At 39.3% G+C, this 138,348-nt stretch overlaps 5 protein-coding genes across 12 annotated transcripts in view; 4 read left to right on the top strand and 1 right to left on the bottom strand.

The window, feature by feature from the left end:
• Positions 1-26,858, top strand: part of mgll (monoglyceride lipase) — a 46,197-nt gene extending 19,339 nt beyond the window's left edge. For all 3 annotated transcript variants that reach the window (XM_080469876.1, XM_080469875.1, XM_080469874.1), the window contains exons 3-8: positions 2,059-2,165; positions 8,744-8,880; positions 19,472-19,582; positions 20,079-20,168; positions 22,063-22,278; positions 24,346-26,858. In XM_080469876.1, the coding sequence (XP_080326002.1) occupies positions 2,059-2,165; positions 8,744-8,880; positions 19,472-19,582; positions 20,079-20,168; positions 22,063-22,278; positions 24,346-24,474 (790 nt within the window). In that variant the 3' untranslated portion in view covers positions 24,475-26,858. The remainder of the gene's footprint in view (positions 1-2,058; positions 2,166-8,743; positions 8,881-19,471; positions 19,583-20,078; positions 20,169-22,062; positions 22,279-24,345) is intronic.
• Positions 26,859-36,946: 10,088 nt separating this feature from the next.
• prkar2aa (protein kinase, cAMP-dependent, regulatory, type II, alpha A) lies at positions 36,947-82,867 on the top strand. Of its 2 annotated transcripts, none has more exons than XM_080468944.1 (11): positions 36,947-37,527; positions 38,335-38,615; positions 67,860-67,895; positions 73,282-73,418; positions 74,613-74,719; positions 79,171-79,312; positions 79,582-79,683; positions 79,940-80,014; positions 80,105-80,170; positions 80,420-80,558; positions 82,034-82,867. In XM_080468944.1, the coding sequence occupies exons 2-11, from the start codon at positions 38,372-38,374 to the stop codon at positions 82,156-82,158; spliced, it is 1,173 nt and encodes a 390-aa protein (XP_080325070.1). In that variant the 5' UTR covers positions 36,947-37,527; positions 38,335-38,371; the 3' UTR covers positions 82,159-82,867. The 2 variants fall into 2 exon arrangements, with proteins under 2 accessions (XP_080325070.1, XP_080325071.1); XM_080468945.1 differs by having other exon boundaries at positions 37,402-37,527; positions 38,339-38,615.
• Positions 82,868-84,826: 1,959 nt separating this feature from the next.
• hyal3 (hyaluronidase 3) lies at positions 84,827-92,998 on the top strand. 3 transcript variants are annotated; one of them, XM_080468855.1, is made up of 7 exons: positions 84,827-84,958; positions 90,297-90,581; positions 90,676-91,111; positions 91,202-91,349; positions 91,460-91,580; positions 92,345-92,434; positions 92,516-92,998. In XM_080468855.1, the coding sequence occupies exons 2-7, from the start codon at positions 90,324-90,326 to the stop codon at positions 92,798-92,800; spliced, it is 1,338 nt and encodes a 445-aa protein (XP_080324981.1). In that variant the 5' UTR covers positions 84,827-84,958; positions 90,297-90,323; the 3' UTR covers positions 92,801-92,998. The 3 variants fall into 3 exon arrangements, with proteins under 3 accessions (XP_080324981.1, XP_080324983.1, XP_080324982.1); XM_080468857.1 differs by having other exon boundaries at positions 92,522-92,874; XM_080468856.1 differs by lacking the exon at positions 84,827-84,958 and adding an exon at positions 86,217-86,295.
• Positions 88,028-89,017, top strand: naa80 (N-alpha-acetyltransferase 80, NatH catalytic subunit; the record flags this gene model as incomplete). Its single annotated transcript, XM_080470029.1, has 1 exon — positions 88,028-89,017. One exon carries the CDS (start codon positions 88,028-88,030, stop codon positions 89,015-89,017), a length of 990 nt encoding a protein of 329 aa, XP_080326155.1.
• Positions 92,999-93,678: 680 nt separating the features above from the next.
• On the bottom strand, positions 93,679-97,583 carry LOC308113013 (uncharacterized protein). Of its 3 annotated transcripts, XM_080468890.1 has the most exons (5): positions 97,234-97,583; positions 96,497-96,542; positions 95,787-95,928; positions 95,485-95,703; positions 93,679-94,656 (listed from the first exon to the last, which is right to left on the bottom strand). In XM_080468890.1, the coding sequence occupies exons 2-5, from the start codon at positions 96,497-96,499 to the stop codon at positions 94,520-94,522; spliced, it is 501 nt and encodes a 166-aa protein (XP_080325016.1). In that variant the 5' UTR covers positions 96,500-96,542; positions 97,234-97,583; the 3' UTR covers positions 93,679-94,519. The 3 variants fall into 3 exon arrangements, with proteins under 3 accessions (XP_080325016.1, XP_080325015.1, XP_080325017.1); XM_080468889.1 differs by lacking the exon at positions 96,497-96,542; XM_080468891.1 differs by lacking the exon at positions 96,497-96,542 and having other exon boundaries at positions 94,155-94,656; positions 95,640-95,703; positions 97,234-97,539.
• Between the last annotated feature and the right edge of the window lie 40,765 nt (positions 97,584-138,348).

The following is a 138,348-nucleotide window of genomic DNA, read 5'->3' as shown; positions in this document are numbered from 1 at the left end:
AGCCCGAAGCGAGGGCTCCTTAAAACGAGAGAAAGGGCCTTGCTATAATGAAGCCTGATGAACAGCTACTCTTCCATTCCTCCCCTCCCCATCCCCTTTCATTTAGTTCCCCCTCTTTTTTTTCCCCCTTTGTTGCTGAATACATTTGGGCTAATTGTCTGCTGGCGCTGATTGAAGCTCTCACAGGCTTCTTAGTGCTGCTGCTGCCGCTCAGAGAAGAAGAAAAAAAACAAAACACCCAAACATTTCAGAGCTGCTCTGCTTCTTAATATGCACTGATGGTTCAGAGCAGACAGCAACAAGACTGTTAATTAAAACGGATAAAAAAAAAATATCTATTTCACAGATTTTACCTCATACCACTGTTGTGGGAGAGATTTAATAGGTGAAATTAACAAGGGATTATCCTGATAGCTTTTACTTTATCAGTCTGTGTTGGGGAAAAATAAAACGTTGAATTCATAAAATTATTTTTTGCAACAAATCTCTGGTTATAAAGTGCAGTACTGTGGGAGTAATTTATTTATAAATGGCACCATAGCTTTTTAATTGGGCCATGCATCCATTCATCCATTCATCCATCCAACCATCCATCCAGCCATCCATCAACCCAACATTTTGTGGGGGGAAACCCAAATATAGGCCTTTCTGTGTCTGTGAGGTTAACTCTCACCTTCATTGCTCTTCACTCTACTGCTGTGTACACATGACATATTGAGGGATTTCTTCATTTCCTCTCAGTAGCAATAGTACTGTCAATCCTTATTACACTGATCAGTCATAACATAGCCATCTTCGCTTTTGCTTCCCCATACGAACCATACTTTGGTACACTGCTTTCTGGATCTTTTTCTTTCAGATTCAGGATTAACTTCCTGCCACAGCTTCATTGTTTCACTTTTCAGACCGGGAACAGCCCACAAACACTGCAGTCTTGAAGATGCCCTTACCTAGTGGTTTAGCCCATGCACAATTTGTCTCAAATTGTTTTTGGCGTGCCCATTATTCTGCCTCTGAGGCATCTAATCTGAGGACAAAATATTCAATATATGTCAATGTTCAAAATGTTTTGGCTGATTGGTTGTAAAAGGATATTTGCACGTGGAACACAAGGTATATCATCCTTGATAATGCAAACAGTCACAAAATATTAGTTATAGTTTATTCATGGAAGTGCAAAAAAAATTAAGAAAATAATCAAATTCCCTGCTGAATCCACAGCGAAGCCAACTCCATCCACAATTAAAAAAGCTTGCTCATTAAATTGTATCATACTAGTGCAGAATAATTTCTCAATATTCCCTGGAACCAGCAGGAAGACTTCAGGATGTTTTGTCAGTGTTTATATCAACGCAGCCTCCTCGAGTGAATACACCATAAATCACTTCTTTAAAGCACTCGCATGGAGTCACTGATCCTGCAGTTTAAAAAGGGATTTACATACAGCCCCCATTTTGGGATATTCTCAGAAATCCAAACAGAGGTTTCAGTCGAGGCAATGAATATTCCAACATTAAGCTTATTTTTAGTTGTTTTTATGGATGCTGTTGTATTTATCTGAATTCCTCAGTGTCAGCTTTGAGTCGGGCATGCAGGGGTGGGAAGAGGCAAGCAGACGGACAGATGGATGATAGCTGTTATCTCAGAACAGAAAACACAGTCTGCCTCGCTCTCAGCCTGTCTTTTCGCTGCCTTTCTTCATCCCCCCCCCCCGATCAGCCTGTCTCTCACTCTCTGTCGCTCAAGCAGGCACGCATTGAAATCAGCTTCGCACAGATGTATTTATGTATTTATACCAAATCACCGATACAGAAAAACTCACTCACAGATCTGCCGGCAAGGGATTTTCAGGTCATCCTTACGTCAGAGTGTTTACATTTTTGCCCATTGGTAAGCATTTCTGTAGAGGAAGGAAGTATGACCCACCCATGCTCAAACCCTGATAGAGAGCAACTGTTTTCTTTTTCATGAGAATTAACAAAAAGGGCAAAGTGAGGCCATGGGAAGATTTGTGTTGGTTAAAACCTTACTTAGAGCTTTCCTCTCTGCCTTCCTCAGGGCCCTGGTGCTAATCGTCCACGGAGCAGGGGAACACTGTGGGCCGTATGATGAGATCGCACAGAGACTGAAGGAACTGTCCCTGCTGGTGTTTGCACATGACCATGGTGAGTGATAAGCAGTGGGCAGTTGGATGGACAGACAAATCCCCCTTCTTTAATTTGAATCCCGTCACTCAATCCCTGTGCAGGGGCAGAGGAATGTCTCAGTTTGAGATGTTTAACCATGGACTTCCTAACTGGAGATGTCCATCAAGGACAGTTTGGTGTTTATACGTGCAATTTAACTAAGACGTCCATGAATTGACAGTGCCACCGGTATATACTGTATACTGCACAAGGTCAACTTTGCTATCCCTAATGAGCAATTAGTGTTATACCAATTTGCAAGTATAGAGCACAGAGAAGACAATTGGATGAAAAGCGTGGAAAAGAAAAACTTTTAAGAAGAAGAAACCAAAACCAGACTCAGAGCTTGAGACTTTCTGCTGTTTCGGTTGCTGTTAGGGCATAGAAGGAGAGAAAAAGACAGGAGAGAGACAAATACGAGTAAGTAATTGAAGCTACAGACTGCTAATGATCATCCTACTAACAGAGATTATTTGTTTACATTTCAAATAAACCGTGACTACAAAAGGCACCATTAGATAATCCTAAAAGTAGAATTCATGATTTGTTCATCGTACAGTCACACCACAGTTCAATTCTTGGTGCGTGCGTGTGTCTGCTGTCTGTCTCTTAGCCCAGTCCATCCGATGGCTAGAGCAGGGTTCTGCCACCATTCTAATCAAAAGAGCAATTTCTTGCCACTTGCGACAATAATATTCTTTCATGTAAAGATACCTGAGTCAGTAAGTCTGTCAACATAAAGTTCAATTTCTAAACTTGAGCAAAATTGAGAGTAAATATAAAATATGTCTATTTATCTGTAGTTTTCCAAAACTATGAGCTACAAGAAGGCACTAAAAAGACACTGAAGAGCTGCAGGTTGAAAAACTCCTAGTATAGAAGATGAATGACTGGGTGGGATCCCTTCAGGGGGAAAAACAACAACAATGAAAATTAACATCGCTAAAGATGGTTAAAAACAGTCAAATTCTAGTGGGTAAAACAGTTTAGATAAATAAAATAGCTTCAATCATTAAAACAATAGGAAAATGGGGGGTGGGGGGTGGGGCATGCAGAACAGCTGTTAGAAAGTGTTGAAAATTATGCAAAACTTCAATGCAATATAAAACACAGCAGATAGAGCAAAACTTATCAACTTTAACTGTTGGGTTAATTTTAAGTGTCAAACATGTTTTGCTGCTCCAGATGAATTTATCCATTAGAAAATAATTTCTAAAAAATGTTTTTTTTTTTTGGTCATAAAGGTTACAGACCTCTTTGTTAACCTATCAGCACTGGGAGAAGTGGTGATTGTCACACAGGAGGCAAACAGACCAGTTACACTATGTTTTCAGTTGCAGGCTTACCATCCAGTCATCTAGACTAATTTTGCTCGAGTCAAATCACAGTGAGCTCCAAAGGCTCAGACAGCAGGCCAAGTCTGTGATTTCTAAGCTTAGGAAGGAAAAACACTAAATTCCAGATTTATTGAAAAAAAAAAATGTCTTAAGCTCACTTGAGCTGAGTCAAGAGAGAGATCAACTGTCTGTGGAGGAATGCAGAATCAGCTTTGTGAAAAACTCAGACTACACTGTAGGAGTTACACAGAGTATAAACAGGTAATCGACAGTTGCAGCCGTTCATCGATTTCTTAGTTTTTCAGTGTTTTTGTAATTATAATTCAAGCAGTCTCAATCCAAGCTTTAAACATTTATGTTAAAAACTGTTGAGAAGTACAATACACAATATAAAAGTGACAGCAAATATAAACAGTGAATGAGTACGACTTCATTTTTGCTCCAAGCGTCTCCTGACGTTTAGCACCACACACACACACACACACACCACACACACGAAAAGAAAAGAAAGGAAAAGAAAAGAAAAGAAAAGAAAAGAAACAGACCTCTCTAATATCTTCAGGTTTGTTGTTTCAAAATATTGTGCCAACATGAATACGTCCATTGACCTACTGGGTATTTCTGACCTTTTGGACATTCACATGGTCAGTACCCTAAGAACACAAAGCACGAGTGCATGCATTAGAGTGAAAAAGGGCAGCAAAATAAGACAGATTTGGGAAATTGTGCTCATATTCATGTGTTCCTCTCTAGACTCTTTACAGAGAAAACTTTGTTTACAATGCTAGATGTGGTAAAAACATGAACGATGACCTCAGAAAACATAAATGACGGAATTACTTGTACTTTAGATATGTGTAAGATCTGACCCAGCAGTGAAAAGTACAGTTGGAACAACAACAGGAATCCTAATAAAGATTATTTAGGAACTCCAGGGTTGACTCTGAAAATATACTGAATTCAGAACAAAGCAACAAACACTGACTCCAGTCAGGATGTTGTCCAACACCTCTGCAAGAACTGTTTCTCATGAGTGATTGGTAGAAACAAAAATAGATTACAAAGGTTAAAATAGATCATTCAATGGCAAGAAATGTAATATTTTGACACTACTTCCTTAAAAGAGGTTTGAAGGGGCCTAAAAGGAGGTTGCAACCTGAACAAGGCAAGCACAGAAATACAGACAAAACCCTTTTTGACTCCGACACACAACCAGTCGCCACTTAACCAAGGAAGCACATCTTCTCAGTATGGAAGGGGTTATGAACCATGAGAGAAAAGCCTGTGAGAACATGCAAACTTCACACAGAATATATAAGAATCAAACTGGTATCTTCCCACTGGAAGGTCAGAGAGCGAACTGCCACTCTTCACACATGTTTTATGCTTGAGGATGACACAGGTCCTCGATGAAAGAACTTTAGGTGATTTCCTGACCCTCCGACAAGTGCAAGGCGATTGTATTCAACAAACAGCAACTGTGAGACAGGCTCAAAATGAGAGAATGGAAGCAAACAGAAGGAGATAAATAGGCGTGAAACTAATTTCATCCCTGGTGGTTTTGTGCACCCCTTCTGTTCCCCCACAGCTTCGTTCAGACAATATACTGTGTGGTTGTGCAGGGCAAGTCATAAATACAGCAAGAATGTGTGAACCCATGTGACCGTGAAACACAGCCGCTCTCTGTTATAATCAGCAGCATGTGCGTCCAGTAAACTCCTCTACAGGTGAAACGCAGAGCGGAGTGAGTGAGAACGACACCACAAACAAATGAAATGTGTGTGGAGTGTGGAAATATTTACATCGGTGAACATCTCAATTAAGAGATGACAGATGATAATAAAAATACAGAGTGAGTGATTTAAAACGGAGGTTGCTCACACAGGAGCAATGAAATGTCATGCTGGTGAATGGAAAGTACTGAACTGGGACAAGTCTCTAGACACACACACGCACACGCACGCACACACACACACACACACACACACGCACACACACACACACACACACACACACACACACACACACACACACACACACACACACACACACACACACACACACACAATGCCTTGGGCCACCCTCGATAGTGTTCGGCAGTTGAGATCTTTCCCTTTTCCTCTTTTGGTGCCTTTTTTTCCTTCTCTCTTGTGTACTGTTCTCTAATTATCAGACTTTAGGGTCTTTTTCATTCCCACCCAGCACAACCTGGTTTGTTCTTCCTGTGTGATGTACACTGCATCTACTTCTCAAGTGTGTTTTGTTTGAGACTGAAAAATGTCATGATTTTGCTTGTTGATTGCACAAATGTTGATTATATTTTATACATTTCTATCTTTAAAACAAACAATGTTAATCTGTTTTTTAGATGGAAATTATCTGACCAGTAACATTGTAAAAACAAAAAGGTTCAACTTTTTGGTAATAACACAAAGAGGGAGTCATTAGGTTTGTAGTTAATGTCCTCTATGCTAAAGATCACTTTAATCTATCCTCAGGCATCAGAGAACATGGTGGAAGTACCAGTGCGATTCTGCTTAATGAGGCTCAAAATGCATTTTTCTTGTCTATTAATGGAAAACAATACATTGTTTATTAGCTCATTGAACATGTACATTAATGCAAAAGAACGTTTCTTCTAAGGACTATATTACTATGGTTTTTCCCAAGATGCTATTATGAAGACAAATCTAATGTTTGGGTTATGCATATTTCCAATCCCAGTTCTTTGTGAGGGTTTAGCCAAGCTTTTCTTCATTCATCTATTTTCCACACAGTTTCATAATTCATTTAGTGCTCAAGCTTATAAACAGGGCCATTTTTGTTAAGGAGGTTACGGGAATATGCCCCCTCCCTGATTGGCGTATCTCTCCTTCTAAAATAAACACGGTGGCGAAAGTGGTTCATATCTCAGTGACAAAAGCTATTTCACCAGCAGACTGGACAAAGTCAGACAGTTTCATCTAAGATCACATGTGACACTTATAAAATTTCATGTTGGTCTCTGTGAGAAAATTTACAATGGAAATACAATATCCACATTGGTAAAGACTGAATAAAATACTGTGTGTGTGTGTGTGTGTGTGTGTGTGTGTGTGTGTGTGTGTGTGTGTGTGTGTGTGTGTGTGTGTGTGTGTGTGTGTGTGTGTGTGTGTGTGTGTGTGTGTGTGTGTGTGTGTGTGTGTGTGTGTGTGATTAACACTGTAAAATTCATTGGAGGCTGGTCAAGCCCAATATAAGTAACATCCATTTACCATTATTCATACCTCTTGGTACAGCTCATTTATATTTATATTATATTCAGTCATAAAACTCTTTGCAGTTGCTCAGAAAAAAAAAAAAAAGTTTAGAAAATGAGACACTGATGTTTAAAACTTGTGCATCCTCTTATCTGATTTTTTTTCTTGATGCAGAAATGAATGGTTCTATCACTGACTGGATTATATCAACAAAAATCTAGCACATGAAATGAGTCAATAAGGTCCTCTTCACTTTCTGCTTCTGTTAAAAAAAAAATAGATAAAGCTCGTTTTTACTAGTAGTAGTAGATTTAGGTCATGCAGCATTTACTACATCTGAGTATACTGAATGTCCTGATGTATTTGCCTGAGCATTTCCGATAGAGTGGTATAAATGATGTGGATTGGGGATTGATCCACAGTTGAGTTGGGGAATCGATTTGAGTTTTCAGTGCTCTATTTCCCTTTGTCGCTCTGATTGGACATTGATTCCCACACTCATTGTATTGACGGGCTGGAAAGACCTGCGCGGTGGAGACACTCGCTCAGTGTGCATCTGGGACATACATACGTTGAGAAGAGCAGGAACATGTAAAATCACAGGACGAGGGTGAGAAGGTGTGAGCTGCACATGTTGTGAATGTTTAGGAGCTGGTGTTATTGGTTCACTGGTTGCCATGGCAGCCCACCTCACCTCCCAGCTTCTTCTGCAGAGAGGCTCCACTGACATCCACCATACAGTTATGTACATACTTATCCAGATTTTTCTCCTCCTCTCCATCTGTGCTCTTTCTTTTCCTCTCAGCTTTGCATTTATTTCTTTTCTCTAGTCTTTCTAGGACAAGAATGTCCTTGTTTTGGGACTCTTCTGAGTGGAGTTTGCATGGTCTCCATGCATCTGATATTAATGATGACTTGAAATTTGGCTGGAATATACTCCAGCTGCCATTGTGACCCTAAGTTGGATGGAATAGTATTGAAAATATGTTTCGAGTCGTTCATCTCAATGTGTCAGAGGTCACAATTCCGCTTTACTTTGATTTTAAACCACATTTATTTGACATCAGTTTGGTGTGGGCTGCTGGTGAAGTAGCTTCGATCACTCTGCAGGATATATTAATTTAATCCCACTCAGAAGGTTATATAATTGAACTGAAAAAGGAGATATGCAAACCAGTGGAAGGGAGTATACCCACCTCATCCTGCTGTGCAAATTACACCGTGCGTGTTAGTATTGCAGTCGAGACCACCTAACTTGAGACCGAGTCAAAACCAAGACCGGAGAATCCCAAGACCAACTTTTTAAGGGCAGAGATCAGTTCAGCCCAAGATCAGAGCATCACAAGACCAAGACCTTGAAAATGTGGCCTCAAGACCAAGTCTTGACTACTACAACACTGATGTGCATAATTAAACATATCTTGTGTTTGACTTAGTCAAGGTGGTGATTACTATGACCTGACAACAGCCAGTCTCTGGTTGTAATGATCACTAAATGCTCGTAGTTGTGAATCAAAGGAAGGTATCGCCATCTTGAGAAATTGTTCTTCATAACTTCCTCTGAATATTTTCCCGTTCAATATTGATATAGAATTTCTTGGTACCACACTGAATATTTGACCATATCAGATTGGATACATGTGAACAGTTGGCCTGACACCTTCTCTCAAAAAGAATCCTGTAAGGAAGGGAGCCACGTCTCGAAGCCCTGAAAGAAAAGCATGTGTTAGAGAATGAGTCATGACCCTGTGTAATACAGCCAAATACTGGAAGAATTCAAAACAAATTGAGTCCTGCCTGCAAGCTGTCTGTCTTTATTACACCCCATGTTGGGTTTGGCCTGCTTTAAAAAGTCTGAAAACTATAAATGAACCAACAACATGTCTAAACTGTTCAAGTAACTATGTGTCTTATTTATTTCTCTCATCTGTAATCGTTTCCAGAGTTCAGGTTTAACTGCCTTGCTTCTTTCCTTTCACAGTGGGCCACGGTCAGAGCGAAGGAGACAGGATGAACATCAAAGACTTCCAGGTTTACATCAGAGACGCTCTGCAGCACGTCGACCTGATGAAATCCCAACATCCGGACCTGCCTATCTTCATCGTGGGCCACTCCATGGTAGGAGACTATCACCATCTTTCATCAAACTCAGAATCACCTTCATCGCCACACAAAAGTGGTACATTTGTGCTTTTGTTTCATCTTAATCACACAGTTCTTTGACAAATAATAGCTCCAGGAATAGTGAAACACTTGGTATTCAGGCTGGATGCCTGTTTTGTTTGGTGTGAAATTGCATAATATGTTTGAGCTCCTGGTTCAGTGTACTTGACACCCGGAGAGAGAGACAGCTGTATAAAACTGAAGGGTACGCCCTGATTGAGCATGGAAATTAAAGGCATATAAATCCACAAGTTATTTTTGCCACATTGTTCGGCCAAAATGAGAAAATAACACACGTTGAAAGCAGAACACATAATGTTCTGCTGCTCTGTGCTGAATGAGATCAGGATTTGCTTTCGGTGGATCTCTGCTTCAGCCCTGAAACAAGTCAATGGAACATATTGTTCTACATTAATGACATCTTATGGAGCTTGGATCGACCAGAGCACCGTGTGAGTTGTCTTTCACAAGCTTGACAAAGACGTATAACCTGCAGGAGAGTGGTGCAGGGAAGGTTAGCTGCCCCTATCAGTAAACTCCTGCTTACCTTTCACACACTGACACACATTCCTGGCAGCTGCTGCTGGTTACTGAAAACCTCCAGCGGGGCAGTACACAGGTTCAGTGACCTCCTCGAGGGCAACATGGCTGAATTGTTTTGTTTTTTTTACATGTTGGACTGACTTCTCCCAAAGTGCACGGAATGCAATAATCTCTGATCCTCTATCTGCAATTATGTGTCATTATTCACCATTATGTAAGACTCTACCAGCCTCATTTACTGGATAATTTCAGGCCTCCACAAGCTGAATGGAATAAAACAAGTGTTTTTCAGAGTGAGAATAACATGTAATGGGTTGTTATGAGGGCCGTGAACGAGGACTGTGAGTAGGTTGGTTATTTTCCAATGAATTGATTGTTTTTCAAGTCCTACGGGAACAATAGTACATTAGATATATGAAGCTGAGTCATTTGAAGTATATTGTATGTACCTGGAAAGCTATTGCAGCAGCTTGGCAGGTACTAATCAGTCTAATTTAGTCTGTAAAGAAATTATTGCTTATTGAACAAATTAAAAAGGCCACTAATGAAGGAATACTAATATATAGAGTTTGTGAGTTACCAGTGGAAAAGAAATGTCATGAGTGTGTTTAGAAAACATAAATTAATACATGTGAATAGGACTAATTTAAAGGTTATATATGTTATATATAGGGTACAATGTAAAACCATGAGTGTGACTTATGGTATTAAAGATTTAAGGACCGAGGAGATCTAGAAAAGCTTTTTGCTTGGTCCTGTTTCTTCTTGAAGAGACATTGGATACTATAAATACTTTAAATGTTAATACTGCTATCAGTATTTTCCCCTATACCTTCCCCCTGCATTTCCATGTGTATATATGCACATACATATCTATCTATTTCTATATACATAGTCTACTCTCTTGTGTGCAACTATCCTGACTGTCTTTAAGTACTGGCGCAATGTTGAGCTGGTGTGATGACTGAATTTCCCCATGTGGGATAAAAAAAGTCGGATCTTAGCTTATATCTTATCTTATTGTGGGAGTTTAATGTCATAAGGTTTATTTTTTTTATTTTAATTATGTGATAAGCCTGTGATTTATGAAGGCTAGTTTGATTATCTTCAACACAAATAAAATAAAGGAATAACGGAATAAATAAATAGATAGATAGATAGATAGATAGATAGATAGATAGATAGATAGATAGATAGATAGATAGATAGATAGATAGATAGATAGATAGATAGATAGATAGATAGATAGATAGATAAAAAGACAGACAGATAATAAATCTAGATAAAGTCTTTCACGTTCACACCTTTTTAGTCATCAGTCAGTTTGCTTTGGGCCTTTTAATGTTTTCAATATTAGAACAGAAAGTTAACCAAGGGGCCAAAAACTGCTCCTTCGTGAGATAAATTGAATTCGTATTGTGACAACATGAGTATACAGCCAAACATATGAGATTTTTCTTCTGTATGCAGTCTTCTTTCAATGTTTGAGTCAAACTAAGCCAGGTAAAGTTTTTAAATTTTCTCTAAATATCTAATACAAATAATGATAATAATACCTTTGAATATTACAGGGAGGTTGTATGAGAAACACGGAATGTTTGGTTTGATTTTTATTCTCTTGTGGCAAGTCTTTACGATAAGCTAAACTAAGATAAGAGTTGCCTCTTGATCTTTCTTAATCGCACCATTTGTAAGAAATCATTTACTGCAACCCACTGCCATGAAGAGATTTCTTGTGTGATTTTTTTTTTTATCCAGTGAGGAGCTTTAAACATAATGCGAGTAAAACCATGAACATGAATTTCATCACATTATCAGTAAAGCTCATTAGTGAAAAGAAATTGGTTTGAATTTTAGTCGAGATGGGGAAAAACACTAAACCCATGTCTCTCTGACATCTGGAGACGGAAGGAAAAATAATTATTGAGAATTACATAACTCTTGAATACAAAAGGCATCAAGGTTACCATGAACCTATTTTTAACTGACGCGTTTGTTCACTTTCTCATTGAGCTGCGTCCAGTCTAACCACAGCCTGTCACTGATGAGCTTGGTGACCACAGACCACACAGCACAAGAAGAATTACGTCATAAATATTGACTGCCAGTGTTTGTAGACTGACTCAATATGCACTCATTGTGAACTTTCTGTGTGATAAACAAGCTGTTCAGATTTTATGTGCACACTGAAAACCCATGTTTTTGTGCATTCAACTTTACGCTATCAAGACCACAGGGAAGCTTCCATCTCGGTCTCAATACATGAAACACGTCCTTTTAAGCATTCTTCAGTCAGAAACATTTCAAGCTGAGCCCAAGCATGACGTCTTTTTGGCTTTTTGTCCACACCTAGAAGACGTGTATCAAGCAGGAAGCACAGATGAGGAATGCAGTTTATTTTTATTTATTTTTTTGCAGAACTATGAGTCGTGTGGAGCTTTGTTAGTGCACTGCACAGCTGTTGTTTGGCCTTTATAGTAGGTTAGTGGAAAAAAACATAGTTGATGTGGTGTTCAGATTCTGTACTTTATAGGTTTGAGACATAGTGTTTATCCTAAACCTCTCCGTGTTTGCCCTGTGATGGACTAGGTGACCTATCCAGGATGTAGTCTGTCTCCATGCATGATAAGCTGGGATTGACTCCACCCCACAAAGGTAAACCATTGCTGTTAATAAGTCATTATTAACAGCAAAAGTTTACCTTTGAATGAATTGACCAGACTGCAGTTTTGCTTTAAACTGAACACAAGTGGTTTCATTACTTTTGAACATGCAGTATCCGCAATTCAGTGTCAATGAATGAATTAATCCCTTTGTTTTATGATTCCTGTGAATGTGTTGCATGTTTGCCCCTGTCTGGGCTCTTGATTTCTTTTGTGAATTTAGTCATTACCCAGCTATACTCGGCATTCTTTGCAGCTTTTAAACCGTGTTTTATATCAAACTTTCCTCATTCCAAGACGGCAGCTTCTACTGCTCTCTGCGGTGGTATTTATTGCTGTCAGATGGGCTTTTCAATGCTTTAAACAAGGCTCAATTTAACGAATGACACTGCTTTGGCAAACCTTGTGGTTGGCTCGTGTGTTATCATGCAGCACTGCTTGCTATTTATATAAGTCTGTGGCTGAGTTCATAACAGTACGGGGCTTTGGGAGCACAGATGCAAACTGTTTAGTGTAAGTTGCACAGTGGGATCTCGAATTGCAGCCAAGTGCCTGTTAAGACGTCACAGTCTGTAAATATTAGGACACAGCAAAGTCACATCAGATCCTCCTGTCTTTCCCATGTATTTACCCAGATTTCCCCTGCGTGTTTCCTATTTTGCAGTTCCTCCCTTCGTCTTTGCCGTCTCATCGCGTGTTTTTCTTGTCTCGTACATGAGTCCGCCTATCTCTCCATCATCTGCTCTCTTTTTTCCTTGGCATCTTTCTGTTTTCTTTCTTGCATCTTTGTGATTTTGATGTATTTACACTTAAACTGTCTGTCTCGTCACTGCTCACTTCTAGCTAAGTTCACCTGTTTCCACTCACTCCCTGTCTCTTTAGAGCTAACACAAACTAACTGAACAGCGTTGTATGCAGGCAAATTCGAATGTTGTGTCGCAGTGTTTTTTCAGGCCTCATTTCCCAGCTTCCCTGCGCTGTGACAGCATCCTGTTTGTATTACTCTGTTCCTCAGCTCCCCAGCTCCTTTCCTTGAATGAATCTCTGTTTAACAGAGTCAGGATGCCAGCAGAAACACAATGAAAGCCACCTGTGGATTAGACTGCTCTCATTGAGATGCTGCTCCAAGGATAACATCCCGAGGCAGCTTCTAGCTTCAGTGTCGATAAAGATAGACGTCCCACTCTGTGAACATCACCTGTCCCGTCGATAAACACAAACAGGAATATGATGTCACGCGCAGTCTGGGAATACTTAAATAAGTGCTTCTAACTTTAGCCATGTTTGCCATATTCATCTGCTGGATGATCCACTACCTTGAATCAGACTGAAATAGCTCAACAGCTTTCGGATAGGCTGCTCTTATAGTTTGTATAGACAACACGTGTCGAGAGTGGATAGATCCTCTTACTTTTAGTCATTTTGAACCTTTTTTTCTTGCCACAGCAGGTCAATATAATATAGGTCTTAGACCATAGGTGTCAAACATAAGGCTCATTGGCCTAAACTGGCCTGCAAGAGGCAAGAGATACTGGTTATCCTGTCATGAAAGCTGTCTACTTTGCTGCTATCAAACTACCATCAAAGTCATATTTTCAGGGTAAGTTTGTAAAAATGTGTATACTGTTATAGAAAGTTTTTTTTGCACATTATACCAGATTTTGCACCATAATGTTTAATTAAAATTGCCTTTATGTTGAGATTGTAGTAATTATCTGTAGTCATTGTTTGATTTCACAAACGTATATCACATACACTCTGCACCACACCAAAGAAAAACTTTAAAGTTCAAATATAAAGGTTATTTTGCCACTATCTTACCAGTTCAGATCACTCAAAATAAAATTGGTCTGCATGCTGCATTAAACACCAGTATGTGTTTAACACCCCTTGCTCAGACAATAATGCTTGTGATCTCCTCCTTTAGCCCTCCCTCGGGTTAAAATAAATGTTGATAATTGTTTAGTTCAGAGATGAAATTCAATTACTTTCTTAAAGGACTCCTTTTTAATACTGAATTTACAAAACAATAAGCGTAAGAAGAGCTACAGACTATAAAAAAAAGACCTATTATATTGTAATTAAAAACCTCTAGCTGTATATAGTCTCTTATTTGCCTTTACATACCAACAACCATCAAGAATTGAGAGAACTCGGGGTGCACAATGTGATTTTAGCTCTGTAAGAGGGGCTCATCCATCCACACTTTTCGAACCCCTGACCAAACTGTACAGATTTAATAATGCTTACATCTGTCACTTGTCATAACTGCGCGTCCCCTTTTTACTTCTCTGTCATTGCCTAACTGTCGGTCCTGTGCTCAAAAATGCTTTTGAAGTCTACACTGTTTTATTGAGATGCGCAACTCTAGTTTATAGGAGAGCTTATAGACCTATAAAAGCTATTTAGCTCGTAATTTCCATCCATCCATCTTTATATCACATTTTGTAACTTTGGGTCACAAGGCGCTGGAGTGGATCTCAGGTTATTATGGGCGAAACCAGGATACAACCTGTACAAGTCAGGAGTCCATCACAAGGCAAACACAGAGACAAACAAGTCACCAATTAACCTCACATGCATGTTTTCAGACTGTTGGAGAATATCAGAGTACCTGCAGAAAACCCATGCATGCAAACTCAAAACAGAAACCAATCCCAAATCCCAAGCATCGACTCCAAAGAAATATTTTCACTCTGGAGCCACCCATACTAAGCAACTACACCAGAGAATGACTAATAAGAATACTAATACTAATATTTCCGAATAGTAGGCATAGATTACTGAAATGTACATTCATTTATACAAGAAAACTAATTACAGTTGTAAATTTTTGAACACAATTTTCCTTATTAGACTTGCATCATATTTGATGAATTCAAGACTTTGAGCAGTCATCAGCAATTCATGAGCTCATGGGAATGCTGACAAATGCCTTCAGCTTTGGCTTCTTCCTGCATTCTGCATTTCATTTGCTCTCCTTCAGTACTTCTGGCCAAGGCTCATTTGTCCTTCTTCCTCATTGCCCGTGTCTTCATGTAATGACTCACCGCAGTCTATGTGCAAAGATTCTTTAACCACCCATCTCTGTCTGTTACTCATTCATCATAAACTCAAACACAGTTTTCCATTTTTTAGAATTTAGTAGTTATAGATGCATCTGACCCGAATATTGTTTCTTATCAAGGGTTGAGATGGCGAGTTACAATGAATAGTGTTCATAAAAAAAAAAAAATGCTAACTTCCTATAATGTTCCTGCATTTGTCGTGGAGTTCAGAAAATGTCAGTGTGTTAGATCCTCAGGCAGTTTTTGACAGTCCAAGTCCACCCACTGTCAGTGTCAGCCGGCCGATACACAATCCCAGCATTCATTCTGCCAACCAAAGCTCAGAGATAGAAAATGTAAGGAGGCCTCTAATCAGCCACTGAAAGGACCTCTCTGTCCCAAAACCTCCTTCTGTGGCTCAGATTCTGTCTCTTCACTGCTTTCTGTTCACGATTATCTCACTCTGGACACAATTACATTCACTTCGTTGAATATTTGTTGAGGATGATTCATTTTGAATCAGTCAGGCCGCTTCACCAGCTGTAAACATGACTAAGTCAAGTGAGTGTACGAATGTGTTGTGTTTACACTTGGATGTTTCGGCGTAAGCTTGGCTTGAAGTGTGTGTGTGTGTGTGTGTGTGTGTGTGTGTGTGTGTGTGTGTGTGTGTGTGTGTGTGTGTGTGTGTGTGTGTGTGTGTGTGTGATGGTAAAAAAAAATAAAGAGAGAGAGACTGAGCCTCTCTTTGCATGCAACTAGTGGTGTAAGAGTGCACGTTTGCGTCTTTAGACAGGGACGTTTTCTGGTGGGAAATGTTTTGTCTTTCTGCAGCGCCTCTTTTCACTGAGTGTGATCCTGTCGTTGGCCCCAGGCTTATGAATATTCACACAAGTGACAAAGAAGGCTCTCAAAAACAAAGTTGAAGCCAATTAGTCTCCAGAAAGAGAGGGAGGGATTCACCCACGCAGAATCACTGCGCCTGTGTTTGTGTGGCCTGCCATTGAGAAGCCATGCCAGAGTCAACCGTGAAGAATTGATTCGAGACTCGGTCGCCACAGAACTGCTAATTACCGTGGCCCTACATCACAGGATTGAAATCACAATCAGAGAAAGTCCACATTGGTGCGGAGGTGTGGCCTCGCCCCGATGTTCAGCTCTCGCTGAGGCCTCGAAGGTGCCGGCTCCACAGTCACATTTCTCTCGCAGTCTTTCTAGATCAACAAAGGAGAAGGGTGGAAATTCATGCCGTTCGAAACAAAAGATTGCTTGTGTTGTGTTTTCCTTCTCTCTTGGGTGGTTCTCTAGCCGCTCCTTGCATCAGAACCTCTCACCTACATTGCTGAGCCCTTCCTACTTTAGGCACAGGAGAGCAGACACTCCCTGTCCACTGTTGCAAGCTTTAGACACGTCATTTCACCCTCCTCTCACCGAAGCTGACCCCTCCTTATGTTGGTCTGCAACATTTTAAATTTGTTTTTGATATGAGTTAACAGGGGTGGATAATATGTGTACTTTATAACTGTATTTTAGTGGATTCCTTTTGGGCGGGGCTGGACGGGAGGTTCATTATTCATGCACTCTGGTGATTTTATTCATTTTCTTGTGGAGTACACTCAATAAGGATTTTAAGTACAAAAATAGAATTGCTACACTTGCTTTTAGCTTTCATCAATTTGTTTCTTAATATATATCACTGGAAACACTGTAACTACCACTTTAATTCTTTTAAGACTGAGACTGTTTTTATTGAAATTCCTGCTCTGTTTCAATGTGGACACCTGTGGCTTACACTCAAGTGCTGCAGTAAGTAACATTTAACCAGATTCCTCCATCCATCCATCCATCCATCCATTTTCTCCTGCTTATCCGTTTCCGGGTCGCGGGGGTGGCAGTCTGAGCACTGAAAGTAACCAGAATCCCGTCTTCTCTCTATGCAGCTTCATCAATTTTCCCCAAGTATATGACAAGACAATTAATTGGTATATCATAAAACAATATGTTATTAAAAGTTTCAACTTTTTGTACTGTAAGTTTTGTACTGTGATGCACTGGTGACCCCTCCAGAATGCCTCCAACCTAGAATATTAGGTTGATGTTAGGGTAAAGCACAAAAGTAACTATATCATAGGTACATTAATCCAGAAAGCATGTTTGAAATGACTTGTCTTCTTAAAATTACTTGAAGAACTAAGCCAGCTGGATGACAGTCGAACAAGCAGACCAAACAGGAAACCAGACGTAGACAGGAAGTGTGCATACACACTATTGTTTCTACAACAACCAGCTACATGAATTGATGTGCATCTGCTTTGTTTGTGGGTTATGGCTGTGAGTTCAGGAGGTCTTCAGCTACATACTGCAGTGTGTCTTTGCACTGAAAGAGGTGAACCAGTTCAATTCTATGAATGCAGTAACCTTAATTTATTTTTTTTATTTTTTTATTTTTTATGGCAAATTGCCTGTTTACTAAAAATACCTATATTGTCTGCACTGGACAGAACTCGTCTATGAAACTTGTAGTCAGGATTATCATATGTCCTTGCTCACTTTATTTTCTTCTGGCTCTGTTGTCCTGCTACACCTCCCTCTAAGGTTCTCTGGCGCCCCGCTGGGGTGGCTCACGCCACACTATAAATACCCCTGTCGCATGTTGTTAAAGGAATTGCTCTGATTTGCCTGCTGCAGTAAATGGGACTGTTTGCAGCTCTGTTTTACTAACAAGGAGTCAGAAGAGTGACAGCGTGCTCACCAGGATGAGCTGACTGCTTAAAACACAGCGAACAGCTTTGACATGAGCCCACCGAGAAGGAATGACTTGTAGATTTGTGGATTAATCCTCTACTTACACATCTGAACTGTAGAACTAAAAAATGATTATTGGATACCGGTAAGTCTGGGAAATCTTTTATCAATGTCTCTCCTAACCAAACACTCTCAAAACCACACATAGAACCACCTACTCGCGCAACTCCCTTTGGTTATTTATTTATCTTCCTCTTGAATAATGAACTTACCTTTTTTTCCCCTCAGTAAAATTCGCCTTCTGAATTGCTGATTTAACGTGTAGCTAAAGCCATGATAACTGGGGCAGTGGTGTTCTGGACTTCAGAGCTGCAATCTTGTGACTGAAAGGTCAGGGTTCAAATCCCACTTAGGGTTGTGTCAGGAAGAGCATCCGGCGTAAAGTATGTGCCAAGTCAACTGTGTAGATGACTTGATTCATTGGGTCGACTCCAGAAGAGAGCAAACAACCAATGATCAATAATGACTTCAAAACAGGCATCAAATAATGTAAAGCATCAAGTCAATCTGTTCAAATCCAAGTTCTAAACAAAAGCAGAAATGACTGGTCTATCTGTCCTGTTAAATGTAAATTCGAGGTGATTGTAGCACATAAGGACATACTTTTACCATTTTTCTATCCGAACCCATCATAGATTGTAATAACTTTCCTGTTCAAAACACTCCTCTTCAGAACTGTTCCTGACCAGTGATTTCCAGAGGTTTAATTCGATTTTTCTGGTGTTTTGGGAAGGGTGTAGACATATTCCCTGCAGGCACTCTTTAAATATTGAGAAGAAATTGAGATAAAAACAGAATCAGTGGAATTTAAACAAAATACTTAAATAAAACATATGTTTGCGTTCAAACACAGGTGGGTTTCATTATCAATGGGTGAGAGTTGACAGGAACTGTTTTACTTCAGATTTGTCTATTTTTTTCATTATATTTCGCTTAACTTGTTATGAAAAAAGGATGATTTTCAACACTTATCTGGCCAAAAACTGCTTAGCATAGTAGGCGATTGAAAGACTAGAAGAGGGAAATATCTATCTCATTATATGGTACAAGTGTGTGGGACTTTAATATCGCTTTTATTTGGGCTGCATGGTGTTAGTAGTTGGCATCCGTTATTATTTTTTAATTATTATTATTAATTTGTTCCAGACATGTCAAAACCAACGCAAAATACAGACATACAAAATAGAAAAAAAAATCTACTTACACTAATATGAATTTATACACACACACACACACACACACACACACACTTTTCTAGACAGCCATACATATATACATACACATAGAAATACGCATATAACAAATGTATCTAGTTTGACATCTCTGAAAAGGGGGATGAAGATCCTCGCCTCACAGTGAGAATATCCACAATTTGAGTCTGGGCTTGGTGCTTTTACTGTGCAGAGTGTGCATGTTTTAGATCAAAATGACTTATTATTAGTAGCTGAGATTAATTCACATTCTCTTTCCTCTTTGCTGTTTGTCCAACAGGGTGGAGCAATCTCGATCCTAACAGCCTGCGAAAGGCCTGCTGACTTTGCTGGAGTGGTTCTGATTGCACCGCTGGTCCAGATGAACCCAGACTCAGCCACTCCGTTCAAGGTATCATAGCATTGGGGTTTTTTTTGTTGTTTTTTCCATCTTCTGCACTGCCCTCGGCTCTTCAAACCCACAAGTCGGCTGTTTTCCTCCACTCAGGCCTGCTGTGGATAATGACTGTAATACTGACACCTTTTATTTTGTCGGTGTTCAGGGCAAGAAGCAGTTTAAGAACCACTTAAGCATTATCAGCTGTCTATTACTGCCTCGCTGATACCAGTGTGTCCCATGCTGAAGGCCAACCACTAACAAAACTGGCATCGCATACCTCTGAAGGAGAACAAAATACTCATTTCTGTTTCTTCTTTGCATGCTTTAACAAAAGAAAATGTGTTTTTAAGTGTAGCAGCCACACAAAATAGTACCAACACTCACACAAACAGGGCTGTAACACTTGTCAGATGGAGAATAAAAGAGAGGCTTTCTCTGTGCTGGTGCTGGTGTGTGAAAATGAACTGAAACGTTCAGCGTGTCATGCTTTTTTTTTATGTGTTCACAGGTTTTTCTGGCGAAGATCCTGAACCATGTGCTGCCCAGCCTCAGTTTGGGCACCATCCAGTCCAAGTGGGTCTCACGGGACCAGAAGCAGGTGAGAGACAATTGTTACTGCGTGCGTGCGAGTCTGGGTGGGTGAGCTGTAGTGTCGTCTGGTCCTGAAACATCACGTCTGGGGGGGGGGTCGCAGAAAATAGAAGTTTTGCTATGCATATTTTGAATCCTTTCCAAACACTAAGTGTCTGTCCATGTTTGTATACTTGGAAGGTTTGTTTGTTAGAATGTTATTGCAGTTTGTTTTGTTTGTGTGCGTTTCATACACACCCACCGATTGTATAACCTCTAGAAAACACACAAAAGCAGAAAGGCCTGTTTGCACGTACATGTGGGACGTGTTTGTAGTTTTCATGTTAAATAGTCCCACATCCTGCAATTTATTCATCCCACCTCTAATTAAGGGAGACAAAGCAGATCAGTAGATATCAAAATGAAGTTTCCTGGCAGGATCAGGCAGAGTTGCCAAAAGTTCTCACATTCTTTGTTTAAGTGGAATTCCAGCTAACAGTTTGCAAAAACAAAAATGTGTGTGTATATATAAACACACACATACATGGATGGAGGGGCATATGGTTTCTAACACCATCAAAAATACAGTTTTAGATACCTTCAATATAGTTCAGATTTTTGTTTTCACTTTTGTGAACCTTTACAGAACCTAGACATTCTGCTTACCATTTACTCAAGGGAAGAAGTTGATGTAATACTTATAGTTCCATATAATGTAGCATATTCCCACCACCAAACACTGTAAAGTACTGTAGGTGCTTATCTTATTATTTCTAAAAGTATTGGATTGTCTATTTTCAGTTGATGACTTTGAAGATCATCTGAGAGCAGATACCCAAACAAAGAAGTTAAAAAAATGCATATGGTTTTTTCAATCCTACAAATTAGTCCATGCCAAAAACAAAACAATTCCCTTTATTGTGATAACCAGATGTTTGTTGCAGCATTACATAGATTTTAGGATTTTTCCTTTGACGTTTACAGTTTAACTCCTGGAAAATGTAGAGACACAAATGAACCAAAACATATATTTTTGAACTGTGGAAGGATAAGAGTATATGTGGAGAAAACATGTAAGGTAAGTGTACTAACCACAATACAACATTCATACAAGAAGTATTTTACAGCGTAATGAGATGTGTCATCTTTATGTATGAAAATATTCTCTTTGATGCTTCTCTGTTATTTCAACTTCACCTCTTTCTTCTTGAATACGACATGAAAAACATGTGACAAAAGAGAAAATAATTAATCAAGACTTTGTAGTTATGGAATTATCTCTCACGAGTCCTCACAAAGGTCTGCTGAACAGGTCACGGTCACAGCTCAGCTTGCACTCATTCATTATTCAAGACGTCCGTGACACCTGAGAGAAGCTGGTTCTAATCAGCTGTGCTTACATGAGGAAGCTTATGACGCATGTGAGGTATACTCATTTAAAACCTCTTTTTAACTTTGTTCCAGCCTGCACCCATGTGATCCGTCTCAGCCATTTAATATACAACTCTCTTCCCCATGTTTATGGTTTTCCCAGGAGTCTATTTAATAGTTGTAATTCTTCTTTGAGACTGCTTCTGCGCTTGACTTCTTTCCATATTTGGCCAAGGCCATGAATTTTATTTGCTTGCTATATATAGATTTTGAACTGAAAAGTTTCAGTTCCAGCTGTGCTTCATCACTTTGTAAATGTTATCCTTAAATATACATTATTTTCTTTGTTGCTGTATCCAAGTTAGGGCTGCACAAAGTTGCTCTGGCAGAATGCTGCCAGTCCATCACAATGCCAACAGAAAGCGTGCTCACTTTAGATTGTGGGAGGAAGCCAATGTACCTGGAGACAACTTAGGCAGCACAGGAGGACCCTGCAGTCTTCATACAAGCCAGTTCTTCTCTCTGAAATATCTCTCTGTCTTTCCTGTAAGGTGGAGGCCTATGAGGCCGATGAGCTGAACTTCCACGGTGGGGTACGGGTGTCGTTTGGCGTGCAGATGATGTCGGCAGCCACTCGTATCGAGAAGGAGATCCCGTCCATCAGCTGGCCCTTCCTGCTCCTGCATGGCGATGCTGACCGGCTCTGCGACATCAGCGGCTCCAGGCTGATGTTTGAGAACGCTTCCAGCACGGACAAAAAGCTCAAGGTGGGAATCATTTGTTGAATCACATTACTAGATTTATAAGGAGCATAGACTGAAAGAAAGAAAGTCATTTGTAGTCTCAGCAAGACGATGAATGAAACCCGCATCCATTTTCTGCACTACGTTACCCAGTTTAGAGTCCCAGGAGGCTGGATCTGATCCCAGCTGATTGTGGATGAATGCAGGGTACACCCTGGACAAAAACAGAGAGACTTGCAGGCACACACACTCGTATTTAACCCTATAAGCAGTTTTCAAGTCAGTAATTAATAATAATAAAAAAAGACCGACTTTTAGACTGTGGTAGAATATTGGACAGAACTCACACACATACCGAGATAACATGCAAACTCTTTACAGAATGACGAAGGCCCAATTAACATAGTGTTTCCAAGTGAAAACATTAAAACTTTTGAAGCGTTCTGGGTGTCTTTTTACACAAAAATGGGGCACAGAGCCACTGAAAATGCTACTTTTTGAAAACTGCTCCCAAGGTGGAACTTTTCTAAAATGGTACGACTCCGTCTCCATGAAATCGTGGCAAAACTGTGTGACTCAATGGAAAACGGGGGGAAAAAATGAACTTTTCTGAAACGCTGCCTCTGTGCATGCACACCACAGCCTTTATGTAGCTGTTCTGCAAATACATAACTAGATGGACAATGACAACAATGGCCACCTCCAGAGTGTCATGACTTCCAGTACATATTCTCCTGGGACTTGGTGGCTTTATAGTTGACAGTGACTTGTAATAGCAATCCAACCTTGTCATCCATCCTTACGAATGTCCATGTACTCTCATTGTTAATGTTTTTAGCATATTGTTCTTTGCATATGTGTGTTTTTTTCATTACTCAAACAAACAATCACTAGTGGCTCTACATCAAAACGACATAATTTTTAGTGCTTCGGCTGGTTCAGTGTAAACAGATTTCAAAATGTTGCCATATAAACATGAGACTGTTCTGAAACTAAAACACTTAATTGATGCATTTTCACAACGTTGTCGCATAACCGTGGCATAACCGCTTTTCATAAAAGCAATCAGGTATTAAATTTGTATAAAGAATTTTTTATTTAACATGGGATTTTTTCATTCAAAAATTATTATTGAAAGTGAAAAAATATACCTTGGGTAGGCTTTACGATCTGTAACACACAAAACTACGTTTCACCAACTACATCAAACCTCGAGGTGTAAAGCACACAAAATTCTCATTTGAATAATACTCCTGTTTTCACTCATGATGTTTTTCTTAGTTACACCTGCAAAATGGTTGGCAAACTGAAAGCTCAATCTATTTGAGTAGTCCTTTATTGTCACTCTATAGCAGTGTTAAAACACAGTGTTAGCAGTGGGGAAATGCCGTGACAGCAACCTCAGTGACAGCAATTAAAAAAAAAACACAATAGTAATAAAATACAAGACCATGAAGAGGTAAAATATTAACATTGCTTGATGCTTGTAGGATCATCAAAACCCTTTTACACCAAAAGAAATGATGTAGAAATAGCAGCTTCCAATGGGGTCAAATTATTTCGTTTTATGTCCCATGCCTTGCAAAAAAGTTCAAAATGATAACATTACGGTGAGTCAGTAAGGGTGCGACAGCGTCGAATAAACCCTTCACTTGTCAAACAGAAGCAAGTTTGTCGTCTGCAGAATGTGTGTCTGTGAAAATGGCAAGTTTAGCGTGTCACATGGTTTCTCACACGGGCGGTCAAAACAGAGACATGGAAAGGAGAAGTGACAGATGAGAAAAGAGAGACGACCTTCACAGAGGTACCTCTTTTCTGTTGCAGCAGCATGAGAAAATCAGATCCTCGATTAGTGTTTTCGGATCAGGAAGTGTTTTCATCAGGTCGGGAATGAGTGCAATGACCGGACGTTTCCTAATAACAACAAGCTGTACGAGGAAGTCCTTCAATCAAAGAAAAGTGTTTGTTTGTCGGTTTAACTAACAGGAAGAGTTTGGCTTCTGATAGCCAAAAACCCAGACTAAAATCATCATATTATCAAACTTAAGTAGACTTTAACTGCCCTAAATTGCTCTCACATTTTTTTCCCAGGTCTACGAAGGAGGCTATCATGCTCTTCACCACGACCTTCCCGAAGTGGCCGAGTCCGTGCTGAAGGAGGTCACCGGCTGGATCACAGAGCACCTTCCTCCTCCCACACAACCACAAGGCTCGTCCTAAGAGGCCTGCTCACTCTCCTGTAGTCTGTCAGGCGTAACAATACTACTGCACTCTTCTGGGTGATAACTTTGGGCATATAAAGGAACATTATACTGTCTATAACCTTTTTCCTCTGGGCACATACTGTACAAAAAAAGACTTACCCGCCTTTCTTCTTTTGTGCTACTGTCAATCTGACCAAGGATTTAAATTGGATGATGGGATCAGAAACTTTTTTGTATTGTATATACTCCATTTTGAATCAAGGGGCGTGCCTCATGTTATCTAGCCAGTCAGATTATTTGATCACTTTTATCATGAAGCTTTTACTACACAAGTGCAGCCCAACTGTAGTTGAAGTCACAGTTTGCTCGGGTTTAAAGTGCAATAATGAGATTTTTATCTTTTCCTGTCTAACAAGCAGGACAGATCTTTTAGATAATCATGACAAAGATGACATGGTGCATTATTTATCTGTAAGGGAACATTCACAAACAGGCCACCTCAACATTTAGCCGGACACCACTGCACAGGGGAAGCTGTCATCTTAAACGCTCCTGTCAAACACAATCCTCCATGTGCTCCGAGTTGAACGGATCTCCCTTGCCTCTCCTGCTTGTTTTCCTTATTACAAATCACATTTTCTGAAACAGGATGACAAATATAAGCTGAAGGACAAATCAGAGTTTTACAGCACCTCAGTTTTTCCTTTTTACTGGAATTTAAGCAGTTGATTTTGCTTGAATATATGAAGATTCGGGTCAGTGTTACTGCATCTTATAAATCATCGGGAGAGTAAATTGTCAATACAAAAGGCTGTTAATAGATAAAGACAGACAAGCATTAGCAAACCTTAAAAGTGTGACCGAAAGCCACACAAGTTTCTGTGACTCAACAGAACAGCCTCAAGCACAGCTTCATGATTGTTGAAGTGGGAAAATGGCACTTTCACTGTGCTGAGCAGGAGATTTTGAATGTTGTTTTTTTTTATTATTCATAATTCTACAATTGTTTGTTCTCTGATGTGATTTTACAATGAAATTAGAAATTAAGCTATTTATGTTTCTCTAAAACTGAAAAAACCGAGGTGCTCAAAAGCTGCCAGCTCGTACTTTATCAGGTGCTTAATCTCTACTCGCATCTAATACTATAAAGGATGAGACAAATTAACCAGGTGACGCTTCACTGTCTCTCCCTCTCTGTAGGTGGGAATTAGAGGAAGAGGTCAAAGGTCAATGAGCGTCTCTTCTGTGTGGCCTCTGACCTCTAAATCCACTATTGACTTCACAGTCATTCTTCAGAGCCACACCTTCATTAGGTTTAGAGTAAAGGGTCCAGCTGGAGAGCGAGGGGGAAACATCAATCTGTCTCCGCAGACAAAAGAATTCATCCTCTGTGTTCACCGAGCATCTGTCGTCTGGTAAATGCTCTTATCCTCAAATATATTTAACTGCATTTATTAGAGGCATGGGTATGGGGCTATTGTGGTGGCAAAATAGGTAGTATTTTGTGCTCAATGCACATTTGTGTGTGAGTGTATCAAATTGTGTGCAACTAGAATCATGTGAATTATACAATGTGCATGTGTGTGCATATTAAGGTTTATTTTTGAATTCAAGGACCTGTGAAGGCCTCTTCTCTTACTCAGCTGTATTTTTCGAAGTGGATCTTTTGCATTGACGGTGATTTTTCTATAAAAGGGTTATATTTTTAAAAGTGGCCCAAAGTGGCTTTATCATGTTTTACTGCTAAGTGACACTGTATTAAAGCTCAGTGGTTACAATTTTAACATTTACAGGAGCTAGATAGGACCTGACTTGACAAATGTGAGTCTTCAAGTCTCGACTGAGGGCAAAAAACAGTAGTTTTGGACAAATCCGGACAAACTCCAACTGGGTAAAAGTCTTCTTTGTGGTTCAGGTGTTGACAGAGACATTTACAGGTCCTTGTATGTGCCCACAAATGTTATGAAAATCTGTGTAAGCACAAACAAATCACATTATAGACTTTTGATAATCATCACACGCATGCAACTATGAATATGCATGCACAAATCAAACACATACACTCCACAAGGGTTATTTTGATATCATAATAGCCCTGATACATGAATAGCATTTAAATGGCTTTCCTTATTTGGTCCTCATCCCTTCAGTTTAGATCATTAAAAGTATAGGAGACATCTCTTCAAGTCTTAAAGTAGACGTCATGGCTTGATAGTTACTAGTAGATAAAGTTACTTAATTCTTCTAAATCCCACCCATTCAGAGTAGATGAAGCAGTCATTCACGTCCTTTTTCTTTTCTTTTCTTTTGTTGTATTGCAGTGGAGCCATTCTTAAAATCAAGCTTGATCTCATGCTGGACCTGTCTTTATCCAGACCACAGCAATAAAGTCACAGTAGCTTATATTTTTGGTAGCTGGTTAATTATAAGCTAGACAGATGCACACTGAGCTCACTATTGTATATTGTCAGGTAGACTGTAGTTAGCAGCTGATGCTACATGCACTTTTCCCACCTATTCAACAAGCAGAAGGTTTCAAGTCGTGGCACGGAACAGAAAAAAGGGATCAAGTTTGTTTACTTCGGGGTCGCATGTCAGTGAAAACACATCCATAGATTCAACAGTGCCATCCTCACTCTTTTATTACTTGGCCTTCTTTTTCTTTTTTTATATCTTCTTCACCCCGAGTTCAAAGAGATTCATGCAGAGAGTGTCAAGGAAGTGTACCGTGGTATCCACGGTGACCATTACTCATGTGTAAGCACAGTGGTGGTCCAGCAGCAGGGTGGATTTTTACATTTTCTGTAACCAAGGTGATCACTGCAGGACTTGTTAGAATGAGATTAATATCCTGGCTCTGTCTGTGGTGTCTAACCTTCTGTCTGGACTCTCTGTCCCATCCTGTCTTACCTTGTGTCACCCTGTTCTAACCCTCTTATTCTGTCCATTAAACAGAGCCCCATTAGACTGCACGTTATAACATTTTTGTACTTCCTGCCGTCCACACTGCCCCTTGTGGACAATTGTGTCAGCAGCATCCAGTTACTGCAGGAATGCTCAACAAAAGTAATAAAAAATTGTCACCTTGCACGAATGGAAATGAGAAATATGGCGACAAATCTTTCATAAAATGGAATAATACCATGTATCTAAATTTAGTGATGTATTATTTCCAAGGTAAATGGAAAATATTGTCCATAAAAGGCATGAAAGCCACCAATTATCCAAGTCCGGGTTTTCACATGCAATATACTTCCATAGACTTTGATTCCGCCCAGCTTGAAGCTGTAATCTTGTGACCTTAGCCAGCTGTGTTGGAAAACAAAATAAATTCAGTGTGATCATGAAAAAAAAAAATGGTCGTGACAACTTCACATGGAGCTTTCCATGGAACAAATAGCAGGAACTCCAGGATGTGCGTGCATCCTCTGCTCTCATTTCACAGGCAGCTCCTATTTTGCCAGAACAAATATCATATTTCACTCCCATGGGTGCAGACACTGATGGAGAAGTAAGAAGTGATGTATTCATCAGGCCCCAGTGGGAGACAGACCCTTAACCTCAGCCAGAACTGCAGTTTTGTTTTTTTTGCATGAGAAGCACTTCAAACACAATCTCCTCCTGATTAGGCTGCAGTCGGCGAGGAGCGCACAAAGGCTGCACAGTCCCAGTTGTATTCAGATTCCTAATAGCACCCCTGCTGCACCACATCAGCACAATGGCTCCAGCCTCGCAGGGCCCCGTGTACCGCTACATTTTCAAAAAGCTCTACCTGTCAGACTACATGAGTGGATATTACTGCTGTCATTAGCTATGGGGGTGGAGAGATGGTGGAGGAGAAAAGAGGGAGAGAAAAAGAGGAGAGAAGCTGTCAGTAACCATGGTAGCGGCGTTTTATTTTTTTTCCTGAGAAATCACCCAGTGAAAAATGTGTGTTCATTAATGCTAGAGGAAGTGTGGCAGACGCTGCTGCACTCTCGGAGCTGCTTGTCCATTTGCTGCTCTGAGGATTCCCTTTTGTGTGAGCACTGAGATAAGGGAACAAATAATTAGCTTTATCAGCTCACAGACAAATCACAAGAGCAGCATGTGTTCGCCTAATTCTGAACTAATTGGACTGAAGGCAGCATATGCATCCTAAGAGAGACTTTTTTAAAAAAAAAATTATTATAATGTGTAATTCCTCCTCCAGTCATCCCAGAAGTTTCAGTTTCTGCTCACCTTAAAGTTGTGCAGTCATGCTTCACAAAGCTTTGTAAGCCTGGCCGATATCCTCTCCCACTTGCATACATTGTTATACCAGCTGGGTGCAGGCTTGTTGCCATATTGGAAGATAGCCATGTACAAAAGCATATATCTCCTCGACTGTTAAGGTTTTTTTTTTTATTTCGCGTGTACATGCAGGAGGTGAAGGAGAGAAAACAAGTAATGCTGAATCCATCCAGTCTGCAACTTTTATAACAAAGAATGATCAATTGGCTCGCTGGTTTATCAATAAGGCCATTTCTGTTGTTGTTTGTTTTTAAATCTTGACTTTATGACTGTTTCTAATAAATGAACTGTTATGTTAGTGTACTGAGGGGCACAGGCCAATCTTTCTTTAGTTTTAAGAGATTAAAGTGCACTGGAGAACTTCAATATAGCGGCATTTTGCCAAATGCTTTGAAAGGCGGAAATACTAGAAAAGACATTTTAAGTCCACCATCATGTTTTTTTTTTTTTTTTAATACAAACCATCCAATGCTAAGGAAGTGTTGCTGAAGGACGGACTAAGTTTAGAAAATGTGGAAGTCATTTCCACAAAGTTGATGTGGCGTTTTGTAAGAAAGCCTCAGCTCAGATCATGCTGGTGTTACTGACGGAGTCATTCCTGAACTTAATTGTCAAGCACTGTAGAAAATTGATCACAGCATTTTAACACACACACACACACACACACACACACACACACACACACACACACACACACACACACACACACACACACACACACACACACTTGCATTTTGTCTTACATATCTTCTGCTTGTTTTGTCGAGACTATTTACAGAAATTAATTTTACATGTAGACTTATATATTGTATACAGATCATGATAGGGCACTTTTTATACTGCAAGCTTGTCACTCATGCTGTTGCTCAGCCACAGAAAGCTCAATTACACTCTATTAAGATGGAATATGCTAGAAGATTGTCCATATGTACAGTCAGCAATCCTACTTATATGACAATGTTTCTGATGAGATTTCACAAAGAAGACATTTACTGATGTGTGCCTGAAATGAATGTCTTGTTGAAGAAATTACTTTTCGTTGTAGGAGTTTGAATGTTTCAAAGTTTAAATGGAGATTTTTTTAACCAGATCATAATAGTCAGGAGATGTTACTGCCACAGGTTTGTTATCGTTTGATTGGTTTTTTTTCTGAAGCTCAGTTTGACTTTGATATTTGAGGTATAACTTCTTAGAATAACTTAAGAGCAAAATAGATGTATTTCATGTATCTCCATTAGTCTTGAACCATATACAGTGGGTCAGCTTCCAAGGTTTTTGTCGTTGGTATAGTTTGATCATTTAAAAGCGCATTGAAACTAACCCAAGTAGTAAAGTGCACTATAAAAAAGTGTATCACTATTCCCCATATAAAAAAAACCCCCATAAACAATATATTTCAAAACAAAATTGTAACTATCAGGTTTTCAAAAGTAGAAGAATAAAAAAGAATCCAAGACATTTTTTTGAGATGTTTGTAACAGTACGTGCTCCATGTTGACTTCTCTCTTGTCCTGGTGTTGTCCGTGCCTTATTACTTATTACTGAATGTGTATCGGAGCCGTTTCTGCTCATGAGTGTTTTTGTCCGACAGACATACGTGTGTTTAATGACTCTGGTTCCCTGACTGTCTCTCATCACATCTGTTTCTGGTTCCGTAACTGTGCCTGTCTACTTGTCTTTCTCGTGCTCGTCTCGTTTGAATTATGTCTTGTCTGTCTGAATCAGGGGTGTAAACATATTTAGGTTTATAGAAAAATAAAACTGTTTCTGAATATTTCAGTGCAGGCTGAGCTACAGCACATGGATACCTCCCAGCTCCTTTCAACACCTGCTTTCTTTTAGACATCAAGAGATCCCAATTCTTAATACTAAGGACAAGTCTTTGAAGTTGCTATGTATTAGGATTAAATGCTCTGTTTGCTCCCATGTGGTCCCAACCGAGAAGACGGTATATCATATAATAATAACTCAGAGATTTGTAATAGAACGAAAACCAGATGTGTATTTTTTCCCAGTCAGTGTGAACTGTTAATAATAAGAATTCATAAAATTGATGTAAAGTATGACCGATCAAAGGTTGACACATTTTCTCATGACATTGTGGAGTACAAACCAAACCAATCAAAGATGAAGTGAGTCTTTAATGAGTGTGTTTCATGCCCAACAAAAAAAGGTTGTTTTTGGAAACATCACATTCTTGAGTCTTCCTTGTAAAGGTATGTGTTGTTTGTTTTAACAGCTTACTAAGTACTGGGTAGTATTTGAATAGTCGAGTGCTGATATTCATCTCTGAAGTGATTCTGAAGTCACTTTTTTAACTCATAAGTTGGATATCAGCATCTGATGATTTACTTCAAGCGTGACAAGATATTGGATATTGTACATAAGATGTATTTAAAATGTAATGATGGAATACCTTCTAAATTGCTGAATGTCAGGCCACTTGTTATTAGACAGTTCATAATGTCATTACTCTCACAGAATAAACTACTTGACTGTTTAACTGCACGAGCTGACTTTGTTTTCCTCGCATCCTCTTCCGAGGTGAAAGTGAAACTTTTTCAATTGTGATATTTTTAAGCATATTTGAGGTGAAAAAAAAAAGTTGATTTACCTTTGTGTTGTAGCCAACATTAGAAAATGATTTTGTCAAATCTCACACAACTTTCCATTCAACAATCAACCCATCCTTCTTCTAGAAAGATCACCTCTAAGTAATGCTGCAGAAACCCTCTACAGACCTCGATTCCACAACGACATTACAGTGAGTCCAGATATGCCCACTCACGAGATGGGGGAACCCAGAAACCCTCAAAATAAGAACATAGAGTCGTTTCCTGGGTCTGATGGGTCTCAAACCATTCTACCATTGATACATGAGCTTCCTCTAGTGGTGCATAGAGGAAACTCATTATTTGAATAGGAATCGATTTTAAAATATCTATCATTGTCACAAATAATGATTTGAATAAACGTATATATAAGAAAGCAATTATCTTTTTTCATTTATTTGAAGACAACACGCTGTTATTCTAAATGTATTTATTATCAGTTATGTATCAAGGAGTGATAAAGAAATTGTGCTTCTTGTTAGGAGGCATTTAAGTGCCATTTATAATATTACAAGTTTGTAATTTAAAGCTGTGGCCAAAATGATCAATGAATAATTGGGAGTAAACACATCTCTTTTAAGATAATGTCCGTAGTTGATAACTACGTTTATTTTAAAGAGCTCTCTGTATTCTCAGGTGGCATGAGAGCCACTGTTTTCACACAGTGTGAACTATCCTGATATCCACAACGACATTACAGTGAGTCCAGATATGCCCACTCACGAGATGGGGGAACCCAGAAACCCTCAAAATAAGAACATAGAGTCGTTTCCTGGGTCTGATGGGTCTCAAACCATTCTACCATTGATACATGAGCTTCCTCTAGTGGTGCATAGAGGAAACTCATTATTTGAATAGGAATCGATTTTAAAATATCTATCATTGTCACAAATAATGATTTGAATAAACGTATATATAAGAAAGCAATTATCTTTTTTCATTTATTTGAAGACAACACGCTGTTATTCTAAATGTATTTATTATCAGTTATGTATCAAGGAGTGATAAAGAAATTGTGCTTCTTGTTAGGAGGCATTTAAGTGCCATTTATAATATTACAAGTTTGTAATTTAAAGCTGTGGCCAAAATGATCAATGAATAATTGGGAGTAAACACATCTCTTTTAAGATAATGTCCGTAGTTGATAACTACGTTTATTTTAAAGAGCTCTCTGTATTCTCAGGTGGCATGAGAGCCACTGTTTTCACACAGTGTGAACTATCCTGATATCCACAACGACATTACAGTGAGTCCAGATATGCCCACTCACGAGATGGGGGAACCCAGAAACCCTCAAAATAAGAACATAGAGTCGTTTCCTGGGTCTGATGGGTCTCAAACCATTCTACCATTGATACATGAGCTTCCTCTAGTGGTGCATAGAGGAAACTCATTATTTGAATAGGAATCGATTTTAAAATATCTATCATTGTCACAAATAATGATTTGAATAAACGTATATATAAGAAAGCAATTATCTTTTTTCATTTATTTGAAGACAACACGCTGTTATTCTAAATGTATTTATTATCAGTTATGTATCAAGGAGTGATAAAGAAATTGTGCTTCTTGTTAGGAGGCATTTAAGTGCCATTTATAATATTACAAGTTTGTAATTTAAAGCTGTGGCCAAAATGATCAATGAATAATTGGGAGTAAACACATCTCTTTTAAGATAATGTCCGTAGTTGATAACTACGTTTATTTTAAAGAGCTCTCTGTATTCTCAGGTGGCATGAGAGCCACTGTTTTCACACAGTGTGAACTATCCTGATATCCACAACGACATTACAGTGAGTCCAGATATGCCCACTCACGAGATGGGGGAACCCAGAAACCCTCAAAATAAGAACATAGAGTCGTTTCCTGGGTCTGATGGGTCTCAAACCATTCTACCATTGATACATGAGCTTCCTCTAGTGGTGCATAGAGGAAACTCATTATTTGAATAGGAATCGATTTTAAAATATCTATCATTGTCACAAATAATGATTTGAATAAACGTATATATAAGAAAGCAATTATCTTTTTTCATTTATTTGAAGACAACACGCTGTTATTCTAAATGTATTTATTATCAGTTATGTATCAAGGAGTGATAAAGAAATTGTGCTTCTTGTTAGGAGGCATTTAAGTGCCATTTATAATATTACAAGTTTGTAATTTAAAGCTGTGGCCAAAATGATCAATGAATAATTGGGAGTAAACACATCTCTTTTAAGATAATGTCCGTAGTTGATAACTACGTTTATTTTAAAGAGCTCTCTGTATTCTCAGGTGGCATGAGAGCCACTGTTTTCACACAGTGTGAACTATCCTGATATCCTCAGAGCAGTTTCAGGCTATCCAGTCCAGGCTTACGCAAAGCAAAGTAAAGGTAACCCGGAGATGGGTCAATTGTCTATTGCAGGACAAACGAAGAGAGAAACAACCTCACACACTCACTAAATAACCTTAAACGAAGTAAATTACATTTTTTATTTCTGCTATCAATGGATGCTGATGCTATTCTCAATGTGATCATTATTTGATGCAACAAACCCTCTACTGCTGCACCGCAGTATAAAGACTTGCATGCAGTGATCACTTCTACAGCTGCATGAGGAGACCGCACAAAACTATAGGCATGAAATGCAGAAGAACAGCTCCTCAAAGGGTGAAAAAAGTAAGTAAGTAGGTAAATGTTCCTGAGATATCAATTGTTGTAGATAAAAAACACAAAGTACAAAGTTAAACATTAAATTAAGTTAAAGCCTCTCTGTATAGAAATGTGTTCAGATGCTCTCTATAAGGGTGAATGGAGTATGTACTGAGTAAAGAACAAAATGAGAGAATTTTAGTCTCTGTGCCACTGCCTGATGATATTTAGATTCACTGCGTGGAGCTAAAAGCAACTTCTGTTCTGATCTGTTGACCTCCAAGCCAGGGAAGAAGAATTCGGTTTCAGCAGGAACACTGGAGAGCATGACTATGTAAGGCCATAAAGGTTAAAACTAAAATGTATAGACTTCACAGCAGAGCAGGTAAGAGAATGAATGGCTTACCACAGACAGTAGATGGCAGTATTGAATCACACATTTCATTGACAAACAGTCTTGGTTATATGAATGCGAGGCACCAGCTGCTGTTCCAGATCAGTGCATGTACATACAGGCATGAATGAACCACGGATTATTGCCGAGATGTCTGGTTTTGGTGAATTGAGCTATATCAGGTTGTAAGCCTTCATGACACAAATTTACTCATGTCTGAACACAAGAGCAGTAATGCAATGAGTCTTGATACAATTTCATTCAAATACTTGTCTTTCTTTTGTGTTTATCCGACAGCTATTTCATTTATCACTATGCATTTTTCCAATCACAAATGTATCATGTATTCTCAAAGAATCACCTGGTAGCGTATTTTATGATCATTATTTGAGTCATTCCTGTTTTTATCTTCATTCATTTTAAAGTGGCTACAAGTGACCCTCAAATAACTCTCATTACCACAAGCATATGGAGGGGTATTTATCGTCACTCTGTGTTTTCTCTTTGCAAATCTCGTATCCTCCTACTCCTACTCCCTACTCCTATGGGCCATCTTCATGTCAACACCAGATAACAACCAAGGAGAAGAGAGGCGACATGAAGTACAGGAAAAGAATACTATGAAAAGGGTGAATACTGGAAGATGCTTTCTTTCCTCAATGCCCTATTTTCTCTTCTTCCTCCCCCTCTTCATTCACTGGCAGAATGTAGGCTAGCAGTCCTCCGTGAGACATTTTTGGAGTTTGCTGGAACCACATTAGCAGCATCTCCCCAAGGACGACACTTCTAAGAAAGCCAAAACCGGAATCCACTCTGCATGTGAATATTCATCTGTCACTTTCATCCAAGGCTGCACTGCCACTTGTTCCTGTGGGTCCACTAGGAAATCCCTCAACAGGAAAATGCACCTCCCCATGAGGACTGGCGGACATGAGACTTGTAATGAGGTGGTATAAAGTGATGACTGTTTTGACAGGAGATAACAATAAAGTTCCAAAGCTAATTGATTTCATCTGTATACTCATACTATATCATAGCCTTTTAGACCGAGATACATCACTGTCAATATGTGGTTTATGTTTAGTTAGAAGGCCCACTGTTATGTAAAATGAGCTTTGTCCTAAATTGGTTGCAACCTTTATGTAAAATTTTAAACAATAAATTGATTATAACATTCAGAATTGCTTTTTTTGTAATTAACTTTAAGTTTTTTTTTCCCAGCAGAGGGAGCATGAGAAGGGTTTCTTTCTGTCAGCTGGAAACAAAGACCTGAGCCAATCAGAATCCGGATCAAGGAATTAAATCCGGGCTCATTGTGGCCATGGCAACGGCTTTACTTACCTCAGTGACAGCTGAGAAATGGAAATGGTAGAGGAGATGCTGCACGGACTGTGGCTGTGCATAGCAAACCTCTGATAATAGTTCCAACGGTCCTAAATGCAGTGACCCCGCTGCACTTTGACAGGCTCATTTCAGTTAGGGGGGGAAAAAACAAACTGAAGACCTGGAATCAAGAAAAGTAAACAGAAGTTAATGGATGCAGTTGTCGGTGGGAAACGGGAAACACCAGGAGCAAATAGCACAAAAGGAAAGAAAATGGGATAGTTATATTCATGAGGTCACATGAGATATAAATCCAGAGAATGATAGTATGACAGACAAAATCTAGAAGTGAAATTTTGTGGGTAAGGAGAAGATGATGAAGGTTAATGGAAATGGGACAGCAATGAGGGCAAGACAGTGAAGATATTTTCAATGTTCTATAATTAGTACCAGAGAAGTATTACACTTTTAAAGGTACGGTATTACAATTTTGTTGGCATATAAGGATGTCTAATTGAATAATGCTATCTATGTTCAATGTAGTCAAATCGCACTTAATGAAAGTACATCCAAGATGGAAGTGTTAATCTTTATAATTGTTTTTTTTTTCCCGATAGAAACAACACGGTTCCTTAATTTCATTTAAAATCCATCTGTTGCACTGCACATGTTCTGGGTTATTATACCATAAACTTTATCAAGCAGCTTAAATTACCCCCCCCCCCCCCCCTTTTTTGGGGGGGGGTAATTTAAGTGAACACTATTTGTGTTTTCTATGTATTTCACTATGACTACAAATTAACCATTCATTCATTCATTTGATGTCACTTCATCATATCTTTTAACTTTTTTGTGATTGTACTGCGGGATGTGTTGTGTAGATGGGGAGAGTTGTAACTCAATTTCTCTGGAAGTTAACATATAATTATTATTATTATTATTATTATTATTATTATTATTATTATTATTATTATTATTATTATTTTCTTCTCACAAATGCTGCAGATTGACGCTTCATGGCTGATTCTTTATGATTGAATTATTTCTAAAGATCTAAGAATCTGTCAAGGCCACTTATGTGGGTGTGGTCCTTTTCCCAGCCTATCACACGGCTCTGCCTTCAGTCCCGCCTCTTTTCCTGCATTTATTATCCAATTGGCTGTGATGTTTTAATGCTTTTTTTCTATTTGTTCCAAAACCCGTCTGTCTCGGCATTACTCAATTTGTCAACGGTAAGCCCCGCCCCCTCACGCTTTGCGAAGGCAGCAGTCCATTGGTGCGTCTCTCCGGAGTGGAGCTGTGGATTACCTCGCCGGGAGGGAGGAGGAACCGTGTTTCACTTTAATTCCACAGGCTTCTCACGCTGTTGTTAGCCTTTCTGTCGCTAGAATAACATTTCATCAAAGGGTTTCTTTTTCTCTCCCCACCCCTCGGTTGTTACCTCGGGGTGTGCTAGTTAGCGAGTTAGCCTGTCAGCGAGCCAGCCAGCGACACTCCAAGTCCCACCCTCAGCCTCCGTGCGTGGACGTTGGAGGACTGCTGCAGTGAACTCCAGTATTTCCCTCCCTCTCAACTTATTCGCCAGCATCCCCCGTGCAGCTGGCCGGCAAGGGAAAAAAAAAAAAAACGTCTCCGAAAAGGTTCGCTTTAGGTTAAAGGCGACGCCGACGTGAAACAGTTGGCTTTCCGTTCGCTCGATAAGTGTCTTCCGTGGAGGGATTCGGTTGCTACACTGGCTGAAGACGGAGACTGGATAAAAAGAAGAGGAGGACCAGAGAGACGCAGCCGAGGAGGGGACTGGCTAGTATAGCCGGGGAGACAGATTCTCACGTAAGTGACCGATGGTTAGTGTCTTTAACCGGCCACCTTTTATTACAATCTCTGGCTCAGCACCTCCAACCGGTGCGCCATACTTCGAGCTAACGATTACAACCAGGCTTCCTTGAAGGTGGTTCACTTGCTAGCATAGCAGCTAACACCTGATGGGGTTACATTTGAGAGTACGCTCCAGTCTCAGCCCGACTGCCCCTTGCAACATCTATATGTTGTTAATTAATGTTGAATTGATTAGATACATTTGGTCGCGGTCACTCCGGATCGAGTGGTCACAAGTGTTAGCCCATTAGCCGCCGTGCTAGTTGCTAGTTGCAGCCGGCCACCCACCCAAGTTGACAGCTCAGTTTCTGGTACAAGGCAGCAGTGTTACGGAAGCCAGCCAATATCACTGATTATGTTTGCAAATGTGAGGCTCATATCTGCTCGGTGCAGCTGTGAGTACTCTGTGTTCCTCTGCTCAACCCGAGATAAAGTTGCCACTGAGTGACAATGTAGGAGCAACACTTCGAGTACAGACTTACACACTAGCGCAGAAATGGTAACGATCTGAAAATGTTTTACCTGGCCAATTTCAGAAATGGTTCCTCTGCTACCTATGCTATTCCAGTATGGCTCAGCTGCAGTAAATAGTTGCCATTATTTGACAGTCAGAGGCCATACACAGGCACATAGTGTACTCACATAATACTAAAAGTCTGTTCATATCAACAATGGGCCAAGTCTCAACAACACTACGACCCTGTGCATGAATAACTGTACCAAAACAAATCTTGACTTCTTTTTTTCTCTTTTTGTGTTCAGATAGAAACCAAACACTGCCTCCAATCCGCACACAGCCATGAGTATTGAGATACCGGTGGGGTTGACAGAACTGCTGCAGGGATACACTGTGGAGGTGCTGCGACGAAGGCCATCAGACCTGGTTGATTTTGCGGTACAATACTTCACCCGCTTGCGAGACACCAGAAGTCAGGATGGGGCCAGCACAGGCAAGATGGGGAAAGGAGTGGTGTTTGATGGAGAGCCGATGCAAACGGAGTCCAACGGCGAAGATGACGAAGATGATGACTCCGATTTTGAACGTAAGTTGATATTTTGTTGTTACGCTCACTACCTGTTGTGCTGAAGGTGTTTGTGTGATTGAATGAAAGTGTCTTGTTCGTGAGGAAGATGAAGGTGAGACCTGAAGCCTTTTCAGTGATATATCAGAATCTCCCAAGCCTTTTTTTTTTTTTTGACAGCTTCCCAGAGTGTGTAGTGACACTTTCCATGTTTTTATGTGTGCACTTGAACTCAGAGAATCTCACCGTGCTGACAAGTTGACAAGGTAGCCTTTAACTGCCATTTATCTGATCTAGAGCTTTTTCATTTCTATGAGCTATTTGACTAGTTTAATCAAAAATGTTGGTCCTCTGTGGAGCCGAGAGCAGTTTGGCATACATCGCATCAGTGTGCTATAAAGCCAGAGGGCTTGTGAATTGAGCACTTTGTGTTTTCTTAGTGAGATGATCTTCTCTGTAGGTGTATTTACAAATGTAACCATATCTTATTAGAAATGTGTCTTGCTATTCTTCCAGTAAAATAAATAAATAAAGTCCACCTCTAGCAAATGCACAGCTGTGGCTCAGTATCATTGCTGCATAGAAATATTTGTGCGTAAGTGTTCATTGAAAGCCTGAATAGTGTTTCTCACTTTAAACATACTTTTTAGTTGAGCCCTGTTTTATCTACAAGCTAACCATATCTTATGCAGCTGTCCCCTGTGTTGAACGTTTTGCTGGCCCGCCTTGTAAATTTGCTAAAAGCTGGCTGGTGGTGGAAGCAGGATTACAGTTTCTCTTCCTATGCGCTCACGCAGAGAGTTCAGCTGCTGTCATACAGCTTTGACCTCAGCCGAGAGAGCAGCGTGTGTGTATGCATGCTCATGTTGTCTCTGCTTGTGCCTCTGAGCATGCATGTGTGATTGTGAAAGCAGACAGCTGTGCTCGACTTACTTTCACACCAGTTTGAATCCAATCTCGGTTTCAACATGTAGCCGTTCTTCATTGTGCATTCTGATAATCAATCAGTTGTTGACCGTTTCCCACGTCACATGTGAGGTGCTAATAAAGCACATAGTTGAAAGTGTGTTGCTCCAGGGAGAAGATTTTGCTTGGATGTTGTAGGTCACACACACATGACTTCCATGACATTAGATTAACCAGCCAGCCTTGTGTACACTACCCCCAGGGGACGTTCATTTCTGATGGGAACAACACAGGCCTGTATAATGAAAGAGATCATGTGCTCTTCTTGTCAGACCACTATTGTAGCCTATAGGTATAAAGAGTGCTATCGTGCCACTAGTGCAGGAGCACATGCTCAAACAGTTTGGCATTGTGCACAAAGAACTAAAATAACACTCATAAAAAGTAACATTATTTGTTATTTCCTGAGACGAACAAACAAAAATGTTGCACATTTTCCATACACCTGAAAGTGAACTATGTCTCAGTTATAAGTTTTGTGGTCTGATTTGATTTCTGATAAATTGGCACTCCCAGTTGGTTTTTGGTTCTGTGAGAGATGTGGTTACATTTCAGTTGTTTTCAGGTTTCTGTAATACAGAAGAAGGCAAACTATTTAATGTAACAAAATTTGACCAGTTATAAAACATTCCCATGTTTACTGCAGTGTCTGGACCAAGCCTTTTCTCTATGCCTGGCTGGTACACTCTGTTGTACATTTCAGTCAAAAGTCACTTTCCCACCTTTTGAACTTTGGTGACATTTGGTTGCTTTTGTGCTGACCTTCAATAAGCAGGAAAAGTCCACCCCAACACAGGATTGAACAAGTCTCTGTAATTGACAGCCAGTTCTGTTAATTTAAACTTGAAATGTTTTAGAAATCTACAGATATCTAGATTAATTGATGTGATGTGAATATACTCCCTATACGTAAACTGTAACTGGCATTGCGTTCCCATGGACGACATACTCTTAAAACCATGAAACTCTATGCCACAAGCTTTGTTTCTCTTCCTTTTCCAGCCTAAGTCCACTGTGGGATCACCCAACATGTCTAAGCCTCTTAACAAAAGGAGCGATTGTTTTCAGTACAAACTGTTGTGCCTCCATCATATGTGGTGATGTTGGGCCAAAGATTTTTAGGTAACCCTTTCGTTGTTTAGGCAGAGCAGTTTTTAAGGAGGAGTCGATGAATAATTGGAATAGGAGTTTAGTAATGGCAAAATCATTGATTTTCATGATTCATTATTAATTGTTTGGCATTTAGTTGAGACATTAAACACCAGATAGGTGTCTGATCTTGTATCATGATAGAATATCACCAAATGTTGATAATTGCTAATGGAAATGGTTCTTGTTTCACAGCAGAGGTATTCAAGCAAGCGCCTGTCTCAGGCCTGGATTACACGACAACATTTTCAAGTGAAAACAAAACTTACTTCGCGTTTTGGGTGTCCTTTTACGCGACAACGGTGCTCAGAGCCACTGAACTCACATTTTTAAAAAATATGGATCCCAAGGTGCGACTTTTTGAAAACCCTTTATTTGTGTATGTTCTTCCTTCGCACCCACTAGTGGCCCAACGTGAAGACTACATTGTTTTCAGTGTTTCGGCCATTTCCGCCTAAACTGACATAATTTTCAAAACGTTGTTGTGTAAACACAAATCTTTTCTGAAACAAATGCAAAAACAATGCGTTGTCACTTTAAACATCGACACGCAACCAAGGCATTAAACAATGAATTTTGAGATCAGTGAAGGAGTATAAAAAATGACTCAAACTGAGTTTCTTGCTTGGTTCAAACCACGCACTTTTCATGCTGTGTGGTTTGAATAGACCTGTCTACCAAGTCCAAATATATGGGAACAAAGTATAATGTGGTATTCATGCAAAAAAGATCCTAACAAGGATTTTTTTTGTTTTGTTTTTGTTGCTGGTCTGTGTACTGTCAGTTGGCAGCGCATGTCCACCAAGGGAAACGGGATGAGATGAATGGATGCCTCTGGGACTAAAATGAGTTGGGCTTTTTATTAAAAGATAGATGGAGGACCAGATGAGTTCCAGCGATGATAATAGAAATGAATTAAACGTGTTTTCATAAGAAAGACAGCAGGGACGTAAAAGGGACTGAATGAAAAAGTGATTTAGGCTGGAAAGAGTCTGACAAAAAAGGGTTTCTTTTTCAACTCGGCAGAACATAACAAAGCTGTGGAGTGAGAGACGACAAACTCACCTTGATAGATTATAGATGTGAACCTCAGCCTGTCTTGACTTCCAAGTGTCCAGATTTCCTCAGAATGATGGAGAATTCTAACCAGTGAGAAAACTGTGAAAGACTCATTTTTCAAACCCTTAATGTCTTGGAGAGTATTTTTCTCCATCAAATGTCACTGTTATTATTTTAAGGAGTGCTGTTCTGAAAGCAGAGGTCTTACAGGGCTTTGCAGTGTCTTCCAAGTGTGTCATTTTCATCGCGTCTGCACGTTTTCCACAGTGCAAATTTGACCAGACCGGGAGGTGTTCATGTTTGACTATAGATGTTATTAAGCAGTCCAGAAAAGGAAGACATAAAACCCATTGTTTTGTAAAATAGATGTCTCCTAAAATCACCAGCTGCTCTCCCATTACAAGACTTCACTGCCTCTGTATGTGGATTTACATTTTTCAAAAAAGAACACTGTTATGAGTCAAAAGTGTTTAGCATGTTGATTTGCATGAATGGCGATAATCGGATCTAAACTGGATCCTGCACTGGTGATGGCCCACTGACGCTACAGATTGTTTCTCTAGTGAGCTCCTCCACATGACTGCAAGGGTCCTAATAAATGACAAATACACAAGGTTCCCATTGTAGCCAATAATGTTGTTTGGAAGGACCGTCTGTGCTGGCAAATGTGTGAAAATGTCCATCTTTGCAGACCACAACATGTCTGTGTGGGGAGAAGACAAATGGAGGTTTCCTATTGAAACCAGACCTAATGTTGTTTTAATGCACAACACGGTATAATTTAACATCGCTCACCTCCACCTATCTCCAGTGTTGCTTCTTCACCTCTTCTCCATTGTTGTACATTTTTATTTTACCTCCAGTTGCATGTGATCAACATTGCACAGCGTTGCTATAGGCGCTGATAATTAGTGCAATAGGAGGAGCTGAAAGGTCCGTATTCATTATCCTCTTTGGGTGCCATGTGTGCCTTTGCATGTGTGTACACGGTTGTAAGGTTAAAAGCTAGTAAGAGCGTGTGCGTGTTTAAATTGCTGCGTGTACGTGTGTGTATCTCTAGGTGCTTGCGAGTGGCTCGTGTAGCGTTGTGCAACAGGTGACCTGATTAGTCGGCGGCAGTGTGTGCCCAGTGTGCCTTTAGCCTGCAGGAAAATCTAATACAGCCTAGCACTGAGGCCAGTGGAACTGGCAGACTGACAGCACTAAGTGGTAAAGCCCTCAGACGGCTGATTTTACTCGGTCCATCTTGTGTGTTTCCTTATTCTTCTTTTTTTTACCTGTATTTATTGTGAACACACTAGAAACTGCACTGAGTACTGACTAAAACACTGCAGTCGTCTGCGCAAACAGAACTTTTCTTAAAAAGCCTCCTGCATGTGTCAATCTGAAAACACATGCCTAGATCCAGAGGTAAATCTAGCTTTTGCAACATGGTGACCTGCACCAGCTCAACTGAGGGTCTGAAGTAGTCTCGCACAGTGCATGTCATTTTAAGAAAACAGATCTTTCCCTGTATATGAAAACAAAGTAATTACACCGCAAAGCTTCTATCAATACTGAGTATTTACGGTGATTTTGTTAAATGGCAATGTGATTATGTAATCAGGATTTCAGTGCTGTTGCAGCTTCAGACCAATGCTGATTTACATGGAGCGTTTATTGGCTGAGAACAAACTGCTATGTATCAGTTGTGAATCTATCTCACAACAAAAACTGGCAAATATGTAAAATGCATGTGAATTTGGCGCAGGCAACGTAGCAGCAGAGTTAGTTATCTGCTGGACTCGGTTTTTCCTGTACTGGTACATCTTTATCATCGCAACAGCCCTGAATGGTTCTTGCTGGTTGTATCAGACAGCATTCTCACCAAAAACATGATTTGTCATTCAAGTCTTGTGTTCCTCTCCTCACCGATGGCTGTAATGTGCAAGTTTGTGTATCAACGAACTCGGAGAGAGCCGACAACGGTGCTGTGATCGGTCAGAAATATGAAGTGGGCGTAGTTCATGCAAGCGAACATGTGTTATGTTTTTCCATCGCCTCACGGGAGTTCTGCACTTGAGTTTCTCCTGAACTATGAAATGTCATGAATCAAACCAACTTTGCCATCTTGAGATTTCCAACAAATTTCTTGCAGAGTGTATATTTGAATGACGGAGGGATTTAGCAAGGCACCTGTGACACAGAATCAGAAAGTCTTATCACTCACGTTGGCAAACTTCCAATTTTTTAATTATGTTTTAGCTGTCTATCAATGATGTCGCCTCACCTTTTTCTTTTCCAAAGTACTTTTGAAACACCCTTCTCTTGTTTATCAGCTTTTCACAGTTATTTCACATTTGGTTTTGGTATCATTCCTTTCGAAAGCTGGAATGCATGTTTGTCTACATTTCCTGCCGTCACTCTCTTCTGATTCCTATCTTTCTGAAATTTCTTTCAAAACTTAGTGGCCTTGGCTCATTACACAGTCCCTCCACATCATTATCTCACTGTATTTGTCTTGCTACCTGTCTTCCCATCAGCATGCTTCTGTCTGTCATCAGACATCTTTTTATTTTTATTTTCTGTCAATATTTTCTTTTCTAAATGAGTGTCACCTTGTAAAACATTATCAGGGATGGCTGGGTATTTTAAGTTCTTTGGCAACAAGTCACAAATCGGTTCTTTTAAACGGTCTAGAAATGAGTCATTGGGAGTCCTTGCAGTAGTCTTTGTCTTTCTTTCTCTATGTGTGTTACTGTGTCTCTGCATTCATTAACACATTTTATGGCTATCAAGAGGGCACCAAAACAGCAGAGAGTTTGTTTAACATTATGATCCTTTGAGAAAGTCATAGTGGCTAACATAGATTCACATGTCAAAGTACAGAGAAATCCGATACCATAGGAAAAGAAACAAATGTAAAAAAAAAGGAAAGGAAATCAATAAAACCCAAAAAGAACATAGCAGGAGGATGAACCCTTCCCTGGGAAATGGGAAAGGCCAGACACTGGCAGAGCAGGATGTGGTCCAACCTGGTTTGCTTGTATTTACTGATAGAATCATTTGAACTCTGGTCCTTCCTCATTCTCTGTCCTTAAGCCATCTTTAGCAGCCCGGCAGAAAAATGAGGAAATGGTCGGTGGTGGGCTGGAAGGCTGTCACAGAACGGCTGTACATTATGCTCTGCTGCCCTTGTTTGTAGTTCACATGATCATTTATCTTGCCAAAGCATCAAGAGTCCCTTTTTTAAAGGTTTCAATGGCACACTTGTGTAAACCTATTTACCTGATCCGAGTCATTTAGAATATATACTTAACCTGATCCTTATTTATATCAAAGTTTTTAGAAGCTGCCCTTTCTGTAATCCTCCATGCCACGCTGTTTTTTTAAGATAATCTCAAAAACGTCTGTGGCTTATCTATGACCATTTTTACTAGTAACAGACTCCCCTTGGCCCTTGCCCAGGGAGCCTTGCTGGGTTTACTGCAATATGTCCAACACATCATATTGGTTCAGGTCATCCTGAAACTCTTCAGATAGGGTTTTTATCAGTCCACAACAACCTTCACACTCCTCCAGTTGATTTTCTTTTTAGCGCCACCTTGGAAGCATTTTATTAGTATTATAACCTTAAATTGTCTGTTATAACATTTTATGAATATTTTCATGAGACATCAGAGAATCTTGTAGTCATATTTATATATAAACAGTTATCATGGGGGGGGGGGTGCGGCTCCCAGAGTGTTGTGTTCAGTGGGAAACGGATCCAAATGGCTCTTTGCGTGTTGAAGTTTGCCGACCCCTGAACTAGCCCATTGAAGAGGATGTTTGTGTTTATCTCCACCTCAGATTTCACTGGATACCACAGTCAATAGGGTAACGGCCACATTTTTAAATTTTTGAAAAGGATGCAATAAATGATCTTGATTTATTTTTTTTTTTTTAATGTCTGAACCGTTGAGTCAGACATGAGAAAAATGGTGCTAGTGAATATAGAAAATAAGCTGTATTTCAAATGACCTTTTCAATACTATACAGTATCCCAATAGTTAAAATGTATGTGTTTGAATTGGTGAGCGTCACAGCCTTGTCCAAATTGTTGTTTAAAGAACAAAATTGAGAGGCCGTGAACCCAAAACAACCCGTGTTCCTCTGTCTCTAGAGCAAGAGGAAAATGGTGGAAAAATGAACAGTTGCGTTTGTGTCACAACAGAGGGTGTTTGTGTAAAGAGATGAGGTTTAAGACATATAATTAAACTGATTTTTAAAGTGAAGAGCAAGCAATTACCAACATGAAATTCATAGCAGTGTAGTAATTACAACAAAAAAAAAACACAACAATTGATACTTTCGGACTGTAAATGTAGATAGTTATTAAACAGAAGGAGCAAAGAGGAGAAGGAAAACGTTAGGCGTGGACTAGGAAGATGAGAAGAGAGAGCAAGTTACAACTGCAGAGGATGTGGGAATCGGTTCTTAAAGTGCTCCGTTTTGTGACTCCACATTCGTCTCAGAGGGCTGTATAGTTCAGAGCCCTCGCCTGTCCTGAGAAGCAAATACTTTAGTTGTTTACACTTTCTCCTCTTGCACTTTAAAGGAAGCAACACATTTGATGTTACAACGTATTCCAGTGAAGGTCACATTTCTTTGTTACATTTGAATCTAGGATCCTGTGCACTCATCTGGCAATCTAACCGGTTTACATTGTGGGTCAAAATCTGTCTTTTGCAGGCAGTTGTATGACAGTTTTGAGATTTTTCTTTTATAGTTTGCATTATAAAACTCTACAAACTATGTGACAGTCGTTGAAGAGTTTTCAAACATTTGTCTTTGTTAAAAAAAAAGCAAGACCTTTGTAGCAGTGTGTTTTTTTTGTATACCTTGTATAATTGTGTTACCCTAGTCAGTCATTTGTAACTAATTTGATCTACTAGCAGGTTGACAATTACAGACTGTGTTATACTTGCATTTATCAGCATTTCTTTTCTTTTTCCTAGTGGAAACAATGACTGCTTACTCAATGCAGTAACTGTAAGAGTAGATAAACATGCTGCCAGCAGTTCATGTTTGTCTATGTTTCCCACACTGGCAATGTAAGATAAGTCAATTGACAAAAGGTTTCAGGGTTAGTGAGCTCCCTGACATTTTTATTTTTATTTTTTTCACTTTCTACACTTGTACAGACAGGAGAACACAAACAAAGGAATAAATGGGTCATAGAAATGCATTCACCCTGTTGAGTTGGTTTCATATGTCATAACTGTGGTCGGAATGACAAAGCACTTTCTCTCCCCGCCATATACTCTGTCACATTTTTATATTTTCCTAGTTGTTGTGTTCTGAAGTCAATCTTCAGACACTAAGGTCTTTACCATTCCATTTCATTTACTATCCTATCCCATCCCTCTTTCTATCCGCCAGTCTCTTGTCACACATAAGCCTTCGCTCTCTCATCTCGTTTCTCCTGAACCTGTCGCTTTATTCTCTCAATCCCTCCGTCTCCTTCACTCTGCATGCGCTGGTCTCTATGTACAGGCCCAATCTCATTAGACGAGATGGCTAAGAGAGAGAGAGAAGGGGTTATTAGGGCGGTTGATCCGAACCGTCTTTGGCACGGTAAGAAAAAAAAGAATTACGAAGGGAGGGATAAGGTAGAACAAGAAGTTAAACATGAATGAAACGAAGAAATTGGATGAGAAACAACCTTGTGGGCTTTGAAAAAATGTTAAATACCAGCCAAATGCAGTTCAATTTTGACTTTAACTTCTTAGTATGTCTGCCCTTGTGGCCTTTCCAGCAGGCGGGTTCTAAATATTATTCAGAGATATTTTGAAAACACTTTGTAGCAGTAACAGTAGTTTCAAAGCAAAACTTTGGTGGTTTTCTCAGAGCTTTACAGTTGAAATTCCTTGTCAACAAGTATTGCTAAGTAGAGATTATTTGACTGTCACATAAAGCTTGATTGTTGTCCAACGATGATTTAAAAAAAAAAAAAAAATCACTGATCTATAATCTGCTCTGTGGGTAGATCATTTTTAAATCCACTAAGCTAAAAATCCAAATAACCTTCAAAGCTTCTGGAGTCTGCACTTTCTAACCAGAGTTGTGTTAGAAATGGGTGTCAAAGACGGTTAAACATGTCCAAATCAGCTTTAAGTAGAAGAGACATAGGAAGATACAGGTGAGAGACAGGTCCCAGGTGGGTCGGCTGGTGGCCAACTGTGGTTCATCGTGTTCCTCCGATGTGTGCTTTTCAGAGTGTGACCCTGTACAAAGTGATGGATTAAATGAGGTGATAAAGCAACGTGATTTTCATATCAATGAACACCATGACAATTCTTTTAATATACAGCCTGGCTGTAATTCATCCCAAAGGTTCTCTATCGGGTTTAGTTCAGGACTCTGATTTCTTTCTCTTTTTTTTTTTTCTCCTCGTGGCTGAGTTGCTGTTGTTCTCAATCTTTTCCATTTTGCTAAAGTACTACTAACAGTTGATTGTGGATTATTTAGTAGTGAGGAAATGTCATGGCTGGATTGATTGCACAGGTGGCATTCGATCACTGTACCACACTGGAATTTGTTGAGCTCCTGGGAGCGACCCATTCTGAAACAAATGTTTCTAAAAATAGTCTGCAGGTCTAGGTGCTTGATTTTTATACACCTTTGGTCATGGAAGTGATTTGAACACCCAGATTCAATGACTTGGATCGCCAGTTAAATAATTTTGTCAATATAGTGCATGTTTATATTTGTGAAGCTGCTGCTTCAGTCAGTTACATGTTTTGTATATGTTACACACATACATGCTTGGGATTGATTCGTTCCTTAGTCTGACCTTAGACCAATGTGAAATACAAAGTTTCATAATAGGTTGCAGACCTTCTGAGTAAACATAATACTTTTGCAGCTGGAAGCTAGTGTGGTTTTTTTGGGGATGGGATGATGACCGTTGGTTTCCTTCCAATTGGCTGTTGGTGCAGACAGCTGAAGAGACAAAGACCAGCATGTGGCTGGAGGCTGCATCACACCCAGCCTCAGACATTATTGTGACTCCTCACCCGGATAGTTGAGTGAACTCTACGTTCGCTGTAAGGAAAATGAATTCCTTCTTTGCTTTTGCATAAGCAGGCCGAGTGATTTGACGCAGTAGACCTGGTGATTGTTTGGATCATTAATGAGGTCATATTGAACCTAAACTACATATTTTATTCTGTCCAATTGGGCTTTGACGCCCATGTTGGTCCAAACCATGGTGCACTTTTTGAACAAATCTAAATTTGGTACATTGTAGTTAATACAATTTGCGTTCACACATACTTTTGCCACTGTGGTCTAAACGCCACACCAACTGGCAGAGTGTAATGTTTCTATGACTACTGAGCATGACGGGCAATGTTAATGTGGCCATGTCCAGTGTTCATTCATGTACTTAGTACAACAAAACTTGATGCCAAGTAGGAAGCAGTAGTGCAGAAAAGGAAAACGTGGATCGAAGAGCTGCACTATCACAGTGTGTGAAGCCCCTGTCTAAGAAGCATTTACTGACTTTAGTGTATACAACACTTTTCTTAGGAATTGTTAATAGTTCAGTTTTTCTGACCAAATATTAATGAGGCATTGCATTTTCCTTGATCTTGTTTGTTCATATGCAATATGCTCTTTAAACAAGCCACAATGCATAGCTCATTGGATGATGGGAGCTGCTTAAGCTCAAACTTGTGGAGTACGTGAGGCACCTTTTGTGGGGTGAGACCACCTTAAGGCCGATCACTGTGTGGCTGTTTCGATGGGCACCGGAGTGTGAGTAACGTTGCCACACTGCTTCCAAAACTGACTGGAGTCGACACCCGCCCTCCAAAATAAAACTAAAACAAATAGCAGGTGTAAAAGCAAAAGCACCTTAAGAACAACACCTTATAGTTTGCTTACAGGCTTGATAGAAACCATGGCCCCCTGTCGAAAGACAAAGACTGATCGTGTTGAACCGTTTGTAAATATTTACTGCAAAGATTGTGTCTTTAACATAGTGTCCTCTAAACTGGCAGCCATGGTCACCATATAAAACTCTGGCCTTGAAAGTCCTCCCAGCCTTGTTAGAAGTGACAGCCAGAGTCCTCACCGAAATGTGGTCAAGATAAATGAAATGGGCATTCTTTAATTGTTCATAGCTTTATCAGTTTATTTGCATTGCCTTGATATGATACTTTTAAACGGCTGTTTTTCTATTGCAGTTGGGATCATAGTTATGTTAAAGTATTTAGCTTCTAAAAGGCTATATCTAAAAGGCAGCTATATTGTACTTTGTACATGTACTGTGAAATAAATAATATTCTTTGGCTGTTTGGTGCAGAAACCGAAGGAAAAGAGTTTGCAGTAGTTTGCACAGGCTGTTTAGATTGTTTTTTTGAAGTTGTATATTGTATGAGCTGCCTTCCTTCCTGTAGTGGCCTGTGTCACTAGAAACCTAATTAGCATGACGCACACTTAGTTTGACTCGACTCAAGTACCTGCTCAAACATTCCTGGCTGTTTCAGCCGCATAGCAAGTCGTGCCCACCAGCTCCAAGGCAGATTGTCTTGAATTTAACGACCTAACTCTAAACATTAACTGGAGAATGCAGAGCTTTGGAGTTCTTTTGTGGCTTTAAATGGGCATGTAATGAGAGACCAGATTGGCCTTGTTTATGTTACACCCCAGTGGTTTGATCAGAACATGTTTCTTTTTCTTACAAGGCATTGCCAACTGACTGCCCGTTTCTTTCTGTAGTTTGATGTTTTACCACTTCAGGGCATTTGTTTATGCCGTATAATATGCTGTACTCACGGGTTGATGCCATTCAGTTTCTTTTTTACATGAGAAATGAAAATGAATCAGTGAAACCCCACCTCCCCGATATAAAATCTGCTTGCCATGTGATAAACTGTCCTTAACTTGGATGTTGTGGCCTAAACCATGTTTGCCTTTGCCGTCTGCAAGGTTGACACATCCAATGCTGCTATCTCTGGGGTCACATCTCTTAAATAATTACAGGCCCATTGCTTGTGGGTTCTCTGTGTGGTGTAGGAGCAATATGTTTTAATGAAACGAGTGCCTGGAGCTAAGGACTATAAATTATTTGTAGGATCACAGAGGGTAAATGTTGCAGAGAGCCTGGAGCAACGTGGTTCATAAACCTGTGTCAAGTTAAATAAGAAATTAAAATTCTGTCATCTGCTGTGTGCAGGGGAAACGACATAACGCGGCACAACAATCTTGTGGTTGTGCCGATTTTAATTGTACAGCCTGATGGAGATATTGTAGAGCAGCAACACAGGTTTCCTCCAACAACATATTCAATGCAGCATTGTCAATTTATTTTATATATTATATATTTTTTTATTACAGTATTTTAACAAAACAGTAAAAAAATTGTTAGATTAGTTGTTTTTTGCACTCTTTGTTGACTTTTCTGTTGTAGAAGTCTTGTTTCAGTGGGCTGGGCTAAACTGTTGTCATTTACCCTAAACTCAAGTCAAATTAGTACGTACTTATCTTAGTGAGACATTAAAGAACCTTGAACATCTGATAATTTTACATGTGCAAGTTAACGCCAAGATATTATCAAGTCCTTTGTAAAAACCACCGTCGTTTTAATAGTTTCAAGACTGTTTTGAATGTACAACCTGAAATTTTCAAAACTGCTGGGCATCAAATCCAACAGCCCTGGCATGAACTCATGTTGTACTATGATGTTTGGTTTTGTGGCGATTCCTAGTTGCCTACTTGTTCCACAGATGGATTTCTTCGAAGGAAGGACACATGATTTCAATGAGAAGAAAGTTCTTACTATCCCCCCGAGAGAAGAAGACATGGGAAAAGCTAGCCACAAACAAATCATTCAAATTGGGAACTCCCATAGTCAAGTCTCAGCTGGCTTTCCTGCACAGTCCGTTAGTTTTGAATATGTGCCTTTCATTATAGATCAGGATTGATACTTCTTATTCAGACCAAAAACCTGAAATGATGGAATGTTAATAGATAAGGTTTGTGATGTTCAAAAAAAACCAGAAGTAAGATCTGCAGTCAATGACGGTGACCTTGCCAAGGTTTAGTCTGGGAGTGACTTTTTGTTTGCTGTAGAACGACGGTCAGGTCAGGAATTAACAGGTTAAGTAACCGCGAGTGGATTAAGTTGACACTGAAAGCACGTTATTTAAGCTAATGCGTGGCATGGGTTGTACGTACCTATTGCAGTTTAGTGTCCAGGAATAGAAAAATATTTTCTTGAACTATCACTTCGAAGACTTTGACTGCACTATCTGTCTGTGTAACCGAATGGGAATATTATACTTTTAACTCAACCAGGGCCATGAAGGGATTTCCACAGATCTTAAATAAGCACTTTCTCATCGTGTTTTAACATATTGGGAACATGTATGTATGTGTTGCAATTGCTACTTTTTCCAAAGCATAGAATTGCCAGTAGCAGTTATACTGTCAATGTGCCAACTTTGCAATCTACAACCCTGTGATTGTTATAACTTAGAATCCCACCGTCATAATCAGATTATGGCTTGTGTAACGTGTATGATCCAGTAAACGCAGCTATGAACATAATTTTAGCTGACAAAGTTAATGACGGTACATTGTCATGCACTTTCTCTAAGCGGAGTCAAAAGTTGTTAAGCTACCTCACGTTGGTCCATACAAATGAGCTTCATCAGGTCATAATTTCAACACAATATATTCTGTGGAAGTTACTTATTTGTTTGCACAACCGTTGTTAGTACCACAAACACGACCGAAAAGAAACTATTTTTCCGAGAGCTCCTTTCAGCTGCATAGATAAGTACAGCTATCTTTCTCAAGAAAACCCAAATGTTAACTGTTGTGGTAAAAAGCCAAGGTAGCCACTTAGTAAGAGCAGACATGCTGACAAGTTGAGTAATGACAGAAGTACACTTAAAAATCTAAAACAAGCTGTATTTATTAAACAAAAGGAAGGGAGTTCATGTGTGCCGAGGGAGAAGCTGAATATATTATTTCTCTGCTTTAGAGTTAAAGTGCATCATGTTCATTTTGGGGTGGTCAAGAGGTATCCAACAGCACCTTAGAACATAGTGTTTTGATAAAAATCTGTAAAAACACCATTCCTTCAAAGGCCTATCTTTATATGTCAGTGAACAGTCAAAGTTGTGACCAGTTCAGATACTGCCATCTGCTCGTGACATGGATCTGCACGGACAGTAGGACAAACAGGAAATGCAACATGACAATTCAGGATTTAAGGGGTTAAGTGACATCATAAAACCTTCTGGTGCTGGGAAAGGGTTAACGCCAGTGCAGCTATAAGCAGGACAGGGCTTCTTCCTTTTAAGGGCTGAAGTCTTTGGGAGAGCGTGATAGTGGGGATGAGATACTGGGAAAGGGAATGAGTCACATAAGGGGCAAGGAGAGGGAGAGAGAGGAGACAAAAAGGCTCATTTGTATGCAAGAAATGGAGAGATCAAAACAATGGAATATAGTGTAAGGAGGATTTGCATGTGGAAGAATAATACAATGCCAACAGAGCACCATATACAAATATCAGTGACGAGAGGAAGGTTGAGGATATAGAGGAAGAAGACACTTGGCAACTCAATGATTCTTTTTCTTGGCAACAATAGAGAGAATAAAACGGACTCAACTGGAGAATAGAAAGATGCCCAACAGGTAGAGCAGACAAGGACACAAACAATGCTGTAGAGAAAAGAGACGAGGCAGACAAAGAAATATGGGCTAGGTAGTTGTTAGAAAAATATGAGAACATTGAGGAAATAAATGTAGGAGTGTGGAAGGAGATGTTGTATAGGAAAGGGAAGGGTGAGTTAAATTACATATAAAGTGATCTATTAGAGACTTGGCTATTTAAGCAGTGTAATTGCTTCTACTGTTCATCCATCAATGATGAGCAAGCATGTGTCTGTATGTGTGCATCAGTCATACATGTTTCTAGATTTCTCTTCCCGTGTTGTTGACATCTTGTCGTTGCACAGCTCTCTTTACAACAACTGTGTTAACAATTCACCACAAGCAAGTTTTCTACACTATTTCACAATGCTGCGAAAGTAGGAATAGAGTAGTAGAACTTGCATGTATGTCGTCCCCATGTTGACACCCAATATATAATATCTGACGGATCATTTGCATCCGCATGTCTCAGTCACGGCAGCATTCCATGCTGAGGTATTACCTCCGGACAAAATAAATCTGCAGACTGTACCAGTTCATAATTGTTGGCCTTTTGTAAAACAGTGACGAGTGTCTCTCTGGGAGACTCGAAAGGCAGTTTCCACTGGTTACAGGTTTGTACAATTTCTGCACCGAACCAAAGTGCCCTTTGGCTTATGCAGTACCTCTCCATTTCTAGATACACCACACTGCTTGTATCAAAGCCATGCAGTCCTCTAAATCCTACCCTGAGTTGTGTGGTAAAGCTTTACTCATTCTCTCTTAGCTGTTGTAGCTTATGGTACACAATAACCTTTAATGAGGTTGTTGCTCCACTTTACCAACATCCTTCATCATTTTTGTCTCTGTGGTCCTTCAGAATATACAGCAGTCCTCATTTGAAGGTTGTTTTTCTCCATGCAGAAGCATTTGCTCATTTTGTTGTCGTTTATTTTGCAGCCATGGCCCTTTAAGCAAAGTTATTGACCTTAGCACCTCAGTTGAGACCGTCTTATTTGCCATAATCTTCCCCTGCTTGTTTTAGGATTTCAACTGCCACTGCCACCCACATCACTATGTAGTGTCATAACAGTCTGCACCAATTAAATCTGTGGCATTTCCCCGGCTGACTTTCATGATGCAGCTGGTGGCAAAGAGCAGCCAGTACTAATAATGCACACAGGTGTTTGATTATCATGATAAAGACTTCCACTGTAAAAACAACATCCCTCTGATGCTGATCCAAAATGCTGTTAAGCGATTGAGCATTTAATTGTGTGCCCACTATTGCAGGCAGCGATAATTGGCATGTTGTTTCAAACTCATAATTTGACTCTGGTATGACGCACTACAATCAGCAGAGTACGTCAGCAATCCTGCTACCTGCACTGCACTACATATTTTACTGAGCATGACACAGAAGAAGAAAAACGCCACCTGGTTTGTTATCCGCTGTCAGCCCTTTCTCTTTGTACGTTGCCACGAGTGACTGCACGTCTTAAAACACTGAACATAAAATATCAGAAAACAATACTGGACTCCAGCTTCAACCCTTTCTTGATTGTACTGTGTGTTTGCCTGACAGGTGGTGAAAATACCATAACAATATTCTATGAGCACAGAGTACTCACTAAGCACTTATACAATATACAGGAGTCAAACCTGTAGAGTGAGATCTCTTTGATAGGTACCAGCAAAACGCTGCAAAGGGAAGACAGTTCTGTTGCCTCTCACATCCTGGGATGGTTTAGCCAAACCCTGAGTCCAGAATGTATGAAGATAGTTATTCCTCTGTCCTTCAACTGAGTCTTGACAAGAGACATCACATCTCAGTGAAAGCCAGTTTCATCTGATGTTTACATTTTGAAAACATTATTTTTGTAAAACGTAGCTTAAATAGCATTGATGGATTCAGTCGTGCCATTCTGAGCCACTCGGTCGGTGTGGTGGTTAACACGTCTTGCAGAAAGAGAGAGAATATCCCTGGACTGAGTGTGGTCTGGGGGTCCTCCTTATGTGGCGGTTGTATTTTGTCTGTGCATGCATCGGCTTTCTCCCACAGACTATAAACAATTGCTAGAGGTAATTGATGATCCCATATTGCCTGTAGGTGCGAATCCTGTCTGTCTGTGTTCACCCTGTGATGGACTGGTGACCTGTCAAGGATGTACTGTGCCCTCACCAGCTGGGATCTGTTTCAGTCTCGGTTGAAGTGGCTTTGAGGCATGATTGGTTGACGGATTCTTTAAACGTGTTCATCAACGATTCATATTAGAAGTGATCTCACTGTGAAGTAATCCTAAAACATTTTCAACGGGGAGGTTTTTTTTTTTTCAATTATTCAAACAGTGTTTTTCTCTCCTTTACTGAATCCAAGAGCAAATAATAGAGTAAAAGTCCAGTTTGTTGTTGAGTGGGCAGTTTTTTGAAAGAAAAGCCTTATAGATTTGTGCACGTGCTTTGGTGTGCCTCCTCTGCTGTCAATATCATTCTTTTTATTAAGCGTCCCTCTAAACAGCCTGCGAGGGTGCAGCCTGCATGCCACTGTTTAAATGTGTTGCACACAATTTACATTCACTTGATTAGTGCAAACATGTATATTTTGATTAATTTCCACATTAGCTTGATATTGGAGTGCAAGCTCTCGGGGCTGGAATTAAAGCTAAGGTCAGCACATCAGCATGTATTGACTGCTGACATGTAGAGGCAGAACTACATATATCTTATGAGTAGGAGGACATGCAGAGGAGATTTATGTTCTTTTCTCTTTGTATGGGTGCAGGGGAGGGATGAAACAGGACAGAAGGTAAAACTAACGGGGGAAACTTGGAGAAAATACAAGATATGCTGACAACATATGATGAAAAGACCGTAGCTCCAGGTTGGAAGAAACGAAGACACTGATCAAACTGGTGGCAGAGGAAGCTCCTGCAGAAGTGTGCAAGAAAAGGTCATTTCAGCAGTGATCTGCATGCACAAAAGGGAAGTTAATGATTTGTATTAGTTCATTGTGTAGTAAATATTTGATAGAAAAGGGGAATCACTTTTGTATTTTGATGTAAAATGTTGCACGAGTGTTTTGAGGGCATGATTTTGGAGGGATTTCGCATTTGAATGTATACGTGGGTGTGCAGTACGAGACTGAAGCTGATGTTGTGCTTTATTGAGTCTGCTTTCCAGCTTGCTAGTTGTGTCTCCCACCTCCCCTTGTGTATGTATTTGTGTGTGTCTGTATCAGGCTGCAAACATATCCTCTACTGTATCTGCATCTCGCTCTTGCTACCGTACCGTACTGTGCGTGCGTGCGTGCGTGCGTGCGTGCGTGCGTGCGTGCGTGCGTGCGTGCGTGCGTGCGTGCGTGCGTGCGTGCGTGCGTGCGTGCGTGCGTGCGTGCGTGCGTGCGCGACGGTGACGTCCAAAGCTGTGAGCTTGGGAGGAGCTGCAACACGTGAGGGAAACTCCCCACTCCACATCTGACCCTGCTGTTATCAATCAGGCCTTGAGAGGACGAGTGAGTGAGAGCACAGACGTGAGCAGAGAGGCTGATAGGACAGGTTGGGGAAAAAAGACAACAGGGGGAGAACAGATGGGGATTGGCTAAACAGGTCATGTGTTTTGGGTGAGGGGCTACAAAAACTGATTCAATACAGTAACAAGGAAGGAAACGTGGGTGATTGTAATGTGATTTGTATCGAATCTTTGAAATGTTTGAAACAAAACACAGACTCACAGTTTGAAAGAGGAGAAAAAAAGAAATTCTTTGCTTTTTCTCACCGGCAGCAAAATATGACCACTTCAAGCCTTTAGTCAACTGGAATTTAGTCAGATGAAGCTCTGTACAAGCAAGGTTTTGTTTTCATACCACATTACATTAAACCCGTGATTCTCAAACTGTGGTTCATGTTCCACCAGTGGTATGTGGGGCAACTCATAAATAGATTTTTTTTCATTAAAATTTATTTGAAAATATAAATATCAAAATTAGAATGAAAAAAGATTGAAATCATATTTAAAATATGCGTCTCTTTAATAAGTCCATAGCTAATAGGCTAACAGCCTTTTCTCCTCTCATTTCAGGTCTCCTATAATGGTGGTACTTGTAGAGCTCAATGTTTTCTCAGGTGGCACACACGGGTTTAATGCAGTGGTTCTCAAATTTGTTACAAAGACAAATCTGGAGTTGTTAAAAAGACTCTTACTTCTTCCTTTCAATAAAATGGCAGAATAGATGCTCCTGTCGTCACACTGTGGCAGAAGATGGGAGGGACTCCGAGCTTAGCATTTGGTTTAGATCCTGTGACAGAGCGGTGAGTAAAAGGGTAAAAACCTGATTCCACACGAGGCCACGAGCAGTTCCATTACTTGCCTGTATTATTAGGATTTACGGGTGCTCGTCCAAAACAGGCTTACCACACAGAGACTCCAAATCATTGACGAAAACACTCAATTTGTCAGTCAATTTAGAATCCTCTCCCAACCTAATGAGTATGTATTTTATCAGTGGGAGGTAGTTGGACTTTAGCGAGAACATGAAAACGCCACATGAAAGGCAGTCGTGTCAACTACTGAACCACCATCCAAATAGAGATTTTAACTTCTTTTTCTCTCTCAGATTTTTGCATAATATGATGAATTAATTCAAGTAGCTTACATTGTATTTCTAGTCCCTGGGAATCATTGAGACTACAGGACTCTAAATGGCTCTTCAGCTGCTCCCTGATAGTGACATGAACACAAATTGGCCATTTAGGTTACTGAAATGGCATGAAGTTAGGAGCTTGAACAATGGAAGAGCACTGTCCGTCTCTCACCTGTGCTTCTGACTTGCGTAAAGGTTCCAAATATTGGTTGACTCGCTGCCAGAACAGCGAACTTGATGGACAGATTTGTCTGTATGCAAGCCCCAATTTTTTTATAAAAAAAAAAAAAATATATATATATACATATATAACAGACCTGTTCCAATTTAGTTTATATCACCTATTTTACCCCAAAAGCACTCCCATAGTTTAGGCTACATCTCATTTAGTCTTTATTACCAGTGAACCTCTATTTCTATGTGTCTTTGTGGCTTGCGGTTTCTATATCTGTTGCCATGTTATCTCATACAGTTCACCAGTTTGATCAATTTACTGTTGTTTTGTTGAAACAAAAAAAGCAAAAAGGGGAATTATTGAAACTTGAAGTGTCTGATGCACAGTGGCCACATTCATGCTTTAGTCTCCCTTCCAGCTAAATAGATTAATCTATTGAAGTTCTGAGCAGACAGACGGCTGCACACTGAGAATGGTTGTAAGGGAAAATCAATGGAAAACACCAGGCAAGGTCAGATGAATTGCTCCTTTTTTCCCCTTTATTCACTTATTCACTCACTAGAACCTATTTCTCCTGTGTTTTCTGCTCATATATACAGTATAACCACACATATGTAACCCAACACTCTCCAGCGCTCTGTCTGCTTTTATTATACCAAATCTTTCTTTCCGTATCACAAGCTGCTTATTTGTCATCATTCCTCTTTTTTTCCTCCCTCACATCAGAGCAGATCTCCTACTATCACTCCTTCTGCTCTCTTTTTTGATTCTCCCCCTCTGGTTCTCCCTCTGTCCTACCCTCTACCTTCCTTTTTCTCTTCCTTCCATCTGTTAATGCTGTTATAGCAGTGAGTAGGTGTATATGGATGAGAGAGAGATGGAAAGAAAACATGAGAGAGGATGTCGTGGTGGTGGGGTGATCTACCACTTGTTACAAGCTGGTTAGAGGCGAATGGGGGTGGATGGTGGCTGAGAAGAGGGAGGGGGGAGAGTGAAGGGGGTAGTGTTGTTATGGCAATGAGATCTTCTTTGTGTTAGGTAACCAAGGCAACTTTCAGGCGTACACTTGATACAGCCACCGTCACCACCCCAACCCAGCCCACCCCCAGCCCGCTCAGCCACATGACCATAGGGAGAGCACTTCACACATTACACCCTCAGGCGCACACACACACACACACACACACACACACACACACACACACACACACACACACTGCCCTTAACAGACAAAACTGCGTTCTCTGTGAGTGATAGAGATGCTGTATGAATCATTTTCACTTTGGCTGCAACATCAGGACCGAACACGTGCTGATCACCATAGTTTATTTATGTCTGTAGGCATGGGGAGAACATGTGTTCAGGTGTTGACATCTTACATAATAGGTGATTAGGTTGTGTTTGAGAACTACAACATAAAGCGAGTAATCTACATCTTCGGGCTCAACAAGGAAAGATGTGGAACCCATGAGAGAACAACTTCACCAATCCACTATATCGGAAGCACATAGCAAAGTGGAAAACGAAAGAAACCCAGTCTCAACATAGATATGTGAAAAGGAGCAATATAAACACCTGAATCTAGCCATCCACACAAAACTTGTGGTTGTACATCTTTTTGTTTTTTTCCACCTGCAGCTCTTAAACAGAAACATGGACACATAGAACTTATCTGTGCCTCATTGCGGTGCCACCTGCAGCGATCTGACCTGTTCATGAGTTTGACTGGGCTCAAAGCTAATCATTTTAAGCAGGTAGGAATTTGTCCTCCCTGTTGGTGGCTGTGTTGCTGATAATAGATCTTTAAAAGAGTGTGTGATTGTGTTGGAGGGAAAAAGTAACACAAGCACAGGTTCAGTTTTCATTCAACTTGAATGATCTTGATCAGTTTACTGAGTTCCTGATTTCATTATATTTTACATTGCTACAACTTGAAATTAATGACTGTTCTCAGTGAATGGCTGTGCTTCAGCTTAATGTTTTACACTGAACAGCAAGTTCTCCTAATAGTCTTCTTGTGGTTTTTATTCAAGTCATTTTCTCTGGTGAGTGATGGGTAATGAGAGTAGATGCAGACAGGAAATGATACAGTATAAAATAAACAAATCAGGAGTTTGCCCATGTATCGCACTGTTTTATTAAAATTTTTTACCCCTTTACTGATGAACTAATTTCCCCATGTTTTCATTTCTGTCACTTTAGGTATTTTACTGATCATCTTTATTTTGATAATTACCATGGCAAAGTATGCCATAGATGTGAATAAATTATCAGGTCAGGGCAAAATCTATTGTCTTGAAGCAGATATTTGGCAGGGTCCTAATTCTTTTGCCACACCAATATATGTATATATCTAATTCACAAAATACGGATGTCCAGAGTTTCATAACCATCACATGGGCTTGGTGGGACTGGTCTTTGTATGGAGTAAGTGCAGCAAGACAATAGTTTTGTTTTTTTTCTTTCCATATTACAGATTTCTGACTTTGTTTCTGTTTGGAAAGAGGCTTTATTTCAGTCTTCATTCAAAGACATTAATTGTCATCCGTTAAAAAGGAAAGCATTCATTTTTGTTTTAATTGTTGCTGTCATTGCTTGTACCATTCAATGTTTCTGTGGAAACACTTAATACTTGTTCTTTTCCCACATAAGTATCTATCAACAAAGTGTTTTGTGTGTGTCTACACTTTTAGACTCGGTGGGCTACTCAGAGGCTGTCCATTTTCAGATTATCTTTTCCAGTGCAACTTGTGGGGAAACGCACACGCTTGACGGTAGGATTGGAGACATGGTTACTAGGCAACATGATTGAACTCATTTGGGCAGAATAACGATGGTTGTCCTTTCTGGAAAGTCTTTGGCTACGCCTGCAGCAAGGGTGTTTATCACTGGACAATCACGAAACGTGGAACATATCATAGGATTAAGATCTTAACAATATAAGTAAAAGCTGTTTTCATGCCTCAGTTTTATGATTTTGTCTTTTCCATGTTGTGCATTACAGTATAACGTTGTGGAAATCGTAGAGCCAAAATAACGAAGACAACCTGGCCTAGCACAACTGTAAATCGTTTTATATGTGTTGATTCGTTGCAGTTCCCAGGCACCAACTCCACAATTTCTGTCTGCTTGAGGAAAAAGTGTAGGTTAGTAACCGTTAAGACTCGTATGCAAGACATGAGAAGGAGAGGAGTCATGGAGCTTTGGGAGCAATATGGGGGAGTAAGGTCTATTATTTGAGACAGCTGAGGGGGCGACATACATGATAAATGACAGAAGAGAGAGCTAGAGAAGCTCAGAATAGTGATGAACTTGTGCAAGTGTATTACTACTTAGGGCTGAAAGACTTTGGAAAATAATCTAATTGCGATCTTTTTTTCCCCCCTCAATATTGCAATTGCGATTATTTTGTCAAGGTCCTCTTATGTATTTTTCAAAAAAACACAAGCAATAAGTCAATCTGTATTATAATAAACAATATCAGATTTATTATACATCAATTGTTCTTTCTTATAGGCTAGGCTTATGTTAAGATAAAGTCTAATGAAGTCTGTATTAATATGAAAGACAGTTTATTTATCTTCTACTTCATATACAATTTTAAACTTACTAAATACTGTGACTTGCAGTCTTGTAAGCGTTCACTACAACAAGCCAACCGCTTGTCCATTGTGCTTATCAAAGCCGTGAACCCAGGCTCGGTCACTATACTAATGCAGGGCTGGACAATGTGTGGATCTACGTGACGTCATCATGACCATAATAAACTAGTTCTATCTTTAAAACCTCAGAATCACGTTATTAATTCCTGGGGAAATTATTTAGCAATGCAGCACAAACGGCAGTGCTTCCAGCTCTAACACAACACAAATGATTTGGACTATTTTCAGGGAGTTTTGCGCGGAGTAGGACGCAGCTTCACGGAGGTGTGAATCGACTGCTCCAGCGGAGAAGCGAGCTGATAATTGTTTTGATGCCGCAGTCAGTGCCATTCTCCTCGGTGAGCTGGAGTTTTAAAACGGTGACGTCTGTTGACAAAGCGACCGCCTCGTTGTACAACTGCTTTGCAAACATCCACGTTGCTGTGTTGCTTTGCATTGTTTTGAGCGTAAAATCCGTCAAAACAGCAACATGTTGGATAGCACAGTGCTACTTCCTTAGCCTGTTCGCTGGCTGCAAACTGTGGAATGGATTTCCTGACTCATTACTCCTCGTCTCATTGAGACCCGGCTCCCTTCAGGAAATCCAGTCCAGAGTTTGCAGCCAGCAAGCAGAGCTGCTGGCTGCTTTACCGTTGCTGAAGCATTTCCCTGCTTCAGCAACAGTAAAGCAGACGAGGCTTCATAGATCAGAAATCTCCGCAGGTTGGATCGGAAATTTCCGATCTGTGAATTACGTTGATATCGGAACCCGATATCGGATCGGATCGGCTCCATCTCTAAAAACCACTGGCCCGTTCGTGCAAGGTGGACAGCTGCTTCACTTGCCCGAGCAAAGCTTTTACCAGCCCCAGTTCGTCGGACAGTCCTTAATGTCGAGCCCATTAAATGGGCATCATATCTTTCGCTATGAACTCCGTTATGGCCTGAGTTATTTCCACCTGCCGTTTTGAATTATGTTCATAAGGAGTATTACTGCTGCTCTGCTTTGCTCACGACGTATATGTGGGCAAAGGACATGCGCAGGACACGCAAGTCGTCACCTGACCAGATCACGTGAGCAGTCAAATCCCAGCCCTTGTGATTAGAAAATCCCATTTTATCATATTGCGAGATTATCGCAAATGCAATTATTCTTTCAGCCCTATTACTACTATTTAGATAATATTCCAGTTGTATAAAGAGTTCACATTGTCACATTCATGGAAAGCTGAAGGTTGGGTCTGGTCAATGCACAGGATAATAGCATGCTAATTAAACATGCTATACAATATACTTTCATGGGATTTTCTTCAAATAAACTGTACATGCTGATCATTATCTGTTCTGGAACGTAACTGCTGTAAGACAGTCATTAGTGTATGTATTTCATTTTCCGACAAGGATTTACTATTTAGATAGCAAGAGAAATGTGTGTTCTAAGATGTGCCTAAAATACTGACGTTAAACCTTGAAGGGTCCGTCTCTTTAAGAATCCAAACTAAACTCCTCCTTAAGTGATTTTACCAGGTTTGTTATGGGTGACTTTATTTCTTTTCTTCCCATCCTGAAAAATCACTGTCAAGGTTGAGAAGTAAAAGTTCATGCCAAATGTCTTAAGATGTGGCAAAAACGATCCCATCAAAATAAATATATGAAAAAAAAAAAAAATTGTTTTCCATATTTTTCCCTCATATTTTTGCTTGTTTGTCTTATTTACTTCAGTGCACAGTCCCATCAAAGTTTGTGTGACTGATTACTTTTTAGAGACAGAATTACAAAGATTAAGTATCTTGTTGGTTGTTATAGTTAGGCTTAAACATTTAATAAAATAATGACTGTGTGGAATTGTGTAAAGCCACTGACAACCCGAGTAACAAACAAGGAACTACTCATGTAAAGTTTGAGATTACTGTAAGTACAAAAGACCTGAATGTGCCTTTAAAATGCTGCACCTAACTCTTGGGGAGTACTCACAAGTAATTCAACTACTGATTCAAATGGTTTGAAGAGTCTCCTAAATCTGTCCTCAAGAGACTTTCTGTCTTTCCGAAACATTGGTTTTGTGTCAATGCCACTAATTCGTTATGCACTTAAAGCTCTTCTGGCATTATTCCTGGCCAAATTAGAATGGATCCTCTTCCTGTTTCATCTGATGTTCATTAACATTATCCATCCAGAAAAGCCCAGATTATCTTCCACTCCATTGTGGAGCATCCGACTAACGGGCTGCTTTCCTGGAGTCTTGTTTTCTGCTTTGCTGTGACTGGTCAGAATGCGTCATAGCCCACAGGGAAATCAGTATCTGCCAAGGACAAGTTTACCTGGGGCATTTTCAAATTTTTTGAAATGTGTGAGCGACCAGACGGAGATTTCAGGTGAAGATGCCAAGAGGTTCTAAGATCTGGAATCTATGTGAGAGTTGACACGTACACATAAATGGAGTTGGCATTCTCAAGTCGTCCTTCATTAATTTCCCGTGCTACTTTCATGTTTTCAGCAAGAAAGAAAAGATTCCCTCTCGTGAATGCCACTGATGTCACTGCAGTGCCAGGAGCTGAGACGATCCTGTGGCTTTCTGTGTTGAGTGATACTAAGCGTGACCTCCAGAGAGAGCCGCGTTAAACTCTGTCCATCTCCCCAGGTGATCACAGCAATGTGGTGTGCTTGTGCGAGTCTCCCCTAGGCTCCTGTCTTCACAGTCTGGATCTAATGGGCTCTGACAGGATGGTAATAAGGTAGCAGTGGAGACATGCGGTGTGTGTATGTGTATAGAAGCAGTATGCTATGACGATGCTAGCTCGTAGCAGTCCAGTGTTAGAAAGCAGGTGTTTTCTAAGCCTCCAACACCCTCCCAGCATATAAACTAACTCCATGCAGTCATTTTTTTTTTTCCCCTTGACTTGAAGAATTCTTAGTTGCAATGCATATTAATTTCCAGGAGTGTTCTTCGGCGCCGCCTTTACTTGATGAATATTTGCTTGTATTTTGCGCACAGCACTGAAAACACAAACACAAATGAAACTTAATTATAGCTGATGTTTGAATGTTTCCAGGAAGTATCGTTTGCTTTGCACGACTTGTTTTTCCTGTGTGTGTTTATTGATTTCACTAGCATTGTTTAAAACCAGCTTCGGTATCATCAGTTTGCAAGATAACAAATAAGAAGTCTGCACTGTTTGTGTTCTGTTGTCCTGCAATAAAAATAAACTGTGGGTGCTTTTCCTTAAAGATTGATCATTGTTGTGTAGAACCGTGTTGTAAATCTTCCAGTGAGAATAATAATCACACCATCATTGTGCCTGCATGCTAGCATGTGAGAAGATGGTGTGTTGGTCCTTATGAACGATGTTGAGTCCGTGGGCGTACACCAGGAAGGAAGTGGTTATAGAACGTATGTTAAAGAACGAAAACAATAATTGTATTGATAGAAAACATTATAGCACTTTCTTTAGTCATCCTGCTGGACATGCAAACTATATTTAATGAGCGACTTACTGTATATTTGAAAATACAGTGGTAGACATCATCTGGGACCACTAGATGACACTGTATATGATTGTTCGTTTTACCATATTTGTCTAGTGCAGTGGTTCTCAGGTTATTCAGTGTGCGCCACCAGAAACAATGAGGAGCTCTCCAAGTAGCTCCCACCATTATGGCTGACCTGAACATATAGGAGCGGAGGCGTACCCTATTTTATTGATTCATTACTCGTATACCTATTTTAAATATGAATTTTGTATGTTTTATATTTTAGCATTCAAAGTATTTTTTTAATACATTTTATTTAATAGAAAATGTGCGACTTGCCCCTAAGTACCACTAGAGGGTGCTTGCGTACCGCCGTTTGAGAATCTCAGTCTAGCATAAGTTAAAGGTCCCCAAAAATGAAAAACTGCACAGAAGAAATAGAAAAGTAAAAATAATAAAATATATTATTGCACCCTTGAGTCCTGAAAATATAGTAATATACTTGTTTTCTGTGAGGATTGCATAAAGGGGGAGGGACCCAGTCGGCTCTGCAGAATGCAAATGTAAAATTGAAAGAAAACTTGAGCTACTTTCATTGGAAAAGTTAAGTTCCCAAATGCTTCATCATAGATTGCCCAGTTTATATGGAGTTAAAAAGCCACACTGTGAGGCTGTGAGAACATGCATCCTGATTGCTGCGGAACTTGTGTGTCTCAAGCATCAACAGGCTTTGCCAACATTGGTCTGAAGAGAAACCCTTTGACTATCCCAATCTGCAGAGATCTGAAATCCTCTTTGTCTTTAATTTTGTTGCATTCAAGAATACAAAAAAGTGAACTTGTGCAAAGGATGAACTTAAAGTGGAAGACATGGTTTTTGAATATCGAATTATTCATAATGTACGTTTACCCACACGATGAGTTTGGCACCCCCATTGGGACGTTTTTACCATCTATTACAGTGTATTAGAAGTAATGTACAGCACTTTAAAGCAACACAGTTGGCCAAAGTGCTCTATCAATAAATCTGAGTGGAATAATGTCTGTTGCAGTTTGATTTTCACATTCAATGATAAGGTTTTGATATTTGATCCCTGGCTCTATCACGTATATTCTATTACTGAGTGTAACAGAATTCAAACATCTGCAAACCTCGCTATGGAAACAGGACATTTGTAGAGATGAAGGTTTACCGTGATGACGTGGAGTCCCGCGTTCCATGTTAGATTTTTTTTTGGGGGGGGGGGGGTGTCTTTTTTTTCTTCTCATATCTTCTTTTCAATGCATGTTTACAAGAAACCTGACCTATCTTTCTGAAAGGACAACTTTTGGTCAGTTGATTGTGTTTGTCGACCATGACACCGATGACTGCGAGTTTTGTTTGCAATGTAACATAAGCCATGTTTATGTTTGACAAAGCCTGCAGTGCTGCCTCTAGAGATGTATTTTGGTGTCTTCTAATTGATTTGCTCTGGGAACATGTACACAAATCACCGAGTTATCTGTTCTTTTGAACAAAAAGACATTCACTGGCAAAATTATTCCTTTCAAGAGGTACATGTGATTAGCAGTGGCCTCCAGGCAGATGTTTGCTTGTTTGTTTTTGTTTTTATTGGCAGTCCACACATAATTGATTTGATCCATTTGGACTTCTAGTTCTCCCTGGCAGAGATGTAGAGGGTTGAGAGGTGTGGGTTTGCTTTTAAGCAGGCTCTTGGCTGGAGGAAACCCTTGTAGGGCACTTACCTGCTGTTGAAAGTCCTTAAATGCTTGATCTTGAAGAACAAAATCACATGTCCAATCTTTGCTACTCAGGGACTTTACCAGCATCTATGCATCCTCGGTATATTACAACAGCCTGACACTGGCCCCATTGTCCGTCCTCTTGAATTAAAACATAAACAAATAAAAATCCTCATGTATAGAGGGAGTTTAAGTGGTTTCATAACAAGTAATGTGACATTTGCAATAGACGTTTCTATGAATTGCCCCTAAATATAATTGATTGGTAAAAATGATTGCCTGGTTTATTTATTAGGTTATTCCTTGATGCACTTGTACTGTATGACTTCAGCCTGGTTGTTGCTGAGAGTGATCACATGTGTTCAATTCCTTTTAATTTGACCGTCTTGTCTCCAGTCACGGCTCAGATTCTCGTTTTTTTTTGTAATTCCTCAGTCAGCTCACATGTTTCCCGGTCACACACTGTCTCTTCAGGTCCACCTGAGTGTGTCCTACTTTTTATTTTATCACTTCTTGCTGCCTTTATCTGTTTGCAGCTATCTTTCTCTCCCCAATGCCTGCTGTCACTCTGACTCACTGTCTGCCTTTTGTTCCCGTTTCTCTTTTGAATCTACTGATTTTCGTCAGTTGTTGTTATGAGCGCCCGCTCTTCAGAGCAGATAGTCACACGTGGATTTCCCAACAATCACAGTCTCATCAAATTAATGTAGTTATGTCCAAAAGATGTTCACCGCTCTCTCTTTCTCTCCACAGCTCCACCACCCAGCAGATTCAACAGGAGAGTGTCAGGTAAGATGTGTCTGTGTGAATTCACTTGTGTGTGTGTGTCCAAAAGACTTTGACGTCATGTCCCTTAAGTGTAATCCACACCAGGGCCGACATTGCATACATCACTGGCTGAGTAGCTCACTTACAGTTTGACATGCATGACACTCGCGCTGCTGAGCCCAAGTGGTAACCTTACTGATTTGTGTCTGCCGCTGTGGCGGAACAGTGTTCTGATAATGAGCATTACTTGCGTACTTCTCACGTGTCAAACACAGTGTTAAGAAGCTCCGCTGTGTTGGTGGGATTGGGTTTTACGTATTTGCATTGTCTGGGCTTCTGTGTTGGCGTCTGTGGTCTTGTATGGACAGCGCTCTTGTTTTCTCACGCTCTGTAGTGCCCGTCTAGTGTTTACGTACGAGTGATTGAATGTCGTCAGCCGTCACAGAACAGTGCACTTTGATTAGGTTCTGGGTGTGTCTGCTGATGTTTATCTTTACTGCCGTCCCTCTATCATTGTTGAACGTGCCGTCTTCACCACAGCCTCATTAAGGTTTGTTGAGCAGTATGGCGTTAATTTGTAGTGCCTGAGAACTTCTTTTTACTGCTGCTTTTACTGTTTTGTAGCCAGACCTTCCAGTCGCACAGACGTCCTCGTTACTGTGATGCGAAAACAAAGTGGTCGAAAGATTCTAGCAAAAATGCTGTGTGATACAAGCAGACCTTTTGTTGTGGAAATTTTGTAAGACATACTGATCCTTCTTGAGCCACGGAAAGGAATTGTGTTAATACAACAACAAAGCGTCTCTGTGGTGCTCCTCAGATTTCTCAAAAGTGTTGCAATAAAGGTCTTCCAGTGATGTAAAAAATAATCATAGATCTGTAAGTTGTAAAACGGTTTCTTTTCTGTTGTTTTGGGATGGGTTTAATTTCCAAGGACGAAGACATCACTTTGTCTTCTAAAGGATTTTCCATGGTGTTTTTTTCCACCTCAGCTCCCATTTACACATTTCAATTGAAGGTGCATAATTTTTGTGTTTTCATTCAGAAAAGTTTTGCGTTTTTACAGCAACGTTTTCAAAACTGTCTATTTACACTGATACAGCACAAATGCTAAAATCAATGTAGTTGGCATGCCAGGCCATGAGTTGGAGCTGTTGGTTGTTGGATTTCCACGTCAAGTGATGCAGCAGCTCTGCAGAGGTGGTTTGTGGCAACACATAGCCTTTGTGTATCATTTGCATAGGGTATAAATGAGGTTTTATGCTTTCAATTTTGTTAGTGAAGTTGTTTACTGAAGTCATCTGAAGCTTTTCTGTCCCAATGTCAAGTTGTGGTTATATTAAAGTTATGCTTGTATCCATGCACACATTCACAGTTCTTCTCAAAAGGATCGTCATTTCCATTGTCTTTGTTCCTTTCACTCATCACATGTGAGCAATACTGCAAAACACTGCCCCCGCAGGTCAGTGGTGGTACTATTTCATTTGCTACGCATCTGTTAGCTCACGATAGTCACAGAAATTGTAGTATTAACTACGTAAAAGAACAAAAAGAACAAGGTAAACACACTGGTGGTGAGAACTGCAGGCACACATGTGATAGGAGGTAAAAAATAAATAAAATACTTTCCCAGTCACAGCTAGAATAAATTATAAGCAAGAGAAAGAGTCCTGGTAATTGAAAGAACTATTGCCAAAGCATAAAGACATTAACATCGTCATTATCATCAAGTATTTATTGCAAATAGTGTTGTTATTGTAATAGTAAACATGACATGTTGCTTTTGTATCATGCAGCACTATTACTATACCAAGTGTATTGTATTAAATTACATCAGTAATATCGTTTATCTCACAATTGATCTAGATTACCTGTTATTTATTCCTAATTTTCTGTCAATAGAACAACTAAATCAATCCATTAGCTTCATTTTCTCTGAAATTAATTGAATTGATTATGTGAAATTGAGGTTTTGAAACACACTTATAATTCTGACCTTTTGTGGAAAAAAAAAAACAATAGCTGTTGTTTGCCTCCACAGTGGAGACTTTTTCAACGAGTAGTGTTCAAGCGTCTCACCAGTAGTTTCTTCAAAATGCCTCCTCATTGTCATGGGGCATGTCAGCGGACTTCTTCTGTGAGGCGTCTTATTTTTCCAATTGAAGAATTAAATTAAACGAATCTGAAGGCCACAAGACCTCTTTTTTTTGTCAACAACAAAAAGTTGTTAAAATTCATTCATAGATTGATTCACACATCCTGTCATGCTCAAAGTTCAACCTTTAGGGCTTTTTCCTATCTGCTTAATTGATGTCAAAGAACCTTGTTTTTAAGTTTTCTGCATCCCAAACACTTCTTGCAAACTTCCAAGGATTGATAACAACTTATTGTGTAACTGTTCATTAGAATTATTTACAATAGATCAAAGATATAAACCTGATCTGCTCTGGATGAAACTGCACCATGTTTAGACTTGTACCCAAGAGTTTAGGCTGAGTTTTAGCTTAAAAAGTGATATGTACAATAAATGGTAAAACGAAACCTAATCTCTACCTAAATTACATTTAATCTCATAAATTACAAGTCATTCTAATTTATGTAGATCTCTTATGTCCATCCATGTTTGATACTACATGATCTTGGCGCCTATCCCAGCTGACTATGGGTGAAAGCAGGACACACCCTGGACAGGTCACAGAGACACAGACAGTCTCACGAAATCACATCCAAACCGGCGGAGCCTTTTGGAGTCGCCAAATAGCCTCAAACCCATGGTTTTGTCCTGAAGGAGGAAGAAATGCATGCACACAATGGTAGAAGATGCAAAGTCCTCAGAAAAAAGTTAACCAGACTTCAAAACTTGAGCTCACCGTTTGTGTAGTTATGTCGTTTTCCAGCATGACTTTTAGCAAAGTTTTCCTCTCGCTGTTCAGTGTGTTCTTTTAAATCGCCAAGTTCAATTTCACCCTTTGAAAGCTGTACCTCTGTTTTTCACACTGATGCAAGTGTAGCTGTAGGCTAAGCTGATGTATCATCACAACTTAACACAGCATAATTTAATTGCTCACAGATGAATTATTGAAGGATGAAATTGCACTCAAAAAAAGATCCATCTGCCCATACCATTATTTCTGAAGAAAGTCAATATTTTATTCAAATTATTTACTCAGCTAATGTGCCACTGTCTCTGAAGTAGTTTGTCTCCGCTTTTCTGAAGAGACACACACACACACACACACACACACACACACACACACACACACACACACACACACACACACACACACACACACACACACACACACACACACAGTCAACTAAATCGTTTTATTGATAAATGGACGTTCACAAAAGAAAAAGAAAACTCCAAAATATTCCTGGTTTCAAGCCTGAATCTGCTTTGATCGGAATCAAAATTTGTTGTAGCTAATTCAGTTAAACTGTCTGACCTCGCAGCCTTATCTCATCAGAAATAACATTCCTAACGCTGAACATCTAATGGCTTCTGTTTATAACCGTTGTGTTTTGTCATCACAGCTTGTTGTTAGTTATGTTCTCTTTTTGTATTTGAAGCATTTTGGTTGGCAGTAAAGTTCAGTCGATTGAAACATTTGCTGTATTGAAAAAAGTTCAAACATTGACACTCCCGAGGACAAGGCTTCTGCCGTCATTGATTTGACGGTTGACAGATAAGAAGCTACTCTGATTGCGGTCCCAAACACTGGGGGACGTCTGCGATTTCTGGAAAATGTCTTGTGAGGAGAAGAGTGTATCTCCACAGTGTTTGGCGGAAACACAGATACATGTTGTCAGTCTGAAATGACCTTGTCACTGTTTGTCATCCAGTGTGGTAAAACATGTCACTGTGCGTGTGTCACGTCCTCACTTGCGGGCTCCTCCCGTGTCCCGCGGTCCTCTCGTCCTGCCTCCTGCCTGCCATCACCTCATTTTGTGTTATACAATGTCTTCCACCCTGCCTCTGCTTCTGCCTCAGCTTGTGTTACTTTTTACCTCGCTGTGCTTCTCTGTGTGGAAACATTCAACCTAGAATAAACGGATACAGCGTTGTTTTTTTTCCCACTGTTACCATCTCAAGAGTCTGCTTAGTTTGCTTTTAATCCGAATGAGACAATTCACTGATGCATAATACTGCCACATGAGAAACACTGTAATGTGGTACTTTATTATCACATGTTATGAATCAATAAAACTGACACCTTACCCATAACTTTGTTGACTTGGCTCAACCCAGATTCAAACCCTGATCTTTCACAAAGTCAAACTTTATCTGATGTGCCACCAGGAGAAGCAAAAATATCTTAAAACAATATAAAGTTTAAAAATAAAAAAGTGTCATGCAAAAGTTTATTTTTTCTCATACCTAGACATTTTAACACACTATATAACCTGATGCACAATACTGAATGTGTATGTTGGACTGCTAAACTAAGTTATTGCACATGAAAATGACTCTCCTACATTAGTTGGCTGTGCCTGACACTTAATGGACTGCATATTAATTAGTGCTTCAATTGGTCAGTACTGTATTTAAAACAAACAAACAAACAAACAAAAAAGATAGTTTCTCATATTATGTTCTTTCTTTTAATCCTACCTTTCCTAAAATTCTATTTTAGCCACTTATGTCAAAACCTGTCTTACGCCTTGTTTACATACGTTGCGTTTCGGGGGTCCGTTCAAACGACAACAGCTGTCAGGGTCGGTGAAAACGTAACTTTTCAAAAACGCTCAGTCTTCAATGGAAACAGGGAAAACACAACTTTTCTGAAAGGCTGCTACTGCGCATGCTCACCATGGCCATAGAAAACAGTTCTTCTGCACATATGCGAGTAGGACAATAACAACAATGGCGTTCTCCAGAGTGTCACGACCATATTCTCCTGGGACTTGGTACGTTTATAGTTGAGTCACTGTAAAAGCAATCCAACTTGGTTGTCTGTCCATACGAATGTCCGTGTACTCGCATTGTTCATGTTTATTGCATAATGTTCTCTGCACACGTGTGTGTGGTTTCTTTACAAAAAACCTGCAACTACTAGTGGCCAAACATGAAAATTACATTGTTTTTAACATTTCTGCTGTTTCCGCATAAACTGATATCGCTGTGAAAATGCTCAGCTTTTCTAAAAGAAACACAAAAACGATGCATTTTCAATTGAAACATCATGTGAACGAGGCCTTAATATGCTCTTCATTCAAACATGCAACATCAAATGCTTGTAATTTGACACCAGCTTCTTTTTTACACTTGGTGGTTCTGCTGCTTAAATCTCTCTTCAAACATGTCCACATTTTAAATCCTTATGTGATCTGCTAAGTTACAGTAGCATCACGTAGGGTCATTCTCTGCTATTTGTTGATTTGATTGGCATGGCTATTTTTCCAGTGTGTGCGGAAGCTTTCAACCCGGACGAGGATGACGAGGACACCGAGCCCAGAGTGGTGCACCCAAAAACAGACGTGCAGCGCTGCAGACTGCAAGAAGCCTGTCGAGACATCCTACTCTTCAAAACACTAGACCAGGTAAATAATCCTCGAGAACGTTTGCAGGAATCTGCCAATGCAGACACGTAGCGATGCAGAAGGCTCTTCACATGCAAAGCGGTGAGTATGGAATTAACATAAAGTGTCTTGGTATCGTAATGCTTCGTCCTCATTGGCATACATTATACAGTCGGAGGGAAAACTCCTGGAGGGATGACATCCTCATTAAACCATTCACTGACCCCTCGTGTCTTCCATAAAGGCGTCTGCTGTCATCTGCTCCACTGGGTTTTTCAGAAGGGATTTTTAATTTGTTTCTTGCATGTTGACCAACAAATAAAGCCACTTCTAAACTGATGTTTAGTAACCAAACGAATGAAAATGTTCAACTCGTTATTTTGAAGTTTTCTTCTTGGTTGAAAACCTTAAAGCCATTGTACCTTCCTGATGTCCTGCGATTACTATATACTTACTTTTTGCGTCGCAGTTACGCTGAAAACCTCCTATTTTGAGGAATAACTAGATTGTGTAGTCTGAATTCCAGAAAGGAAATCCAAGATAAGTTGTGTGATGCTACAGCTTTTGATTTATCCATAAATGTTCTTAGAATTTATTTCAGGTTTTTGGGTTTGTTTGTTTTTTTAAACTCATTTATTTTTATTTTCATATGAACTATCAATACTGGTCACGTGTTTTCATTAATCTTGGATGATGGACTCAAAAATCCCTCCCTTCCTCTCTGTATACACACACACACACACACACACACACACACACACACACACACACACACACACACACTCCAAAGTTTTAGGTAGGTGAAATATAAGATTATACCTCATTTAATACCAAGAGGAAGTGGTTGGATTTGTTCCCAATATATTTTGCAACAGAGGAAAACATCCTCAAACATACAGTCGGGATTTATTGTAATTACTTTCATCTTGGCAAAGAACAAGAGGTTCCCACTGAACCCTGTTAATACAATCAAGTCTGTCTGGATTTCCATGAGGAAACAGAAGAATCTGAACATCGGCAGAAGATCTGTTTGCAAATGTGCTGAGAGACGTGACGTGGCTCTGAGGGCAAAGCGTGGTCACATCAAATACTAATTCTCTTGTGCTAATTCACTTTGCATTAAGTGGTTTTTAAAAGCATTATTGAAGGCATTTTCCCCCTCGCCGCAGCATGAATCTGTGTGTCTAACGTACTTCCTCTTTGTCTGGTTTCCAGGAGCAGTTCTCACAGGTGCTTGACGCCATGTTTGAGTTGATCGTCCAGCCCAAGGAGCACGTCATCGACCAGGGAGACGACGGAGACAATTTCTATGTCATAGAGAGGTAAGATCCAGACAAGTAAAGATCAGAAATGCTCAGTTAGATATACCACCTTTGAAACGTGATGTAGGTGCGCTCAAGAAATTGTTTAACAAATATGACCAGTGGTTGCCTTTGTTTGGGCCTGTGTTGGTGCACTGTTCATGTTTATGACTGGGGTATGTTGCTCTATGTATTCAGCAGGTCTGCAGGCAGTTTGTATAATTTTCCTGCCATATAATGTCACATTGTAAACTCAGGCTGTGCACACTGGTTGATTGGGCCGGATTATGAGAACGCCATTTTATTTCTAACGTGAAAATAGACACTTAACTGGCAAGTGAGAGTAGTCAGGCTGGAATTAATAGTTTTTTGAGGGGGGAATGTGACTTTTTTTTTTTTAATGACTGTCGAAAGCCCAATGCTCATAGACATTCATTTTATTTTCTAAAAACAACACAAAAATCATCAAATGTAGCCAAACTGCCCTAGATGCTTTTGTTTAGAGTCCGAGTGCAGTGTCCTCAGTCCATCCGTTGCACAGATCTCCTGCTTCGGCGTGTTGTCACCAACGTCCAGCACCTGTAGCTGGTTTGTCTTCCTCCTTGGCATCATCAGCAAATCACCGCACATGACAAAGTTTTTCATGTGTAAACGGAAAACTTTCGTTGTGTTTTGGTTTCCATTAATGCGACAACGATGCTCCGAGCTACTGAAAACACAAGTTTTGAAAACAACCCCTCCATGGAAAAGGGGGAAAAATTCTACTTTCTAGAAAATCTGCTGCTGTGCATGTGCACCACAGCCATAGTAAATATTTCTTCTGCACATGGACGGTGAGATGAACAAGAACGTTTGCCTCCAAAGTGGCATGACTCCCAGTCCATATTCTCCCGGTTGGTTTATAGTTGGGTCACCCGTAATGGCAATCCAATAAATGTCCGTGTACTCGCCATTGTTAATGTTTATACCTTAGTGTTCTCTGCATGCATGTGTCTGTGGTTTCATTACAAAAACAACCAACAGCAACACCTCTTGGCCTGGCATGCTAACTGCATCGTTTTCAAAATGTTGCTGTGTAAACACGAAACTTTTCTGAAACGAAAACACAAAAACGGTGCGTTTTCACTCCGAATGCCTAAATCACTGTTTAATGTATTCCTACGTTTAGCTGACTCAGGCTCCCATGATGTATATTACACCAAATATGAGAGGACATACTTTTTTACACTCGAAAGAAATAGCCTGCCTTGTCTTTGGACAAGTGCATTATTTCAATAAACGCTGCATGTAAACTGAGTCGTGTTTTTTTTTTTTTGGTTTGTTTGTTTTTTTTGGTTTTTATATCAATCATACGAGACCTTTCGTGTGAACGTAGCCTAAAACTCCTTCATATTTTCAATGACTATAATGATTTTCTTTGTTCATACATTTCTTATTCTTGGCTTGAAACCTCAAGCTGTTACCTCTCCTCCTGAACACAGAACAGGCCTCGCAGTGTTTGCCTCGTGGCTTGTCGGTGTTTATCACATCCAGGCCTCTATTCATTCTTGGAATGGCACATATCAGCTCGGCGCAGCGATTTGGTTCCACTTGTGCGCTATCGCTCCATCACCACGAGCTTTCACAGACGGCGTGCCCGCTGTACATGAGACATGTGATGACCTTTAAGAGCAGCACGCCTGCCTGATCGTGTACTATGTGGGGATTTTCCTTGGCTCGCACAAAAGTGTAGGTGGCTGCTAATGTCACCAGCAGGGTGGGGTGTGAACATGGATGCACGGCAGGCTGGAGGGCTTCAAACAGGAAGGGGAAGAGAAAAGCAGGGGCAAAACAGGATGAAGTAATACATTCATCTTATTATGTCACCGAGCCATATTTATACATCCTTTCCTCATTCCGGAGTACATCATACTGTTATCCATCAGATCAGCATAAACGGATTCCCTTCTCTCAGCTGACTCTAAATGGCACATGTAGAGTTTTTCTTTCTTTTTTTTTTCTGCCTGTGTTCTACTAAATGTCAACGCCACACTCAACAAAAAAATAGATGGTCTATAAAGCAGTGTTTCACTGCAAATCGGATAGGCTCCACTATGATGAGTGTATGTATGATGGGAATGGTGACATCCAGTATGTGAAAATTATTGTTCTCAATTCTGTTTAGCTTTTAGAGATGTGTCATAGCAGGTCGCTTCACACACTCCTGAGTGGTGAGAGGATGCCTGGTGAGATGAGGAGTATAGAGCTATAATGTGGATTAGCCACACAGTACGACTGTATGAGGAAGAGTAGTTGGAGAGGGGTTCAGGTCCCCCAGCAGTCGTCCGGATGTAAAGGGGCCACGGAGTGTTTATCATCGTTTCCCAGGGAAGAGATTTTATTACAGGATGAAATCGGGAGTGGCAGAAACCTATGTGAGGGTGGTGAGGCAGTTTACCGATAGCATTGTATTCAGAGAGCAGAGAGCAGGTGGAGAACAACCCGGAGAAGTGGAGAGGAGGGAGGAAGGTCAACAGAGACGAGGCGCCAATGTGAGTGAATGAGCGGGAAGCAGGTGGAAGTGTGGATGAGTTCAGGTACCTGGGGTCAACCACTCAGAGCAGTGAGCAATGCAGCGAAGAGGGGAGCAGGGAGGTTGGCTGATGGGTGACAGGATAGCAGCAGGAGTGAAGGGGAAGCTTCACTAGACAGTCTGGACCTGGTATTATGTACGGTTTGTTGAAAGTGGCACTGGGTAAATAACCGGAGGCAGAACTGGAGGTGGCAGACAGAGATGAAGCTCGGGGCTTGCTGAATGGAAAACTTGAGAGAAGATGTAGCGGGAGGAGAAGATGGAGATGGTGTTGGTGTGACGGGAGGAGCAGACCAAGAGGAGGAAACTGAAAGTCTCATCAGAAGTAAACTGTATATTCTCCTTTTTCTGTTTTGAAATCAATAAATAACTCTCGGGGGGGGGGGGGGGGGGTCAAAGTTTCATGATTGTATTTTCCCAACAAAGATGGAAATGTCTCTACTGTTCATAAATCGCTCTGGAGCTCAGCACCTCATAGGCTGTCTGGTTATATTTGTTTATAGTAGGATTTATGTTCCTCTTTCTGAACAGATTAAAAATGACTAAAGACGGGGCAGAAAACGATCCTCAATATGCATCCATTCAGCTGATGCAAAACACCACAGAAAAATATCCATCACTTTCCATCCTGTTTGTGGAAAGATTCATACTTTTTTCCAGCATTAATTGACTGATACTCATTCACCAGAGGAAAGCGGCTTTTTCTCTGTCCCACTGGCTCGAGGCGTCTCGCCGTGTGAAATCCTTCATCCGCCACAACGTTCACACCTGCCTGTTGAATGAAGAGCAAGCAGCGCAGTGACAGAATAGTCTGGGTGAACTTCAGCTAACTTGCACAAGTGATCAGCGTCCCCGTCGTCATGATAATCCAGTCAAAGTAAGCTAATGCTCCACCGCTAACAAGGGTTTTAGCCTCTCCGCGCAGCCAATGGGAGGACAGACTGTCCTGCAAAATGATCGTTTAATCCGGCCGAGCTACAACGCTGCAAATTACCCAGCCCAGGTTTAATCCTCATACAGACGGAGGGAGGGACCTCGGAGCACCGCCACTCAGATTGTTTACTATCCGACTAGTGAACAACTGTGGCATCTCATGTTGGACATCCACATTCATAATGTCATCCTCAAGTCATATAAACATTGTAATTTATAAATGGTGTGAGTAGAGTCCAGTGCAGCTACGTTGATTGGGTGACTCAGTCATGGGCGTAATGCTTTCACAAGGTTCTTACCCTAAATTTACTTTAGTTTAAGCCTTATCTAATTTGATGTGAGCCTTAAAACCAGATCTCACTACTTTTGTATGTCTTCATTATGGTCCCAATGAAGTATAGTGGACACACACACACGCTCTCATTCAATTATTTTAGTTCATCCTCTGTCCCAGATTACCAGCAAAGCCAGGTCCCGAGGCGACAGATAAACTGTAATTAGTTTGCAATTATATCATTTCCATGGTCAATTAACCATAAAGCCTACCTAGTAAATAAATACGTGCTGAGATAGTTTTCTATGTATAACTGTCAACATCGTGGTTCAAGAATCCCTTGTCTGTGGTAAGAGTGATGTTCATTTTGTAGTATCAGACGTGTGAGAGTTGGTTTCCTGCCATGTAGGTAAGAAGTCCATATGGAGAGCAGCCAAATTTCATCCCACTCCATATTAATGGAGAACTTTTTTCAGTTGCATGCGTTAACGACCAGCACGAGGAAATTCTGGCCCCACTATTCTTTACCTGCATATCTGCTGACTACACTGAACCCACAGAACAATTGGTCGTGTTCCCCCAGAGGCTAAATTGCCCCCAAACTGGCAGCCTTTGAGAGTGATGATGTGGTAACATTTGGGCTCATTCCTGCTCTCGCTCTCTCTCTCTCTCTATCTCTCTCTCTCGCTTTAGGGGTGTGTTCGATATCATGGTATCTGGAAAGTGTGTGGGCCAGTATAACAACAAGGGCAGCTTTGGGGAGCTGGCACTCATGTACAACACGCCACGTGCTGCTACCATTGTAGCCACCCAGGATGGGTCTCTATGGGGACTGGTAAGAACATGCAACCTTTCAAATCTTATATATTCTGTTTTGAACATTTCTTTGTGGATTTGTTGTGTCTGAAGGTTCAGAACAGATCTGGTCATTGAGCCTTGTTGCTCAGACACATTAAGAATGAACTCCAGTAATCTATGAATGGAGGCTGTGCTGTGCTCTGTTTCCTGCTGCTACAGCTCCACCCAGTGGCGGCTCAGAGGAACACCAACTCTCCGTTTACATGGTTGTTGTTGGGTTTTTCTCTCCCTTCTCTCTGCTCCCAGGACCGTGCTACATTTCGTAGACTCATTGTAAAGAACAATGCCAAGAAGAGGAGGATGTATGAGTGTTTCATTGAGTCTGTGCCCTTACTCAAATCACTGGAGGTGAGTGGATCTCTAATACGAGTCACAACCCCCCCCTTGTTCCTCCTGACGTTCAGGACTTCCAGGAGCAATAAAGCCTTGTGGGGTTCACTCGTCACATCAAATCTATTTAGCTTTTAGTTTTGTTTTTGTCCTGTTAGAAAGTTACTGAACAGTTTAGGTTTTGATAAAGATGAAAAGCATTAATCAATAACGTCAAAGAGCTGGAACATGCAGACACTTTTTCACTCTGGGTTTTTTTTTTCTGTGTCTCCAGGCGAACGAGAGGATGAAGATTGTGGATGTATTAGGAGCGAAGCAGTTCTCAGATGGTGAGCGCATCATCACACAGGTGAGACATGAACCCCACAAACTTCCATGAGTGTCGTGATCCTGACCAGGTGTGATAATCAATAACCTTCTGTGTTTCTCTTCCTCTCAGGGAGATAAAGCCGACTGCTTCTACATTGTAGAATCTGGGGAAGCTAAAATCATGATGAAGAGTAAAGTAAGATCCTTTCCTCTGTATATGGTGTCATATGAACATAACACCGTGATTTGTTTCTGTACATTTCATTCTCTCGAGCTCCGTCACATTCCTCCACAGTCTAAAAGTGTCTTTGCGGTTTTGCCTAGCAACAGCAGATCAGGGTGGTCCGCTCAGTTGCTGAGTGCTTCTCGCTGAAGGGGGGGGGGGGACCGAGGCACTCAACGGTTCCTAACCTTTAATCCCGCTCTCCTTCCTCTGTTCCCGCAGACGAAGGCGGACCACGCAGACAATGCGGAGGTGGAGCTAACGCGCTGTAGCAGGGGTCAGTACTTCGGGGAGCTGGCCTTGGTCACTAACAAGCCCCGAGCCGCCTCAGCCTACGCAGTCGGAGACGTCAAGTGTTTGGGTGAGACGCAGTCCGCTTCGGCAGAGTCGTTACACACATTCATCAGCGTCGGTGCACAAATCAGAGACGTGCGCTCACGTGTCGTTTCGTATTTGCATTATTGTCGGGAGTTGAAAGTGATCCCAGTGAAGTGTGTGTAAATGTGCAGCTAGAGTTGCAGTTACATGCAAATAGGTGCAGGTTAAATCTAGTTGTCTTCATCTTTAATGGCTCCAACCTTGAAAAGCCTATTAAATTTCTTATTTAGAAAAAGAAGAAGAATGAAAACATTGAGGATAATTGTACCTTATCGAGGCCGGGCTTCCCTTTAAGGTCCCTCATTGTAAAACACGTCGAGCTCACAAAATTCAAAATGTGAGCGCATGGTTCCAATTTCTATCGAATCAGAAGCGCCTATTACTCAATGTTGAGAGCACTCCGCTCTGTAACATTACCTGTGGTCTTCATTTTCCACTAATTGAACAGTTACAAGTGTCTGGTCATGAGATATGAAGAGGTATTTGAGTTTAGATGAATTCCTGCTCAGCTGCAGTCACCTTGTAGTCTTTGTTGATGGAAGGCCGCCGTGTGATTATTCAGGCTGATAAAGTGGCTGAGCTCTTCATTTTTAACAGCCTGATGTTTCTCTGTGGAAGTAAATATCAGTAAATGAAGCAGGCAGGAAAAGGTTTGTTTTGTGTGTTCAGTCCAGTGTATTTCAGGTTTGTCAGCGAATCTCTTTCTGGGTCTTTGGATTTCACTGGTTGTGTTTGTCCTCGCTGTCCGGCCCGTCTCCTCCGTCGGTGTGCTCTGTGTTCACTGTCCTGACGCCACTGCAGCTCCTCTCCGACGGCCTTTTGAGTCAGCCGTACTGCAGCAGAGTCTCCTGTCCATCACACTCACCTCATTCTCCCTGTAGTTGAACGTCCAGAGCCCCCGTGGCCCCCTGCAGCGACACGCAGAACATTTCCAGCTATTAGATCCTGACCTGAGGAGGTGTTACTTGTTGTACAATGTGTATTTTTCATGATTGGTGTTTAACTCACCCTCATTAAATGAAGGATTCACTCCCTGAGAGAGGGGAAGGCTACAAGGAATCCAAATAAAAAAACCCATGGAACACTGTGGTATTTTATAGGTGATAATGTTAGATGATGTAATAAAAATGAAAACTTGAGAAGTCTTAATCTAACATCTGAGGCAAACAGCCAATCGCCTTCTCACTTTTTTGTTTTGTGGGGATAGTTTGTGTATTGACGACCTAAAAACTGTCTTTACTAATACTTTGACACTAACGGGCAGAAACTCGCTCGATAATCTGTAAATCGTCCCTTCTCACTGTTTCTGCTGTGTTTGTGTACGAGTGAGCAGAGACACACTCCGGACAGTCTGGGATGATCAGTTTGTCGCCGCTGCAGCAGCAGGATGACGCGCTTCACCGAGGCGTCTGGAGAGGCGACTCAGCAGTCCTGAACGTTTCCTCTTTCTGTCTGCAGTAATAGACGTGCAGGCGTTCGAGCGCCTCCTCGGCTCCTGTAAGGAGATCATGAAGAGGAACATCGCCCACTACGAGGAGCAGCTGGTGGCGCTGTTCGGCTCCAGCATGGACCTGAGAGACTGAGCCTCCCACACCACCCTCCGTGCCTTCTAGACCACACACACACACACACACACACACACACACACACACACACACACACACACACATCATGCAGTGGTGGCTATACCGAGCTTTACACAGATGGTGCAGATGAATTAAAAAGTGTACTTGACTGATCTGCAGGTACATAAATCTTAAAGTATCAACACGCGCACACACACACACCTGTGTAGGCACTGAAAGACGCTCACTTTACTTTAATCTGCTCACACACACACACACGCACAAATTAGCTCAGCAAACTCCTCAATAAGCTTATTTTGGACACACACACACACACACACACACACACACACACACACACACACACACACACACACACACACACACACACACACACAGCAAACTAAAGGCCACACACACCTCATTGCTTGTGCCAGCTTCAACCGCTCAGTTGGACTGTCTCTGCTGCAGTCAGTGGGCTGCAGGTGAAGCAGGACAGGAAGTAGACCTGCACTCCATAAACATGTTTCATAGAACGTCTCCACGCTTCATACGTGCAGGTTTTTGCATTTACACAAGCACTTAAACGACTCGCGAGTTGTTCCACGCCTCAGCCAAGGACACATCGACACACAGACACACACACAAAGTTACAAGTACACACAGTGCACAACACACAGGCCACCACACGTGCAAAAACGGACACATTGAGGTGAAATGGAGACGGAAAACTTAAAAAAAAAAATAATAATAATAAAGTCTCTGAAAAAGAAAAACAAATAAATGCAAAAAAAAAAAAAAGAGAGAGAAAGTTTAAAGAAGACAGATGAGTTTTAGAAACATTTTATGAAGATAAATAAACCGAAGCTTTGATAAAATATTATTTAAATAACAAAGTGTTTCCTCTTTGGGAGGCTGGAGTGCTGAACTTTGCGAGCGCGCTCCTCTTCCTCCTCTACTGTTGTTGATTGAGTTGAGTTGAGTTAGTGCTGGTGATTATTGCAGTACCACAGAAGAAGAAGCAGCGAAAACGATAACAACCCTCCGTTTTTCTGGGCCATTGTTATTCAGTCATCGACACCACACTTCATTGTATTGAATTAATTATTAATGTATTGTTATTATATATTCTTTTGTTTTGTTTTACTTTGACCAATTCTGATCCAAATTTCCCCATCCATCTCTGACAAAATGTAAAAAACCGATAAAAAAAAATTCTAATAAAAAAACAAACATATTAGTGCTTATTTCTCCTTGATTATCCTTGAATAAGTTGTCCTGGATTTAAAAAAAAAAAAAAAAAAAAAAAAAAAAAATAAGCAAAAATAAAGCAAACATTTTGTTAAAAATCGTTCCCGTTTGGTAATTGACTGAGTAGAAAGTCTCTCTTTGGGGTGGAGGAGGCTTTGGAGATGTGGCGTTTGCATGTTCTTCCCCTGGATTCCTCCAGGTGCTCCAGCTTCCTCTCGCCACGGTGCGGAAAATCCAGGTACAGAGGATGAGTGGGTGTCTGCAGTCATTAAATTCTAGTTAAGATGAAGTAACACTTCGCCTACGGAGACAGTAAATACTGATTTTGTTCAGTCCTTTGATGATCCAACTACTTCTGCAGTTTAATGGTGAATGTTTAAATCTTGAAGCCTTAGAATTGAATATTTGGCTGCTGAAATGGATGAATTTAGGAAGGAAAACAAAATCTTGGCTTTCGTGCAACTGGCTTTCTAATGTGTAGTGATCAGGATCATTACAAAAGTTCCATTTAATTCAGTAATGTAAACTAAAATATATTTTATTTTAGTACACTGGTGTAAATACGTTCCTACTTGGACTGGAAATGATATTTTTATACTCTACGAGCTTTTGAAGTACAAATGAAGAGTGACCCTTCCCAACATGTAAAAGTAAAACCAGATAAAGTAACGGTAGATCACTTCCACTGATTGAAACTTGAATAAATCTAAACAATTCATCGCTGTAGTCACTTTGTGTAGAAATTAAACCTCACAAACGTGTGGTTTTTTTTATACAATTTCGAGGGCCTGTCATAGACAAACATTACTACTTCTATTCATTTCCCAATTTATGGGCATTTCAGGTGTAAACTGAAGTTTTTAGTTTTTTTTCTCATTATGCACATGTGAGTTACGTATATTTCTCCACAGTTCCGGAACGATTCTCCGTAAATATAATTTAACTGCAGACTTGCAAAAGGTATTTGCATTCTTTATTTAGGAAAAAAGTACAGTTTCTTGTGTAAAAGAGGTAAATATAAACTTATCAATTAAAGTTATTCAGGTTAAAAAGTACAAAAGTTTGATGTCGGGGTCATCTGCACATCCAGATGTTCATAATTCATGTTTATGCTTTTTTTTTTTTTCTTTCTTTTTCTTTTTTTTCGTGGCACGTCTCATGAAGTCCATTAGATAAGGTGCAAACTTCTTCCAAAAGGCATAGCCAAGTCCAGTTGATCAGACTCTTTAAACTATTGTTTTAGTTTTACTGTGATTGGATACAACAGCATAGATAAATACATAAAAAGTCCATATAAAGAAAAAAAAGAGGAAAAATGCTGATATTTGCAGACTGGGGATAACGAGCCATCAATCCCATCTCTAATATGACGACGACCTGCTTTATTGCGATCTGCCTCCCGTCCACCGGAGGGCAGTAGCGACTCACAGAGCGCAGTGAGCCGCAGTAGAAGCGCTTCCTCCGGGTCAGACATGGCGGACAGGCCCGCTGAGGGGCTGACTCTGGAGACGCAGCCGTCAAACCATCCGTCAGTCGCAGGAAGAGGAGCGGCCCAGGATTTAACAATGTAGGTATCCCCGCAGTGTGGTAAAGCAGAGTTTATCTGAGCGCTGTTTTATTACCTGACATGGAAGTGACGGAGTGGAGGAAGCTCTAAACACATCCAAAACAACGTTTACAACTTTAATCAAGCTATCTACAAACTCCTTAAAGCATGCCACGTGTTAACGTTGTAATTTACATTGTAGATTTGTGGATATATGTGAATCAAGTCTTATCTATTGAGCAAATTTGATACAATTACGAATCTTCTACTAGAATCGACCCACGCCGGAGAAGGAGACGGGAACTCTCTTGACTTGAGTCTTCGCTGTACGCAGTGCGCATGCGCTGACGTGGAACTTAATGCGACAATATTATTTATCTACTGTACAATTTATCAACTTTATTTTATGATTCTAATTCAATCAACATGAAGGAAAGACTGCAGGACCACGTGTGTGTGATGCTGCTTTCAATGTGGTACTTTCCTACTCGAGCAAGAAAATATAAATACACAATTTAAACTATAAGTGCAGAAACCTGCGGGGGCATTGTTTTAACTTTTCTACATAACCATCGAAACGTTTTCTAAATTTCGTGTGAGGAAATGAAACGTTTAAGAATGAATGATTAAGAGCACTTGTATCAGGTAGAAACAGTGTTACAACTTTATTGATTAAGATTCACCCCCACCCACCCCCTCCTCCGAATGGTTTGGTCCGTCCATACGTTGCAGTGTATCAGTTACAACTAAGGAAAGAAAGTAATAATAAATAAATACGCGGGATTCTGTGATCTTTTAAACCCGTTAATTTAAAAATAAAACACTTTAGTATGATTTATGTTATTTGTGGAAGAATTACATGAATGAATGAAACACTCATTTTTTCATTCAATGTGTGAATAGATAGCTGATCTTATTAATATTTTGGTTTAATGTCATTTTACCTACTCATTTGTTTTCATATTTAGTATATACAGTAATAGATAGAATGTGATTTGTGATTAAATCAAAGGAACCAGAACGGCAATACATATCCCCACCAGCATTAATTTCAAATATTGCTTTTAAAGTGAAATCCTCAAATGTCATTCATTACCTACAAATCACCACATCTCCTTAACTATTTTTACTGAAAAGGTTTTTATTATGGCGAATTCCGGAAGCCATCCCCCACTTTTCTTAATTAACGCCAGGTTAGTTTGAAAACCTGTAACAAATGGACAAGTTATTTTCCCTCCATGTCCCACGTCAATATCACTCGTCTTGTTTCCTGTTGCGAGAGGGGACGTTGAGTAATTCGTGAACAACTTCATAACAGTTTGACAGTCTCATTCAACGCCAGCTTTTTTTTTCTTCTGGTAAGTTGGTTAATTTATGTTGTTTAAAGAAATATGTGGCATACAGTAAATGACTGCAGGTTTTCCTCGAGGCTCTAAACTGGGAAAAGGGGAGTATTTCAATGTTTATAATTTAAGATTGAAGTCCGTTCCACTTTCTTCTTCTTTTAGGGTTGTGTGATTCTAGTAAAAAGTATAAATTGTAACACAATATTAAAGTAAAGATTTTAATTAAATATGAATAATAATAAAAAAACACAACACTGTCATTTCAAAGTGGAAAATGTAACTCTGTGAAAAATGAATATTGAATTTTAAAAGCAGAACTTAGATTTAATGGGAGATACACCACCATGACGTTAAAACCGGGGTGTAAATTTAGTGTAATTGTATATTCCATCCTGATACAGGAAAACCACCTCTTTTCACAGTGTGATTTCAACACTTTGACAAAACTAAAGGAACTCAGTAAGTAGCCGTGTGGTAAGATGTGACAGATAAACAGCACTTCCCCATTCAGAGTGAAGACGCTGTTAAAAACAAACTCCAATGAGAAGAAACATTCTGATAATTCAGTTTGTCCAAAATCGTTGTAATAGATCACAGCAGTGTGATTTGAAAACAGTGCATAAGTATCCACGAAAGCTGGTTTTGCACAACCTCTGTCTGAGTGTAGATATAAAGACATCAGTTTTGTCGACATGGACATCATAACTTCACATCAGTACACAAAAGGAAACTAGATCCGTGTGTGAGACGTTGGGGGAAAAAAAAAAGTTCTGAAAACGATATAATACTGCTTTAGTTGCATGACCTTCAAAACGTGTGCGTCACAATTCTGAAAAGACCTTGGATATCTCGGCTCTTCAACTCAAAACGTGAGCAAAGTCTTCTTGAGCGAGGCGCGTACCTTCTGAGACTGTACTGTGCAAGAATGAGGATTTGTCAGAAACAGAACTCGGTAAAGGTTAAACGGAAAGAGATGAAGAGTTTTATCCTCCTTCAACTGTCTCCTGTTACGGCAGCACTGATATGAGGAGTCTCTTCGGCCCCGTTTCCACGACAACGCTTCGAGTGAAAACCCTTCGTTTTTTTTATGTTTTTGTTTGCGAGAAGTTTGGCATTTACACGGCAATGGAAGAAATGCTGAAAACAATGTAGCTGGCATGCCAGGCCACGAGTTGGCGCTGTTGCTTGTGTTTCTAACGAAATCACACAGACATGCGTGCAGAGAACAATATACGCTATGAGGAGGACACAGATTTTTGTACATTAGAAGACAAAGTTAGATTGCTATTCTGGGGGACTGAACTATAAAACTACCAAGTCCCAGGAGAATATGGGCGGAGTCGTGACTCTCTTTAGGCCACCATTGTTGTTGTTGTCCATCTCCTCGCACATGTGCAGAAGAACTGTTTACTACAGCTGTGGTCCGCACGCACAGTGGCAGCGTTTCAATAGAGTTGCATTTTTCCGTTTTCGAGCGTTTTTGAAAAGTTCCACCTTGATAGCCGTTTTTTCGAAAAGTTCCCGTGGCTGCAAGAACCGTTTTCTTGGAAACAAGCTCCCCAGTCGCAACTCAGGTTTTCCGTTTTCTCTCGGAAGACGTTGTCGGGTAAACGAGGCCCTGAGATCAACGGCAGTTTGGCGTCTCTGGTTTGATTTGATTTGATTCTTCTTTCCTCTCAAACCAAACTGATGCAGTCGACCGCCACGTAGTGAGGACCTGCATGTCGGACGTTGTAACACTTGAATGAAGACTGACTCAAACCCTGGTCGTCGCAGGTCTGCGCCCACACTGTCAGAGGTCGACCCCGAAGACGATCACCGCCTCAACTCGCGGTTGCAGTGTCGGCCAGAAGAGCCTGGACCAGGTTGTCACGTTGAAGAGGAGCCGGACCGTGCAGAGGCGATCCGCGCCGTGCCGATCCACCGCCGCCTGGACCTGCTGGTTCCCTGCGCCGACCTCGTCAACTCCGAGTGGCAGAGGAGTCGAGCGGCCCGCGTCCACTCCCTCCAGAAGTCCTGCCCCGAGTTCCCCGTCTGCCTGCTCCTCCTGCGGGGCCACGGGGAGACGGAGCGGCTGCTGGGACACGCCCGGCTGTCCCGGGTCGTGGGCCGCGCCGGCAGCCTCTTCGTCGAGTCGGTGGTTGTGTCCAAGTCGCAGCGAGGGAAGGGCTTCGGCCGCACTCTGATGGAGGAGACGGAGCACTACGCCCGACGCCGCGGCTACAGCCGGCTGTGCCTCACCACACACGACAAGCAGCACTTCTACGCCCACCTGGGCTTTGTGCTGTCCACGCCTGTGCAGAACGCCGGCGCCATGGCGGCTTTCGTTCCCATGGAGATGCTGCTGAGGTTTTCCAAAATGCCCAGTGAAGCGGCGAGCGCGCCGACGACCACAAAGTCTGGAGCGCAAACACCGCCAGACGACAGAGGTGTTGAGGGGTCGTCTCCTCTTTCTAGTGTATCTTCCCCTCCTCCTCCCTCAATCCCACCACCACCACCTCCTCCTCCTCCTCCTCCCTCGAACCCAGCACCTCCACCCTCCCTCCCTCCTCCTCCCTCAATCCCACCACCTCCTCCTCCTCCTCCCTCGAACCCAGCACCTCCACCCTCCCTCCCTCCTCCTCCTCCTCCTCCGCCTCAGTCTGCAGGGCAGCTTGTGGTTCAGACTTTGACAGAAACTCCTCACAGAGACGCTAAAGGAGTTCCCATCTATTGGATGCACAAGGACATTTGATGACCTCCGGCCGTAGAAATACCAACGTATAGAGCAGAACAGACACTCCGATGCTCCCAGACGACTTCAGGAAACAAAGACTGAAACGTTGAACCGTGCTGCCAAAACCAAGATGTTGTGCATGTTGACGTTCCCTCACAGCTCTCTGATATTCAGGTCTCATCCCCAGGAGACACGTCACTTACTTTTTCCGTTACGTTTTTCACATAACCCTGAACTCGTGAAAATCAACGTCATAGAGATTTTATTTTTTTTCTTAAACCCTTTTCTCATAAAGATTAGATCAAAACTTTTAAGCACTGTTTACATGACCATTATCTGAGGTGAAAAGTGAACGTTTTGGGTGTCTTGTTTACTGTTGACGTGACGACGTGCCTCAGAGTTTGATGTGGGAAATCCTCATTGATAACTAATTGATTGTGTTGAGGTTTTTTTTTTAACTTTGATTTGAATTCTTTCTGCAGCTCGGAGTGTTTGGAGTCTAACTGGGAAAAGAAATGCAGGATTCTCTTGTGACTGAAGTGAAAATTGAACTCAATAGCTGGCTCGTAATTTAATTTCTTGTTTCCTTAAAGTCCTTATCCTCTTACATAAGTCGTCCTTAACCAATGTGCTGAAAATAATTTAGTTATTATATATATATATATATATCAGAGGACTGAATGTGCTCAGTTGATCAAAAAGTGTAAAGTACTTCTACTGTTATGAATGCCATCAATTAGTAGCAGTACAGTGTTTGACTCTCCCCTCACAAGAAGAGGGTTCCAGGTTTGAACCTGCTGTTCAACGTGCCTTGGTTTTAAATGGAGTTTGCACGTTGTTTCTATGTCCAGGTTATTTCAGGATGACTGCATTTCTCAAACTATGCAAAGAGTGGTAGGTTAGGGTGCACACTCTTTCTGTTTGTTGTTTCTCTGTTTCAGCCTCATGAAGGACCGTTGAACTGTCCAGCTTTCGCTCGTTTCAGCCTCAGTGCCTCTTTGATAACTTAAAGTGGCTGGTGAAGAAATAAAGGGAGTTTATTGAAATCTTTATTTGACGTGTGTTTCTTTTCCCTCACATTTGTGGTCTTATAACAGTGGTTCCCAACTTTAAATCACGGGTTTTCTTGACTCCCCGACTCTCGAGATAACAGCAAAGAAAACTGGAAAACTTCCCTTTGCTTTTATTCAGACAGCTCCTTGTTTATGTATGTTAGTGACACGTCAGAAACCAGAAGGAATCTGAGGTGGGGAAAGGAGAACCACAGTCTTACGGGACAATATTTCTCTCCCATCAGGAAGGACGCCTCATTGGCTGAGCCGCCATGGAGCTGTCTCCTCTCCCTCTCCGATTCTCCGTCCTCCTCCTCTTCTCTTCACTGCCCTACAACTCCACCCATGAGAATGTGCTCCAGTCCGACGCCGTCCCTCCTGTGGCGGCTGTTGGTCCACTCCTGCAGGACCGGCCCTTCATCGTGGTGTGGAACATGCCCACAGCTCGCTGTCACAGGAGGTACGGCGTCCACCTGGACCTGGGCCAATTTGATATCGTGGAGAACAGTGAGCAGCGCTTCCTGGGACAGGTGACTGGATGATTGGAGGCACGTTTAGTGGGGTGTGACGACCCAAAAGGCCTTTTTGAAATAAAACTGCTGTTCAAATGCGTTCGCTTTCCAGAAGATGACCATCCTCTACCGTGACCGCCTGGGATTGTATCCGTACCTCTCCAGAGACGGCGGGGTCGTGAACGGAGGAGTCCCCCAGCTGGGCGACCTCGACGCTCACCTGGCCCTCACAGCCACACAGCTCTCCGCCTTGCTGCAGCCCAACTTCACCGGCATGGCCGTCATCGACTGGGAGGAGTGGCGGCCGCTCTGGGAAACCAACTTCGGCTCTAAGATGAAATACCGACGGTTTTCTAAGCTGCTGGTGAGGCAGAGGAGACCAGAGCTATCGGAGGAGGCCGTGACGGTGGTGGCGAGGAAAGAGTTTGAAGAGGGTGCGCAAAGGTTCATGGAAGCAACGCTGCGGTTCTCGGTTGGAGATCGACCCAAAGGACTTTGGGGGTTTTATGGTTTACCCAGCTGCTTCAATATGCACAAGAGGAAGACGGGTAGCTCGAGCATCGTCTGAAAATTTGTCAATTCTGCCGTGAGCCTTTTCTTTCTAATCCATGTAGAACCTTCTATTTGTGTGTCTTCAGATAAAACGTACACGGGGCGTTGCCACAGGGGCACAAGAAAGCAGAATGACCGGCTGTCCAGGCTGTGGACTCAGTCCACTGCTCTGTACCCCAGCATCTACCTGCCACAGGGGCTGGCCGGGTCTCCAGATGCAGCTCTGATGATCAGGTACGAACATCCGACCACGGTGAGACGTGGCCTGTTCGTTGGCTCTGGTTAGTTACGATATGATGCAAAAAGTTGAATTTCTGTTGGAGTGTTTTGTCTTCTTGGCTCAGACACAGGCTGACGGAGGCTCTGAGGGTGGCGTCAATTTGGCACCATGACAACAACCACACCTCACCTGTTCTTCCCTATGCCAGGGTGGCGTTCATACACACCCTCAACTTTCTTAATAAGGTAGGATTATTTTTCCCGAAAACCAAGAGGTCTGTAATGAAGCGACCGGCTTTAATCAACAACAAAGTCAGGGGGGAAAAACACAGGGAACGAAATTATAAAATAAACATTTCTTTGTGAGAAGCGTTTATTGAAATCTAAACAACTTTCACAAAACACACTCCTACAAACGCTGGAACGAAGAATAATTTGCAGCCGTCATTATTTGCATGATTTATAGGTTATTATAAAATCTATTTTCAAATTCAGCTCTATTGGGATCGCACTGGGATCTGTTTATTTTCTTTATAGTTGGGCCAAAAATACTTGGTTGTAACGCAATATAATAATACTTTGTAGGGCTAAACATTAGGGCTCCCCCACTGGTTTATGGGCCTTTTAGTGTTTTAAATGTGTAGGTTAAGATCAGAATTAGGCTCCGGTTTCGGGTGGGATCAATGTGAAATCTCTACAAAATAAAATGGTTCTTTTGATTTCACTTATGTAGCGCTTATCAATCGCTTGAGTACACTTTATACTGTTAATCATATTCAAACACAGCAGCTGCAATGTCCATCCAATCCATCCATTGGGGTAACATAAATCAAGATTCCCGTGAGGAATATAACCAAATTGATACTCTGATTACTTGTTTTTAGATGTAAATGTACTTCTTTTCAAGGTAAAGCAGCCATTAGTCATGGCTAAATTATAAGTATGTCTGCATGAAATAAATGCAAGTCAGTGGAATGTCCCTTCAAGGCTGGTCTGTTTGTTGTGTGCAGACAGATTTGGAGCACACACTCGGAGAGAGCGCAGCCCTGGGAGCAGCTGGAGTCGTGCTGTGGGGGGAACTGAAATTTGCCAAATCCATGGTGTGAAAATGACATTAGAAAATGTGTGAATTCAACATGTGTGTCTGTATGTAACCGCCACGCTCTTCTCTCATCGTCCAGCAACAGTGTATTCTGCTCAGAGACTACGTCCACAACGTTTTGGGTCCCTACGTTCAGTCGCTGAGGTCCGACACTTTCCGCTGCAGCCTGCATCTCTGTCGGGGGAACGGACGCTGCGTCAGGAGACGCCACAGCTCGGGCCACAGGCTTTCCTCAGGCTGTGGTAGCCGGGATCGTGAAATGAACGTCTTCAATCAGCACTATATGTGTCAGTGCTATCCAGGCTGGACGGGGCAGAGATGTCAGGAGAGTAAGATGAAGAACAAGGAACACATGAGGCGATGAGGACTCCCCCAAAGTTGTCTGTTAAGGTTCAGTCCATTATTATTAAGCATTACTGAGACGAAACACAGTTTCCTCCCCTCTAAATGAAACGTAAAGGTGTTTTTCATTGTCTTTTAACATTCACTCATTATGGATAGTGACATGAGGTGTCCTGGAAGATGCTCATTAATAAAATGTGTTATAATATCATTGAAACTGAAAACTCCAAAGTAATTTCCCTTTCTGTTTTTAACCATACATTCTATACATTAACTGCAATTTAGTTGTTATTGTTTAACGATTTTGCTTCTTTTCGGTTGAGGTTAAAATAGGTTCTCGGCATCAATCAAAAGAAGTCGATTAAATTCTTGTCGTGAAATGAAAATGATCGGAAAAAAAATTTCAATACAGCATTTAGAAAGAGAAAACAGTTGAGGGGCTTCTTGAGTGGTCCAGTGAGGCTCAGAGTGGAGGTCTTTAGTTGAAAGGGTTGAGCTGGGAGTCATCTGCATAGAATGGAACTGGACATTGTACGTACAGAAAATATGGCCACGGGGGAGGAAGACGATGGGGCCCAGAACAGAACCCTGTGGGACACCGGAGGAGTAGACGGATTACTAAGTTATAAAAGATTTTAAAATACTTGAACCAGTCCAATGGGTGCCAGACTGAGCAGGAGGACGGAATGGGACATGGTGTCAAAAGCTGCACGCAGGTGGAGGAGGAAGAGGATGGATAAAAGTCTGAAGTCAGCCTCAAACAGGAGCTCATTGGTTCATTGCTGAAGAGGACGGAAACCAGCCTGAAACTGGTCATTGAATATTGTTTCAGAGGTGAGAGTGAATTTAAGTAGCTACAGTTTAAAAAATGATTGTAGATGGAGAGGACGGCTCAGAAATGCGATGAAGAAGGTTTTTATTTTCCAGTCGATTATTTAAAATCACTCTCACCATTTGGACACAAATATTATTGCTCTCGATATCTTTACTATCATAAAACTGGCTTGTAATGTGTTTCGACCTCAACAGAGGAGGTTTACAGGAGACTTCAGCGACATAGAAGCAAAGTCAATCGTGGGATGAAAATTCCACGCTTTAAATCCATCTATTTATCGTCCGTGCTGCTTGATGCAGTTCGGGGTTGTGTGGGATTGAAGCTGATCCCAGTCGACTATGAATGAAGGCTTTGTTCATCCAGGACATGTCTCCAGTCCATCACAGAGCAATACAGAGAGAAATAAACAATTGCATTCAAACCTCCCGATGCCAATTAACCTCAGATGCATGTTTCAAACCAATTTAACTGTGTCGATTATATGAATGTGAAGTGTCCCACAAAGACCAACTGAACAACACAGAAACAGCGGGTGCAATTTGAAGTCATGCCAGCACACTTTATCAGCCACTATTGGTGCAACAGCGTGACAATCCATTGAGTGATACAGTGTGAGGTTTCATTCGGACCGGCCATACAACTTTAATGACACTGTCTTCACCCTCCCCCCAAAATAAGTTAATTCATCTGTTTTAAACAATCGGATGTGCAGGACACACTGGAAAGGTTTGCAGGAAATCTTCCATCATTGGCTTGTATGGTTACATGTCTTTGACAAGCGTGTGACAGAAAAAGGTCTGACTGTAAACACTGATTTTACGATCTTGCACTTCGAAGCGTCTCCTTTCCTGTGTGAAATGTGCGGATAGTGCACGAGTACAGTGTAGTTTCCTGTTCATGTCTTCCTCATGTCGCTCGTCTCATAGTGGTCAAGTTGTGTCTCAGTGCCTGCAGCTCTTGGATCAGCAGTGTCAGCTCTGTGGCTGCCGTTTCTTTCTCCCTCACTGCCTCGGTCAGCATGTGGATAGCGCCGCCCTGCTGGACTGGATGAAAAACACAAAAATACACAAATTATCATCAAAATTTGTAGATTCACAAATTAAAACCGAACATTGCTGAGTTTCTTAGTAACATAATACTTAAGCTATGTGAAAGACAAATTGAAGCCAATGTTTCAAGTGAAAACATATAGTTTACATGTTTGTTTTAGAAAAGTTTCACGTTCACATGGCAATGTTTTGAAAACGTTGTCCATTTACATGGAAACAGCAGAATTGCTAAAATCGATGTTTTTATCTTGGATTTAGTTTGTTTTTGTAATGAAACCACACACACACGTGAGCAGAGAATAATACACTGTGAACATTATCAATGGGAGTACACAGACGTTCGTATGGACGGACAACCAAGTTGGATTGCTACTCTCGCTTGAATATAAAACTAAAAAGTCCCGAGAGAATATGGACTGGGAGTAATGCTACTCTGGAGGCTGCCATTGTTGTTATTGTCCATCTACTCGTGCGTGTGCAGAAGAAGGATTTACTACAGCTGTGGTGTGCATATGCAGTAGCAGCATTTCAGAAAAGCAGTTTTCCCCCTTTTTTCCTGGAGATGGACTCGGAATGTTTCAGAAAATACTGTTTTCCCTCAGTTACATGGAGATGAAGTCGAAAGCTTTCGAAAAGTTCCATCATGGGAGCTGTTTATCAAATATTTGCGTTTTCGATGGCTCCGAGTATCGCTGTCGTATAAACGGACCCCCAAAACACAGCGAAACCTGAAAACGGTGTCGTGTGAACAGGGCCTCAATAGGACAGCTTCACTTTAGACTCCAGGAAAGATCAGGATGAAAGTCCGAGGTGACGTCTCACCTAGGAAATAGAAGATGAGAAACACTGTGAGCAGCAGTAAAGTGACGATAGCGCAGCCCATGGCGTAAGCACGTGACGAGCTCGGCGTCAACATGTCCTGCAGACGGCTCTGCCATTTGCTGCTGACTGGACGGTGTCTTTGATTGTGTGCTGACCCGTCACATGTGAAAAGATTGCCATTCTGGGAGGGCGTGTATGCAGGTCGGGGAGGCCTCGTCCCTGAAATCACACACAGGGACGTCACTGTCTGCGTGTGATTCTGTGCGCACATCTGTGCTGAGGTTAGTTTTGTGTGTGTGTACCTTTGTGGCCGTGCTCATGGTGCATTCGATGCAAGTCATTGATGGAGTCCACCGAATGGAGCTCAACCTCTGTGAGATCTCGCTCGCTGACTCGGTAGAACTGAGGCGTAGTCTGGGACGAAGGAGGTCTTGACATCTTTTGCTGTCGGGACAGAAAATGAACGATGAAGATATACACAAGGTCAGATTGGTCGGGACACTCTTGACGGGTACCTACTTAAAGTTGCATCATTCATCCATGCAGTGATGACTTCAAAATATATATTTGATGAATGTCATTTCAAATTAACAGCCTTTTTAATCCAGTAGATGTTTATACCTTAGTCTTGCCAGAAATCTGCAAACTCTTGCGCTTGGATCTACAATAACGTTTTTTGATGACTTCTCGTAGCAACAAAAAAATGTCTTCTGAAACTCACAGCAAGGATTATTTGTATCTAAACAGTCGGCCAGATTGTGACATTATTAGACATGTTTGATATCGTCACCATGGAATCTAACAGGTCCCATTATTGATAAACTTCTAAACTTCAAATCTAAACATAACCAGGATCATAACGCCTATTTTGTTACAATGACAACCAAAAGCCACTTACAGTAGTAATCCATGTTCGTATCTAGCATTGGTAATGGTGATTGAGACACAAAGGCAATAAATGGCCACAATATACAAATGATAGTAAATGATTCATAATATATGCTCCGAATACCATCCAAGGTTGCCCGATTGAAGAGAACTCCCAGAAAGAACTGCATCTGAAAAATACACACAGCCACTAGAGATCTTCTCAAGAAGATAAAATAAAAGATTTAATCATCTCTAGAATATATATATATGAACGTTTTGAATGAGAGACTGAATTATTGGAGTTCTAATAAAGAACAACCATACAAAATAAATCTATATGTCTATGTGGACAGTACATAGACAACTTAATTGCAATTACAAAATGTCTGCACACAATAGAATGAATGTTGAGATAACTGTTTTTCCTATTGTTTGTTATCTGGGTATATGAAATTTCCCATACGATATGTTTAAAAACTAGACATGTGACTGGTAAACTGCCTGAAAGAATGGTGACAACAGCATGACCACATTTTTAGATGTTCTGTGATTAAAGTTACGAAATAGGTTACATGTATGTACCTTCACATTAAAATGCCAAAAAAAAAATAAAAAATAAACCCTCATCAGATTGGTCTTTTTGGAAGCCAGACAAACAGATCACATGGATAGTTGCTTTATCGGGGTTATTATTAGAGCACAAAGCTGCTGGAATTTGAATGGAGGGGCAAATCATAAAACAGGCTCACAAAATGACTTTAACATTCGTTTTGTCTGACTGAGATGTTTACTGATAAACTTCACTCAAACACCAAAGTAGAGCAGTGGTGTTTTACTCGTTACCACTGCTGGAACAGAACACACTCTCTTTCCACCTACCTTCTGTCACCATGAACAAAAGCTCTGCTGGGATTTCTGAGCCTGCTTTTTCCTCCTTGTTGAAGCAGCCTCCTCACAAGCACACGCCTGACAGCCAAAACATAGGTTGGGACCCACGACAGGAATAAATTACATCAAAAAGCCACACAAGTCCAGCAGGAGGCAACGAGTGACAGACCGAACCCTGTAACGTGACAGTGAGTTAATACATCCAGTATAGTCTTGGATGGTTATGAACTCAGTGAAAAGGTTTGGATTTCGCTGTAAGATCCGACTCGTCACTGAGCAACTGTCGGACCCCCGACTGCCAACCCCTCCTACCACCAACTATATTTGTGTGTCAGTTGTGTGCTGATTTAGCCTACCCGAGCTGCCCTGTGGAATTGAGGCAGGAGGGGAGGGGGTGACAGACTTGGAGGAAGATAGGTGGTCTTGCCAGTGTGGTTACCCTCCTCCAAACATGCTTACAAACACATGCAGGCACTCAAGACCTAAAATAGCAGCAGGGACATGGAGTTATTCTTAGCTGTTCAGGCCAAAGGATGACTCAATGATCCGACTGGCCAGTACGATGAGCTGCATGGGGATAAACACACACATAAATACTCCAAAGGATAAGTAAGACATTCTGGTTGGTGACTTTGTCTGACTTGAATTGAACTTCTGAGATGTTATCCGTCAGTTTTATTCATATAAGGCCATTAAAACATAGCCATCATTTTGTACATTTACAGAGAATCACAACAATAGAGAACAAAAACAAGAAACATTTTGGATGATTAAAGGGCTTCCTGTAGCTTCGCAAGGAGAAAATAAATGTTGGGGGCGTGGCCACGAATTTTCAAATTACCGTAATACAGTGTATAAGTACAACCATTGCAATAATCACAAACTAATGGTGCTCAAAATTCACCAAAAACGTATGAGAAACTATAATGGTTTTCCAAATCAAATTCAGTCCTGTATATTTCAAACGCCTACCTATGAACCATGAAAGAGGAGAGCATGGCTATGACAGGGGATCTATACTTTGAATCGGCACTATTTAGAAAACTCTCGTTTCTCTTCAGATCGCATAAATCTTTCGCCTTTTACTAAAGATTTCCGTGGAGAGGAACAACAAGAGTATAATCCAATTTTTACCTCCTCACTTACTTGTGGGGTTCCTCTTAATGTGAAGAAAAACTACAAATGAAATGCAGGCAAGGTAACCTGAGCTTTTATCTTGAAATTAGTTCTGGTACAACTCAAGATTGGACTTTTTCTTTGATTCAAATGTATATGTAAGACTGAGGTCTCCCATTGAAGGATCAATTAATAAGATCAAACATCAAAAACACAGAAAAAAGAGCTTGTGTTGACCTGAGGTGGAAATTTTAAAAGATTTTAAGAACAATCAACAAATGTTTGGACTAAGAAAATACATCAAGTTAGGGTTTTCAAATTACCATAATACAGTGTATAAGTACAACCATTGCAATAATTGCAAACTAATGGTGTTCAAAATTCACAAAAACGTAACAGAAACTATGATGGTTTTCCAAATCAAATTCAGTCCTGTATATTTCAAACGCCTACCTATGAACCATGAAAGAGGAGAGCATGGCTATGACAGGGGATCTATACTTTGAATCGGCCCTATTCAGAAAACTCTTGTTTCTCTTCAGATCGCATAAATCTTTCGCCTTTTACTAAAGATTTCCGTGGAGAGGAACAACAAGAGTATAATCCAATTTTTACCTCCCCACTTACTTGTGGGGTTCCTCTTAATGTGAAGAAAAACTACAAATGAAATGCGGGCAAGGTCCAGTCACCAGAGCCTTTATCTTGAAATTAGTTCTGACAATAGTTGTGAGACAACCAACATGTTATTTGACTGAGTAAAAAGTATATGTAAGACTGAGTTCTCCCATTGAAGGATAAATTAAAAAAATCAAACATCAAAAACACAGAAAAAAGAGCTTGTGTTGACCAGAGGTGGAAATTTTCAAAGATTTTGAGAACAATCTCTCAACAAATGTTTGGACTAAGAAAATGCATCAAGTAAGGGGCGTGGCCGCGAATTTTAATATTACCGTAATACAGTGTATAAGTACAACCATTGCAATAATTGCAAACTAATGGTGCTCAACATTCACTAAAAACGTATGAGAAACTATAATGGTTTTCCAAATCAAATTCAGTCCTGTATTTCAAACGCCTACCTATGAACCATGAAAGAGGACAGCATGGCTATGACAGGGGATCTATACTTTAAATCGGCACTAATTAGAAAACTCTTGTTTCTCTTCAGATCGCATAAATCTTTCGCCTTTTACTAAAGATTTCCGTGGAGAGGAACAACAAGAGTATAATCCAATTTTTGCCTCCCCACTTACTTGTGGGGTTCCTCTTAATGTGAAGAAAAGCTACAAATGAAATGTGGGCAAGGTAACCTGAGCTTTTATCTAGAAATTAGTTCTGGGACAACTCAAGATTGGACTTTTTCTTTGATTCAAATGTATATGTAAGACTGAGTTCTCCCATTGAAGGATCAATTAATAAGATCAAACATCAAAAACACAGAAAAAAGAGCTTGTGTTGACCTGAGGTGGAAATTTTAAAAGATTTTAAGAACAATCAACAAATGTTTGGACTCAGAAAATACATCAAGTTAGGGTTTTCAAATGACCGTAATACAGTGTATAAGTACAACCATTGCAATAATTGCAAACTAATGGTGTTCAACATTCACTAAAAACGTATGAGAAACTATAATGGTTTTCCAAATCAAATTCAGTCCTGTATTTCAAACGCCTACCTATGAACCATGAAAGAGGAGAGCATGGCTATGAATGGGGATCTATACCTTGCATCAGCATTATTCAGAAAACTCTTGTTTCTCTTCAGATCGCATAAATCTTTCGCCTTTTACTAAAGATTTCCGTGGAGAGGAACAACAAGAGTATAATCCAATTTTTGCCTCCCCACTTACTTGTGGGGTTCCTCTTAATGTGAAGAATAACTACAAATGAAATGCGGGCAAGGTCACCTGAGCTTTTATCTTGAAATTAGTTCTGACAATAGTTGTGAGACAACCAACATGTTATTTGACTGAGTAAAAAGTATATGTATGACTAAGGTCTCCCATTGAAGGATAAATTAAAAAAATCAAACATCAAAAACACAGAAAAAACAAGTTGTGTTGACCAGAGGTGGAAATTTTCAAAGATTTTGAGAACAATCTCTCAACAAATGTTTGGACTAAGAAAATGCATCAAGTAAGGGGCGTGGCCACGAATTTTAATATTACCGTAATACAGTGTATAAGTACAACCATTGCAATAATTGCAAACTAATGGTGCTCAACATTCACTAAAAACGTATGAGAAACTATAATGGTTTTCCAAATCAAATTCAGTCCTGTATTTCAAACGCCTACCTATGAACCATGAAAGAGGAGAGCATGGCTATGAATGGGGATCTATACTTTGCATCGGCACTATTCAGAAAACTCTTGTTTCTCTTCAGATCGCATAAATCTTTCGCCTTTTACTAAAGATTTCCGTGGAGAGGAACAACAAGAGTATAATCCAATTTTTACCTCCCCACTTACTTGTGGGGTTCCTCTTAATGTGAAGAAAAACTACAAATGAAATGCAGGCAAGGTCACCTGAGCTTTTATCTTGAAATCAGTTCTGACAATAGTTCTGGGACAACTCAAGATTGGACTTTTTCTTTGATTCAAATGTATATGTAAGACTGAGTTCTCCCATTGAAGGATCAATTAAAAAGGTCAAACATCAAAAACACAGAAAAAAAGAGTTTGTGTTGACCTGAGGTGGAAATTTTAAAAGATTTTAAGAACAATCTCTCAACAAATGTTTGGACTAAGAAAATACATCAAGTAAGGGGCGTGGCCACGAATTTTCAAATGACCGTAATACAGTGTATAAGTACAACCATTGCAATAATTGCAAACTAATGGTGTTCAAAATTCACAAAAACGTAACAGAAACTATGATGGTTTTCCAAATCAAATTCAGTCCTGTATTTCAAACGCCTACCTATGAACCATGAAAGAGGAGAGCATGGCTATGAATGGGGATCTATACCTTGCATCAGCATTATTCAGAAAACTCTTGTTTCTCTTCAGATCGCATAAATCTTTCGCCTTTTACTAAAGATTTCCGTGGAGAGGAACAACAAGAGTATAATCCAATTTTTGCCTCCCCACTTACTTGTGGGGTTCCTCTTAATGTGAAGAAAAACTACAAATGAAATGCAGGCAAGGTCACCTGAGCTTTTATCTTGAAATCAGTTCTGACAATAGTTCTGGGACAACTCAAGATTGGACTTTTTCTTTGATTCAAATGTATATGTAAGACTGAGTTCTCCCATTGAAGGATCAATTAAAAAGGTCAAACATCAAAAACACAGAAAAAAAGAGTTTGTGTTGACCTGAGGTGGAAATTTTAAAAGATTTTAAGAACAATCTCTCAACAAATGTTTGGACTAAGAAAATACATCAAGTAAGGGGCGTGGCCACGAATTTTCAAATGACCGTAATACAGTGTATAAGTACAACCATTGCAATAATTGCAAACTAATGGTGTTCAAAATTCACAAAAACGTAACAGAAACTATGATGGTTTTCCAAATCAAATTCAGTCCTGTATTTCAAACGCCTACCTATGAACCATGAAAGAGGAGAGCATGGCTATGAATGGGGATCTATACCTTGCATCAGCATTATTCAGAAAACTCTTGTTTCTCTTCAGATCGCATAAATCTTTCGCCTTTTACTAAAGATTTCCGTGGAGAGGAACAACAAGAGTATAATCCAATTTTTGCCTCCCTACTTACTTGTGGGGTTCCTCTTAATGTGAAGAAAAACTACAAATGAAATGCGGGCAAGGTCCAGTCACCAGAGCCTTTATCTTGAAATTAGTTCTAACAATAGTTGTGAGACAACCAACATGTTATTTGACTGAGTAAAAAGTATATGTAAGACTGAGGTCTCCCATTGAAGGATAAATTAAAAAAATCAAACATCAAAAACACAGAAAAAACAAGTTGTGTTGACCAGAGGTGGAAATTTTCAAAGATTTTGAGAACAATCTCTCAACAAATGTTTGGACTAAGAAAATGCATCAAGTAAGGGGTGGGGCCACGAATTTTAATATTACCGTAATACAGTGTATAAGTACAACCATTGCAATAATTGCAAACTAATGGTGCTCAACATTCACTAAAAACGTATGAGAAACTATAATGGTTTTCCAAATCAAATTCAGTCCTGTATTTCAAACGCCTACCTATGAACCATGAAAGAGGACAGCATGGCTATGACAGGGGATCTATACTTTAAATCGGCACTAATTAGAAAACTCTTGTTTCTCTTCAGATCGCATAAATCTTTCGCCTTTTACTAAAGATTTCCGTGGAGAGGAACAACAAGAGTATAATCCAATTTTTGTCTCCCCACTTACTTGTGGGGTTCCTCTTAATGTGAAGAAAAACTACAAATGAAATACAGGCAAGGTAACCTGAGCTTTTATCTTGAAATTAGTTCTGGTACAACTCAAGATTGGACTTTTTCTTTGATTCAAATGTATATGTAAGACTGAGGTCTCCCATTGAAGGATCAATTAATAAGATCAAACATCAAAAACACAGAAAAAAGAGCTTGTGTTGACCTGAGGTGGAAATTTTAAAAGATTTTAAGAACAATCAACAAATGTTTGGACTAAGAAAATACATCAAGTTAGGGTTTTCAAATGACCGTAATACAGTGTATAAGTACAACCATTGCAATAATTGCAAACTAATGGTGTTCAAAATTCACAAAAACGTAACAGAAACTATGATGGTTTTCCAAATCAAATTCAGTCCTGTATTTCAAACGCCTACCTATGAACCATGAAAGAGGAGAGCATGGCTATGAATGGGGATCTATACCTTGCATCAGCATTATTCAGAAAACTCTTGTTTCTCTTCAGATCGCATAAATCTTTCGCCTTTTACTAAAGATTTCCGTGGAGAGGAACAACAAGAGTATAATCCAATTTTTGCCTCCCCACTTACTTGTGGGGTTCCTCTTAATGTGAAGAAAAACTACAAATGAAATGCGGGCAAGGTCCAGTCACCAGAGCCTTTATCTTGAAATTAGTTCTGACAATAGTTGTGAGACAACCAACATGTTATTTGACTGAGTAAAAAGTATATGTAAGACTGAGTTCTCCCATTGAAGGATCAATTAATAAGATCAAACATCAAAAACACAGAAAAAAGAGCTTGTGTTGACCTGAGGTGGAAATTTTCAAAGATTTTGAGAACAATCTCTCAACAAATGTTTGGACTAAGAAAATGCATCAAGTAAGGGGCGTGGCCACGAATTTTAATATTACCGTAATACAGTGTATAAGTACAACCATTGCAATAATTGCAAACTAATGGTGCTCAACATTCACTAAAAACGTATGAGAAACTATAATGGTTTTCCAAATCAAATTCAGTCCTGTATTTCAAACGCCTACCTATGAACCATGAAAGAGGAGAGCATGGCTATGACAGGGGATCTATACTTTGAATCGGCACTATTTAGAAAACTCTTGTTTCTCTTCAGATCGCATAAATCTTTCGCCTTTTACTAAAGATTTCCGTGGAGAGGAACAACAAGAGTATAATCCAATTTTTGCCTCCCCACTTACTTGTGGGGTTCCTCTTATTGTGAAGAAAAACTACAAATGAAATGCAGGCAAGGTAACCTGAGCTTTTATCTAGAAATTAGTTCTGGGACAACTCAAGATTGGACTTTTTCTTTGATTCAAATGTATATGTAAGACTGAGTTCTCCCATTGAAGGATCAATTAATAAGATCAAACATCAAAAACACAGAAAAAAGAGCTTGTGTTGACCTGAGGTGGAAATTTTAAAAGATTTTAAGAACAATCAACAAATGTTTGGACTAAGAAAATACATCAAGTTAGGGTTTTCAAATGACCGTAATACAGTGTATAAGTACAACCATTGCAATAATTGCAAACTAATGGTGTTCAAAATTCACAAAAACGTAACAGAAACTATGATGGTTTTCCAAATCAAATTCAGTCCTGTATTTCAAACGCCTACCTATGAACCATGAAAGAGGAGAGCATGGCTATGACAGGGGATCTATACTTTGAATCGGCCCTATTCAGAAAACTCTTGTTTCTCTTCAGATCGCATAAATCTTTCGCCTTTTACTAAAGATTTCCGTGGAGAGGAACAACAAGAGTATAATCCAATTTTTGCCTCCCCACTTACTTGTGGGGTTCCTCTTAATGTGAAGAAAAACTACAAATGAAATGCGGGCAAGGTCCAGTCACCAGAGCCTTTATCTTGAAATTAGTTCTGACAATAGTTGTGAGACAACCAACATGTTATTTGACTGAGTAAAAAGTATATGTAAGACTGAGGTCTCCCATTGAAGGATAAATTAAAAAAATCAAACATCAAAAACACAGAAAAAAGAGCTTGTGTTGACCAGAGGTGGAAATTTTCAAAGATTTTGAGAACAATCTCTCAACAAATGTTTGGACTAAGAAAATGCATCAAGTAAGGGGCGTGGCCACGAATTTTAATATTACCGTAATACAGTGTATAAGTACAACCATTGCAATAATTGCAAACTAATGGTGCTCAACATTCACTAAAAACGTATGAGAAACTATAATGGTTTTCCAAATCAAATTCAGTCCTGTATTTCAAACGCCTACCTATGAACCATGAAAGAGGACAGCATGGCTATGACAGGGGATCTATACTTTAAATCGGCACTAATTAGAAAACTCTTGTTTCTCTTCAGATCGCATAAATCTTTCGCCTTTTACTAAAGATTTCCGTGGAGAGGAACAACAAGAGTATAATCCAATTTTTGCCTCCCCACTTACTTGTGGGGTTCCTCTTAATGTGAAGAATAACTACAAATGAAATGCGGGCAAGGTAACCTGAGCTTTTATCTAGAAATTAGTTCTGGGACAACTCAAGATTGGACTTTTTCTTTGATTCAAATGTATATGTAAGACTGAGTTCTCCCATTGAAGGATCAATTAATAAGATCAAACATCAAAAACACAGAAAAAAGAGCTTGTGTTGACCTGAGGTGGAAATTTTAAAAGATTTTAAGAACAATCAACAAATGTTTGGACTCAGAAAATACATCAAGTTAGGGTTTTCAAATGACCGTAATACAGTGTATAAGTACAACCATTGCAATAATTGCAAACTAATGGTGTTCAACATTCACTAAAAACGTATGAGAAACTATAATGGTTTTCCAAATCAAATTCAGTCCTGTATATTTCAAACGCCTACCTATGAACCATGAAAGAGGAGAGCATGGCTATGAATGGGGATCTATACCTTGCATCAGCATTATTCAGAAAACTCTTCTTTCTCTTCAGATCGCATAAATCTTTCGCCTTTTACTAAAGATTTCCGTGGAGAGGAACAACAAGAGTATAATCCAATTTTTGCCTCCCCACTTACTTGTGGGGTTCCTCTTAATGTGAAGAAAAACTACAAATGAAATGCGGGCAAGGTCACCTGAGCTTTTATCTTGAAATTAGTTCTGACAATAGTTGTGAGACAACCAACATGTTATTTGACTGAGTAAAAAGTATATGTATGACTAAGGTCTCCCATTGAAGGATAAATTAAAAAAATCAAACATCAAAAACACAGAAAAAACAAGTTGTGTTGACCAGAGGTGGAAATTTTCAAAGATTTTGAGAACAATCTCTCAACAAATGTTTGGACTAAGAAAATGCATCAAGTAAGGGGTGGGGCCACGAATTTTAATATTACCGTAATACAGTGTATAAGTACAACCATTGCAATAATTGCAAACTAATGGTGCTCAACATTCACTAAAAACGTATGAGAAACTATAATGGTTTTCCAAATCAAATTCAGTCCTGTATTTCAAACGCCTACCTATGAACCATGAAAGAGGACAGCATGGCTATGACAGGGGATCTATACTTTGAATCGGCACTAATTAGAAAACTCTTGTTTCTCTTCAGATCGCATAAATCTTTCGCCTTTTACTAAAGATTTCCGTGGAGAGGAACAACAAGAGTATAATCCAATTTTTGTCTCCCCACTTACTTGTGGGGTTCCTCTTAATGTGAAGAAAAACTACAAATGAAATACAGGCAAGGTAACCTGAGCTTTTATCTTGAAATTAGTTCTGGTACAACTCAAGATTGGACTTTTTCTTTGATTCAAATGTATATGTAAGACTGAGGTCTCCCATTGAAGGATCAATTAATAAGATCAAACATCAAAAACACAGAAAAAAGAGCTTGTGTTGACCTGAGGTGGAAATTTTAAAAGATTTTAAGAACAATCAACAAATGTTTGGACTAAGAAAATACATCAAGTTAGGGTTTTCAAATGACCGTAATACAGTGTATAAGTACAACCATTGCAATAATTGCAAACTAATGGTGCTCAACATTCACTAAAAACGTATGAAAAACTATAATGGTTTTCCAAATCAAATTCAGTCCTGTATATTTCAAACGCCTACCTATGAACCATGAAAGAGGAGAGCATGGCTATGAATGGGGATCTATACCTTGCATCAGCATTATTCAGAAAACTCTTCTTTCTCTTCAGATCGCATAAATCTTTCGCCTTTTACTAAAGATTTCCGTGGAGAGGAACAACAAGAGTATAATCCAATTTTTACCTCCCCACTTACTTGTGGGGTTCCTCTTAATGTGAAGAATAACTACAAATGAAATGCGGGCAAGGTCACCTGAGCTTTTATCTTGAAATTAGTTCTGACAATAGTTGTGAGACAACCAACATGTTATTTGACTGAGTAAAAAGTATATGTAAGACTGAGGTCTCCCATTGAAGGATCAATTAAAAAGGTCAAACATCAAAAACACAGAAAAAAAGAGTTTGTGTTGACCTGAGGTGGAAATTTTAAAAGATTTTAAGAACAATCTCTCAACAAATGTTTGGACTAAGAAAATGCATCAAGTAAGGGGCGTGGCCACGAATTTTAATATTACCGTAATACAGTGTATAAGTACAACCATTGCAATAATTGCAAACTAATGGTGCTCAACATTCACTAAAAACGTATGAGAAACTATAATGGTTTTCCAAATCAAATTCAGTCCTGTATTTCAAACGCCTACCTATGAACCATGAAAGAGGAGAGCATGGCTATGACAGGGGATCTATACTTTGAATCGGCACTATTTAGAAAGCTCTTGTTTCTCTTCAGATCGCATAAATCTTTCGCCTTTTACTAAAGATTTCCGTGGAGAGGAACAACAAGAGTATAATCCAATTTTTACCTCCCCACTTACTTGTGGGGTTCCTCTTAATGTGAAGAAACACTACAAATGAAATGCAGGCAAGGTCACCTGAGCTTTTATCTTGAAATCAGTTCTGACAATAGTTCTGGGACAACTCAAGATTGGACTTTTTCTTTGATTCAAATGTATATGTAAGACTGAGGTCTCCCATTGAAGGATCAATTAAAAAGGTCAAACATCAAAAACACAGAAAAAAAGAGTTTGTGTTGACCTGAGGTGGAAATTTTAAAAGATTTTAAGAACAATCTCTCAACAAATGTTTGGACTAAGAAAATACATCAAGTAAGGGGCGTGGCCACGAATTTTCAAATGACCGTAATACAGTGTATAAGTACAACCATTGCAATAATTGCAAACTAATGGTGTTCAAAATTCACAAAAACGTAACAGAAACTATGATGGTTTTCCAAATCAAATTCAGTCCTGTATTTCAAACGCCTACCTATGAACCATGAAAGAGGAGAGCATGGCTATGAATGGGGATCTATACCTTGCATCAGCATTATTCAGAAAACTCTTGTTTCTCTTCAGATCGCATAAATCTTTCGCCTTTTACTAAAGATTTCCGTGGAGAGGAACAACAAGAGTATAATCCAATTTTTGCCTCCCCACTTACTTGTGGGGTTCCTCTTAATGTGAAGAAAAACTACAAATGAAATGCGGGCAAGGTCCAGTCACCAGAGCCTTTATCTTGAAATTAGTTCTAACAATAGTTGTGAGACAACCAACATGTTATTTGACTGAGTAAAAAGTATATGTAAGACTGAGGTCTCCCATTGAAGGATAAATTAAAAAAATCAAACATCAAAAACACAGAAAAAACAAGTTGTGTTGACCAGAGGTGGAAATTTTCAAAGATTTTGAGAACAATCTCTCAACAAATGTTTGGACTAAGAAAATGCATCAAGTAAGGGGTGGGGCCACGAATTTTAATATTACCGTAATACAGTGTATAAGTACAACCATTGCAATAATTGCAAACTAATGGTGCTCAACATTCACTAAAAACGTATGAGAAACTATAATGGTTTTCCAAATCAAATTCAGTCCTGTATTTCAAACGCCTACCTATGAACCATGAAAGAGGACAGCATGGCTATGACAGGGGATCTATACTTTAAATCGGCACTAATTAGAAAACTCTTGTTTCTCTTCAGATCGCATAAATCTTTCGCCTTTTACTAAAGATTTCCGTGGAGAGGAACAACAAGAGTATAATCCAATTTTTGTCTCCCCACTTACTTGTGGGGTTCCTCTTAATGTGAAGAAAAACTACAAATGAAATACAGGCAAGGTAACCTGAGCTTTTATCTTGAAATTAGTTCTGGTACAACTCAAGATTGGACTTTTTCTTTGATTCAAATGTATATGTAAGACTGAGGTCTCCCATTGAAGGATCAATTAATAAGATCAAACATCAAAAACACAGAAAAAAGAGCTTGTGTTGACCTGAGGTGGAAATTTTAAAAGATTTTAAGAACAATCAACAAATGTTTGGACTAAGAAAATACATCAAGTTAGGGTTTTCAAATGACCGTAATACAGTGTATAAGTACAACCATTGCAATAATTGCAAACTAATGGTGTTCAAAATTCACAAAAACGTAACAGAAACTATGATGGTTTTCCAAATCAAATTCAGTCCTGTATTTCAAACGCCTACCTATGAACCATGAAAGAGGAGAGCATGGCTATGAATGGGGATCTATACCTTGCATCAGCATTATTCAGAAAACTCTTGTTTCTCTTCAGATCGCATAAATCTTTCGCCTTTTACTAAAGATTTCCGTGGAGAGGAACAACAAGAGTATAATCCAATTTTTGCCTCCCCACTTACTTGTGGGGTTCCTCTTAATGTGAAGAAAAACTACAAATGAAATGCGGGCAAGGTCCAGTCACCAGAGCCTTTATCTTGAAATTAGTTCTGACAATAGTTGTGAGACAACCAACATGTTATTTGACTGAGTAAAAAGTATATGTAAGACTGAGTTCTCCCATTGAAGGATCAATTAATAAGATCAAACATCAAAAACACAGAAAAAAGAGCTTGTGTTGACCTGAGGTGGAAATTTTCAAAGATTTTGAGAACAATCTCTCAACAAATGTTTGGACTAAGAAAATGCATCAAGTAAGGGGCGTGGCCACGAATTTTAATATTACCGTAATACAGTGTATAAGTACAACCATTGCAATAATTGCAAACTAATGGTGCTCAACATTCACTAAAAACGTATGAGAAACTATAATGGTTTTCCAAATCAAATTCAGTCCTGTATTTCAAACGCCTACCTATGAACCATGAAAGAGGAGAGCATGGCTATGACAGGGGATCTATACTTTGAATCGGCACTATTTAGAAAACTCTTGTTTCTCTTCAGATCGCATAAATCTTTCGCCTTTTACTAAAGATTTCCGTGGAGAGGAACAACAAGAGTATAATCCAATTTTTGCCTCCCCACTTACTTGTGGGGTTCCTCTTATTGTGAAGAAAAACTACAAATGAAATGCAGGCAAGGTAACCTGAGCTTTTATCTAGAAATTAGTTCTGGGACAACTCAAGATTGGACTTTTTCTTTGATTCAAATGTATATGTAAGACTGAGGTCTCCCATTGAAGGATCAATTAATAAGATCAAACATCAAAAACACAGAAAAAAGAGCTTGTGTTGACCTGAGGTGGAAATTTTAAAAGATTTTAAGAACAATCAACAAATGTTTGGACTAAGAAAATACATCAAGTTAGGGTTTTCAAATGACCGTAATACAGTGTATAAGTACAACCATTGCAATAATTGCAAACTAATGGTGCTCAACATTCACTAAAAACGTATGAAAAACTATAATGGTTTTCCAAATCAAATTCAGTCCTGTATATTTCAAACGCCTACCTATGAACCATGAAAGAGGAGAGCATGGCTATGAATGGGGATCTATACCTTGCATCAGCATTATTCAGAAAACTCTTCTTTCTCTTCAGATCGCATAAATCTTTCGCCTTTTACTAAAGATTTCCGTGGAGAGGAACAACAAGAGTATAATCCAATTTTTACCTCCCCACTTACTTGTGGGGTTCCTCTTAATGTGAAGAATAACTACAAATGAAATGCGGGCAAGGTCACCTGAGCTTTTATCTTGAAATTAGTTCTGACAATAGTTGTGAGACAACCAACATGTTATTTGACTGAGTAAAAAGTATATGTAAGACTGAGGTCTCCCATTGAAGGATCAATTAAAAAGGTCAAACATCAAAAACACAGAAAAAAAGAGTTTGTGTTGACCTGAGGTGGAAATTTTAAAAGATTTTAAGAACAATCTCTCAACAAATGTTTGGACTAAGAAAATGCATCAAGTAAGGGGCGTGGCCACGAATTTTCAAATTACCGTAATACAGTGTATAAGTACAACCATTGCAATAATTGCAAACTAATGGTGCTCAACATTCACTAAAAACGTATGAGAAACTATAATGGTTTTCCAAATCAAATTCAGTCCTGTATTTCAAACGCCTACCTATGAACCATGAAAGAGGAGAGCATGGCTATGACAGGGGATCTATACTTTGAATCGGCACTATTTAGAAAACTCTTGTTTCTCTTCAGATCGCATAAATCTTTCGCCTTTTACTAAAGATTTCCGTGGAGAGGAACAACAAGAGTATAATCCAATTTTTACCTCCCCACTTACTTGTGGGGTTCCTCTTAATGTGAAGAAACACTACAAATGAAATGCAGGCAAGGTCACCTGAGCTTTTATCTTGAAATCAGTTCTGACAATAGTTCTGGGACAACTCAAGATTGGACTTTTTCTTTGATTCAAATGTATATGTAAGACTGAGGTCTCCCATTGAAGGATCAATTAAAAAGGTCAAACATCAAAAACACAGAAAAAAAGAGTTTGTGTTGACCTGAGGTGGAAATTTTAAAAGATTTTAAGAACAATCTCTCAACAAATGTTTGGACTAAGAAAATACATCAAGTAAGGGGCGTGGCCACGAATTTTCAAATGACCGTAATACAGTGTATAAGTACAACCATTGCAATAATTGCAAACTAATGGTGTTCAAAATTCACAAAAACGTAACAGAAACTATGATGGTTTTCCAAATCAAATTCAGTCCTGTATTTCAAACGCCTACCTATGAACCATGAAAGAGGAGAGCATGGCTATGAATGGGGATCTATACCTTGCATCAGCATTATTCAGAAAACTCTTGTTTCTCTTCAGATCGCATAAATCTTTCGCCTTTTACTAAAGATTTCCGTGGAGAGGAACAACAAGAGTATAATCCAATTTTTGCCTCCCCACTTACTTGTGGGGTTCCTCTTAATGTGAAGAAAAACTACAAATGAAATGCGGGCAAGGTCCAGTCACCAGAGCCTTTATCTTGAAATTAGTTCTAACAATAGTTGTGAGACAACCAACATGTTATTTGACTGAGTAAAAAGTATATGTAAGACTGAGGTCTCCCATTGAAGGATAAATTAAAAAAATCAAACATCAAAAACACAGAAAAAACAAGTTGTGTTGACCAGAGGTGGAAATTTTCAAAGATTTTGAGAACAATCTCTCAACAAATGTTTGGACTAAGAAAATGCATCAAGTAAGGGGTGGGGCCACGAATTTTAATATTACCGTAATACAGTGTATAAGTACAACCATTGCAATAATTGCAAACTAATGGTGCTCAACATTCACTAAAAACGTATGAGAAACTATAATGGTTTTCCAAATCAAATTCAGTCCTGTATTTCAAACGCCTACCTATGAACCATGAAAGAGGACAGCATGGCTATGACAGGGGATCTATACTTTAAATCGGCACTAATTAGAAAACTCTTGTTTCTCTTCAGATCGCATAAATCTTTCGCCTTTTACTAAAGATTTCCGTGGAGAGGAACAACAAGAGTATAATCCAATTTTTGTCTCCCCACTTACTTGTGGGGTTCCTCTTAATGTGAAGAAAAACTACAAATGAAATACAGGCAAGGTAACCTGAGCTTTTATCTTGAAATTAGTTCTGGTACAACTCAAGATTGGACTTTTTCTTTGATTCAAATGTATATGTAAGACTGAGGTCTCCCATTGAAGGATCAATTAATAAGATCAAACATCAAAAACACAGAAAAAAGAGCTTGTGTTGACCTGAGGTGGAAATTTTAAAAGATTTTAAGAACAATCAACAAATGTTTGGACTAAAAAAATACATCAAGTTAGGGTTTTCAAATGACCGTAATACAGTGTATAAGTACAACCATTGCAATAATTGCAAACTAATGGTGTTCAAAATTCACAAAAACGTAACAGAAACTATGATGGTTTTCCAAATCAAATTCAGTCCTGTATTTCAAACGCCTACCTATGAACCATGAAAGAGGAGAGCATGGCTATGAATGGGGATCTATACCTTGCATCAGCATTATTCAGAAAACTCTTGTTTCTCTTCAGATCGCATAAATCTTTCGCCTTTTACTAAAGATTTCCGTGGAGAGGAACAACAAGAGTATAATCCAATTTTTGCCTCCCCACTTACTTGTGGGGTTCCTCTTAATGTGAAGAAAAACTACAAATGAAATGCGGGCAAGGTCCAGTCACCAGAGCCTTTATCTTGAAATTAGTTCTGACAATAGTTGTGAGACAACCAACATGTTATTTGACTGAGTAAAAAGTACATGTAAGACTGAGTTCTCCCATTGAAGGATCAATTAATAAGATCAAACATCAAAAACACAGAAAAAAGAGCTTGTGTTGACCTGAGGTGGAAATTTTCAAAGATTTTGAGAACAATCTCTCAACAAATGTTTGGACTAAGAAAATGCATCAAGTAAGGGGCGTGGCCACGAATTTTAATATTACCGTAATACAGTGTATAAGTACAACCATTGCAATAATTGCAAACTAATGGTGCTCAACATTCACTAAAAACGTATGAGAAACTATAATGGTTTTCCAAATCAAATTCAGTCCTGTATTTCAAACGCCTACCTATGAACCATGAAAGAGGAGAGCATGGCTATGACAGGGGATCTATACTTTGAATCGGCACTATTTAGAAAACTCTTGTTTCTCTTCAGATCGCATAAATCTTTCGCCTTTTACTAAAGATTTCCGTGGAGAGGAACAACAAGAGTATAATCCAATTTTTACCTCCCCACTTACTTGTGGGGTTCCTCTTAATGTGAAGAAACACTACAAATGAAATGCAGGCAAGGTCACCTGAGCTTTTATCTTGAAATCAGTTCTGACAATAGTTCTGGGACAACTCAAGATTGGACTTTTTCTTTGATTCAAATGTATATGTAAGACTGAGGTCTCCCATTGAAGGATCAATTAAAAAGGTCAAACATCAAAAACACAGAAAAAAAGAGTTTGTGTTGACCTGAGGTGGAAATTTTAAAAGATTTTAAGAACAATCTCTCAACAAATGTTTGGACTAAGAAAATACATCAAGTAAGGGGCGTGGCCACGAATTTTCAAATGACCGTAATACAGTGTATAAGTACAACCATTGCAATAATTGCAAACTAATGGTGTTCAAAATTCACAAAAACGTAACAGAAACTATGATGGTTTTCCAAATCAAATTCAGTCCTGTATTTCAAACGCCTACCTATGAACCATGAAAGAGGAGAGCATGGCTATGAATGGGGATCTATACCTTGCATCAGCATTATTCAGAAAACTCTTGTTTCTCTTCAGATCGCATAAATCTTTCGCCTTTTACTAAAGATTTCCGTGGAGAGGAACAACAAGAGTATAATCCAATTTTTGCCTCCCCACTTACTTGTGGGGTTCCTCTTAATGTGAAGAAAAACTACAAATGAAATGCGGGCAAGGTCCAGTCACCAGAGCCTTTATCTTGAAATTAGTTCTAACAATAGTTGTGAGACAACCAACATGTTATTTGACTGAGTAAAAAGTATATGTAAGACTGAGGTCTCCCATTGAAGGATAAATTAAAAAAATCAAACATCAAAAACACAGAAAAAACAAGTTGTGTTGACCAGAGGTGGAAATTTTCAAAGATTTTGAGAACAATCTCTCAACAAATGTTTGGACTAAGAAAATGCATCAAGTAAGGGGTGGGGCCACGAATTTTAATATTACCGTAATACAGTGTATAAGTACAACCATTGCAATAATTGCAAACTAATGGTGTTCAAAATTCACAAAAACGTAACAGAAACTATGATGGTTTTCCAAATCAAATTCAGTCCTGTATTTCAAACGCCTACCTATGAACCATGAAAGAGGAGAGCATGGCTATGACAGGGGATCTATACTTTAAATCGGCACTAATTAGAAAACTCTTGTTTCTCTTCAGATCGCATAAATCTTTCGCCTTTTACTAAAGATTTCTGTGGAGAGGAACAACAAGAGTATAATCCAATTTTTGTCTCCCCACTTACTTGTGGGGTTCCTCTTAATGTGAAGAAAAACTACAAATGAAATGCAGGCAAGGTCACCTGAGCTTTTATCTTGAAATCAGTTCTGACAATAGTTCTGGGACAACTCAAGATTGGACTTTTTCTTTGATTCAAATGTATATGTAAGACTGAGGTCTCCCATTGAAGGATCAATTAAAAAGGTCAAACATCAAAAACACAGAAAAAAAGAGTTTGTGTTGACCTGAGGTGGAAATTTTAAAAGATTTTAAGAACAATCTCTCAACAAATGTTTGGACTAAGAAAATACATCAAGTAAGGGGCGTGGCCACGAATTTTCAAATTACCGTAATACAGTGTATAAGTACAACCATTGCAATAATTGCAAACTAATGGTGCTCAACATTCACTAAAAACGTAACAGAAACTATGATGGTTTTCCAAATCAAATTCAGTCCTGTATTTCAAACGCCTACCTATGAACCATGAAAGAGGAGAGCATGGCTATGAATGGGGATCTATACCTTGCATCAGCATTATTCAGAAAACTCTTGTTTCTCTTCAGATCGCATAAATCTTTCGCCTTTTACTAAAGATTTCCGTGGAGAGGAACAACAAGAGTATAATCCAATTTTTGCCTCCCCACTTACTTGTGGGGTTCCTCTTAATGTGAAGAAAAACTACATATGAAATGCGGGCAAGGTCCAGTCACCAGAGCCTTTATCTTGAAATTAGTTCTGACAATAGTTGTGAGACAACCAACATGTTATTTGACTGAGTAAAAAGTATATGTAAGACTGAGTTCTCCCATTGAAGGATCAATTAATAAGATCAAACATCAAAAACACAGAAAAAAGAGCTTGTGTTGACCTGAGGTGGAAATTTTCAAAGATTTTGAGAACAATCTCTCAACAAATGTTTGGACTAAGAAAATGCATCAAGTAAGGGGCGTGGCCACGAATTTTAATATTACCGTAATACAGTGTATAAGTACAACCATTGCAATAATTGCAAACTAATGGTGCTCAACATTCACTAAAAACGTATGAGAAACTATAATGGTTTTCCAAATCAAATTCAGTCCTGTATTTCAAACGCCTACCTATGAACCATGAAAGAGGAGAGCATGGCTATGACAGGGGATCTATACTTTGAATCGGCACTATTTAGAAAACTCTTGTTTCTCTTCAGATCGCATAAATCTTTCGCCTTTTACTAAAGATTTCCGTGGAGAGGAACAACAAGAGTATAATCCAATTTTTACCTCCCCACTTACTTGTGGGGTTCCTCTTAATGTGAAGAAAAACTACAAATGAAATGCAGGCAAGGTCACCTGAGCTTTTATCTTGAAATCAGTTCTGACAATAGTTCTGGGACAACTCAAGATTGGACTTTTTCTTTGATTCAAATGTATATGTAAGACTGAGGTCTCCCATTGAAGGATCAATTAAAAAGGTCAAACATCAAAAACACAGAAAAAAAGAGTTTGTGTTGACCTGAGGTGGAAATTTTAAAAGATTTTAAGAACAATCTCTCAACAAATGTTTGGACTAAGAAAATACATCAAGTAAGGGGCGTGGCCACGAATTTTCAAATTACCGTAATACAGTGTATAAGTACAACCATTGCAATAATTGCAAACTAATGGTGCTCAACATTCACTAAAAACGTATGAGAAACTATAATGGTTTTCCAAATCAAATTCAGTCCTGTATTTCAAACGCCTACCTATGAACCATGAAAGAGGAGAGCATGGCTATGAATGGGGATCTATACTTTAAATCGGCACTATTTAGAAAACTCTTGTTTCTCTTCAGATCGCATAAATCTTTCGCCTTTTACTAAAGATTTCCGTGGAGAGGAACAACAAGAGTATAATCCAATTTTTGCCTCCCCACTTACTTGTGGGGTTCCTCTTAATGTGAAGAATAACTACAAATGAAATGCAGGCAAGGTAACCTGAGCTTTTATCTAGAAATTAGTTCTGGGACAACTCAAGATTGGACTTTTTCTTTGATTCAAATGTATATGTAAGACTGAGGTCTCCCATTGAAGGATCAATTAATAAGATCAAACATCAAAAACACAGAAAAAAGAGCTTGTGTTGACCTGAGGTGGAAATTTTAAAAGATTTTAAGAACAATCAACAAATGTTTGGACTAAGAAAATACATCAAGTTAGGGTTTTCAAATGACCGTAATACAGTGTATAAGTACAACCATTGCAATAATTGCAAACTAATGGTGCTCAACATTCACTAAAAACGTATGAAAAACTATAATGGTTTTCCAAATCAAATTCAGTCCTGTATATTTCAAACGCCTACCTATGAACCATGAAAGAGGAGAGCATGGCTATGAATGGGGATCTATACCTTGCATCAGCATTATTCAGGAAACTCTTGTTTCTCTTCAGATCGCATAAATCTTTCGCCTTTTACTAAAGATTTCCGTGGAGAGGAACAACAAGAGTATAATCCAATTTTTACCTCCCCACTTACTTGTGGGGTTCCTCTTAATGTGAAGAAAAACTACTAATGAAATGCGGGCAAGGTCACCTGAGCTTTTATCTTGAAATTAGTTCTGACAATAGTTGTGAGACAACCAACATGTTATTTGACTGAGTAAAAAGTATATGTATGACTAAGGTCTCCCATTGAAGGATAAATTAAAAAAATCAAACATCAAAAACACAGAAAAAACAAGTTGTGTTGACCAGAGGTGGAAATTTTCAAAGATTTTAAGAACAATCTCTCAACAAATGTTTGGACTAAGGAAATACATCAAGTAAGGGGCGTGGCCACGAATTTTCAAATTACCGTAATACAGTGTATAAGTACAACCATTGCAATAATTGCAAACTAATGGTGCTCAACATTCACTAAAAACGTAACAGAAACTATAATGGTTTTCCAAATCAAATTCAGTCCTGTATTTCAAACGCCTACCTATGAACCATGAAAGAGGAGAGCATGGCTATGACAGGGGATCTATACTTTGCATCGGCACTATTCAGAAAACTCTTGTTTCTCTTCAGATCGCATAAATCTTTCGCCTTTTACTAAAGATTTCCGTGGAGAGGAACAACAAGAGTATAATCCAATTTTTACCTCCCCACTTACTTGTGGGGTTCCTCTTAATGTGAAGAAAAACTACAAATGAAATGCGGGCAAGGTCCAGTCACCAGAGCCTTTACCTTGAAATTAGTTCTGACAATAGTTGTGAGACAACCAACATGTTATTTGACTGAGTAAAAAGTATATGTAAGACTGAGTTCTCCCATTGAAGGATCAATTAATAAGATCAAACATCAAAAACACAGAAAAAAGAGCTTGTGTTGACCTGAGGTGGAAATTTTCAAAGATTTTGAGAACAATCTCTCAACAAATGTTTGGACTAAGAAAATGCATCAAGTAAGGGGCGTGGCCACGAATTTTAATATTACCGTAATACAGTGTATAAGTACAACCATTGCAATAATTGCAAACTAATGGTGCTCAAAATTCACAAAAAACGTATGAGAAACTATAATGGTTTTCCAAATCAAATTCAGTCCTGTATATTTCAAACGCCTACCTATGAACCATGAAAGAGGAGAGCATGGCTATGAATGGGGATCTATACCTTGCATCAGCATTATTCAGAAAACTCTTGTTTCTCTTCAGATCGCATAAATCTTTCGCCTTTTACTAAAGATTTCCGTGGAGAGGAACAACAAGAGTATAATCCAATTTTTACTTCCCCACTTACTTGTGGGGTTCCTCTTAATGTGAAGAAAAACTACAAATGAAATGCGGGCAAGGTAACCTGAGCTTTTATCTAGAAATTTGTTCTGGGACAACTCAAGATTGGACTTTTTCTTTGATTCAAATGTATATGTAAGACTGAGGTCTCCCATTGAAGGATCAATTAATAAGATCAAACATCAAAAACACAGAAAAAAGAGCTTGTGTTGACCTGAGGTGGAAATTTTAAAAGATTTTAAGAACAATCAACAAATGTTTGGACTAAGAAAATACATCAAGTTAGGGTTTTCAAATGACCGTAATACAGTGTATAAGTACAACCATTGCAATAATTGCAAACTAATGGTGCTCAACATTCACTAAAAACGTATGAAAAACTATAATGGTTTTCCAAATCAAATTCAGTCCTGTATATTTCAAACGCCTACCTATGAACCATGAAAGAGGAGAGCATGGCTATGAATGGGGATCTATACCTTGCATCAGCATTATTCAGAAAACTCTTGTTTCTCTTCAGATCGCATAAATCTTTCGCCTTTTACTAAAGATTTCCGTGGAGAGGAACAACAAGAGTATAATCCAATTTTTGCCTCCCCACTTACTTGTGGGGTTCCTCTTAATGTGAAGAAAAACTACAAATGAAATGCGGGCAAGGTCCAGTCACCAGAGCCTTTACCTTGAAATTAGTTCTGACAATAGTTGTGAGACAACCAACATGTTATTTGACTGAGTAAAAAGTATATGTAAGACTGAGTTCTCCCATTGAAGGATCAATTAATAAGATCAAACATCAAAAACACAGAAAAAAGAGTTTGTGTTGACCTGAGGTGGAAATTTTCAAAGATTTTGAGAACAATCTCTCAACAAATGTTTGGACTAAGAAAATGCATCAAGGGGCGTGGCCACGAATTTTAATATTACCGTAATACAGTGTATAAGTACAACCATTGCAATAATTGCAAACTAATGGTGCTCAACATTCACTAAAAACGTATGAGAAACTATAATGGTTTTCCAAATCAAATTCAGTCCTGTATTTCAAACGCCTACCTATGAACCATGAAAGAGGAGAGCATGGCTATGAATGGGGATCTATACTTTAAATCGGCACTATTTAGAAAACTCTTGTTTCTCTTCAGATCGCATAAATCTTTCGCCTTTTACTAAAGATTTCCGTGGAGAGGAACAACAAGAGTATAATCCAATTTTTGCCTCCCCACTTACTTGTGGGGTTCCTCTTAATGTGAAGAATAACTACAAATGAAATGCAGGCAAGGTAACCTGAGCTTTTATCTAGAAATTAGTTCTGGGACAACTCAAGATTGGACTTTTTCTTTGATTCAAATGTATATGTAAGACTGAGGTCTCCCATTGAAGGATCAATTAATAAGATCAAACATCAAAAACACAGAAAAAAGAGCTTGTGTTGACCTGAGGTGGAAATTTTAAAAGATTTTAAGAACAATCAACAAATGTTTGGACTAAGAAAATACATCAAGTTAGGGTTTTCAAATGACCGTAATACAGTGTATAAGTACAACCATTGCAATAATTGCAAACTAATGGTGCTCAACATTCACTAAAAACGTATGAAAAACTATAATGGTTTTCCAAATCAAATTCAGTCCTGTATTTCAAACGCCTACCTATGAACCATGAAAGAGGAGAGCATGGCTATGAATGGGGATCTATACCTTGCATCAGCATTATTCAGAAAACTCTTGTTTCTCTTCAGATCGCATAAATCTTTCGCCTTTTACTAAAGATTTCCGTGGAGAGGAACAACAAGAGTATAATCCAATTTTTGCCTCCCCACTTACTTGTGGGGTTCCTCTTAATGTGAAGAAAAACTACAAATGAAATGCGGGCAAGGTCACCTGAGCTTTTATCTTGAAATTAGTTCTGACAATTGTTGTGAGACAACCAACATGTTATTTGACTGAGTAAAAAGTATATGTATGACTAAGGTCTCCCATTGAAGGATAAATTAAAAAAATCAAACATCAAAAACACAGAAAAAACAAGTTGTGTTGACCAGAGGTGGAAATTTTCAAAGATTTTGAGAACAATCTCTCAACAAATGTTTGGACTAAGAAGATGCATCAAGTAAGGGGCGTGGCCACGAATTTTAATATTACCGTAATACAGTGTATAAGTACAACCATTGCAATAATTGCAAACTAATGGTGCTCAACATTCACTAAAAACGTATGAGAAACTATAATGGTTTTCCAAATCAAATTCAGTCCTGTATTTCAAACGCCTACCTATGAACCATGAAAGAGGAGAGCATGGCTATGACAGGGGATCTATACTTTGCATCGGCACTATTCAGAAAACTCTTGTTTCTCTTCAGATCGCATAAATCTTTCGCCTTTTACTAAAGATTTCCGTGGAGAGGAACAACAAGAGTATAATCCAATTTTTACCTCCCCACTTACTTGTGGGGTTCCTCTTAATGTGAAGAAAAACTACAAATGAAATGCGGGCAAGGTAACCTGAGCTTTTATCTAGAAATTAGTTCTGGGACAACTCAAGATTGGACTTTTTCTTTGATTCAAATGTATATGTAAGACTGAGGTCTCCCATTGAAGGATCAATTAAAAATTTCAAACACCTACCTATGAACCATGAAAGAGGAGAGCATGGCTATGAATGGGGATCTATACCTTGCATCAGCATTATTCAGAAAACTCTTGTTTCTCTTCAGATCGCATAAATCTTTCGCCTTTTACTAAAGATTTCCGTGGAGAGGAACAACAAGAGTATAATCCAATTTTTACCTCCCCACTTACTTGTGGGGTTCCTCTTAATGTGAAGAAAAACTACTAATGAAATGCGGGCAAGGTCACCTGAGCTTTTATCTTGAAATTAGTTCTGACAATAGTTGTGAGACAACCAACATGTTATTTGACTGAGTAAAAAGTATATGTATGACTAAGGTCTCCCATTGAAGGATAAATTAAAAAAATCAAACATCAAAAACACAGAAAAAACAAGTTGTGTTGACCAGAGGTGGAAATTTTCAAAGATTTTAAGAACAATCTCTCAACAAATGTTTGGACTAAGGAAATACATCAAGTAAGGGGCGTGGCCACGAATTTTCAAATTACCGTAATACAGTGTATAAGTACAACCATTGCAATAATTGCAAACTAATGGTGCTCAACATTCACTAAAAACGTAACAGAAACTATAATGGTTTTCCAAATCAAATTCAGTCCTGTATTTCAAACGCCTACCTATGAACCATGAAAGAGGAGAGCATGGCTATGACAGGGGATCTATACTTTGCATCGGCACTATTCAGAAAACTCTTGTTTCTCTTCAGATCGCATAAATCTTTCGCCTTTTACTAAAGATTTCCGTGGAGAGGAACAACAAGAGTATAATCCAATTTTTACCTCCCCACTTACTTGTGGGGTTCCTCTTAATGTGAAGAAAAACTACAAATGAAATGCGGGCAAGGTCCAGTCACCAGAGCCTTTACCTTGAAATTAGTTCTGACAATAGTTGTGAGACAACCAACATGTTATTTGACTGAGTAAAAAGTATATGTAAGACTGAGTTCTCCCATTGAAGGATCAATTAATAAGATCAAACATCAAAAACACAGAAAAAAGAGCTTGTGTTGACCTGAGGTGGAAATTTTCAAAGATTTTGAGAACAATCTCTCAACAAATGTTTGGACTAAGAAAATGCATCAAGTAAGGGGCGTGGCCACGAATTTTAATATTACCGTAATACAGTGTATAAGTACAACCATTGCAATAATTGCAAACTAATGGTGCTCAAAATTCACAAAAAACGTATGAGAAACTATAATGGTTTTCCAAATCAAATTCAGTCCTGTATATTTCAAACGCCTACCTATGAACCATGAAAGAGGAGAGCATGGCTATGAATGGGGATCTATACCTTGCATCAGCATTATTCAGAAAACTCTTGTTTCTCTTCAGATCGCATAAATCTTTCGCCTTTTACTAAAGATTTCCGTGGAGAGGAACAACAAGAGTATAATCCAATTTTTACTTCCCCACTTACTTGTGGGGTTCCTCTTAATGTGAAGAAAAACTACAAATGAAATGCGGGCAAGGTAACCTGAGCTTTTATCTAGAAATTTGTTCTGGGACAACTCAAGATTGGACTTTTTCTTTGATTCAAATGTATATGTAAGACTGAGGTCTCCCATTGAAGGATCAATTAATAAGATCAAACATCAAAAACACAGAAAAAAGAGCTTGTGTTGACCTGAGGTGGAAATTTTAAAAGATTTTAAGAACAATCAACAAATGTTTGGACTAAGAAAATACATCAAGTTAGGGTTTTCAAATGACCGTAATACAGTGTATAAGTACAACCATTGCAATAATTGCAAACTAATGGTGCTCAACATTCACTAAAAACGTATGAAAAACTATAATGGTTTTCCAAATCAAATTCAGTCCTGTATATTTCAAACGCCTACCTATGAACCATGAAAGAGGAGAGCATGGCTATGAATGGGGATCTATACCTTGCATCAGCATTATTCAGAAAACTCTTGTTTCTCTTCAGATCGCATAAATCTTTCGCCTTTTACTAAAGATTTCCGTGGAGAGGAACAACAAGAGTATAATCCAATTTTTGCCTCCCCACTTACTTGTGGGGTTCCTCTTAATGTGAAGAAAAACTACAAATGAAATGCGGGCAAGGTCCAGTCACCAGAGCCTTTACCTTGAAATTAGTTCTGACAATAGTTGTGAGACAACCAACATGTTATTTGACTGAGTAAAAAGTATATGTAAGACTGAGTTCTCCCATTGAAGGATCAATTAATAAGATCAAACATCAAAAACACAGAAAAAAGAGCTTGTGTTGACCTGAGGTGGAAATTTTCAAAGATTTTGAGAACAATCTCTCAACAAATGTTTGGACTAAGAAAATGCATCAAGGGGCGTGGCCACGAATTTTAATATTACCGTAATACAGTGTATAAGTACAACCATTGCAATAATTGCAAACTAATGGTGCTCAACATTCACTAAAAACGTATGAGAAACTATAATGGTTTTCCAAATCAAATTCAGTCCTGTATTTCAAACGCCTACCTATGAACCATGAAAGAGGAGAGCATGGCTATGAATGGGGATCTATACTTTAAATCGGCACTATTTAGAAAACTCTTGTTTCTCTTCAGATCGCATAAATCTTTCGCCTTTTACTAAAGATTTCCGTGGAGAGGAACAACAAGAGTATAATCCAATTTTTGCCTCCCCACTTACTTGTGGGGTTCCTCTTAATGTGAAGAATAACTACAAATGAAATGCAGGCAAGGTAACCTGAGCTTTTATCTAGAAATTAGTTCTGGGACAACTCAAGATTGGACTTTTTCTTTGATTCAAATGTATATGTAAGACTGAGGTCTCCCATTGAAGGATCAATTAATAAGATCAAACATCAAAAACACAGAAAAAAGAGCTTGTGTTGACCTGAGGTGGAAATTTTAAAAGATTTTAAGAACAATCAACAAATGTTTGGACTAAGAAAATACATCAAGTTAGGGTTTTCAAATGACCGTAATACAGTGTATAAGTACAACCATTGCAATAATTGCAAACTAATGGTGCTCAACATTCACTAAAAACGTATGAAAAACTATAATGGTTTTCCAAATCAAATTCAGTCCTGTATTTCAAACGCCTACCTATGAACCATGAAAGAGGAGAGCATGGCTATGAATGGGGATCTATACCTTGCATCAGCATTATTCAGAAAACTCTTGTTTCTCTTCAGATCGCATAAATCTTTCGCCTTTTACTAAAGATTTCCGTGGAGAGGAACAACAAGAGTATAATCCAATTTTTGCCTCCCCACTTACTTGTGGGGTTCCTCTTAATGTGAAGAAAAACTACAAATGAAATGCGGGCAAGGTAACCTGAGCTTTTATCTAGAAATTTGTTCTGGGACAACTCAAGATTGGACTTTTTCTTTGATTCAAATGTATATGTAAGACTGAGGTCTCCCATTGAAGGATCAATTAATAAGATCAAACATCAAAAACACAGAAAAAAGAGCTTGTGTTGACCTGAGGTGGAAATTTTAAAAGATTTTAAGAACAATCAACAAATGTTTGGACTAAGAAAATACATCAAGTTAGGGTTTTCAAATGACCGTAATACAGTGTATAAGTACAACCATTGCAATAATTGCAAACTAATGGTGCTCAACATTCACTAAAAACGTATGAAAAACTATAATGGTTTTCCAAATCAAATTCAGTCCTGTATATTTCAAACGCCTACCTATGAACCATGAAAGAGGAGAGCATGGCTATGAATGGGGATCTATACCTTGCATCAGCATTATTCAGAAAACTCTTGTTTCTCTTCAGATCGCATAAATCTTTCGCCTTTTACTAAAGATTTCCGTGGAGAGGAACAACAAGAGTATAATCCAATTTTTGCCTCCCCACTTACTTGTGGGGTTCCTCTTAATGTGAAGAAAAACTACAAATGAAATGCGGGCAAGGTCCAGTCACCAGAGCCTTTACCTTGAAATTAGTTCTGACAATAGTTGTGAGACAACCAACATGTTATTTGACTGAGTAAAAAGTATATGTAAGACTGAGTTCTCCCATTGAAGGATCAATTAATAAGATCAAACATCAAAAACACAGAAAAAAGAGTTTGTGTTGACCTGAGGTGGAAATTTTCAAAGATTTTGAGAACAATCTCTCAACAAATGTTTGGACTAAGAAAATGCATCAAGGGGCGTGGCCACGAATTTTAATATTACCGTAATACAGTGTATAAGTACAACCATTGCAATAATTGCAAACTAATGGTGCTCAACATTCACTAAAAACGTATGAGAAACTATAATGGTTTTCCAAATCAAATTCAGTCCTGTATTTCAAACGCCTACCTATGAACCATGAAAGAGGAGAGCATGGCTATGAATGGGGATCTATACTTTAAATCGGCACTATTTAGAAAACTCTTGTTTCTCTTCAGATCGCATAAATCTTTCGCCTTTTACTAAAGATTTCCGTGGAGAGGAACAACAAGAGTATAATCCAATTTTTGCCTCCCCACTTACTTGTGGGGTTCCTCTTAATGTGAAGAATAACTACAAATGAAATGCAGGCAAGGTAACCTGAGCTTTTATCTAGAAATTAGTTCTGGGACAACTCAAGATTGGACTTTTTCTTTGATTCAAATGTATATGTAAGACTGAGGTCTCCCATTGAAGGATCAATTAATAAGATCAAACATCAAAAACACAGAAAAAAGAGCTTGTGTTGACCTGAGGTGGAAATTTTAAAAGATTTTAAGAACAATCAACAAATGTTTGGACTAAGAAAATACATCAAGTTAGGGTTTTCAAATGACCGTAATACAGTGTATAAGTACAACCATTGCAATAATTGCAAACTAATGGTGCTCAACATTCACTAAAAACGTATGAAAAACTATAATGGTTTTCCAAATCAAATTCAGTCCTGTATTTCAAACGCCTACCTATGAACCATGAAAGAGGAGAGCATGGCTATGAATGGGGATCTATACCTTGCATCAGCATTATTCAGAAAACTCTTGTTTCTCTTCAGATCGCATAAATCTTTCGCCTTTTACTAAAGATTTCCGTGGAGAGGAACAACAAGAGTATAATCCAATTTTTGCCTCCCCACTTACTTGTGGGGTTCCTCTTAATGTGAAGAAAAACTACAAATGAAATGCGGGCAAGGTCACCTGAGCTTTTATCTTGAAATTAGTTCTGACAATTGTTGTGAGACAACCAACATGTTATTTGACTGAGTAAAAAGTATATGTATGACTAAGGTCTCCCATTGAAGGATAAATTAAAAAAATCAAACATCAAAAACACAGAAAAAACAAGTTGTGTTGACCAGAGGTGGAAATTTTCAAAGATTTTGAGAACAATCTCTCAACAAATGTTTGGACTAAGAAGATGCATCAAGTAAGGGGCGTGGCCACGAATTTTAATATTACCGTAATACAGTGTATAAGTACAACCATTGCAATAATTGCAAACTAATGGTGCTCAACATTCACTAAAAACGTATGAGAAACTATAATGGTTTTCCAAATCAAATTCAGTCCTGTATTTCAAACGCCTACCTATGAACCATGAAAGAGGAGAGCATGGCTATGACAGGGGATCTATACTTTGCATCGGCACTATTCAGAAAACTCTTGTTTCTCTTCAGATCGCATAAATCTTTCGCCTTTTACTAAAGATTTCCGTGGAGAGGAACAACAAGAGTATAATCCAATTTTTACCTCCCCACTTACTTGTGGGGTTCCTCTTAATGTGAAGAAAAACTACAAATGAAATGCGGGCAAGGTAACCTGAGCTTTTATCTAGAAATTAGTTCTGGGACAACTCAAGATTGGACTTTTTCTTTGATTCAAATGTATATGTAAGACTGAGGTCTCCCATTGAAGGATCAATTAAAAATTTCAAACACCTACCTATGAACCATGAAAGAGGAGAGCATGGCTATGAATGGGGATCTATACCTTGCATCAGCATTATTCAGAAAACTCTTGTTTCTCTTCAGATCGCATAAATCTTTCGCCTTTTACTAAAGATTTCCGTGGAGAGGAACAACAAGAGTATAATCCAATTTTTACCTCCCCACTTACTTGTGGGGTTCCTCTTAATGTGAAGAAAAACTACTAATGAAATGCGGGCAAGGTCACCTGAGCTTTTATCTTGAAATTAGTTCTGACAATAGTTGTGAGACAACCAACATGTTATTTGACTGAGTAAAAAGTATATGTATGACTAAGGTCTCCCATTGAAGGATAAATTAAAAAAATCAAACATCAAAAACACAGAAAAAACAAGTTGTGTTGACCAGAGGTGGAAATTTTCAAAGATTTTAAGAACAATCTCTCAACAAATGTTTGGACTAAGGAAATACATCAAGTAAGGGGCGTGGCCACGAATTTTCAAATTACCGTAATACAGTGTATAAGTACAACCATTGCAATAATTGCAAACTAATGGTGCTCAACATTCACTAAAAACGTAACAGAAACTATAATGGTTTTCCAAATCAAATTCAGTCCTGTATTTCAAACGCCTACCTATGAACCATGAAAGAGGAGAGCATGGCTATGACAGGGGATCTATACTTTGCATCGGCACTATTCAGAAAACTCTTGTTTCTCTTCAGATCGCATAAATCTTTCGCCTTTTACTAAAGATTTCCGTGGAGAGGAACAACAAGAGTATAATCCAATTTTTACCTCCCCACTTACTTGTGGGGTTCCTCTTAATGTGAAGAAAAACTACAAATGAAATGCGGGCAAGGTCCAGTCACCAGAGCCTTTACCTTGAAATTAGTTCTGACAATAGTTGTGAGACAACCAACATGTTATTTGACTGAGTAAAAAGTATATGTAAGACTGAGTTCTCCCATTGAAGGATCAATTAATAAGATCAAACATCAAAAACACAGAAAAAAGAGCTTGTGTTGACCTGAGGTGGAAATTTTCAAAGATTTTGAGAACAATCTCTCAACAAATGTTTGGACTAAGAAAATGCATCAAGTAAGGGGCGTGGCCACGAATTTTAATATTACCGTAATACAGTGTATAAGTACAACCATTGCAATAATTGCAAACTAATGGTGCTCAAAATTCACAAAAAACGTATGAGAAACTATAATGGTTTTCCAAATCAAATTCAGTCCTGTATATTTCAAACGCCTACCTATGAACCATGAAAGAGGAGAGCATGGCTATGAATGGGGATCTATACCTTGCATCAGCATTATTCAGAAAACTCTTGTTTCTCTTCAGATCGCATAAATCTTTCGCCTTTTACTAAAGATTTCCGTGGAGAGGAACAACAAGAGTATAATCCAATTTTTACTTCCCCACTTACTTGTGGGGTTCCTCTTAATGTGAAGAAAAACTACAAATGAAATGCGGGCAAGGTAACCTGAGCTTTTATCTAGAAATTTGTTCTGGGACAACTCAAGATTGGACTTTTTCTTTGATTCAAATGTATATGTAAGACTGAGGTCTCCCATTGAAGGATCAATTAATAAGATCAAACATCAAAAACACAGAAAAAAGAGCTTGTGTTGACCTGAGGTGGAAATTTTAAAAGATTTTAAGAACAATCAACAAATGTTTGGACTAAGAAAATACATCAAGTTAGGGTTTTCAAATGACCGTAATACAGTGTATAAGTACAACCATTGCAATAATTGCAAACTAATGGTGCTCAACATTCACTAAAAACGTATGAAAAACTATAATGGTTTTCCAAATCAAATTCAGTCCTGTATATTTCAAACGCCTACCTATGAACCATGAAAGAGGAGAGCATGGCTATGAATGGGGATCTATACCTTGCATCAGCATTATTCAGAAAACTCTTGTTTCTCTTCAGATCGCATAAATCTTTCGCCTTTTACTAAAGATTTCCGTGGAGAGGAACAACAAGAGTATAATCCAATTTTTGCCTCCCCACTTACTTGTGGGGTTCCTCTTAATGTGAAGAAAAACTACAAATGAAATGCGGGCAAGGTCCAGTCACCAGAGCCTTTACCTTGAAATTAGTTCTGACAATAGTTGTGAGACAACCAACATGTTATTTGACTGAGTAAAAAGTATATGTAAGACTGAGTTCTCCCATTGAAGGATCAATTAATAAGATCAAACATCAAAAACACAGAAAAAAGAGCTTGTGTTGACCTGAGGTGGAAATTTTCAAAGATTTTGAGAACAATCTCTCAACAAATGTTTGGACTAAGAAAATGCATCAAGGGGCGTGGCCACGAATTTTAATATTACCGTAATACAGTGTATAAGTACAACCATTGCAATAATTGCAAACTAATGGTGCTCAACATTCACTAAAAACGTATGAGAAACTATAATGGTTTTCCAAATCAAATTCAGTCCTGTATTTCAAACGCCTACCTATGAACCATGAAAGAGGAGAGCATGGCTATGAATGGGGATCTATACTTTAAATCGGCACTATTTAGAAAACTCTTGTTTCTCTTCAGATCGCATAAATCTTTCGCCTTTTACTAAAGATTTCCGTGGAGAGGAACAACAAGAGTATAATCCAATTTTTGCCTCCCCACTTACTTGTGGGGTTCCTCTTAATGTGAAGAATAACTACAAATGAAATGCAGGCAAGGTAACCTGAGCTTTTATCTAGAAATTAGTTCTGGGACAACTCAAGATTGGACTTTTTCTTTGATTCAAATGTATATGTAAGACTGAGGTCTCCCATTGAAGGATCAATTAATAAGATCAAACATCAAAAACACAGAAAAAAGAGCTTGTGTTGACCTGAGGTGGAAATTTTAAAAGATTTTAAGAACAATCAACAAATGTTTGGACTAAGAAAATACATCAAGTTAGGGTTTTCAAATGACCGTAATACAGTGTATAAGTACAACCATTGCAATAATTGCAAACTAATGGTGCTCAACATTCACTAAAAACGTATGAAAAACTATAATGGTTTTCCAAATCAAATTCAGTCCTGTATTTCAAACGCCTACCTATGAACCATGAAAGAGGAGAGCATGGCTATGAATGGGGATCTATACCTTGCATCAGCATTATTCAGAAAACTCTTGTTTCTCTTCAGATCGCATAAATCTTTCGCCTTTTACTAAAGATTTCCGTGGAGAGGAACAACAAGAGTATAATCCAATTTTTGCCTCCCCACTTACTTGTGGGGTTCCTCTTAATGTGAAGAAAAACTACAAATGAAATGCGGGCAAGGTCACCTGAGCTTTTATCTTGAAATTAGTTCTGACAATTGTTGTGAGACAACCAACATGTTATTTGACTGAGTAAAAAGTATATGTATGACTAAGGTCTCCCATTGAAGGATAAATTAAAAAAATCAAACATCAAAAACACAGAAAAAACAAGTTGTGTTGACCAGAGGTGGAAATTTTCAAAGATTTTGAGAACAATCTCTCAACAAATGTTTGGACTAAGAAGATGCATCAAGTAAGGGGCGTGGCCACGAATTTTAATATTACCGTAATACAGTGTATAAGTACAACCATTGCAATAATTGCAAACTAATGGTGCTCAACATTCACTAAAAACGTATGAGAAACTATAATGGTTTTCCAAATCAAATTCAGTCCTGTATTTCAAACGCCTACCTATGAACCATGAAAGAGGAGAGCATGGCTATGACAGGGGATCTATACTTTGCATCGGCACTATTCAGAAAACTCTTGTTTCTCTTCAGATCGCATAAATCTTTCGCCTTTTACTAAAGATTTCCGTGGAGAGGAACAACAAGAGTATAATCCAATTTTTACCTCCCCACTTACTTGTGGGGTTCCTCTTAATGTGAAGAAAAACTACAAATGAAATGCGGGCAAGGTAACCTGAGCTTTTATCTAGAAATTAGTTCTGGGACAACTCAAGATTGGACTTTTTCTTTGATTCAAATGTATATGTAAGACTGAGGTCTCCCATTGAAGGATCAATTAAAAATTTCAAACACCTACCTATGAACCATGAAAGAGGAGAGCATGGCTATGAATGGGGATCTATACCTTGCATCAGCATTATTCAGAAAACTCTTGTTTCTCTTCAGATCGCATAAATCTTTCGCCTTTTACTAAAGATTTCCGTGGAGAGGAACAACAAGAGTATAATCCAATTTTTACCTCCCCACTTACTTGTGGGGTTCCTCTTAATGTGAAGAAAAACTACAAATGAAATGCGGGCAAGGTAACCTGAGCTTTTATCTAGAAATTTGTTCTGGGACAACTCAAGATTGGACTTTTTCTTTGATTCAAATGTATATGTAAGACTGAGGTCTCCCATTGAAGGATCAATTAATAAGATCAAACATCAAAAACACAGAAAAAAGAGCTTGTGTTGACCTGAGGTGGAAATTTTAAAAGATTTTAAGAACAATCAACAAATGTTTGGACTAAGAAAATACATCAAGTTAGGGTTTTCAAATGACCGTAATACAGTGTATAAGTACAACCATTGCAATAATTGCAAACTAATGGTGTTCAAAATTCACAAAAACGTAACAGAAACTATGATGGTTTTCCAAATCAAATTCAGTCCTGTATTTCAAACGCCTACCTATGAACCATGAAAGAGGAGAGCATGGCTATGAATGGGGATCTATACCTTGCATCAGCATTATTCAGAAAACTCTTGTTTCTCTTCAGATCGCATAAATCTTTCGCCTTTTACTAAAGATTTCCGTGGAGAGGAACAACAAGAGTATAATCCAATTTTTGCCTCCCCACTTACTTGTGGGGTTCCTCTTAATGTGAAGAAAAACTACAAATGAAATGCGGGCAAGGTCCAGTCACCAGAGCCTTTATCTTGAAATTAGTTCTGACAATAGTTGTGAGACAACCAACATGTTATTTGACTGAGTAAAAAGTATATGTAAGACTGAGTTCTCCCATTGAAGGATCAATTAATAAGATCAAACATCAAAAACACAGAAAAAAGAGCTTGTGTTGACCTGAGGTGGAAATTTTCAAAGATTTTGAGAACAATCTCTCAACAAATGTTTGGACTAAGAAAATGCATCAAGTAAGGGGCGTGGCCACGAATTTTAATATTACCGTAATACAGTGTATAAGTACAACCATTGCAATAATTGCAAACTAATGGTGCTCAACATTCACTAAAAACGTATGAGAAACTATAATGGTTTTCCAAATCAAATTCAGTCCTGTATTTCAAACGCCTACCTATGAACCATGAAAGAGGAGAGCATGGCTATGACAGGGGATCTATACTTTGAATCGGCACTATTTAGAAAACTCTTGTTTCTCTTCAGATCGCATAAATCTTTCGCCTTTTACTAAAGATTTCCGTGGAGAGGAACAACAAGAGTATAATCCAATTTTTGCCTCCCCACTTACTTGTGGGGTTCCTCTTAATGTGAAGAAAAACTACAAATGAAATGCGGGCAAGGTCACCTGAGCTTTTATCTTGAAATTAGTTCTGACAATTGTTGTGAGACAACCAACATGTTATTTGACTGAGTAAAAAGTATATGTATGACTAAGGTCTCCCATTGAAGGATAAATTAAAAAAATCAAACATCAAAAACACAGAAAAAACAAGTTGTGTTGACCAGAGGTGGAAATTTTCAAAGATTTTGAGAACAATCTCTCAACAAATGTTTGGACTAAGAAGATGCATCAAGTAAGGGGCGTGGCCACGAATTTTAATATTACCGTAATACAGTGTATAAGTACAACCATTGCAATAATTGCAAACTAATGGTGCTCAACATTCACTAAAAACGTATGAGAAACTATAATGGTTTTCCAAATCAAATTCAGTCCTGTATTTCAAACGCCTACCTATGAACCATGAAAGAGGAGAGCATGGCTATGACAGGGGATCTATACTTTGCATCGGCACTATTCAGAAAACTCTTGTTTCTCTTCAGATCGCATAAATCTTTCGCCTTTTACTAAAGATTTCCGTGGAGAGGAACAACAAGAGTATAATCCAATTTTTACCTCCCCACTTACTTGTGGGGTTCCTCTTAATGTGAAGAAAAACTACAAATGAAATGCGGGCAAGGTAACCTGAGCTTTTATCTAGAAATTAGTTCTGGGACAACTCAAGATTGGACTTTTTCTTTGATTCAAATGTATATGTAAGACTGAGGTCTCCCATTGAAGGATCAATTAAAAATTTCAAACACCTACCTATGAACCATGAAAGAGGAGAGCATGGCTATGAATGGGGATCTATACCTTGCATCAGCATTATTCAGAAAACTCTTGTTTCTCTTCAGATCGCATAAATCTTTCGCCTTTTACTAAAGATTTCCGTGGAGAGGAACAACAAGAGTATAATCCAATTTTTACCTCCCCACTTACTTGTGGGGTTCCTCTTAATGTGAAGAAAAACTACAAATGAAATGCGGGCAAGGTAACCTGAGCTTTTATCTAGAAATTTGTTCTGGGACAACTCAAGATTGGACTTTTTCTTTGATTCAAATGTATATGTAAGACTGAGGTCTCCCATTGAAGGATCAATTAATAAGATCAAACATCAAAAACACAGAAAAAAGAGCTTGTGTTGACCTGAGGTGGAAATTTTAAAAGATTTTAAGAACAATCAACAAATGTTTGGACTAAGAAAATACATCAAGTTAGGGTTTTCAAATGACCGTAATACAGTGTATAAGTACAACCATTGCAATAATTGCAAACTAATGGTGTTCAAAATTCACAAAAACGTAACAGAAACTATGATGGTTTTCCAAATCAAATTCAGTCCTGTATTTCAAACGCCTACCTATGAACCATGAAAGAGGAGAGCATGGCTATGAATGGGGATCTATACCTTGCATCAGCATTATTCAGAAAACTCTTGTTTCTCTTCAGATCGCATAAATCTTTCGCCTTTTACTAAAGATTTCCGTGGAGAGGAACAACAAGAGTATAATCCAATTTTTGCCTCCCCACTTACTTGTGGGGTTCCTCTTAATGTGAAGAAAAACTACAAATGAAATGCGGGCAAGGTCCAGTCACCAGAGCCTTTATCTTGAAATTAGTTCTGACAATAGTTGTGAGACAACCAACATGTTATTTGACTGAGTAAAAAGTATATGTAAGACTGAGTTCTCCCATTGAAGGATCAATTAATAAGATCAAACATCAAAAACACAGAAAAAAGAGCTTGTGTTGACCTGAGGTGGAAATTTTCAAAGATTTTGAGAACAATCTCTCAACAAATGTTTGGACTAAGAAAATGCATCAAGTAAGGGGCGTGGCCACGAATTTTAATATTACCGTAATACAGTGTATAAGTACAACCATTGCAATAATTGCAAACTAATGGTGCTCAACATTCACTAAAAACGTATGAGAAACTATAATGGTTTTCCAAATCAAATTCAGTCCTGTATTTCAAACGCCTACCTATGAACCATGAAAGAGGAGAGCATGGCTATGACAGGGGATCTATACTTTGAATCGGCACTATTTAGAAAACTCTTGTTTCTCTTCAGATCGCATAAATCTTTCGCCTTTTACTAAAGATTTCCGTGGAGAGGAACAACAAGAGTATAATCCAATTTTTACCTCCCCACTTACTTGTGGGGTTCCTCTTAATGTGAAGAAACACTACAAATGAAATGCAGGCAAGGTCACCTGAGCTTTTATCTTGAAATCAGTTCTGACAATAGTTCTGGGACAACTCAAGATTGGACTTTTTCTTTGATTCAAATGTATATGTAAGACTGAGGTCTCCCATTGAAGGATCAATTAAAAAGGTCAAACATCAAAAACACAGAAAAAAAGAGTTTGTGTTGACCTGAGGTGGAAATTTTAAAAGATTTTAAGAACAATCTCTCAACAAATGTTTGGACTAAGAAAATACATCAAGTAAGGGGCGTGGCCACGAATTTTCAAATGACCGTAATACAGTGTATAAGTACAACCATTGCAATAATTGCAAACTAATGGTGTTCAAAATTCACAAAAACGTAACAGAAACTATGATGGTTTTCCAAATCAAATTCAGTCCTGTATTTCAAACGCCTACCTATGAACCATGAAAGAGGAGAGCATGGCTATGAATGGGGATCTATACCTTGCATCAGCATTATTCAGAAAACTCTTGTTTCTCTTCAGATCGCATAAATCTTTCGCCTTTTACTAAAGATTTCCGTGGAGAGGAACAACAAGAGTATAATCCAATTTTTGCCTCCCCACTTACTTGTGGGGTTCCTCTTAATGTGAAGAAAAACTACAAATGAAATGCGGGCAAGGTCCAGTCACCAGAGCCTTTATCTTGAAATTAGTTCTAACAATAGTTGTGAGACAACCAACATGTTATTTGACTGAGTAAAAAGTATATGTAAGACTGAGGTCTCCCATTGAAGGATAAATTAAAAAAATCAAACATCAAAAACACAGAAAAAACAAGTTGTGTTGACCAGAGGTGGAAATTTTCAAAGATTTTGAGAACAATCTCTCAACAAATGTTTGGACTAAGAAAATGCATCAAGTAAGGGGTGGGGCCACGAATTTTAATATTACCGTAATACAGTGTATAAGTACAACCATTGCAATAATTGCAAACTAATGGTGTTCAAAATTCACAAAAACGTAACAGAAACTATGATGGTTTTCCAAATCAAATTCAGTCCTGTATTTCAAACGCCTACCTATGAACCATGAAAGAGGAGAGCATGGCTATGACAGGGGATCTATACTTTAAATCGGCACTAATTAGAAAACTCTTGTTTCTCTTCAGATCGCATAAATCTTTCGCCTTTTACTAAAGATTTCTGTGGAGAGGAACAACAAGAGTATAATCCAATTTTTGTCTCCCCACTTACTTGTGGGGTTCCTCTTAATGTGAAGAAAAACTACAAATGAAATGCAGGCAAGGTCACCTGAGCTTTTATCTTGAAATCAGTTCTGACAATAGTTCTGGGACAACTCAAGATTGGACTTTTTCTTTGATTCAAATGTATATGTAAGACTGAGGTCTCCCATTGAAGGATCAATTAAAAAGGTCAAACATCAAAAACACAGAAAAAAAGAGTTTGTGTTGACCTGAGGTGGAAATTTTAAAAGATTTTAAGAACAATCTCTCAACAAATGTTTGGACTAAGAAAATACATCAAGTAAGGGGCGTGGCCACGAATTTTCAAATGACCGTAATACAGTGTATAAGTACAACCATTGCAATAATTGCAAACTAATGGTGTTCAAAATTCACAAAAACGTAACAGAAACTATGATGGTTTTCCAAATCAAATTCAGTCCTGTATTTCAAACGCCTACCTATGAACCATGAAAGAGGAGAGCATGGCTATGAATGGGGATCTATACCTTGCATCAGCATTATTCAGAAAACTCTTGTTTCTCTTCAGATCGCATAAATCTTTCGCCTTTTACTAAAGATTTCCGTGGAGAGGAACAACAAGAGTATAATCCAATTTTTGCCTCCCCACTTACTTGTGGGGTTCCTCTTAATGTGAAGAAAAACTACAAATGAAATGCGGGCAAGGTCCAGTCACCAGAGCCTTTATCTTGAAATTAGTTCTAACAATAGTTGTGAGACAACCAACATGTTATTTGACTGAGTAAAAAGTATATGTAAGACTGAGGTCTCCCATTGAAGGATAAATTAAAAAAATCAAACATCAAAAACACAGAAAAAACAAGTTGTGTTGACCAGAGGTGGAAATTTTCAAAGATTTTGAGAACAATCTCTCAACAAATGTTTGGACTAAGAAAATGCATCAAGTAAGGGGTGGGGCCACGAATTTTAATATTACCGTAATACAGTGTATAAGTACAACCATTGCAATAATTGCAAACTAATGGTGTTCAAAATTCACAAAAACGTAACAGAAACTATGATGGTTTTCCAAATCAAATTCAGTCCTGTATTTCAAACGCCTACCTATGAACCATGAAAGAGGACAGCATGGCTATGAATGGGGATCTATACTTTAAATCGGCACTAATTAGAAAACTCTTGTTTCTCTTCAGATCGCATAAATCTTTCGCCTTTTACTAAAGATTTCTGTGGAGAGGAACAACAAGAGTATAATCCAATTTTTGTCTCCCCACTTACTTGTGGGGTTCCTCTTAATGTGAAGAAAAACTACAAATGAAATGCAGGCAAGGTCACCTGAGCTTTTATCTTGAAATCAGTTCTGACAATAGTTCTGGGACAACTCAAGATTGGACTTTTTCTTTGATTCAAATGTATATGTAAGACTGAGGTCTCCCATTGAAGGATCAATTAAAAAGGTCAAACATCAAAAACACAGAAAAAAAGAGTTTGTGTTGACCTGAGGTGGAAATTTTAAAAGATTTTAAGAACAATCTCTCAACAAATGTTTGGACTAAGAAAATACATCAAGTAAGGGGCGTGGCCACGAATTTTCAAATTACCGTAATACAGTGTATAAGTACAACCATTGCAATAATTGCAAACTAATGGTGCTCAACATTCACTAAAAACGTAACAGAAACTATGATGGTTTTCCAAATCAAATTCAGTCCTGTATTTCAAACGCCTACCTATGAACCATGAAAGAGGAGAGCATGGCTATGAATGGGGATCTATACCTTGCATCAGCATTATTCAGAAAACTCTTGTTTCTCTTCAGATCGCATAAATCTTTCGCCTTTTACTAAAGATTTCCGTGGAGAGGAACAACAAGAGTATAATCCAATTTTTGCCTCCCCACTTACTTGTGGGGTTCCTCTTAATGTGAAGAAAAACTACATATGAAATGCGGGCAAGGTCCAGTCACCAGAGCCTTTATCTTGAAATTAGTTCTGACAATAGTTGTGAGACAACCAACATGTTATTTGACTGAGTAAAAAGTATATGTAAGACTGAGTTCTCCCATTGAAGGATCAATTAATAAGATCAAACATCAAAAACACAGAAAAAAGAGCTTGTGTTGACCTGAGGTGGAAATTTTCAAAGATTTTGAGAACAATCTCTCAACAAATGTTTGGACTAAGAAAATGCATCAAGTAAGGGGCGTGGCCACGAATTTTAATATTACCGTAATACAGTGTATAAGTACAACCATTGCAATAATTGCAAACTAATGGTGCTCAACATTCACTAAAAACG

The sequence above is a fragment of the Lipophrys pholis genome (assembly GCF_963383615.2).
Source record: "Lipophrys pholis genome assembly, chromosome: 8".
NCBI classification, from domain to species: Eukaryota; Metazoa; Chordata; class Actinopteri; order Blenniiformes; family Blenniidae; genus Lipophrys; species Lipophrys pholis.
The sequence above is the reverse complement of the archived record's forward strand: the minus strand, read 5'-3'. Positions and strand labels throughout refer to the sequence as shown.

Bases quoted from the DNA above. Each gene is read 5' to 3' on its own strand.
- prkar2aa (XM_080468944.1), top strand. From the start codon at position 38,372: ATGAGTATTGAGATACCGGTGGGGTTGACAGAACTGCTGCAGGGATAC. The intron at 79,684-79,939 runs GTGAGTGGATCT...CTGTGTCTCCAG, and splicing joins CCTTACTCAAATCACTGGAG to GCGAACGAGAGGATGAAGAT. The intron at 80,559-82,033 runs GTGAGACGCAGT...TTCTGTCTGCAG, and splicing joins CGGAGACGTCAAGTGTTTGG to TAATAGACGTGCAGGCGTTC.
- hyal3 (XM_080468855.1), top strand. From the start codon at position 90,324: ATGGAGCTGTCTCCTCTCCCTCTCCGATTCTCCGTCCTCCTCCTCTTC. The intron at 91,350-91,459 runs GTACGAACATCC...TTCTTGGCTCAG, and splicing joins GATGCAGCTCTGATGATCAG to ACACAGGCTGACGGAGGCTC. The intron at 92,435-92,515 runs GTGTGAAAATGA...CTCATCGTCCAG, and splicing joins TGAAATTTGCCAAATCCATG to CAACAGTGTATTCTGCTCAG.
- LOC308113013 (XM_080468890.1), bottom strand. The intron at 95,704-95,786 runs GTACACACACAC...GTGTGATTTCAG, and splicing joins CCATGAGCACGGCCACAAAG to GGACGAGGCCTCCCCGACCT. The intron at 94,657-95,484 runs GTGAGACGTCAC...TTTTTCATCCAG, and splicing joins TCTCATCTTCTATTTCCTAG to TCCAGCAGGGCGGCGCTATC.